Consider the following 144179-nt stretch of genomic DNA (forward strand, 5'->3'; position numbering starts at 1 on the left):
ATATTCATCCATCCATCTATCCGTCTATCCAACCATTCGTACATATGTCTGATGGCTGTTTCATGGATATGTCAAACTCAGCAATTTGTTGTTAAAGCCTTAGTTTTGTTTTTTGTTGTTATCGAATCGTCAGAAGAAAAAACCGATCGCTATCTTCTTTTTGTTTTTCAAAACTAGCAATTAAGCTAAATATTTTTGCGAATTCTAGAAGGCTCTGCTTGGTACCTAATTTGCCAATAATAAAATATTGCAATTATTTTTGAAAATAATTTGTGAAGCATATTTAGTTATCGATGAATATCAAAGAATAGTTTTCATAGAAAATTATCAGAATCATACTGTGAGAAAATGTGATGGTCATATGAATTTAATATATATGACATGCATTCCATGATCGTGAATGTAAAGAGGTACAGAGATCAAATAATTATGAAGTGAAAAGAGCTACAAAGAACAAATACCTAAATTATGGTATGAAGGTGACATGCTGTAGGATTTGATACACAGTATTCAACACAACCTATATAAATGATTTCTGAACCTGAAATTTTTAATATTGCTTAATGTAGCTGATAGGTGAACTCCTAAGGAAGGGACTAATTTTAATCAGTTATCGTAAGCTTAAAATTTTCGTTTAATTATACCCTAAACCACATAGTGGTCAGGGTATAATAAGTCTGATCTACCAAAAAATGTGCCTACCAGAAATATTGATATTAGACCCTATAAAATATATACCGATCGCCTCAGAATCACCTCCTGAGTCGATCTAGCACTTGTTGTCCGTCCGTCCGTCTGTCCATGTATTTGTTGGTCACAGGATTCCGGTCGCAATTATTAACCGATTTTGATGAAATTTGGTACAGGGAGTTTCTTGGGCACAAGGACAAACGCTATTGAATTTGGAAGAAATCGGATCAAATTTAGATATAGCTCCCATATATATGTATCGCCCGATTTCGACAAATGGGGTTACGTTGCGCTTTTTTACAAACGGATCGTCACCAAAATTGGCAAAAAATAATCTTTTTCGTCGCCTTCAAGTCTGCAAAATTTCATCCAAATCGGTTCAGATTTAGATATAGCTATCATATATATGTATCGCCCGATTTTCCCAAATTTGGCTCACTTAGGCTATTCAGTCCATTGTGATACCACATTGGTGAACTTCTCTCTTATCATTGAGTGCTGCCTGATTCCATGTTAAGCTCAATAACAAGGGACCTCCTTTTTATAGCCGAGTCCGAACGGCGTTCCACATTGCAGTGAAACCACTTAGAGAAGCTTTGAAACCCTCAGAAATGTCACCAGCATTACTGAGGTGGGATAATCCACCGCAAAAAAACTTTTTTTGGTGTTCGGTCGAAGCAGGAATCGAACCCACGACCTTGTGTATGCAAGGCGGGCATGCTAACCATTGCACCACGATTGTTCCCACCTCAGTAATGCTGGTGACATTTCTGAGTGTTTTAAAGCTTCTCTAATTGTTTTCACTGCTATGTGAAACGCCGTTCGGACTCGGCTATAAAAAGGAGGTCCTTTGTCATTGAGCTTAACATAGAATCGGGCAGCACTCAGTGATAGAAGAGATGTTCACCACTGTGGTATCACAATGTACTGAATAGTCAAAGTGAGCCTGAAATATCGGGCTGCCACTATACCTAACCTAATCTATCCTAATACGGCACGTGACACATTTTTTGGCACCGCGTTAATGACAATTCATTTAATACATCCCGTTGTCTGCCTGTCGGTTCGGAAATCGGAATAGAATCTTTTGCCTGTGTCTACCTCGTATGCATCCAGTCCCGAGCTTTAATCCACCTTCAATCCATTGGTGTAGGAATTTTAATATGGCTACAACCGCCCCAAGAGGAATAGAACAGGAAAACTATAGGTGGTATATGACTTTCCTATAGGAAAAAATATGGATCAAAGCATCAATTCAATTGGCTTATTTAGGGTATTACCTAGTGCCTCAAGGAGATTTTAACATCATTTTCTCTTTTTGGCGCCATACTCCCAGCAATACCGTATGCTTGGGAATATGACTTACGATCAAAGGTTATCATATATCAGGTCTTCACCATGTAGCATTGTTTGCCCAGATCTAGTCCTACATGCACTTGCAAAAGTAAACAATGTTTCCAATTAAAAGTGATTGCTAATCAATTTCGATTTAAGTTACCTTAAAGTTAATTTTGTAAAAGGAGTTTTTCTCTAATTAAAAAAAAATGACCATATTATTGCATTAAGATAATTTCTTCAATATTCTTACAACACTGTGCATTATGGTTGGACCACACTTCTATATAGAATATAATGCTTTCAGACATATAAATTTTAAGAGCAAAAACCAAATTACTTTCACCTGTTTCTCTTTAAAGAACTTCAAATGATGAGTCTTCAAATTATGGCTCCAAACATATGCAGCGTATTTTGAGGCTAATTTTCTTAATGGTTCATTAAGCATGTAAGCTAAGTCATCGTAATCATCATCACCATTTCCATTACAATTCATGTCATCGTCTTAGGGATTATTTGTTACATTGTAGGCATATGGATACATATGGAAGAACAACACCAGCTACTCCATACTATGCAGAAAACTGACGATCTCATCATCTAAACTGAAAGGAAACTAATTCATCCACCTTTAAGATGATTCTCAAAGGAGACTCAATGAAGATGAAATGAAAGCAAAACAATACCAACACCACAGAAAAACACACCACCGAATAAAACTCCAATAAAAAGAACATGAAAACGTAGCGCCAATGATGTTTCACATCGATGATATTAAAGATGATCTCGAGTACAAAGCGCAGTAAGTATAGCAGCAACCACAAACAAAAAGAGCAGGATGAATTTGAAGGTGCATCTGCATCTTAAGATCCACCAAACCTTACCGTAACACACACAACACCATCGGCATTAACATCAGCGATATCAAAGACAACTGCAACGATCTGCATTCATATCCGAAAGATGCAGTTTGCAACAGTGGCTTTTTATTGCCTCTTGAAATAAAGACTCGAAGAACGATGGAGTATCTTCCTACTTTTTGTGTTACATAGTAGATGTTAGGACAAAGCAATTTTACCCTACTCATCCCATGAGTGGAAGTTTTGTATGATGAAGATATAACTTTTTCCAAGTGATCGGAATCACTACGTGAATACAATGATCAATTAAAATACTATGGAAAATATTATTATCGAAGTTTCGAAGTTGCACTCAAAGCAAGAAAATACTTTCTAGAAGGGCAGGTGCATCGAGACTACTTTACCAGCGTTATTGAAGAGTGTCTACACACAAAAAATGTGTTAATTTTCACAGAATTCACAAAAGTTTTCCAATTTTTTATATTGTAAATGAAATATGCATTATTTTCGGCGCTGAGCATACTATTTACGAAATGCGTCATACATTAACCCTTGTGTATGTGATAACACTGGAAGCGATACCAGCGTGATGAGATCCCGTGGGATCTACAATAAAAAAAGGATGGTAGAGAAGTTATCCCTACGATATTTTTCGATCATTTACTGAAGGTGGACTCTTCTATAATGCACAAATTGCATATATAAACATTTGGTTGTAAATATAGAGTTTTATTTAATTTTTAATAGGATACAGATAATGTTAAAATTTTTGATTAGTATACTAGTGGCCCTGATGTTTGACGCAGGCGTGATACCTATAAGTATCCTTATACGCAACAATATATTGTTTTTGTAGTTGAATGTTCTTAACAAACTGGATTTTTGAAGGAAAAACAATACGATTTTTTAGTGGCGTTCGTTTTGCTCGCAGTATTATGTGCACAGTGGTTGTTTCAAACTTGATCCAAATTGAGGCACATCGTGCCAAATTCCAGGAGCCGATAGGTCTGGAAAATGTATAGAAATATAAAAACTTATTTCGACCACGATTTCCATGAAGTTCAAATAACTTTTTTTGCACTTTTACTCTCACTATATTGGATATATCAACGGAAGACATAAAATCATGTACTACCAAGCAACGAAACCAATGGAAACTTCAAAAATGACAAATTCTTCCAAATAAAGGTATTTTCTGAAAGGATGTTAGTGTTATTAATTGTTCCAAATACGAAAATCGCAATATCGTTACACTGCTTTTTAAACTGTGCTAAAACCACTAATGTAATTAGTAATAGGTCCCATTGGACCTCATCACGCAGAATCGCACTAAACTTTTTCAAATACCTATAATAACCGATTTAATGATTCAATCACATAAAAATTTAAAGTTTTCAACTTAAAACACTTCAGTACAAGAAGTCATAAACCATCAAGCTGAAATTCATATAAAAGATAAAGTTATGTATGAATAAAAATCAAAAAGGTCCAGCGGGACCTCATCACGCACAGAAGGGTTAAATGAATCATTTTTTTATAACCTCGAGTTGTTAGTATATACTAACAACTATGCAAAAAATGATCCATATTGGACCATAATTATAGCTCCCATATAAACCGATCTACCGGTTTAGCTTGCGGAGCAGAGAACTGCAACCGGTGGCTTTTTTTCGTATTGCAATCTTACCCACAAAATGTCGGTGGCAGTAAGTAAGACACCAATTACCATGCGATCTTTTACATTGATACAAATGTGAGAATAAAAACACCACTAGTATATAACAATGTTCGTATGCAGTGTCTTGCAATCTTAAACCAATCGGCATCGTAACAATGCTGGGTAAACAAAAAACGAGTGTGGCACTTAAGTGTTATTGCACTCAACAACAACAATTGGCATTAGTTCAAGACATCGACCTTTTAATACATAGATGAGCCATGGGTGTCAAACTATGTTTGACAGTTCCGAAGATTAAGAACAAACGAGAAAAATAAGAGCACGCTTACAATCTCTTTCGTTTTCCTTTTTGTAGTTTGCCAATTTTACACAAAATTAGAACGTTTATGATGCAACAGAGGATTTATAAATAAATTAATAAATAAATTAATAATTAAAAGTTCATATTTGAACAAAAAATTGTGACCAAAATCGCGAAAATACGAAATTTAATTTTGAGCAGCATTGCTCTTTACGAACAACACAAAAGCAAATGCACGAAAATTAATGTTTGGGACTGACTCTTTACGAAAAAATCAAAACGAAATGTCAGAAAATTAATTTTTGGAACTGACACATTTTTTTAAAGAGAATAGTGGATCATCTATGTATTAAAAGGTCTATGGTTCAAGAGAATTGAGAGAGTACTAAATAAGAGAAATCCAAACTGCTGAGATATGGCTAACCAATTTGTGTGATTGCTTTACTACGGTGTTTTCGAGAGACCAACACTCATATTAACAAACACCAACAGTCGTCGGTTGCATTGGATATTTGTGGTTGATTTTTTTTACCAATTGGTGTTTTAAGATTGCAAATATTGGTGTTTACTAGATACACTAGTCGGTTCCGGTAGATCGTAGCCGTTCTCTGTTGCGGAGTCTCAGGGAGGAGCAAATTTCCGTTCCGGTTGAAGTTTGGAGCGAATTTTGGGAGCCACCGTGGTGCAATGGTTAGCATGCCCGCCTTGCATACACAAGGTCGTGGGTTCGATTCCTGCTACGACCGAACACCAAAAAGTTTTTCAGCGGTGGATTATCCCACCTTAGTAATGCTGGTGACATTTCTGAGGGTTTCAAAGCTTCTCTAAGTGGTTTCACTGGAATGTGGAACGCCGTTCGGACTCGGCTATAAAAAGGAGGCCCCTTGTCATTGAGCTTAACATGGAATCGGGCAGCACTCAGTGATAAGAGAGAGGTTCACCACTGTGGTATCACAATGGACTGAATAGTCTAAGTGAGCCTGATACATCGAGCTGCCACATAACCTAACCTAACCTTGGAGCGAATTTATTATTTTTTCCAAATTCCAAATTCAGACTCGTCTTCAAGTAGAAACCATGCTATGCTTCAAGTTAAAAACGTCTTTAAAAAAAGTTTTGAAAAACATCTCCTTTTGTGAACGCGTTTTTGTAAAAATGCAACAAATTTAAAGACAATTTCATTTATTTTAAAGAATTTTTCCAAATTATTAAAGCCAAGTTGACCTTAGTCGAACGAAATTTTCTTTCATGTTAAGATCAGAGAATGAAGCCGCCGAGTCGCGCCGCCGATTTTAACAGTTTTTGCCAGTCGACGCCGCCGTCGAATATGTCGACTCAAATTTAGCCGCCAATTAATCAAAAATAGTGATTTAAATCAGCAAAAATTATTGTCGTATTTTTAGTCAAACTTTTCAACTTTCCACCCACAATCGATCAGTATTAAATTATTATAATAATTTTGCAACAATTTTTATCTCAGAAAAAATAAAATAAATTTGAATTGAGAATTGATTGTACAATTAATCTCATTGCCTTTCGGATAACATCAAATTAATTTTATAATGCGCCGCCGAATAGACAAATTTATATTGGCTTAGTTGGTAAGCTCGCTCTGCCGAAGGGAAAAATTTAGTGTTAGATGCCGCCGACAAGAATGGATCGGCTTCATTCTATGGTTAAGATACCCATTTTTAAGCCGAATCACTAACAATGGACTGTACGTATAGTCTAAATGAGCCTGACAATAGCCTTTAAACAATAAGGACAAAACGACTTAATTGAAAAGTTTATCGACTCTTGGACACGGAACAATAGTAGTAGTAAATGTATACATATTTAAATTTTCGGCACACATATTTGGTCCTAAAATACCTCTAGATTTTCAATTTCAGGCAAATCGGATGGTAAAGTTTCTAGACGCCCAAAGAGCAAAATCGCGAGATCGGTCTATATGGGGGCTATACCAAAACATGAACCGATATGGACCATTTTCGACATACCTCTTTATGGTCCTAAAATACCTATAGATTTTCAATTTCAGGCAAATCGGATAGAATTCAGTCTCTAGAAGCCCAAGTAGCATAATCGGGAGATCGGTCTATATGGGGGCAATACCAAAACATGGACCGATGTGTTACACACGGAATGATAAACTTATTATACCCCCATCACAATTCTATGTTGGTGGGTATAAAAAGTTAAAATTACCCATTAAAAGTATGAAAAAACAAAGTTATAAAAATTTGAATTAAAAGAACTTCCTGGGTAGTTAAAATAAAGAACATCATTGGGAGTGCATCTTCTGGAAGTGGTTTTATTACAGAAGAGTAAGTGCTTTGAACTAAATACATATAATATGATATGTAGATATGGGGATATAATAACTCAAATCCTCCCCCTTGAGGTCTCATTGCTCCAAGTCACTAGGTGGTCTAGGAAATCCAGAACATTAATTTCTTTAATTTTTAAAAAATGTATTATTTAGTTATTTTTTTTTACTTCTGAACAGTTAAATTTGAACTTGACAAAAGTTAAATTAAATTACTAATCCATAGGAAAATGTTAAACTTACTATGGGTACATGCTTCTTTAGTGACATACGAAGTTCAATATTAACACTGCTTAGTTAAAAATAACTCGCTAATGGGTCCATTCGAATAAACATCGGCGGCCGAATAAAATATCGGCTTAGCCGTCAAGCCGCCGCAGTAGGCAAAACTTTAGTGTCAACCGCCGACGACAAAAATGCGTAGGGTTCATTCTCTGATGCTGATTAGGGAATGTAGGTGCTAATAGGCGAACTCATAACTAAAAGGCTGATTTCAGACGATCTAGTGCAAGTTATCAAATATACGTGAACAGATCAGTTACTCGACAGCTTTGTAATCATGGAAAAGCGCAATGCAACAAAGGGGACATAAATGTTACCAAATTAATTTCAATCTTATAATATCTACTTTTGCATTATAGCACTTAAAGTAAAACGAAACAACGAATACAAACAAAAAACTGCATCCATAGTCCATAAGGGTTCCTTAAGAACTTCGCATTAAAGATTTGCTAAAAAACTTTATGTTTTGGTCGCCGAATGTTGGCAACTGAAAAGGGAATTCTGTCGCATGATAGTTAATTTATAGCTAGTAAATGTTGTTAAAATAAATATGAGATGGTACAGGACTAGTCGTTGGTGTGTATGGACCAGACCCAAAAACGTATCGAAGCGATCGGGACTTTAACATGCGTTTGTCATTGACGGAGTAAATGTACACTTTAGGACAAGACTTAAACACAAATGACAACCTCGTGCATCCGAATCGAAACAGAAAGGAAAAACTTTGTTGAAAAATAGACTATTCTAATAATTTTATTTCAGTAAAAAACAATTGAAGATATGAAATATTGAAATTGGATGTAAATTGCTTGTTTCGTTATCAGGCTAATATGAAATTTATTTCCAATTTTTGGGGAAAATTTATTTAATGTAAAGATACCAATTTTTAGGCCGAGTCTCCTAACGCTATACCCAAAGCTGCTCCATTGAAACGTTTAAGCCAATTCTGAAGTACGCAACCATCTCGTTGGTATATCTATGATTGTCTTCGAAGTAAGGAACGAATGCCAAATTGCCACACTTTTTCTGATCACAGTCAACTGTTTGACCAAATGATACACCCAAAAGGAAATATACCATATTCAACATTACTCTTCACATTTTCGTTATTGTGCAGTGCTACTGTGGCTTCCCTTGTCCTACACTGAAAAAAATGCATACTCGGTTCCAAAGATTTTGTCTTTACTTAAAAAAAAAAATGGTATTGATTCCGAGACAAAGAAGCGGAGAATACAAGTAAGGATACTTTTAAGACACAATTCTCTTTCAAATTTAGGTTTTGTGTACTTGCTTCTAGGAAGCAAATTTTAATTTTTCGCTTTCTCAGCTTTTTTTCTTCATATGCTATCAAAGTCCTTTAAAAACGAGTTATCGGCAACTTTATTTTCCAAATTAGGACTCGACTTCCAGTAGAAATTATGCTATGTTTGAAGTAAAAAACTTCTTTAAAATAAAGTTTTGAAAAACATGTCCTATATTTGAACGATTTTTTGCTTTGTAGTCAAGATGCAAAAAGACAACAAATTTAAAGACAATTTAATTAAATTTAAAGAATTTTTCTGAATTATTAAAGTCAAGTTGACCTTAGCCTATACATTTTTTCTTTCATGTTAAGATACCCATTTTTAAGTCAAATCACTTAATTATAAGGACTTCATTGAACAGTTTATCGACTTTTGGACAAGGAAAATAACTTTATTTTAGAGAAATGCGTCTTTTATGCTAAGCAAAATTTGTATTCGTATTTTAAAGACATGAAATCTTTGACCTCACGACAATATTTTTTTCAGTGTAGCTTCAACATTGGTCTTAAAGACCAGATTCCTATCGAAAATAAATCAGAGGTATTTTGCACAATTACCAAAAGGAATTTCAATATCACTTAACGGCATGGGCCGAATCTTAAGATCGGCCTCACTGAGGGATTCGTACATCTTCACATTTTCGTTATTGTGCAGGGCTACTGTGGCTTTCCTCGTCCTAGCTTCAATATTGGTCTTAAAGACCAGATTCCTATCGAAAATAAATCAGAGGTATTTTGCACAATTTACCAAAAGGAATTTCAATTTCACTTAACGGCATGGGCGGAATCTTAAGATCGGCCTCACTGAGGGATTCGTACATCCTTTGCAGTCCTTAAATAGTTCTGTCTCTGCAGAAGTTTATTGCTAAACATTTCACTCTCGCCCATTTCGCCTATATTTGCAATTTTTGCTAGTGCCACATCATCAGCGTATACCACTTCTGAGAGTCGCCTTCTCAAAGAGCTTATTTATCCTTTCCAATGTACATTTTAGAGACGTGAACTGAAGTAATTCCTTGCTCTCGCTAATGATTAAAAATAGTTGCCAAAGAACGCTTACGCACTACTTTTGCTCTCACTTACAAAGTGATGAGTGAATCTTATGCATACGCGGATAACCCAAAAGTGTTTCAAGAGCATAATGTTACTTTTTTTTGGGGGAACACATAACATGTTTGTGGCAACCATATTTCTCAGTAATGCTGGTGACATTGCTAAATGTTTCAAAGATTCTCTAAGTGGTTTCACTGTAAAGTGAAACGCCGTTCGGACTCGGTGATAAAAAAGACTTTCCTTGTCATTGAGCTAAACATAAAATAATTGATAAGAGAGAAGTTCACCATTTGTGGTATTACAATGGAGTCTAAGTGATCCTAAAATAATGGGCTAACTCTATACTTAACCTTCTACAGACTATCACCTTTATTCCAAGTTGTCCAAAATCGGTAGGCGATACAAGACTAGGATTATTGGCTCTCTATACCTCTGGATCCAGCCAGTGAGAGGCATTATATTTTACCCCTTCATATTTTTTTAGTTTGGTATGCTGAAAGTATTAAGGGAAGTATTTTCTGCGGAGAAAGTGTAGCAGACCCCATACTGATGTAAGAAAATATGTCCCATCTGGTGAAAGCCCTAATGCGGATGAATCTATTTCGCCATCTGCTCCCTTAGTATCCATTGTGAACGTGCTCATTAGGAGACCTACAAGCTCTCGTTGGATATCATTGTGATGAAAAGTTCATCACCCCTAAAGACATAGAGTCTTTACAATGCACAGTCCCCAGTCTCTTCATATGGAACATACAACAACATGTGTTAATACCATCATCATAGGGATCTTCCTCTTCATTGTCGTCATTGTGTGTGTGTTTTTTTTTTTTTTTTTAATTTTTTTACTTGAGTATTTTTCCCTTCGTTCGGCTAATTCATACCGTAACGAATACGGAACATTGGGAATATGCCGGCTTCATCGAAGATCATACCGGCCAACAACGAACTGTGCGTATATCGACATCCTCCAACCAAAAAGTACTATCATCCAAGCCCATACAAGCCTTGGTGGAACGGCTACAATCGACAAACTATACCAAGAAATATCTACTATAAAAAATACCGAAATCCAGAAAAAAATAAGGGGAGAATCCATCCACTCCTCTCACTACATTGCCATCATATACAACAACAACAACAGCCATAGGGAGACGGAGACTTGGAACAAACAACTTCATAGAACTTATGCCGGCAATTATGATGAGAGTGCGCATTCATAATCGTATGGCGGCATACGTATTATCGAACAGGCTGGCAGGCACAAAAGGACGGACAAACGGATGGATGGTTGATGATCCATCGAGGATATGATTTGAACATGGGGGGAGCATGGCAACATGGATGAACAATGTCCGTCTTCGATACTCTGTAATTTTAGCACTTTAGTGGTAGTATTTCGATTCCATTTTTGCGGCAAATGCACTTCGATGCAGAGGAGGATGAGAAACTAATGGGACACATAAAAAACTGGGTGAAGTTTGAAGAAGTTGTTTTTATTTTTTGTATCACAAAGTTATGGATTATAAGTGTGGTCGACCTATTTGGGGCCTATTGTGGCATAGTTTGGAAGTCTTGTCAGTATTGTTAATGGATGAAAGAAATTATGAGATTAATTATCCATTTGTTGCAACCGCGTGAAATGGATACTCGTTTTGTAATTAATAAAAGTCAAATTTCTTGCTCTTGGTGAAGTACTCTTTGTAACTGCAATAAGCTTCCGGAATGAGTGTGGGAATGGTAATACCGGAAGTATGAATAGATACGATGCTAATTTTGTTTTGTGAGTGTGCCTGGGTGGTAATCGAATAGAATTGGTGGCATTTCCATGTGTGCTTGACAATAGGGGAACTTGGTAGAAAATCAACTGTAACTCCAAGAATAATAAATTGTGTAGTTGAAATGGTACTAAATCGGATTCGAAAAAGTACTTTTCTAACCAAAACTGTACTTTTTCATATTTGTGAAAGCAATACCTATATCCGTTCTATCGCTTAAAAGAGCAGGATATTTTCCGTTTTGATTGTAAACGAGAGCCACCATGTAATAACAACAAATTCCAAAGAGTACAAAAATCATTGCATACAAATAGATAGCGATGGGTTAGGCTCAAGCCTTTCAGCAGTCGAAAGATATGAAACAGAGGAAGCCACTGTGGTGCAATGATTAGCAAGCCCATATTGCAAACAAAGGGTCCTGGGTTCAATCCCAGTTTTAACATCAAAAATGTTCTCAGTGGTGGTGTAATGTTGGCGAAATTACTGAGTATTTCAAAGCTTACCTAAGTGATTTCATCGTTCGAACTCGGCTATAAAAGGGAGGTCCCTTGTCATTGTCATGCGATGGGGTAGCACTCAGTGATAAGAGAGAAGTTCACCACTGTGGTATCACAATGGACTGAATAATCTAATAGTGATTTCGATTGGCAAAAATTGTGTTGCATATTTTACACCTCACCTCCATAAATCAAAAATTTTTGTTCGATTGGAAAATCCAGTGCAGCATACCAAAATTTGCACATTCTATTGACGGGGTGTTACCCATCTTAAGACCAAAAATGTAACACATTTTACACCAGCTAATCTACGGTGCAGATGGTTACACTTCAAATGAAACAGCTTTTGAAGACGTTTTTATTCTTCAACCTAAATAATAGCGTTGAAAATACAAAAGAAGGTGTATGACGCGTTTGTTGTGGTTGCTTTTCAATTTCTTCACCATTTCATGTGATTAGTGCTGTCGCAACATATTCGATATTAAATATTTTTAAAATAAAAGCAAAATGTAAACAGCAAATATATTTGTTTTTTTTTTGTTTGGATTTTGTTTTAATGTTGTACATTTTTGTTCGTTTTTAAACGCAAACGTTTAAACACCATAAAATGTTATACCATTTGTATGCAACACTTTTTTCACAAACGAAATCACAATAAGTGAGCGTGAAAAACGACGTAAAGTACAACACTGGCTATAGCATATGGTAAATCAATAAATGCTGTTTATTTTACCCACCATCATAGAATGATGAGAGGGGTATAATAAGTTTGTCATTCCGTTTGTAGCACATCGAGAAATTCTAAGACGATATAACCATGTCCGTCTCTTGCAATCACGCTGCGGCCTTCAATAACGGTGCTATCGTCCATATAGAGCGACCTCCCGATTTTTTTGGTATATTCCTTATATAGACCGCAATTTTTCCCGATTTGCCTAAAATTCGAAATCTAGAGGTACTTTAGGTCTATAAAAAGGTGTGCCAAATAAGGTGTATGGGTCCATTTTTGAAATTGTAGCAAATTTCAACAGGATCGGATGAAATTTGCTCTTCATATAGTCTCGCGAAGTCAAATCTGGGGATCGGTTTATGGACTAATTTTTGCATTGTTCTTAGAGGGCATATACTAACATCATGTATCAAATTTAGACAGACGGACATCGATAGTCCGACTCAGAATTTCACCACGATCCAGAATATATATTCTTTATGAGATCTGAGACTAATATTTCGATGTGTTTCAAATGGAATGAAAAAATTAGTTTACTGCCTATGGTGTAGGATATAAATAAAATTTTGACAAAATTTTCTATAGAAATACAATTTTGACAAAATATTCTATAGAAATAACATTTTGACAAAATTTTCTATAGAAATAAAATTTTAACAAAATTTTCTACAGAAATAAAATTTTGACAAAATTTTCTACAGTAATAAAATTTTGACGAAATTTTCTATAGAAATAAAATTTGGACAAAATTTTCTATAAAACGAAAATTTTCTACAGAAATAAAATTTTGAGAATAGTTTCTATAGAAATGAAATTTTGACAAAAAACACTAACAATAAAATTTTGACAGACTTTCTATAGAAACAGAATTTTGGTAAAAGTCTATCGAAAAAAAATTTTTACTGAATTAAAATCTTGATAGTTTCTATAGGATAGAATTTTGTCAAGATTTTCTATATAAATAAAAAAAATTATTTGGTAGTATTGTGGCAATTTTTTTCTCCAAATTCTGGTAGATTATTTTTGGCTCGAGTGGCAACCGTGATTATATATCCTGATTAAACCCGGTGTGACACCTACTTCCTAGGTCCTACTTCCACAACGTTAATAAAATTATTAATTATCTCATATAATCAGAACTATTCATCAAGAAATGTAGAGTACCAAGCGAAAACAATTGATCATTCATGCCGGTGTTCCCTTGCAAATCCAGCATTATTCACATGCGGTTTGAACAGACTATACAACCAGAGCAAACTACAGGCAACTTGTCGATACAACCTTCTGACAACGAACAAAACACAACCGACTAAAAACCAACTGGTACATCAACGAACCTCAACAGTTTGTCAGTTAAACTCTATGCGTACGGATGCAACGCGCACGTTTTCGAAAAATCAATTAGTTGAATTTACGATAAAACAAATAAATTGAAAATTTTTTTCGAAAAAAAAGAACAATATTTAAAAGATCCATATGGACATATATTAAGTGGTAAACAACTATAGGAAGCCCTATTGGTGGTTGATGGTGGCTGTCGTTTCACTTAATGAATGCGTACGCGGCGGTTTTTGTGAACAAGATTAAAGAAAACTGAACCATCACATAGAGAGCTCTGCCACACAACCATTAAAGTGTAGGACGACCGGCAACTGCTCTTCGCCCTGCTTAGTAAAGCATCAACTACCTGAGCATCGTTGAGACATCTCAAACAGTTTCCAAATGATCTTGTGATGCTGGTTGGTGGCTATGTTGGTGTCCGTCTGTGTGTAATGAAATCAATCTCATGGTGTGCATCAAAGAGAAAAAAATCGGCGCGCCATCGAAAATCGGGGTACTACTAAACAAATGTGGATGGATGATATCAAGACGATCACTTCAAAGCGATCAAAGAAAATTGTTTGTATCCATCTGTGATGAATGGATGACTAGAGACGAGAGGGCTAGGGACATACCACCACCACACATCATCTAAAGATGATGTAAACAAAACTAAAAACAACAATAAAAAAATCTTTGATGTTTACTTATCCAATGGTCCGGTTCGTCCGTCTTTGTGGATACTAGTGTGCAGTGAGTGAGGATTCTCCTCCCCGAAAGATATGAAACGTTAGAAATTATTATTGAATTCAGAGAAGTGAAAAACTCATTCAATATTAGCAAAAGTATTACGGATACACCGGCACTAGAAAAGAATCATAAGTGCACATGCCGAGATGAAATCAAAGTGGAATTGTTTTGTTTATTTTTTCAATTAAATGAGATCTAAAAAGAAAACAACATCGATAAACGTTTGAAGTCCGAAAAGAAAAATAAAAAAAAACATATCCATAGAAATAAAAGAGATCACTCACTCAAATTGATTATACTCAGTGTTTACATAAGAAATTATGAGAATAAAAAGCAAACAACAACAATAATTATAATTAAAATAACTTTAAAAAATATTGAAAACAAGTTATAAAAAACAAAAAGTTTTTTTGGAAGTGAGATGAACCTAATTCAATAAATTCTTCATAAAATTGCGGGGAATAAATTGTACAACAAATTGTATTCAATAAATCTCTACAATAATCCTGATTACAACAAAAAATCACCACAATGTTTGGCAACTTCAAAATATTGAAATTTGTCCAATCAGGGCTTATCTTTTTATTACTGACCACTTCAAGTCTAAGCTCTAAGCTTTCTTCACCCTTATCCTCATCAGCTGGTCATCATCAAATGGGTTTGGCCAGCCAACAAACAATTAATGGATTACAATGTCAACGTATTACAATATCTGCTTGTCATGGAGTTGGTTACAATATGACTGCCTTTCCAAATTTAGCTGGACACACCAATCAATTGGAAGCTGAACTTAGGGTAAGTAATTCTCCATCCTTAGAGGTTTTTGTTTTCGAATGACATACGCACCACCCACTATTTGGAAGATATAATGCCTTGTTTTTCTCAATGAGGGTAACTAAAAGTCATAGTATGACTTTAGTTGTAATAGGAAATGATCTCATTTTACTGTTGAACAAAATAATAAAAAAAAAACAACTATCCCATTCATCTGAAAACTCATAAAACCGAGTCAAGAAGAAAAATGATTAGTTAACACGCTTGCGTGCACGCATATTTTGGCCACAGAAATGAGGGGAGGGTTATGAAATGAATGACTATCCATTGAATTCTCCAGTTCTGCAGCTGTTACAGTAGTGATCAAATAGATAGGGAATTTCAACAATACCGGTCAATATTAAGGGCCGCCTCTTAATTCACGAGTTTTAGCATGCCTGACTTGCCGCCTAACATATAAGGGTTCGATTCCGTTCCCTGAAGAAGTTTCAAAAGGTTTATCTCCAAAGGCTGCTAAAATTCTTAGAGCCACTTTAGGGCAATGGTTTTCTGGACAGGCTTCGATCCCGTAATCTGAATCCAAAATTGTTTCTTTATAAAGACCGTTAAACTTCTCAGAACAAACTCAGTACAATGGTTATCAAATCTGCCTTATCTTGGGTTTAATTCTAGTTTTGGAAGAACCCCAAAATTGTTTCAGAAATTGTTCTCTTCTCTCAGTATTGTTGGTGATATTTCCAAAGGCTCTCTAAGTGGTTTCGTACATACTGTGACCCGACGTGCGTTGGCGATCGATGAGTTTATCGTAGAATCATACTGCACTCATTGATAATAGAGAAGTTCACCTTTCGCGGAATCAGAATGGCATTTGAGTCTCAGTCTGTCTGAAATAACAAACAGCAACTCATGCCACTTTCCAGTTGCCTGGATCGAGGATGGTCCAATAATAAATTAATGAGGATAAATGAAACTGTCAAAAATGGGGTTAACCAGTTTCAATGCAGTCACATGCCATTTCCAGGTACTCTGAAATAGAGAATAATGTGACTAAAATGATCTACCGAGCAAAAAAAAAATTGGAAGTTCTTCTTAAGGCACAACTTTAAAAGCACTTCCAAAAATGTCCTCCCAAAGATGCTCTTTATTTTAACTGCACAGGAAGTTCATTTGAGTCAATTTTCTATAACTCACTTTTTTCATATTTTAAATGGGAAATTTAAAATTTTATTGTTTCAAATGGGTTAAAAACAGATTAAAAATTAATAAAATAGTACAAAATTATTTAAATTTTGCCGAAAAAATGCTAAATCCTTTCTAGAAAAATTGCGAATTTTTGAAAATATTTAATGTCAAACGTTCCAGACAAGCGTTATAGTGCATTAAAAATCATAAAAAATTTTAAAAATTATTTATTCGTCAAAATATTACAAAATTTCTTTATTCACATCCAAATCACTGGATTCGGATCACACCTTAAGAAGTGATGCAAATTTAGTGCAACGTCTGTTGAAATGGAGGACATCCGTCCTGTCGACATGTGTTACAATTTCAGAGCAGTATTTGGATCTGCTTAACGAATTCCAAGAGAGTTTCCGAATCGCGTATTTCGGAAACTTTTAAAAAGTCGCATGGCATCAAAATGAAACTAAAGTTGCACATTACTAATCAATTACTAGGAACTCCTTCACTTCGATATATTCCCAAGTGTACCCAGCTTGGTACTGCAACGTTTATATTGGTTGCCTAGCCATCGATCCCGTGTTGAGGCATTTGATTAATTCTCCTACTTCTCCCAATTCCTCCAGCAGATCTGTACTGTAGCCAGGAATTTGGAACAAAACTCAGTCCAACCGTTGAATCTGGGATTTATACGGGTGCGGATCCTATCCTATTATATTCAGAGGGTTGGGCTTGTTCCCTATCTTGGTCCACTCTCAGATCATTTTCAATCGAACCAGGGAGGCCTGGTTCCATTACTTTTAATATTTTTTCTGTAGGTCTTATGTTCAAAATTAGACTTAGACCTAGATCTCGAGAGCTCATCACTTGTTAGCCTCCAGGGCTGACCCTGTTCTTGATTGGGTGGTACATCGATTTCGGGTTTCTGAGCGATTTCATACTCAAGGGATACAAGTCAACTTTTCATGCTTTTGATAATCGAGTCATGTTAACTAATCGACTTTAGATTGTTACCAAACTCTAGTTTGGTAAAAAATGTCCTCTTTTACCAAAAACCAAAAATTGACTTTAAAAGAAATTTTAAATCAGGTTTTTTTAAGATTATACAAGTTTGTTAATAAATGCAGATCTTTTTATGCTAACAACTGACCAAAACGTGGGAAATTCACCCATCAAAAGTCGTCTTCATTATAATCGCATATGTACCTTTGCAAAATGGAAAATTAGAATTTTTGATTTTAATCACAGTCCATATATCACTCCCAGGATCCAGGTTAGGTATATTTTTTAATATTTGACTTTTTTGATTAATAGACACTCTTCCATTGAATTACACTTTCCTATACCACTGCTATACAATTATCCACAAGTGTAAGATTTTCACACATTTCTTTTGCTTACCAGGCCAACATCCCCATAATGAACTGTCGGTTCAGTTCTCTATATTTTTTTTAGTACTTTTTTGTATTATTTTGCGGCTTTTGTTAGTAGATGATCATTTGTCCGTCCGTCCATCCATCTATTTGTCTGTCGTTTTGTCCGTCCTGCTGTAGTAGGTTTTTGTTTTCAAACTTGGCTCAGAAAAAAATTGTTTGCTGGAATAATACTTTGGCTTTGTTTATTGCGTTTTTGTTGTTGCCCTTGTTACTTTTTGGTATTCATAGTTTTGGTTACTGAAGTTGAAGCTGGTGTAGTAGTATAGTATGCCGCCACCAATTCTGTTATTGTTGCTATTGCCAGTTTTCATATCAAAAGTGCGGCTTTTAATGTGAGTTTCTTCAAGTGGCCTCAAAAGAAACAAAAAAAAACTGAATTTTTTTCTGACATTTAGATCTCTTATTTTGAGATAAGCATTGCCGGTCGATTACTTTAGCCAATGGCATACGATGGAGTATAGTGCGTCCATGGTAATAAAAATAATTCTTAGAAGTTACGTGTTTTGTATGATGTTTATTACAATCATCCTTCTATTGTGTGCGGTATGGTGTGAGTTTTGTATTTACTCGCATTTTTTTAACTGAGTTATAATTTTGCGTATTTCTTCTTTCGTTGGTAGAGTAAAAAACTCTAAACTTTAGATTATATATGCCGTGTAACGTTGTATGTTAATGCAAGAAAGATAAAGATTATGGCATTTGGTGGTCTGCAGGTTGTGTATGTTGGAATTACATGCAATATTGAAATGGGTTAAGTTGTTTCCATTTAATGACAAGATCATGCCAACAATGCAATCTCTAACATGCGAACAATAAATAAAAGAAAAGCCAGGGTTGGATTGACTAGAATATTAATATAATGTAGAACTAGGACCACAGTTTCTGGAAAGCTGGGGTTCCTACGTCTCACCGAGATTAGTAGTATAACTATTACATGACAACTCTAATGAGGTCTCTGAGTTGCTGTTCCAAAATTTTAATAACAAATTAATTTATAATACGCTTGGAGAAATCAAGAAAGAATTCGATTTATGTTGAGGAAAATACACCATAGACCGAGATAATCTACGAACTAGGTGAAGTGAAGTGCAGGTGAATATTTTGAAACTACTCTCCATAGGATGGAATCCGCTATATAGGCTACTTTTATTATTATTATTGACCTACAATATAAGTTGTAGAGCCAATTTATCATTACGATAAATACCATTCCCCGATTTTTGTAGCACAACATCATACTCACCCAATAGTTTATCTTTACATTGAAAATCAATTAAAGTGTTGTCTTTCATTTCAGTATCACTTTACCCATACCCATAGTAGGTCTTTGAGTTCAGAAAATATGCTGGAATATTAGAAGATAAGATTGTTTGCCTCCATATGCCTTCGAAGGCTCTTCTTTTTGGGGGCGGGGTATTTTTCTCCCTTGATGCAATATCTGTTATGGCAGTTAATAAGTTGTCATTGTAACATCATATCAGTCACTGTTGACAGTCATATCAATTTGTTTGCATTTCCATAATTAAAAAATAGTTTTTTGTTCTCACATTCTCCAGAAGCAGTAGAATCAATTTGTGAGTATATTGAAAAAATGATAAGAGCTTTGTTTTTCTCGTTATTGTAATATGTTTAAAATTGCATAAAATTAAAATATATCTACTGATTGTAAAGTATCACTAAATGTTTCTGTAAGTGAGGAATTGCTATTTATTAGATATATTTAATATCCATTCGATAAGATGTTTTTCAATCATATTCACGAAAATATAGAAACGCACCCAAACAGAGAACTTGAACGAAGAAATAAAGAAAATATTTAAATATCACAAAACTTTACATCATTATACTCTGGGTTGAGGGAGCAACGTCAGATTGATCTCCAAAATAAACCAACTTTCGTCATTAGAGATAGGCTAGAAGATTTAGAAGATTCTGGATCTCATAGAAATTTAATATACTTCTTATACGGCTATATTATATTATGGCCATCGAAGAGGCAAGTGGATGTCCACTCTGTAGGACTGTAAACTTTAAGCTAGGTTAAAGTTATTTTAGGCTCACTTAGACTATTCGGCCCATTGTCCAAACTCAAAACAAAAAAATCGCTTCTGAAATACGTTTCAAAAATACTCCCAAACACATTCTGCTTCAAACATATATTTTTTTCAGGATTTGTTTGAATTGTTCAAACATATAATGTTTCACCTTATGCATATACATTTTTAAGGCGCCAATTGGTTACTTCAACTTTTCTTACTTGGAGCAAAATGCAATACACATACTTGTGTTGAATTACAAATAAAAAAATATTTTTTATAATTTATTCAGATGTTATACTCCATATTTATTTATAAAAAAATAAAAAATTCAACAAGCAACATGTTATATCCCAACCACAATATGTTCTAACATATTAACATATATGTCGCAAACATGTTATGTTAGTTTATGAACATTATATGCTTGCACTTAAAAATTTTATGTTACAAAATTTTACTTCCAAACATATGAAAAACAGTCTTTTTCGTCCGTGTGGTACCAAAGATTCTTCTCTCTTGTCGCTGAGTGCTGCCCTATGTTTAGCTCACCGACTGCAAGGACGACTAAAGCCACAGTGGCCACACGCAGAGAAGGAGTATGATCATTCCAAACATGTTTTAAGAGCAAAATATTATATTTTGGAAGGATGGAAGAATTTTGTCGCAAAAATGTTGATATGGATAAATTTTTATATGGATGCTAGATTCAGTTTTCATGTCGTTTGGATGTTAGCGTAATTTCCGCAGATGGACGGACATTGCTAGATCGACTCATAATTTCACCACGACCCAGAATATATGTACTTTATGGGGTCTCAGACCAAAATGTTTGCATGGATGTTAGATTAAATATTCAAGTCAACAGCGTGTTTCGTTTGGATATTAGCGTGATTTCTACAGACGGACGGACGGACATCGCTAGATCGACTCAGGATTTCACCACGACCTAGAATATATATACTTTATGAGGTCTCAGACCAATATTTCGAGGTGTTACCCACGGAATGACAAAGTTAATATACCCCCATCCTATGGTGGAGGGTATAAAAATGGGAATAACTATCCCCATGTCCCGATATTCAGAATCGCAAGAATTGTGTTTCATAACGCAATAAATGTGGATACTCTCGGGCTGCAATCCAATCTCGATTTGAATCACTCATAAAAGAGAACTGTATTGTCAACTGATATGTTTGTATTTGTTAAGGTAGAATTACATACCATGCGTTCAATGGGTACAATGCGTCCGATTATTGAAGAGTTGAAATTTCTCTTTGAAATCAAAAGCTCGAATAGTCTGCCGCAAACAGAAAAAATCAACCCTTCCATCAATGCACGGATGGACGCATGGTGTGTAATTCAACCTTTAGGGTTATGAAAATATCGTCAAACGTAAATATTAAAATATTTTCATTAACAGTAAATAAAAATGATTAGAGACAATCGTTGAATCGTTTGTCGTAAATTCGGATTATTTTGCTCTTTAAGAAAAAAGCTTTTAGGAATTAGGTTTGTCTAAAATTTCTTTCCTCAGGAATGCTTTTTTTCTTTGGGTAAAGTAATTTTATGGAGCCACATTCATGACATGAGAAAAGTGGATTCGTGGGCGATATTTGATAGCATGAGATTGACTTCCAAATGCATTGCCATGTTCCAATTCTTTTTATTATTCCCAGAGTCTACTGCACATTAAAATGTGCATTGTATTCGGGATTCCCTAAGTCGATGTTCAACAATCTCACTTTACAATGAAAAACACTCACTGGAATAATTACCAATATTCAATTTAACCACCTCGTTTTTTATGTTCCCAATATATAAATACACACATAAAAATAAAGACGAAAAACAAAAACATTAAAAACAAATAAAAATTGAACATCTAATCGAAATATTTACACAAAAATTCAACAGACTTCATTAACCGTTGTGTCAATAAAAACAAACCCCAAAAATGGACTAAATAAATTTCGAATCGAATAGAAATTTTATTATCTATAAAATATTTTTACGAGGTATTAATAATATTTTAATAACTTTCCCGAACAATGGGTATCGCGCAATGCTGATGAAAACTCTATTCATTTAAATGAATCTAAAATCTGTATAAATTAGACAACATCTCCGCTAGCCTACCAAAAAAAGCGAAAATAACAAAGTCAATCTTATCATTTGGAGAAAATCAAAACTAACGTTTTTATTTTTAATTTGTTTATTTTTATGAAGATAAAAGAAAATTATGATTATTTCATTACTATGATTATTATTTAATTTTTTCTTATCTCAAGGCGGTCTCTTTTTTTTCATTGTTGACTATAATCGTGTAGTGTGTGTTTTGTGGTGTGACAGTGACAAAGTTGGTGGCTATGACTGTCAGTCTGCCTAGACTGTCCATATCTGTCAATCGTGTTGTGGGTCGCTTGCTTTATACCAAGACTATCGTATGGTGTTGGTTTCACATGGCAGAGGGAAATTTGTTTTTTTTTAATACCCCCGTGTTGGCAAGATTGATGATGATGACGGCTTGCCTTGGAGTTCCCCATTCGGCATTGATGAATCCGTATGCGACAAAAGAGACATTTGGACAGAGAATTCCACGCGATCACACTCACTGGCGCATATATCCTACTCAAAGGCCCTGCAAAGAAAAAAAAAAAGATGGAAGAAATTCTACCGGCAAATTAATCCACCAACCAAGTAAACGATTCTAACGTAGGTGATTTCTTGTGGTCTGTAGTTTTTTTCTATATATCGTAGTTATCAGTTTGTGCCCCTACTCTTCACAAAAATTCTTAAGTTTTCCAATTGTGATACTCATGTGCTCTATGAACGTTGATTGTCATTAATTTTCAAGGGATTATGATTTATCATTTCACGCTTTAATAGTATCTTTTTCGGTGAGCTGGTTTGTTGTCTGTCTGGAATTATGAAAAGTTTTTTTCTTTCCTTCTATAGGAGATTGTTGCCTACATTCGTGCTAGATATTGTTTGGTGAGGTATATTGAAGGTTTTGTTTTTTTTTTGTTGGACTTCAGTATTTGTTATGTTCACAAAAAAAATTTTCATAATTTTTCACACTTAATGGTTAAATGTAATTATGGGTAGTTTACAGGAGACTTTAGTTGGTTGAGAGTGTTAGATTTTTTTTGGTGCTGTTGTTTGACCATATTACGACGCTAAAAGTTTTGGTTTATTGAAGGGGAAATATTAACAGCAAATTTAGTGCATTAGGCCATATAAGCAGGGTTACACTCAAGAAGATATGTATTTTAAATAGTGCAAGCATAAAATCAATTTCTTTTCGAGAAAAGATCTTTAGGCATATGCTTGTCATTACACACAAAAAATAGTTTGCTGATTCAATCATGAAATTAATTGTTCCAATTATGTATTTGTCTCCAATCACGAAAATGATAGTATCAATCAAAGTTTTAATTGGAAAAAAATTGATTAAAAAATTAATTGATTTGAAAATTTCAATTAATTTTTTAATTGTTTCAATTAAAAATTTAATGATCTTGATTCAATCAAAATATTAACTGATGTTCATTGGAAAACTCAATCCGTTTTGTAATAGATTCAATTAATTATTTAGTTAAACTTTTTATTTAAATGAGTTAAACAATTAATTGAGTTTTGTAATCGACATCGATTAATTTTTTCAATTAAATTGTTAATTGGGGCAATCACTCATTTTCTTAACTAACTGCGTGTTCTTAGTTGTAAAAATGATTGTATCAATTATTTTTTAATTAAAGACGTAACTATTTACAATCACTTTCTTAATTGACTTTGTGTTTTTATTTTGATTAAAAAATTGATTGTATCAATTAAATTTTCAAATATTTTGATTAAAAACTTGATTATACCAATTAATTTTTTTTAATTAAAAATTTTCCATCATTGACCTAATGTTTCTAGTTTTATTAAAATATTGTATCAATTATTTTTTAATTGGAAAAGTTTTCAACTTCAATTAACTGTTTAATTGGAAATATTTTGGTGATATTCTTTTCTGTGTACACAGTATTTTTCGTTGAATTCGAACCTTCACTTGTGTTATAACTTCTGAAATTGTTACAATTATTTTTGGACTATCACCATGGAGTTGGGCAACGCTACCATTATCCTTTTAATGAATTATGGTGCAATACACACATTTCTTCATTTTGAGCTATGTGAGGTCGCCAACAGTAGCCTTTTTGCTTGAAGTCGCTTACGAATAGCTTTCCTTTCTAGAAACTTAGACGTAAATGCCTTTGGTCGCATATAAACAGTATAGTAAACTATCAATAGAACGAATATCACGTAGCTATTGTTACCGTTGTGTCACATTAGTCCCGAATTTGTCACTTTTTGCGACCGTTTACACTTTTGTGCCACTAAATGCCATACTTTTTATATTTTTATGCCATCATTTTGGCAATGTTGAGCTACTTACTTTTTAATGTAATATTTTTCGTAAATTTTGATTTCGCTTAAATATAAGGCATGTGATCTAAAAATCTAAAACATAAAATGGAACTAATACTGCAAATTTAAGCTCTTTTTATTTAGCGGATAATTGTTACACCTGAAGGTATGAAAATAAAATTTTCTGTAGTACACGCAGAGAAGGAATATGATCACCTCAAATATGTTTCAATAGCAAAATGTTATTTTTGTATGGTGACCATGTAACATGTTTGTCACTAAAATGTTATTTTCTCGTCAAATATAACCTGCTTGCCGAAATCAGATACATGATTTCCGAGGAAATAACATGGTTGCGAAAACCATGTTACATGGTCACCACCCAAAAATAACATTTTGCTCTTAAAACATGTTTGAGGTGATCATATTTCTTCTCTGGGTGTAGATAAAGCGGGTTCTCCTATGAAAGATTAATTTCAAGAATTGATTTTCGATAAAATCAAATTAAAAGACAAAATGATTGTTGGATTTATATGATCTAATTAAAAAAAATGAGATTTGATATTTTCATAGAAAAAAACTTATGAAATTAATTCGTATTTTTTATGAAAAAGTGTGTCACTTTTTTTTAAATTATTTTTGTCACCTTTTTTTGCGATTAACACTTTTCGTGATAAAATTTTGAAAATCTCAGCGATAACGATGCACGTCGCTGTCATTGACAGATATACCAGTGCGAACTTTGTAAAACTTCGTGTTATCTATCCTGTACACCAAAATAAAGGTTCGAAGCTATCCAACCATCTGTTGGTTAGTGCTCTTAATAATTACTAATCGATTATCTTACTTTTTTCCGTTAGTGTAGTGTTGGTTGTGTGCATACATTTCACTCAGAGCACTGAACACAATGGTTCTGCTTTTTTGTATGTTTTCGGCCTGGTTTCAGAAGAAAAAAATCCATTAACACCTTTTCTCCTGTGGCTGTTCAAAATTCACACTCGTCATCAGAGTCAGCTGCATCAGCAGCTTCATCTTGAAGGCTCTGAATGAAAAGATGGATTTTTAATGCCCACCGAGCTCAGCTGGGTATCCATTCAATGGGCTATGAAAATGTTTGTGTTTCACTTTGAAATAAATTTCATCAACATTCATTGTTGAATCTTACCAAAAACTAAATTCATTCCAAACAAGTTAGCTATACCAAGTTTGGGTTCGTCTCATATATATTTTTTTTTTTGTTTTTGTAAAAAAAAACACGATTTTCCTCTTTTCAGCTAAGGTTGCCCCAGTGTTTCTTAGGCACAGCCATGATTCTCTTTCATTCTTGATGCCGTAAAATCAAAAAGAAAAAAACCTCCAGGCCCAAAACCTAACTCTTTTTAAGATCGAAGATGCTGCGGCTGCAAGCCTTTTATGCATATTTTGCATTTTAGCGACTGCTTTTGTTGTTGCTGTTTCCTGTATACCGCATTTCTGTCGTCTGCCATAGTATTGGTCTGAAATAGGGATGATATAATAGGAAAAATGATTAACAAAATGCAATTGAGGTACTAAAGTAAACGAATTAAATTAAATTAAATTAAATTAAATTAAATTAAATTAAATTAAATTAAATTAAATTAAATTAAATTAAATTAAATTAAATTAAATTAAATTAAATTAAATTAAATTAAATTAAATTAAATTAAATTAAATTAAATTAAATTAAATTAAATTAAATTAAATTAAATTAAATTAAATTAAATTAAATTAAATTAAATTAAATTAAATTAAATTAAATCAAATTAAATTAAATTAAATTAAATTAAATTAAATTAAATTAAATTAAATTAAATTAAATTAAATTAAATTAAATTAAATTAAATTAAATTAAATTAAATTAAATTAAATTAAATTAAATTAAATTAAATTAAATTAAATTAAATTAAATTAAATTAAATTAAATTAAATTAAATTAAATTAAATTAAATTAAATTAAATTAATTTAAATTAAATTAAATTAAATTGAAATTGAAATTGAAATTGAAATTGAAACTGAAATTCGAATTGAAATAGAAATTGAAATTGGAATTGAAACTGAAATTGAAACTTAAATTGAAATTGAAATTTATGTTCAATAAAAAAATTGAAACTTAAATTGAAATTGAAATAAATTGAAACTGAATTGAAACGAAATTAAACTAAATGAAATGAAATCGAATGGATGAAAGCACAGAACAAAAGTAATTTTTTTTATAGCAAGAATGAACTACGTCGTGCGAAAAATGAACTAAATTATACTCCACATTTTGCGAAATTTAATGCCCAGTTGTACTTTCTAACTGCAGTTCACGAAATTACACCCTCTCATAAAAGAAAAAATTAACTAAAAGTAAAGAAGAAAATCATTGGCGCAAAATCATTTTAACCATTCATTCTTATTATTTTTGGGAATCGTACGAGAATTTTCTTTAGCTTTAGTTCATATTGAGCTTATGTGTACGGTCATTGAGCTTATGTGTACGGTCATTGAACTTTATGCCCACATGTAGTTCATAAAATGTTTGAGACATACTTCAAAAAAAAAGAAAACTTCATTGGGCTGTAAACATTTTCGAAAAATATAATAATAATTTTTTTTTTGCAATGAAAATAAGTTTAGTTAGTTTATCTAAGGAATTTTTTTCGGTGAGGAAAGGAAACGCAATAGTGGAATGAAATGAAATTAAATAAAATGAAGTTCCATTACATGTTCTTCAACAAACCCAATTTTTTTCTTTAGAAATGATCAAGAATGTCATCTCTTGCTTTCTGTATATTTGGCTCCTTTGGTTCTTTTCTTGGCTTGACATGACTACCTTATTTCGTTTTTCTTTTTGTATGTCATAATGTGTTGTTGTAGCATATTATGGCTCTGTTCTTGTTGTTGCTGTCGATCCATAAAAATGCATTTTAGGAATACCCCCTGTTTTTACCATTGTTGACTGCTATTTTGCTCTGCCGTTCATATTAGACTACAAAAGCCATTAATTTTAGGCCGAACTCTTGGCATTGGCTAAGAATGGTTGAGTGGCTGGCAAGCTGGCTGACTTTAATGCTCCCTTACCATGTTTCATTTCTTTTGATTTTGTCGTCTGTCCGTCCAGGATTCTTTATTTCGGGGTTCTCAGTGTTAACGCCTTTTATTTCACTTTATCTCTGCTTTTGACCTCGCATCGTCAATGGAAGCGGCGTCTAAGGCACACTGGCACATTAGCCGGTGTTAAAGATCTTTAAGAAAATAAAAGGCGCAAGCGGGAAGCAGTTGTAAACCAGACTGTTGTGAGACTTAATAGTAGAGGTTTGAATTGAATAGTAGCTATGGAATGTGTGTTTCACCATTTGATCTTTGAGGGACTTTAGTTTGAATGATTTGACTTTGCATTTTGTTTTGTGTTTGGCCGAGAATACAAATCTGAATACTGTGGCATGTTTTTCTACAGTTTTTTGTTTTATGATGACCTTTTTTAATTTTTCCGAATTAGTGAATTTTACTCTTCAATTTTTCGACCGTTCTCTGCAGGTTCACTATTATATTATCCAATAAGGTCTTGGCCTTTATTAGTCTGTTATTTTCACCATCGTTCGTTTGCCTGGTTACTCTTTTGACTTCCTTTACGTTTTGTGAAGTTTTAGACAGAAAATGTTTTCTTATGAATTTCGTATTTTTACGTTATTTTAATGATCTTTGATTATGGTGTATGATGGAACTCCATCAGTTGTGGTTATTATTGTGCTGCTCCTATTATTGTTGCTTAAAGTTAATTGAGCTGTTGTTTCTGGTATCTGGCGTGTTTTTTTTTCGGAAGGTTTTACGTGCTATCTGTTGTAGGAATCATTAGGGTTTAGTATTTCTTGGTATTGCAAGAGATGTTGTGGTGATGTTATCAGGAAAAATATGTCTAATCATTGCTGCCTAAGGAAATTGTAAAATTATGGCAACGTGGGAGATAGTCCATGTAAAATGAGTCATATATCACAGTCGATTTATCTCAAAACATTTATTCAGAGAATAACATTGAGTTGGAATAACATAGTCATAAAGCTGGGATCCAACGGAATAACATATTCAAGAACTATTTGTGGTAGAAGAGTATCTGCAACCTTATATCTGTGCATATTTAATTGCAGAATCTTCATGTTGCCTTTGCAGCTCCTAGAGCCTGGAATGTGATCAACAGGCGTTTTAACTGCAGATAAGGAACTTGGGTGCGTTTTGACATTGTTTCATTTGGTGGCCTTTTTCAACATATTGTAGACCAAGACCCATGCCTTTATTGTCAATGCCTCTACAGTCATGTGAACTGTTGGATGTGAACTGTTCCAAAGAATATGTAGGATCGCTTGGTCTTCTGATCTTGAGTCGGCTCTTCTCTAGTGCCTTTTCCGCTCCATTGTCAGTTAGAGAGACAAATGCTCTCTTCTGATCTCGTCCGTTTAATGCCGTTCGGTGGACGTTAATCTCCTGTGGGATTATTGTTAACTGTATTAACTGTAACTGCGATTTCTCCAGATGTCGATAGGGAGTCCAAGTTTTATATCTCTATTGTGGTTTTTTATCACAGGTCCTTTACTACGGCGGCATCTTTAAGAGTGCCTCTGATGGATTCTAAAAATCTATCCTTTCCTCCGCCCTTTCCCCTTAGTAGAAGAATTGCTTGCTGATGGATCGAATTTCTATTTTTGTTTCTTTGGGGTTTACATTTTATCTGAGACTTTTTAGCACGTTGCCGTGTCGCTGTGTCCTTCTCTCCGCTTCTCTCATTACCGCCTCATATCGTTTCATAGCTGTCTTAATCGTTTCTTTCTATTAGAGTTCGATACAACTGTTGGTCTAAATTCTGTATTTCCTGCCACTACAGGTGTTTTGGGCAGTTACTCGAGATTCCATTCATAAAGCATACGTACGATTTATTTATGTTTTAAGCAAATGACATTATATTGAAGATGAAGAACCAATAAATTCATTAATGGAAGTTGTACAAAAAATGAGCGTATTGGAACCGTATATCTTTTTTCTGCGATTTCGTCCTTCAAAGGGTTTAATAACGATATTTAATAGTCATTGTTGATGTCCTTGACTTTTCAATGTTTTTTTTCACGCTTTTGGATGGAATTATTACACATCATCGTCTCTGTAATCAATTTATCGAGGTCTTTGATTAAAAGAGAGTTCTCTCGGCATCATACCTATTCATGGTCCATAAATGCTGTGGGTTGCTCAAAATCTTGTTACAAAGTGTCTGCGATAACTTCCAAGAGAGTGTGTTTGAACACATTATAGACATTTTGTGTTTTTGAAAATTCTTTAGTAATGAAAGCCAATAATTAACATGTCATTTGAAAATACTATTATTAAGGTTTATTTAATTAATTATGTTGTTGGTAATTAATACTTGGTAACCAACAAATACAACAAGAACAACAACAACAATAGTTGTAGCAACTACAATGCAATAACAAATTTAAAAAAAAAGTAGCCCACACCCACTGCATTTGAATGGGTGAGTGAGTGAATTCGTCTTGCCATACGTTTGACATTAAAAGAATACAAAAAATCTTTTGAAATCGAAATTCAAACAATCTTCTGAATAAACCAAGAGACAAACTGACGGACGGACAATATGAAATATGACGAAAACAAAGATATCATACGGCCGAACCATATACAATAGAATAATGGTATAAAAAATGAAGATAAAGCACAAAAAACCAAACAAAACTAAGAAATAATGATTCCACAAGTAACTTGACACTACTTCATATGCTTACGCTGAAACTGATGGGCTACTACAATACATGGCAGAGAATGAAGCCGACCCATTTTTGTCGGCGGCGGCTGACACTAAATTTTTGTCTCCGGCGGCGGCGGCTTGACGGCTAAGCCGATATAGATTTGTCCATTCGGCGGTGGACAATTATCCATTATAAAATCAATTTGAAGTTATTCGAATGGTAATGAGATTAGTTGTACAACCAATCTTACAATCAAATTTACATTGACTTCAAATTTTCTGAGCAAATTTTTTTGCAAAGTTATTATAGCAGTGTGAAATAGATTGATTGTGGGTGGAAGGTTCAAAATTTTGGAATAAAGTACGACAATTAGTAATACATTTTTCTGATTTAAATCGATATTTTTGATTAATTGGCGGCTAAATTTGAGTCGAGATGAGTCGATATATTCGGCGGCGGCGTCGACTGGTCAAAAATCGTCGGCGGCGACTGAAATCGGCGGCGCGACTCGGCGGCTTCATTCTCTGATACATGGACTTAAAGAAGGCGTTGCAGCGATCCGTAACCGCCACAATATGGTATATTGTGTGTATACACCCACAAAAAAAAAATGTTGAATAAAATGCTCAACTTTCCGTTGACTATAGACGATGCACAGAAAAAAAATATTTACTACCACTCGACAAAATATTAAGAACTGAAAGCGAAATGATCCAAAGTACCAATTCAAAATGTTTATCCTCTTTTCAAATTATTTATTAAAGTTACTCTTAAAAAAAAAATTATTCGCCATTAAAACATCTACATATATTAATTCCGCCGTGTTTTTTGTTTTTAACAGCTTTTTCATTACTTCTGCTGTTAGGTTAGGTTAGGTTAGGTTAGGTGGCAGCCCGATGTGTCAGGCTCACTTAGACTATTCAGTCCATTGTGATACCACATTGGTGAACTTATCTCTTATCACTGAGTGCTGCCCGATTCCATGTTAAGCTCAATGACAAGGGACCTTCTTTTTATAGCCGAGTCCGAACGGCGTTCCACATTGCAGTGAAACCACTTAGAGAAGCTTGAAACCCTCAGAAATGTCACCATCATTACTGAGGTGGGATAATCCACCGCTGAAAAACTTTTTGGTGTTCGGTCGAAGCAGGAATCGAACCCACGACTTTGTGTATGCAAGGCGGGCAAGCTAACCATTGCATCACGATGGCTCCCGTGATGCAATGGTGCACTTTAAATGAGCTGATGCTTTTCTATAATAACCTCATTTTGCTAAATTTTTAAAATGTTTGAGTCAGAAAGACACATGTCTTTACAGTTTATATCAGTCCCTTTTTGTATGGTCTACCAACCAATTTTAATTTTGTGATCATCTTCATACCCAGGACCCTTTAATTACTTTAAAGAAATTTATCTAAAACTAGGATACAGATACTTCAAAGTACACCGAAAAAACTCCGTAGTTAAACTAATACAAAATTCAACTTATTTTTATTAAAAAAATATTTGTTTGTAGTTAAATTTTATTTTTCTAAATTTTCCTTTTTTAAATATGTCTCAAACATTTTATTAGCTGAACATGGGTATAAAGTTCAATGACCGTAAGTTCAATATGAACTAAAGCTAAAGAAAGTTTTCGTACTATTCACAAAAATAGTAAGAATGAACTACAGAATGGTTAAAATAGTCAAGATTTGGCGCCTATGATTTTTTTGCTTTACTTTTAGTTCATTTTTCTTCTATAAAAGGGTACAATTTCGTGAATTGTAGATAAAAATACATCAGGGCACCAAATTTTCCTGGTTTTAAAAACGCTTTGTGGAAATCTCAAAAAGTGGAATATAATTTAGTTCAATTTTAGCATGACGTAGTTCATTCTTGCTATAAAAAAGTTTACTGTGTAAAGAATGGTTTCGTCATAAAAAAAATTAAAATAAAGTTCACAACTTCAAAAGAAGTTTTCGCCTATATTTTAAGTTTTTATCTTTAAACGAATTCAATATCTCAGTTAATTTAAAAATAATTTCTTAAAATCAAATATGTTTCTCCTTACTGTAGGGATGATTTTGTATTACTTGCAATACATACAACTTCAATGGAGAGGCGAAAATTTCAAAGATTCGTGTCCTAAATTAAAGCAAATATAATAAAATTTCATTGTATTTAATTTTTTGATTATAAAGAATTGTTTTCTTAATGTTGTGTAAAGTACGTGTCTTAAAATTTAGATTGAATAATTCTTGATATTAGGTCAATAGCTTTTTCAGAGTAGATTATATATTTTAAGTTTTTTAGCGTGTTTAGGTTATTGAGAAGTATTTACCTTGTTTTATATAGGAAAGCTTTAGTTGTTGCCCCTTCTGGGTTTTAATCCCCACACGATTCTTCTGAATCTCAATATTTTGGGCCATAGAACTGTTTTCAATTATACTTCGAGTGTAATTATTACTTGACAAATGCATAAATACTCCATACAAATGTGAAATCATTACTATTTTAGCATTCATTGGTGTATGGCCATGCATTTTTGCGGTCATAAACTTTATTTGTTGCGGCATTTTGTCAATATTAAACTCAAGACTTCGCTTGTCAATTGTGTCTGTGTGGTGTTTGTTTGTTGGGCCGTCGTTCTTTGATATTATGCCTTCATGATATCTGATATAATATCGTACTTATGTTGTCGCATTCTCCTAACGTTTTTTTGTTGTGTCTTTCTCCATACATTTTTATGCTGGGGCGTAAAGAGAGAGGTCCCATGTTTTTTTTTGGCTCATATGAATGGACTTGCCTTTTGTTTTTGTTTGGTTATAGTATTTTTTGCGGCTTTATTTGTCGATTGTCATATCATTTGAGAAGTGCCAAACGCCGCATGCCTATGTAAGCACTGTGGGTTGGCGATGATAAAAGGAATATTGGACAATTGCAGCCAGAGAAATAAGTTCATAAAATCTTAATTTTATTAAATTATTTCTCAGTTACTTTCAGCAACGAAAGTAACTGAATCAATTAATTTTTAATTGAAATTTCTGCAATTTCAATGGTACAGTAATGATAGAACCAATCAACAAGGCCAATTAAAAAATTAATAAAAAATTGATACAATTAATTTTTTGTGATTGATTTTTGTTTTAATTAAAAAATTGGTTGAATCAATAAAAATTTTAATTGAAATATTTTCAAGAATTAAGTAAAATATTAATTAGTTGTGGTGATACTTTTTTAGTGTAGAGCAAAATCTGATCATAAGCTATGAATTTTACATTGACTATTCATTGGAGGGAAGCTGTTATGCATCCTGAGCATAGTTCTTAACTTGTGTTTACATTTCGGCATTTCAAATTTCAAAAATTAAAAAAAAATATTTTTTTTTTTATTATCGATTTATAACAATATGTAAAAATGTTTGAGGCGCCCAGGGCTTCAATATAATATTTCCATACATTTGCATGGTAATATTCGGGAACCACCGTTGTGCAATGGTTAGCATACCCGCCTTGCATACACGAGGTCGTGGGTTCGATTCCTGCTTCGACCGAACACCAAAAAGTTTTTCAGCGTAGATTATCCCAACTCAGTAATGCTGGTGATATTTCTGAGTGTTTCAAAGCTTCTCTAAGTGGTTTCACTGCAATGTGAAACGCCGTTCGGACTCGGCTATAAAAAGGAGGTCCCTTGTCATTGAGCTTAACATGGAATCGGGCAGCACTCAGTGATAAGAGAGAAGTTCACCACTATGGTATCACAATGGACTGAGTAGTCTAAGTGAGCCTGATACATTGGGCTGCCACCTAACCTAACCTAACGTCCATTAAATAATTAATTGATCCAATAAAAAATTTAATTGATACTATTCATTTCTATGATTGATTTTTGTTTTTATAAACATTTTTGAGCCAATTAAATTTTTAATTAATACTATAAAGGGAACTGTCTCTACACTCAAAAAAAAGTTTACTTGGATCCAAAGATTTTGACCTTCCTTTAAGGATTTTGGTATTGATTCCGAGCCAAAGATGCGGCTTCTTTAAAATAAAGACATTTTTTAGGGATCTCCCTGTCGTTAAATCTAGGATCGATCAAATTAAAATTGGATACAGATCTCATTCATCGAATTTTTATTCTCAGTTTGCGATATATTAATAAAGGTATTCATGTACAAACAAATTCCAGTTTCAAAATCCAAATTATGCCAAGTACTTCAAAGTAAAAATTGTTTTCTTAATGCTAAAAAAACTTTAAATCAAAGATGCAAATTCTTAAAATAAGTCTTAGCCTATATTTGAAGCATTTTTGTCTTAAATTTAAAAATTCAATACGTCAGTTGAGTTAAAGACGATTTCTTTAAATTAAATATGTTTTTCCTTATATTATAAGGAACATTTGCCTTACTTCAAAGATCTACAACTTCAGCAGAGGGACACAAAATTTTAAGATTTGTGTCCTAAATTTTATAATTTTTTTTTTTGAAGCAAGTATTATAAACTTTCTTTTAATTGAAATGTCATTATTTTAAAGAATTTTGTCCTCAGAATTGCGTAAATTTAAGTTGCATAATCTTCCATATTAGGTCAATATTTTTTCAGTGTAATTTTTTTTCTCACGAAATAAATCAGGATTTCCAAAAATTTTTAAATTTTACCAATAATGCGTCCATCTGTTGATCTCTCAACCGTGGGGTACTGAATAATATTATCTCAGATTTTATTTATATACAACAGAAGATAATCCTTTGTGATATCCCTTGGATTAATAACAGCCCAAACGATTCAGACTCTGACTTAGCTCCCATATGTTCATATGACCTGATTTCCACATGTACGATGTCCCTTTATTAACAGGTGATGGTGATCATGAATTGTGTAGGATACTTTTCACAAATGCAACATTTTCAACCCAATGTGCATGATATATTTTACAAAAATCCCTCGGGGTTTTTCTTTGTTTGTTCTCTATGCCGACATTACTTGTCATGTCTGTCATATCTTTTTAGGTCTGATAAAAAAATGCTTGCACAAAGCATTCTCATAAGCCGGGGGCCTAAAAACGACCTACCAAATTGAATAGAGATTCTAAGGTGCATACATATCTAGTTGGCATAGAAATAATACAAAAATTACAAAATAGAAATAGTAGAAAAATGTCAAACACACACAAATACACATACACTTACGTATTCTCGCATGATTATTGTAAAATATTACAACAAAATTGTTTGTTTGATGATGATGTCTAAATGAATGCATGAATGATTGTATGAATTCATGCCATTGTCAAAGTTGTTTAGTTGAGCTATTAAATAGAAAAACACAAATAATAAATGTCAATGAGGTTGGCTAGGGGAAAATAGCACGAGTTCATTGTGTATAGAGGGGGAGAGGTGGAGAAAGTTGGCATGTTATCATCTAATTATCTGGACAGAATGACAACAAACATCTGTATCATCCCATTTGATGTTGCCACTTTCTGTTACCTCACTATCACTTTCACTTCTCTCTACTCCTCCCGTTTTATTAATAAAATACATCAAAAATCAAATAAATAATAAATCTAAGTAAAATTAATTAATTAAATAAAAATAGTAATAAATATGCTGAAAAACTGCTATATGTGTCATGTTAGATATTTTTTTAATAGGAATTTCAAAACAGTTTATTTTTTGGTATATGTAAGAAATAAATACAATATTTACTTTTGTTACATATACACTGGCAATTCAATATTATTATTCTGATACAAATTTCAATCCAATGTCTAAGACTGGATTTGTTTTATAATTTTATTTTTATTCCTTCCCTTCTTTTTTCATTCTATCCAGCATCGTTCACATAATATACATGAATTGGATCAAGCACCTGCAACATTGTTATTGTGGTGAGCCTTTTTCGTGTTTATTCGCTCCATTACCTTAACTTCATGCTGAGTGTTCTTGAAAGGCAAATCCTGTTTTTTGTGTACTCCTTACCCTTTAGGATTCAGGTAGTCGTGTTTTTGCATACAAAAAATCTCATACGCATATGGAGTAACTGGGGTTTTTGGTTTGTTATGAAATGGATGCGAATCTCAACCATGCGCATGCGCATCCACTATATAAACAAGTTCATTGTTCTCTTTTGTATTATTTACGAGGTATATCATTGAAACCACGTTTCCAGAGACGTATTAACAAAGCAAAGGACTTTAATAATTGTTTATGTAGAATGGAAGAACATAATATTAAGTTCATATATCATATAACGTTTGTTTTTATAGGAATAAAAAAAGAATATTTGCATTTTATTATCAATCATTGCATTGTAATATATTCTTGGATTGTTTTTTGTTGTGGAAAAGATACTTGATTTTTTATGTATATATTTGTGATATAAGAAGAGCGAGAAGATATGAAGTCATCACATTAATGTCTAAACAGTACTATTAGAATCCCAGCCCAAAAAATGGTGGAAGTTGTTCCAAAGGCACAACTTTAAAATCTCTTCCAAAACTGTCCTCCCAAAGAGCTTCTTTATTTTAACTACACACGAAGTTTTTCTAATTGATTTTATTATAACTCGCTTTTTTCGTATTTTTAATGGGTAATTTTAAATGTTTTGTTTCAATCAACAGTATATTAAAAACAGACTAAGAATTAATATATTGTTCAAAATTATTTATATATTGTCGAAAAACATCCTAAATCCATTATAGAAAAATTGCCAATTTTTGAATACATATCAAATCATAGAAATTTATAAAAATTACTAATTTGGCAAAATATAACATACTTTTTTAATTCACATCCAAAACACTGAATTCGGATCACACCTTAGGTTAAGGTTAGGTTAGTTTAGGTAGCAGCCCGATGTATCAGGCTCACTTAGACTATTCAGTCCATTGTGATACCACAGTGGTGAATTTCTCTCCTATCACTGAGTGCTGCCCATGCTGCCATTCCATGTTAAGCTCAATGACAAGGGAACTCCTTTTTATAGCCGAGTCCGAACGGCGTTACACATTGCAGTGAAAACAATTAGAGAAGCTCAGAAATGTCACCAGCATTACTGAGGTGGGATAATCCACCGCTGAAAACTTTTTAGTGTTCGGTCGAAACAGGAATCGAACCCACGACCTTGGGTATGCTAGGCGGGCATGCTAACCATTGCACCACAGTGGGTCCCAAGAAGTGATGCAAATTCAGTGCAACGGCTGTTGATATGGTGGACATTCGTGTATGACATGCTAATGTTAAATTCATCGCTTCTGCGCCAATTTAGCACCACTTCCGGATCCAAAAAGAACATTTTCAATACTTTTTGGCGACGCTTTTTTTGCTAGGAATATCTAACGGGGTTTTCGGCCCTGTATCAATACTCGAACAAATCAATGAAATGATAATTTTAATCGCCAACGTCATTTAAATGATTAATTGGTCTAATAAAAAAATAATTGATACAAATAATTTTTGTGATTAATTTTTGTTTTAATTAAAACATTTTTTTTAATTAGTTAAATTTTTTAATTGCATATTTTTTTTAATATTCAATTCAATTTTTATTTGGAAAACTTCGCTGTGAATGTCATATTAGGAATATTTTCTGTGTGATGTTTAAATATTTATTTGTTAATATCAATGAAATTTATATTTTCTCCGAGATTAAAATAATATTTTTTTAATTTTAAAATATTTTTTGTTTTTGTTAGAAGCCATGTGGAAAGTGGAATTATTGTGAAAATGTGGCCGTTTATATTATTTTGATCTCCCGCCATCTTTGTCGTTGAGGAATTTTCTCAAAGGTAGGACACCCGAATTATGACACTAATGTCATACAATTTCATTGATCCTATTGATTACACAGTACAACGCAAAAAATCCAAACAAAAAATTACAAAAAATCACCCCAGCCGAAAGCACTCGGTGAGAGAATAAAAGTAATGTCTGGATTGGTTGCCGTTCGCCATTTATGAGCCTGTACAATTTTGTCGCCAAATTTGATTTTGAGCACTTTTTCAATTTTCGTATGACCATAGCTCGGAAAATGCTATGAATTCATTTTTAAAGTATTCAGCAAAGTTGTGGCTCTTGACTTGGCCAACAAAAATGCTAAATATATTAAGTCGGAATTCGCAAAAATTTCGAAAAATTACCATCATCGATTTTTTTCCGTTTTTCGACTACAGCTCCTGAACTATTGAAAATGTTACCAAATAATCGGGGGAAAAAATGTAACCTATAAAATTATGAACAACTTTGTACTACATGGCAACTTCATATGACCACACCTTGATACGGATTCACAGAATTTTTTGAGCTATGACCATACGAAAATTGCAGAAAAGTGCTTAAAATCGAAGATGGTGACAAAACTTTAGAGGCTCATAAAAGACGAACGGCAACCAATCTGGCAAAATCCAGAAATTACTTTTTCTCCTCTCATGGAGTACTTTCGGTTGGGATAAGTAATTTATGTTTGGAGTCAAAAAGTTGATTTTTGCGTCACAGTGTTACACTCAAAAAACAGTGTACCCACCAGGAAGGAAAATTTTGGTTAATTTTAGAAAATTTTAACTAAACTGTGTAACAAACGTCGACAACACGCCGATTTCACAAAAATAAGTAAATAATTTTTCGACGAATTCAATAAATTTTTTTGACATAATTATTTTTTTCACTTGTAAAAGAAAATTTCGTAGTTTGAAGAAAGAAATTGGAGTTGAAAATTGCAAAAATGTCTTTAGTACCACAGCAAGTTCAAGATGAACGCATTTAAGAAATTCTGAACTATTTTGTGGGAGACACAAATTTAGTAAATTTCTTAATTTTTGTATAATTTTGTGCCCTTTTTTTAGTTAATTTAACTAACGGTACCTAACAAATTATTAAAGTAAAGGAAGCTTTCTTTACTTTGTAAATTTAGTATCCTAAAACCTAGGTTGACCAATTCTTTATATTAGGTCAATATTTTTTAGTGTATGAAATACTATCCATCTAAAATTAGCATTTCACTTTTGAAGGCATCCCACATCGAAAATTCTTAATACTTATTTGCTTTTCCATCCATTTATACACCCCTTCTCATTCTTTTACACTACTTTATGTGCACAGTAGTTTGTAGCCATTACTATGCCCACCCATGAATTGATCTAATTACACTTCATTTTGAAGAATTCACGTTTTCCATATCAAACAAAATCCCACGGCATTAAAAAAATCTTTCTATCTTTGTAATACCGATTCAATTTTGAACACGCACTTGTTTTACCTGTCACATAATATCCAAAAGAATACCATAACACCATCATATATGGTATTTTTACTTACTTACAAAACTTTTTAAACAAGGCTTAGAGACAAAGGTCTTTTGAATCGTTTTGGGTAGGGGGAGGCCCATAGTTTTGTTCGTTTTGGTATATCGATGTAAACCAGTTTGTTTTATATTTTAAATGTCTATTGACATTTTTCACGTTTTTTTTGTGTGGTAATTAACCAACATACACTCAATGTCGTATTATAAGATTGAACCCAAATCGAGTCACTTTGAGTCAATGGTAAAGACCACAATTGCGCTATTTGTAATTGATGACGAGGAAAAACGGGATTTTGAAAGACTTTAACATGCGCTTGATTCATTTGATTTCCTTCGCATCGTGGTAAACGCAAAGACGCCACTTGCGGACCTTTTTCAAAACCATCCGGCTTAAGTAATAACCATCCATTATTAGAGATTTAACGCCTTAAGACCATTATGTTATCTTTTTCTGGTATAATCGCAAGTTTTGCATTTCTCCGGTCCGCTATCCATTATCATAATAAACCTTCCAGAAAAAAAGTTTCAAAGCCGAACTCCGGAAGTAGCCCAAACTTCGATCACGTGATCCTTGCATAGCCTTGCTGCAGTTTTTAAATAGATGAAACGTGGAATCTGTACCTGTTTTCTTAAAGGGTGAATTTTTAAGAGCTATAGTAATGTATCCAATTAAAAAGTTGATTGAAGTTGATTATTTTTTTAATTATAAATTAATTGATACAATTAATAAGATAGAAACATTAAGTTAATTTAGGTTAGGTGACAGCCCGATGTATTAGGCTCACTTAGATTATTCAGTCCATTGTGATACCACATTGGAGAACTTCTCTCTTATCACTGAGTGCTGCCCGATTCCATGTTAAGCTCAATGACAAGGGACCTCCTTTTTATAGCCGAGTCCGAACGGCGTTCCACATTGCAGTGAAACCACTTAGAGAAGCTTTGAAACCCTCAGAAATGTCACCAGCATTACTGAGGTGGGCTAATCCACCGCTGAAAAAACTGTTTGGTGTTCGGTCGAAGCAGGAATCGAACCCACGACCTTGTATATGCAATGCGGGCATGCTAACCATTGCCCCACGATGGCTAAGTAATTAAGTCAATGATTGAAAATTTAAAATTTTTAAATTAAAAAATTAATTGATACAATTAACTTTTCAATCAAATTTGGAGGACTAAGTCAACTGACTTAAAAAAAGTGATGAACTGTTTTTTAAGTTTTTAAAATTTGTTTCAAACAATTAATTTTTAATCAAACTAAAAACACCAAGTCTATTCAGAAAGTACACAGAAAAAAATTCACGAAAATTTTTCCAATTAAATTCTTAATTGAATTTTAAAAGATATTCAATTAAAAATTTAATTGATTTAATATATTTTTTAATAGAAACAAAAATCAATCACCAAAATTAATAGTATAAATTAATTTTTTAATTAAATCAATTAATTTTTTAATTGACTTTCAATTAATTGATATTATAATTTCTGTGATTGAAGACATTTCAATTAAAAAATTAATTGGATCAATTAATTTCGTGACTGAATCAGAAAAAAATTTTTTGTGTGTAATTGAAAATTTACTTTTTTAATTTAGAGTAGTACATTGTAATTCGTTAAATTGACCCTGCAAAGACTTTGAATTGCTTAAATAAATGGAAATAAATAAATTAAGTTTTGCAATCAACATCAATTACATTTTTAATTGGTTCAATTCAAAAATTATTTGAAATTTGCTAATAAAATCAATTAATTTTTTCATCAAGTATTTTTTTATGCCCAATTAAAACTGTGAATGATACTATCATTTTCGTGATGGAAGATATTTCAATTAAAAAATTAATTGGATCAATTAATTTCGTGATTGAATCAGAAAAAAGAAAATTTGAATTTTGTGTGAAATGCAGAAACGGGCAGCACACATCGATAAGAGCGAAGTTCCCTATTTGTGGTACTACAAAGGTCGAGGACTCATCTGTAAGGGTATGATCAAGTCAACCCAACCAAAAAATATTATTGTTTACTTTTTGGTTTCTCTTCAACAAAAACATGCCAAATGTTTGCACTTACCAAAACAGAAACATTTAAATACCTTTTGCAAATGGTTTTATCTCTTGCTGCCTTATTTGTCAGAGGTTATCTTTTGCTTTTTTTAGAGGCAATTTCAACATTAAGCTCTGGGGAATAAAATAAGAAACGAGTCATTGCATGCTAAAGATTTAGGATTCAATTGACCAAAATGGTGGCGAGAAACTTTTATCTATATTTGGTGAATAATATTAGGCAATTTGTATTGTTTTTGTTTCAATTGCGGCAAATGGTTAAAGGAGTAAAACTGTATTCGACAACTTATTGGATTTTGGGATAAATTGTTTAAATATAAATGGAGATGTTGGGAATTTCCCAAAGAGACTATTTCTTCGTTTGGGTTTATATCTACATGGTGGATTGATTTAAAATTTGTATACATTTTAAAGAGAATATTGGCAAAAATATTTTACTGAAAAATAATAAAATTTGTTGGGTTGATCTACTCTAAAGATCAGTGCCTACATATATACAGTTTCTGCATTTCGAACATATCATTTAATCTCTTTAATCGAAAACAAATTTGAAAATTTCAAAATTATGTTAAATCCCTAATTTCCTACATCAAATGCTGAAAATGTTTTTTTGTTTCACTAGACTTGGGATCTATGTTAGCATTAACAAGTGATAAATGTTACTTGAGCTAATACCGGGTATTACAATGATCAATTGACGTTTGTAAAAACGAAACGACGACGGTCTTTTTCTTCTTGACTAAAAAAATTGGTAGTAACAAACAAACCAAAAAACAAAAAAAAAAAAAAAAAACACACATAAAAGACAAAAGATTAAAGAGGACTAGTGGCGCATTCAGTTCAAGATATTAAAAAAAGAAAAATACAGACCCATAGACCTATCCAGAGACCAGGCATTTTATAAATGGTCTTTAACAACAGTGACAACACAAACAAACGACCGACCGGCGATGGATCCGGCCAACAGAAGAACTGGTTTGAATTTTTAGGTGGTGTGGTTTATATTGGCCAAAAAACCCTTTACAAAACCAATCATGGATGGAAAAGTTAAGAGGATTTGAGACTTTCAAAGCTAAGCTCTTGGAGAGAATGCATGCATGCATTTTAAAAGCTAAACAAAGATGGAAAGACGAACGTTGCAGTAGGAAAATAAAAAAACCCATATATATGCCAATCGAAAAACGAAACGAGATCCCTGGAGGATGTTAACGATGGGCCAAAATAAAAATTAAACAAGCTTTGAAATGTTGACATTTTGTCAGATGATAGAAAAGCAAAAGGATCGTTCTACTCTAAGTTGAAAGTGGTTTTGCAATTGATTATATCTCTCTCGTATATTAGCCATTGAAATAATAGTTTCCATATTAGATTAAAGCAATTGAATGATTAAAGAAATTGTTCCATGTTCAAAAAAAAAAAGAAGAAGAACTTCAATAATAAATAAAACATAACAAATAATTATTTTTCTTTATTCCCTCATCACTTGTATCACTGAATAGGTTTGTGATTGATTAGAGAATTCCTTATAAGGTTAAACACAATGAGGGTGAAATAGAAAAGCCAAGTCAAGCCGTGCTACCTCGAGGCATGCATTGCTTGTTCCTCCTGGGTGATTCCTGCTTCTAAATTCAATGTAGAAACAGTATCAGTAATGTAATTAGTAAACAATATCTTATGATTAATTGGGGAAGGAGGCCTTAAATCTCCCGGATTAGTGAGGTTTCCATAATTCTGACTCAATTTCTCAAATGCCTAGCACAAGTCCAGTTGGATAGGAATACAAGACTCCAGCGGTCTCTTTCTGTTGAATTCACACAAAAAATTTTTTTCTGATTCAATCACGAAATTATTTTTTTAATTGAAATCTCTTCAATCACAGAAATGATAGTATCAATTAAAAAATTAATTAAAGGTCAATTTAAAAATTAATTGATCGAATTAAAAAAATTAATTGATACTATTAATTTTTGTGATAGATTTTTGTTTCAATTAAAAAAATTGTTGAATCAATTAAATTTTTGATTGAATATATTTTAAAACTCAATTAAAATTTAATTGGAAAAATTTTCGTGAAAATTTTTTTTCAGTGTTTAGATGGCAGTGTTTCTGTCCTAGTAGACATCGCGATTATGTTGGTTGGCTAAGGTGAAATGTGCTAAGAATATGGAATCCAACACAAATTTTAAGTCAGTCGGATGGTCGTGGTTATGTAATAGGTACTTTTAGTTAATGTGGTAACACATTGGACTGAATACTCTAAGTGAGCCTGAACATAAATCGGGCTGTCACTTTAGCCCAGTGTTGCCAGTTTTTTTTGGCTCTTGTCCACAAATTATGATGTTTTCGTCTCCAAAAATCGCCAATTTAAATTTAAATTTCCCACAAAAATCCCCAATACATTTTTAACAAGTTTTTTTTTGAAAAAAGCAAAAGGCTCTTCTGTAGAAAATTAGTAAAAATTTAAAAATTAAAATTTTGTCAAATCCAACACCAAGAGACGAGTGTTCGTCTTCCAAATGCTGGAGATATGAAAATGGGAGTTCGGACGCCTTGTATTTATGAAAGATAATTTACTTCTAAATATTCAAGTAGTAAAAATGGGATGTTTGGTAGATTGGTAGAATTTTTGATGTTTTGGAAGATTCAGTCTTCTGACAAAATTTTCCATATAGAAACAAAATTTTTGAGAAAATTTTCTATATAGAAAAAAATTGAGAAAATTTTTCTATAGAAATAAATTTTTGAAAAAAATTTCTATAGAAATAAACTTTTGAAAAAAAATTTCTTTAGAAATAAACTTTTGAAAAAATTTTCTATAGAAATAAACTTTTGAAAAACTTTTCTATAGAAATAAAATTTTGACAAAATTTTCTATAGAAAGAAACTTTTGAAAAATTTTTTTTATAGAAATAAAATTTTGACAAAATTTTCTATAGAAATAAAATTTTGACAAAATTTTCTATAGAAATAAAATTTTGACAAAATTTTCTATGGAAATAAAATTTTGACTAAATTTTCTATAGAAATAAAATTTTGACAAAATTTTCTAAAGAAATAAAATTTTGATAAAATTATCTATAGAAATAGAATTTTGACAAAATTTCCTAAAGAAATAAAATTTTGTTAAAAAAGACTAAAGCTATTTCTCGAAAAAAATCCCCATAAAAATCCCCAAATTTATGGAAATTCCCCACCAAATCCCCAACTCAGAAATTTCGTCCCCATTCACGAAAAAATATCCCCAATATGGGGACAAATCCCCAAGACTGGCAACACTGGTCACTTTAGTCCAGAGTTGACAGTGTTTTTTGGCTCTTGTCCCCAAATTATGATATTTTCGTCCCCAAAAATCCCCAATTTAAATTTCCCAAAAAAATCCCCAATACATTTTTAACAAGTTAAAAAAAAAAAAAAAAAAACAAACAAACATAAAAAAAGAAAAAAAAAAAATCAATAATAATTTAAAATTTAAAATTTTGTCAAATCCAGCAGCTTGCAATTAGATCAAAATTTCGAATCACAACGCCAAGAAACTGGTGATTGTCTTCCAAATACTGGAGATATGAAAATGGAGGTGATATTTATGAACGAAAATGTACTTCTAAATATTTTAGTAGTAAAATTGGGTGGTTGACACGTTGTCAAAGTTGGTAGAATTCTACCAGAAATTGTAGATTTTTTATTTTTTGGTCGATTGATAGAATTTTTGATGTTTTGGTAGATTTTGCAAAGAGGTACTTCATATATGTTCTATAGAAATAAACTTCTGACAAAATTTTATATATAGAAATACAATTTGGCGAAATTGTCTATACAGAAATAAAATTTTGGCAAAATTGTCTATAGAAATAAAATTTTGGCAAAATTGTGTATAGAAATAGAATTTTGACAAAATTTCCTTTAGAAATAACATTTTGCCAAAAAAAAAAAAAAGATTAAACCGATTTCTCGAAAAAAATTCCCACAAATATACCCAAAGTTATGGAAATTTCCCACCAAAGTCCCAAACTCAAAAATTTCGTCCCCATTTACGAAAAAAGTATCCACAATTTGGGAAAAAATCCCCAATACTGGCAACATTGCTTTAACCTAACATAATCTAGCCTAGACTCGATAACGATCAAGAATAAATATTTCTACGCGTTCCATTCCGAATTCGAAAATTTATATTCCACTCATCCTATGATGGAGGATATATATCTTTAATGGTATTTTTTTTTTGTAATCTGGTAAAACTTATCTGAAAATGCTTCAGATGTCCATTCACAGAAAAAACAAAAAATCACAACTAATTTTTAAATGATTATTGATTTTAATTGAATTATTGTATTGAATTGATCAATTAATATTTAATTGGTTTGGGTTAGCTTGAAGTTGAGTCGTTTTCTCAAAATAAAATGTTCAGTAATTTTTTTTGCAAATATAAAATAATAAATATGCCAATCAATTTAAATCATTAGAAAATTATTTTAGTATTTTTGAAGCAAACTAGGCAAAGCACCAGAAAATGCTATCGCATGATATAGAAAATCTTTGGAAGAAAATAATCTATTATGGCAAAACAAATGAAGGCTTTTGAATGATGATGTCATTGTGGATTAATAGATCTTCCAATAGTGAAAAAAAAAACTCACACACAAATAAAAATGTCCCACCAATCATGGACCAGCATTAATAGCACACGTCTTTCCCAGGCTTTTAGATATCTAATATATCTACTGTATTTTAAGAAAAAAAAAAACAACAATATATATGGCTTTCAATCCACATTCTGCTTTTGCATTTTAATGAAGCCACCAAAGTCAGCGGCTAAAATGCTCATTTGTTATTACTACTGCCTTTGATTTAAATCATATTAATTATGCAAAATATTTGTAACGTTTTGTCTATGGTGGCTATTCTGGTCAACGTTTGAATTGATTTCGATTTAAATAATTAACAACAAAATCAATAAAATCTCGAGAAACCATATACAAAGAGACCCCACAAAAGATCTCCAAGCTGGCTACCTACGCAAAAGCCTGAGAAAAAAAATATTGGCCATGTGAAATTTGTTAATAAAAATTCAAACCAAATGATAAGCTTTGAAAATGAGTCAGTGAGATGAAGAGTTTTTGTTTGGTATTGGAATTGGTATACGAATACAATATTGTTAATGAACATGTATGAATATTTGGCTCAGCTGGTTAGTGCCGTGTAATTAGATGATTAAATTGTGAGTTTAGATTTGTTACTATTAACAAAAAATATTCAGAGGCTGGTTTAATGCTAACAAAACAAAAATACTTAGAGGCTTATGAGTAAATGATTGGATTCCAGTTTAGATTTTTTGCTATCTAAAAATTATCTACTTACTACAAACATTTTATATTTATATTTAATTTATTTTTAACAAAATATTTTTGTTTCTTTTTCATTTTAGGTAAGTTTCGATTGGATTAAAATTTTTAAATCATATGGTATGTATATGCATTATATATTAATTTCTCTTGAAAATATGCAATCTTTCTTATACAGTAAAACACTCTGAAAACCTAACGCCTCCCAAATGTGGACAAAATTTAGGGCGATCGTTGGTGACCACCTTTCAGAGGTTTCACTGTACATAATTCACTATACGCGTAATGCAAAATGTTCACCAACTCATTTTATTTAAAGATAATATCTCAATTAAGTTTTCTTAAAAAAACAAAAAACGTTGATATCTACACATATTTTCAGATAAGAAAATAACCTAATTTATATGATTTTTTTTTTATCGAACTAAATGATTGGCTGTTTCGTTGACTGACTAACTTCCCACACAATATATGCTAACTAGGGGAGGAGTTTAATGCTCATTTGCAAAGGGTTAACTACTAATTAAGTTATGCTCAATCGATATTCAAAGCCAATGATCTACATTTGAAATATATCAAATAATATTACTTTTGAATAAATTATAAAATTTATTTTAAGATATTTACCTCATAGTTGAACGTATGTAAATTGACTATCGCAGATGTTATTTGAGGAAATTGAGTCATTGTGGGGGTATGATGGGTACTATGATGAAATCAAGGTTTATAGCTTATGAAAGATATAGTTGGGACAATTTGGGCTCTCATGGGGCTAAGTATTTATATTCTAACAGAATGTAACAAGTATATCGTATATCAATCGTAAGAAAGTTAAATGAGACTGAACCGAATGAATTAACACATATTGGGGAATAGTTGTACTAAACTTTTAATTTTAGTTCATAAGATTGGTACTATCGGAAAAAGGAGTTATTTTGCTGCCTTTCGACCATCGAAGAACGTAAAGAAAAATATTCTTCATCATCATGTCAATTAAAAATTGATCTAGTGTTGTCCGTACTTCTGGTCATTTTTCACAGATACTTTTTTTTTTTAGACGAAGCAGACGTAGGCTCCATAAGTCACAACTAATTTATTTTATTAGGAATAAAGTTTTAGACTACTGCGATTTTCTTCTTTGATGATATAACCATATAACCCGATTTGACATATTGAAGGTGCTTTATGTATTAATGCGACCCGAAATTCATTCATTCCCGAGTCTTTTTTCTTTTACTCTTTACCTTATTCTCTCATGTGGTGCAAGTCGAAAGTCTATCAGAATGCAATATTGCGAATTGGAGAGCCTTTGTCTTGTCTTATAACATTCATAGTCTATGACTGATTGGAAGCTACCGTGGTGCAATGGTTAGCATGCCCACCTTGCATACATAGGGCCGTGGGTTCAAACCCAGTTTCGACCAAACACCAAAAAGTTTTTCAGCGGTGGTTATCCCACCTCAGTAATGCTGGTGACATTTCTGAGTGTTTCAAAGCTTCTCTAAGTGGTTTCACTGCGATCTGGAACGCCGTTCAGACTCGTCCCAAATGCAAAAATAAATTTTTGCTCTAATTGAGTAGAACTATTTTTAAAAAATATTTTAATTTTAAGTCGAAAACGGGGTTAAATTGCATGGATGGTGTAAAAGAACTACTAGTCCGATTTTAGCCAAGTTAAACATTTTGTGTTGGTGGTGGTTTTTGAAGTAAAAAAAATGAACCAATTAAAATTTTGTCAATTTGTAAAATTTTTTGAGATTTTTCTACCCAAAAAGTATAATTTACAATAATGTTCCATTATTGAATAAAAAAAAAAAAATCTGCTATTTTTGATTAGAAATATGTTTACTTTTGGAGTATATTTTCAGTAAAAACCCCACTTTTGCTAAAATAACGCTACTTTTTCAAAATTAGCAAAATTTTATTTTTTGAATTCAAAGCTAACAACAAATACAAACCAAAATCAAAAAAAGAAATGAAATTCAAAGATATGTTTTTTGTTACAAGTCCTCAAAGTACCAACTCAAAGTACCAAAAAGGAAAAAATGAAATGTTCACCTATTTTACAAACTTTTGCAAAAATGACACTAATTTTTCAAAATTAGCAAAATTTTATTTTTTGAATGGAAAACTCACAATAATTATAAAAAAAAAACAAAAAAACAAAACAAATGAAAATCTGAGAAATCTTTTTTTTTTGCTGCAAGTCCTAAAAGTACCACCAAGATGACAAAAAGGGGAAAAAGTTAAATTTTCGCCTGTTTTACAAATTTTTGCAAAAATTACGCTAGTTTTTCACAATTAGCATTTTTTTTTTGCGTTGAAAGCTACATATAAAACACATATAAAACAAACGAGTCAAAATTGTAAAAAATTGGAAAGTTAAAAAAGCTTTTCCCACAGCCGAGGGGACCAATTGTAGAGGCCTGTCAGTAGGGTTCCGGTCCACGTAGGGCCTCAAAATTTCCCTCACTATTTAGCCAATATCTCGGCTCTAGCCATACTATATTTCAAATAGCAATCTTTGACCGTTCCCAAAGGACGGACATTTTGCTATTTGAGATATCTGACTCCTCTATGCAGATCGGTACCGAATTTCACAGTTTTCTTAGTTTTGACTATGAACAAGTCATTTCAAAGTTTCCCTACGATGCCTTTTTCTATTTTTGTGCATTCGTTGTATGGGATTGAAGCACTGTGTGACGGCGTCAGCGTCGTATTCATGTTGTATCCACTTATATTTCATATTTCCAGATCGGTAGCCATTAGACCCATTTAAGATGTTATTGATGGTTTTGGTTACCACCATCCAGTTTTGTGCGAACTCCCAAACCAAAACAAAAAGAAAAAAAAAATGTCTTCTCGAAGTAATGCTAGGGCAATTTCTGAGGTTTCAAAGCTTCTCTAATTCTAAGAAAAGAGAAGTTCCTTGTCGTTGGAATCGTGCAGCACTCATTGATAAAAGAGAATTTCACTATATATGTTATCACAATGGACTGAATAGTCCATATGACGCGGCCAAATTTAGGGTAAAATTTACTTATCTCTGTATTAACGGATGGACAAGATTTCATAACCCAATAAATTTCCTTCTCCCTATGACATTCATCCTGCAACTGCAGATGTTGTTGTCGCCATGCCGTAAACAGGAAATGCTTGATCATTCATTGGTTATTTTACAATTTCTGTTATGGACATCACTAAAAATGTTCATAATCACCACTTAAGTAATGGATTAATTTTTCATTTTCTTTAAGTCTGTTCGGAATTCGTTCCACATTTGTGAAGAATATGCAAAACCAAGAACCAAACAAAAAAAACGTGGAAGAAAACAATGCGGACTATCTTTTTTTCTTATAAACGGGAAAAGAATCACCAGACAGGGTATACCTCCAGTCTGTGGTATTGCGCAGGCTCAAACGAACAACATCAACATAATCGCCTTAAAGAATGAACATAAATGTTGTCTCGTTTTCAAGCGTGCCTCCACAAAAGGCATTGAACCAATGACAAAGAAAAATAATAAAAAAACAACCTATAACCGACTAAAGATGCAGCAACGTGGCTGCCAAACTATCTTTAAGAGGCTAATGTAAAGTGGTCTCGCATTGTAACATGTCAACAGATTTTATGGTTTTACTGTCTGTTTTTGTTTTTCTCTTTTGATTTTGCCAGAGCTTATAGGATTTGGTATCATGTGGATATTGCATAGTTATATGGCCTTGCCTTCTGAAAGCAAAAACAACAAAAAAAAAAAACAAATAAATATATATAATGCCAAAATCCATAAATGTTGCCAAAGCTCTAGAGTAATTTGTATTGCGATTATTTTTCTGATTTTAAATGAGACAGTTTTTAAAATGAAGACAAAAACCATGGAGAAAAATAACACAAACCATCAGACAGGTATTTGGCTAAGTGGTTTTAAAAAGTGAAATTTTTTGTTAATGTTTACATGGAAAATTGCTATCCATATTTGTTTGGCTTTGCGGATATTGTTCTGTTTTGAATAAACTTGTTTGCTTAAGAAAAATTTCGTCGTTATGTTTTTTATAAAAAAAAGTAAAACAGTTATCTCATTTTGATGAGTGAATTTCAAGACATTCAGTTTTTCTATATTACAAAAAACAAAAAAAAAATATCTCGTAATCATTTTCTTAAATCTTAACACAAAATATGACTATCCTTAACATATAATCATTATAAGGAATATAATGGGCAACCTACACCGATGTAGAGTCGTAATAATGTGAAACACACTTAGCAACCATGAAAAGAATCATACAAGAAAGGAAAAAGACGAACAAATTGGATAAAAGGAATAAGGACAATGTGTGCGGCACATTCATATATCAGACGTCGTCACGTTAATCGTCATCGTCAAAATGCGAAACATTGTTTCCAAAGGGTGTTCAATTGGAATGATGATAAGTTATGATTAAATTTCTTAATAAGAAAAGTTCATAATAAAATAAAGTTATAATAGATTTTATATTCTAAATTGCATCATTTACTCTTATTTGTCTGTAATGTTGTTCAACCAAGTTTGTTACTTAAGTCTTTTGAAATTTTACACCAAGTTCGTTGCTTAAGTAATTTGACTGAAGTAATGAACATACTTTTGCGAGATCAATAACAACCAAAATTTTATATGATTAGATACTGAATTAAAATTTGGGAATGCAAAAGTCGAAAATCGACTATTTGACTAATCTAAATTTTGTAAAAATAAGGTAAGTCTTTCGAAATTTTACACCAAGTTCTTTGCTTAAGTCATTTGACTGAAGTAATGAACATACTTTTGCGAGTTCCATAATAACCAAAAATTTATATGATTAGATACTGAATTTAAATTTGGGGATGCAAAAGTCGAAAATCGACTATTTGACTAATCTAAATTTTGTAAAAATAAGGTAAAACCCGGAATTCGATATTTTGTTAAGTAAAAATTCGACTGGTCGACATTTGATAATTTGAAAATAGAATCAATGCGAGTTATCGACTTTTAATGTTGTTCAATATCATCTAATCAACATTTAGCGGAAAAGTTGAATAAGTTGACATTGGATTAAGAGGTGAATTTGATGCAAATATTTCTATGGTAACTCTGTGGACAATATCATTTATTTTAAAAATGATTTTTAAGGAGACACGTATGTACAGACATACAGTGAATATGAATATGTATAAATATTAATTTTTAGCACAGCTAAAAAAGTCTAAAAATCGGAAATTGAAAAGCTGAGAAGCCGATTGTTCCAAATTTCGAAAAAGTCGAAAACTCAAAAATTCATCTTTTCAAAATTTTATAAAAATATGATATTCGATTATTTGTAAATTTGTAACTCAAATAAGACGACTTTTTGGAGTTTTTGACTTTTAAGATAACGTAAAGAAGATGTCCATAGCCATAACCGGTTTATTATAAACCATTTTCCAAAATTAAAATTTCGATTTTGAATACCTAAGAGAATATAGGTACCGCGTTCTAACAAATTTTATTAAAGCAGAAAGCAATGGAACATTAAAATAAAGTCTTCTTTTGCCCCACATTGACTTTACGTTTGTCCTTTAAATTTTATCATTCCATAATATTCAATGGTATAATAGTCTACAACAAAATAATAATCATTGGTAGTAGAAACAAAGAAAAATAAAAAAACTACATTCAGTCAACAAAGAACAGTAAACACATTAAAAACGATTTATCTGCCAAAGATTCCAAATAAACTAAGCAGAAAAAATCCGTCTCAATGGACCATGATGATGATGATGAGGACAACGATGACTTTAAGACGAATGGGACAATAGCAACAGTAACTCAGTCAATTTCAAACAACATAAAAACATCAGCAACAACAATTCAACCAAAACAAAAAAAAAAATCAGTCTCAAATGACGAACTGACAAAGATGAAAATGACACACAATACAAAGACAAGTTAACAACATCACAGGAACAACAATAACCGACCAGAAGATGGCTAAGGTCTAACTGCAATAGCATCAAAGGTAAAACAGCCACAAATCCAAAGTGCCCCGTAATAATAGCGGTGGCAAAACAATGCCATGGAAAAATACACAAACATAGTTAAAGTATCTCACTGTTGGCTTGAATACCAGGCATACAATCAAAGATCCCTAAATAAGAAAGAGCATCTTAAGTGGCATATGGGACATTCTATGTATTATTTATCCACAGTTGGTTCAACAAAAGGTTACAATTTGTTCGATTAAGTATCGGCGATTAATTTGAGGAACATTTTTTTTCCTAGCTAGGTCACATCTGGCGAGCGGGTATTTGGGTTAAAATAGATGTGGTGGGAGTCCGTTATGCCAGGCCACTGAAACTATTTCTAAGAAGATTTAATACACACAAAACTGTCACTAAATTTAGCAAGAGTGGTGCCCTGTCTTCTTGGAGCAACATTTGTTTCTGGTTTATGAATTAGTCGATGGTTGGATAATCAGTCCATAGCGGGGTTGAAAACAGTAATGCTCTCTAAATTAACCATGTACTTTGATCCAATGATCATGGATTCTAATCTGCACTTGTCCCAACACCAATTTTTTTTTTTAACGGTGATCTACCCTGACAAACTAAACTGTATTCCTTATCTAAATTATAATCGCATTTCCTGAGTAACTTTGGCTTATTTGTTGTCTTTTTTTTCTTCCACTATATTTTTCATATGGAATAACCCATATTACTCGTAAATATATTGCATCCAGTTTTAGCAACCACTAGCTAACCATTCTTCTATAGCTGCCAGCGAACAATACGCGGAACGTCATTATGTTTGGAATTTGGAATTTAAGGTATCTTCAAACCTTTGGTATTTTTGTTTAAGCCAAACATGCCCCATACTAGCAGGGCCAGAAAAAAAGACGGCGGCTTCACGTTCCAAAGGCCAGATGAGGCGGACATACAAACGAAAAAGGCACAACAAAAGCCAAAGAGGAAATGACAACAAAAACCACCAGGAAAATAATAAAAAGACCTCTGTTTTTGTTTTGTTTAAGGCCTCAAAAAGGAAAGCAACAAAAACAAGCTGCTACATTAGCAGCATTATAACACTTTGTTTTAGCTACTGCTTAGTATCTTTCTACTACCTACGTACTCCATTTTTGCCCACTCCAATACGAAATAAATGCGTTGCGCATATACAACAGGAAAAATGTAGAGAATTTTGAGTTTTTTTTTTTCTGATACACTCTCTGATCCTTCAGCATGGCTTTCATATACGATCTTATATGTATATATAAAAATATTGCAACTTAATTGTGTGTCAACAACTTTGCTTTTCCGTCTTTGTATTTCATTTCAGATGGAGTGAGATCTTTCGTCAAATATCTTTGGTAAAACTTTAATGAAAAAAAGCAAAAAACGAAGCCAAATTGTAGCAAAGAAATTATTCGTTGATTCTGTGAAAAATATTTTTTAATGACAAAGTGGAAAAAATGAAAGGAGGGTTTTAATGAGACTTATATGACTACAAATTAAGTTAGACCTTGATAAAGGGCTTATGGATTTTAATGGATTTGCAAAACAAATTGTTAATGATATAAACGAGAAATGAGAAAAAATGTTTTATACAAATGAATTTCGTAATTGTAGTAAATTCGAAATTCCCACAAAGTAGCAAATATTTTTCTGAAATGTGTGCAGTTTACTTAAATTCTGTCTGTTTTAAACTTCGTATCGATTTCTACTGTTGTCCAATATCGACTAACCGACTTTTAATGAAGAAATTCAAATAGTCGACATTGGATTAAGGGATGAACTTGATTCAAATATTTCTATGGTAACGCCAAGAATAAGACGATAACATTTATTTTAAAAATGATTTTAAAAGGGACACGTATTTGGAGACATATTGTTAATATGCATATGTATAATTATCCAGTATTACCACAGCTTAAAAAATCGAAAAGTTGCAAATTCGATTTTTTTTGATTTAAAAAAAAAATCGAAAATTCGATTTGAAATCGCAAATTATGCAATTTATGTTTATAAAATTAACTTTGTTTTATACGTCTTGTATACGTTTTAATAGTATTGAATAATTGAATAATTTAATTTTGCTAAACCAAGTGCGTTACTTAAGTCTTTCGATATGTTGATGCAAGTTCGTTGCTTAAGTCTTTTGATTTTAAATGTCGGAAAAAAATCTAAAGAAGTTGGCTGATTGATTTTTATGTTTCCTGGTTCTATACTCATCTGAGAGTCCATCCGCCTCTTAATGGAAGGAGGGCATTATCGAACAGTGCGTTGCTATTTTTACAATGTCTACACTCATAGAAAATATCATGAACGGCGTGCACGTTTCAAAACGATCCGTTCATGAAAGCGTTCAACACACATATGGATTCAAACATAGAACAGACGGTGTCAATCTGACAACGATATAATGACACCATGCGTTGTCAAATCAACAACCAGCTTTTATGATCTGAAAACGCAATGGTTACGAATTTAAAAAAAAAAAAAAAACAGCTACAGTGCTTCGAACTTGGATTGTCTGCTCCATACGCATTAACAGTCGCTTTGGCACATTACACCATCGACGGAGTTACCATAGGAAGGTCTAACTAATAGTTTAAGACTTTTTATGGCCAAACAAAAACGAAAGCCGTTCATGAAATCGTGAAAGCCCGTGGACGAAACCGTGGACATTCCGTTTTGATCTTGACGGAGGAAACTATTTTTTCCTATTAGTATAGTTTAATTTCATCCTCAAGAAAAGCCTAAGAATCGATATGAGTTTGATAGTCGACTCAAATCGTCTAATCGATATTATATTGTTTTTAAATTCGATTTTTTTGTAGGCTAAAATCAATTTATCATCTTTCAATACCGTAGTGGAAATTTGGTTTGTCTAAACGAAAATGTTTACGTAATTTTCATACCCTCCACCATAGGATGGGAGTATATTAACTTTGTCATTCCGTTTGTAACACATCGAAATATTGCTTTAAGACCCCATAAAGTATATATATTCTGGGTCGTGGTGAAATTCAGAGTCGATCTGAGCATGTCCGTCCGTCCGTCTGTTGAAATTACGCTAACTTCCGAACGAAACAAGCTATCGACTTGAAACTTGACACAAGTAGTTGTTATTGATGTAGGTCGGATGGTATTTCAAATGGGCCATATCGGTCCACTTTTACGTATAGCCCCCATATAAACGGACCCCCAAATTTGGCTCGCGATTGCTCTAAGAGAAGCAAATTTCATCCGATCCGGCTGAAATTTGGTACATGCTGTAAGTATACGGTCTCTAATGACCATACAAAAATTGGTCCACATCGGTCCATAATTATATATAGCCCCCATATAAACCCATCAGACCTACGGAGCCTCTTGGAAGACCAAAATTTATCTGATTCAGTTGAAATTTTGTACGTGGTACGTTAATATATGGCCTCAAACACCCATGCAAAAATTGGTCGAAATCGGTCAATAATTATATATAGGCCCCATATAAACCCATCCCCAGATTTGACCTCCGGAGCCCCTTGGAAGAGCAAAATTCATCCGATTCGGTTGAAAATTGGTACGTGATATTAGTATGTTATATGGTATCAAACAACCATGCAGGAATTGGATCATATCAGTCCATAATTATATATAGCCCCCATATAAACCGATCCCCAGATTTGACTTCCGGTGCCTTTTGGAGAAGCAAAATTCATCCGTTCTGGTTGAAATTTGGTACGTGGTGGTAGTATATGATATTTAACAACCATGCCAAAAGTATTCCATATCAGTCCATAATCATATATAACCCCCATATAAACCGATCCCGAGATTTGGTTTTGGAGCCTCTTGGAGGAGCAAATTTCATCCGAATCAGTTGAAATTCGGTACATTGTGCTATTATATGGCCGTTAACAACCAATCGTAACTAGGTCCATATCGGTCTATAGTTATATATAGCCCTCAGATAAATCGATCCCCAAACACACAAAAATTGGTCCATATCAAGTTCATTATTCTATATAGCCCCCATATAAGCGACCCCCATATTTAATTTCTGGCTCTCTACGTACCGTGCAAAAGTCCATGTCAATTCGTAATTATTTGTAGACTTTCCTATACATAACTTTTTGTCTAATATATACCACGTATGGACTAACTCACAATTTAGAAAACGATGTTAAGAAGTTTTAAGATACCACAACCCAAGTAATTCAATTGTGGATGACAGACTTTCGTAGAAGTTTCTACTCAATCCATGGTGGAGGGTACATAAAATTCGGCCTGGCCGAACTTACGGCCGTATATACTTGTTTCTATTAGTGTATATCTTTGAAAAGCTTAATTTGAATGATATATTTTCGATAAATGAACTTGACGATGGAGCCGACAGCTTCCAGTAGAATTAGGCGTACTACATATCCGTCCGCCCATTTCTCTGGAAGGCTAAATGTTCAGCTTCTGAGGAACTAAATATTAGATATGGACTGCTTACCTAAGCTGACATACATTGTAGACGCTATTAAACTCCCTTCAAAGGCAAATCTGGAACATAAAACTGAAGACTGTAAAAATGTTTTTTTTTTTTGGTTTGTCTAAAATTCCAAATCGTGTATTGACGAAGTCCAACACTGTGCGTGTATGGTGGAGATTATACAACTTAGCTGATATTTGTCTTGAGTATGAATTTATTGTTGTATTCTCACAACTACAGCAACCCTACACCATATGCAATTTTTTCCTTCGAAAATTTGGATAATTTTACAAAGAGATCGACCAAAAGAGAAAGCGAAATTCTTGCAAAATTGTAAATAAATTAGCACATAATTAACCAATTCCATATAAGTACTTATCTGTATCACAAGTATACCTTGGTATTAACCTCAATTTGATTTGCTACCACTTATAATCGTATTATATTCGTATATCTCATTTAAGTAAGACCAAAGGGTAAAATTACAACTATTGGCATTGATAAATTGCAATAATGTGTGAGTGACCCAATAAAGACAGCTGGTCAATAAATCATAATTTTGGTTCAATTATCCCATAAATATCGACACGTAAGTTACCATCAAACAGCGTCAAACGCATGGGGCCCCCAAACACGCAGTCATACATGATGCATGTGTGGCTGTAAAACGGTATGTGTATGAAAAAAAGTGTGTTTGTGTCTTAAGTCTTTTGTTTTGTTCTCTTTCTTTTAATAATGTCTCAACGATATCAAAGGAACTCAAAGGATTTCACAACTTAAATTTCTTAACACAAGAGACCATGAAAGAAAACCCAAGAATAAATGAAATAAAATGGGGAGACGTTTCTTCAGAATTTGTGCGGTTTTTCTGAGCCATTGTAATTACCCAAGCAATTAAGTTAATTGATCCCAGAAACTCCTCCCCTCTTGATAAAACATTTTGCTGGTTTTGGAGGACTTCTCTTCATCTCTTTTTCTTTTGTTGGTAAGTAAGTGCAGGTGGTAACTTTTTTGTACCAGCAGATGCAGTTTTTTGTTTCATTCTAGATGAGATTGATAGGAATGATAATCATTTTTTTTTTTAAGCATAAACAAATATTTGCTGGCGGAAAAACTTCAAAACTTCTTGATAATGTATGGAGATAAAGAAACTGAAAGAGGAGATTAATAACCATCCCAAATTATTTTCAAAGAATTTACAGATGCTATGCTAAAATGCCACATGTGACTTTAGTGACCGTTTGCTATTATCCGCAATCTTGAGCTATCTGCCAAAGAATGTCAATGTCATTCAAAGTTTTAAATTTTTCTTTAAATATTGTGAACATTTTGTGTAAAAAAAAAACGACAAAAATCTTTATTTCATAAATATATTGATCCAATTATATAGATTACATAAATTCAGCTAAAATAATACTCCGTTTTTTCTTTTGTTTGTTTTGTAAAATTGTTTGGATCTTATTTAGAGATTTACAACTTCTATTTCCCAGATAGATACGAAAACAATAGCTAACTAATTTTGATATGTATGTTAAATCATGAACCGGATATGATTTTATGAGTCACATAAAAAGAGATCATTTTATAGTTTCACTCAGCTAAACTTAATAACTCAAAAAAACGTCTTAAAATAATTTATGATCCGGGAATAGAATTCAACCAAAATAAATTCACATTTAACGTGTTTTGTTGTGGTCGGTATATTGCTTTGATGAGTAATGAATGCATTGGCCTTTATTCGCTATTGCTATAAAATTTCACAGTTAAGTGTTAATTTCTAAAATAGTTTTCAGTCATGGAAACTGATTTCAGTTTACAAGCTTATCTGAAAGTTAAGATTGTACGCATGAGATTTTTTATGTTAGATGTGGGAAATTTGAAAGCGCGTTTTAAGTTGGGAAGAAAAATCTTTTACTGTGTACATTATATATTTTTATTAAAGATTTCCTGAGAAATATTTGGAAAGATCACTAAAACGTAAGTTCTGTTTTCAAATTAAGATACCTTTAAATGATTGGAATAACTAATAATCTTAACTACTGATTAAAAATGTCAAATGTCTATATTAAATGACTCGTTTTTTTTTATTAATAAATGTCGACAAATTCATTTCGATTGACTGTTGATATTTTTCACATTGACCCTAATCGTCTAATTGACTTCTGACGATGGCCAAAAATTGACTTTGGCAATCCTACACTGACGAAAAAGACTGTTTTTCATATGTTTGGGGGTAAAAATTATATGTTTGGAACTCAAATTTTTTAACACAATATTTTTAAGTGCAAGCATATAATGTTCATAAACTAGGATAACATGTTTGGGACATATATTTTAATATGTTAGAACATATTATGTTTGGGACATAAAATGTTTGTAAATATAATATGCATGGATGCAAACATATATTAAATTTAGCCTATAAACATATATGTGTTTAGAAAGAGAGACCTAGAGAGTATGCTGCAAGTAAAATTTTTTACTGCCAGTGTATGCCCTAAGGTGAAACATAATATGTTTGAACAATACAAACAATATTTTGTTTGGACCAATCCTGAAAATATATATGCTTGAAGCAAAATGTGTTTGGGGTGTAGCTTTTCATCCTTTGATATCCTGGCCAATGATTAAATTTCTCGTAGCTGGTTGGGTAATACCACCTACGACATTCTATTGTTTTATGGTTACCACAAAATTTGACAATTTTATTAGGTCAACTTATGCATTTACTAAAATTTGCATAAAATTTGCTATAAAATGATCGCAATCCTACACTAAAAAAATATTTACCTAAAATTAAGACAAATTTCTTTAAAAAATGAAATTTTAATTAAAGTATAGTTTATAATGATTGTTTCAAAAATCTTGTCATTAAATTGAGGATACAAATTTTGTAACTTTGCATCTCTCCGGTAAAGGAGTATGTCTTTGATCTAAGGCCAAATTTCCTTAAAGTAAAGAAACACAAAAACTGGCATTTGTTTCTATGTGAATAAAGGATGATACGGTCAAAATTTGGTCAAGGGAAAACGAGTGTAAATCGGTGAAATCGTTTATTTAAAAAATCAAATTAAATTTCTTTTTCAAGTTCAATTAGTATAAAATTCAGGAAAAATATTCAGTTAGGCTTTCGCTTTTCCAAATCTGAATTACCGGGCCTCACGCTTGACACCTGCCATCAGATTTTGTACAGCCACCTTGTCCACCTTCTTCGCCGCAGAAAGCCAGTTTGCCTTGAACTGCTGCTCGTCCTTAGCAGTTTTTTTGGTCTTCTTTAGGTTCCGCTTAACAATAGCCCAGTATTTCTCAATTGGGCGGAGCTCTGGCGTGTTGGGAGGGTTCTTGTCCTTGGGAACCACCTGCACGTTGTTGGCGGCGTACCACTCCATGGCCTTTTTACCGTAATGGCAAGATGCCAAATCCGGCCAAAACAGTACTGAACAACCATGTTTCTTCAGGAAAGGCAGCAGACGTTTATTCAAACACTCTTTCACGTAAATTTCTTGGTTGACAGTCCCGGAAGCTATGAAAATGCTGCTTTTCAAGCCACAGGTACAGATGGCTTGCCAAACCAGATATTTCTTTGCGAACTTTGACAGTTTTATGTGCTTGAAAATATCTGCTACCTTTCCCCTTCCTTTTGCCGTATAAAACTCCTGTCCAGGAAGCTGCTTGTAATCGGCTTTGACGTAGGTTTCGTCATCCAGTCAAACTTCGTCAGCATCGTCGTGTACAGCCTCCGGGATCGCGCTTTGGCCGTCGTATTTTGTTTATCATCGCGATTTGGAGTCACTACCTTCTTGTAAGTCGATAGTCCGGCTCGTTTTTTGGCTCGATGCACGGTTGTAGACGATACAACCAGCTTATTTGCGGCATCTCGGAGAGAGAGGTTAGGGTTTCGCTTGAAACTACCGGCAACTCTCTTTGTCGTCTCATCGGCTTCCGGTTTTCGATTTCTCCCCGATCCAGACTTCCTGGCTGTCGACAAACGTTCCCCAAACACTTTAATTACATTTGTAACGGTTGATTTGGCAACTTTTAGCGATTTTGCCAGCTTTGCGTGCGAGTAGCTCGGATTTTCGCGATGCGCGAGCAAAATTTTGATACGCTGCTCTTCTTGCTTGGACGGCATTTTGACAACTGAAGAGTGAATTCCAAAATCAAAATAGGAGCAACATTCTACACACACACCTTCAAAATGAGGGGTGTTCAGGTTTTTTAAATGCAAAATTGACAGAAATACGTCAAGATTATATTGACCAAATTTTGACCGTATCACCCTTTAGCTTTATTTATATACCGCGTAAAGGGAATGTAAAATCGATAAATGAGATCTGTATCATAATTTTAATTTTATTTATACTAAATTTAAAGCCAGATAGGTCGCTAAAAATGTCTTTGTTTTAATCAAATCCGGAATAAAAATCCTTAAGAGAAGGTCAATATCTTTGGATCCAATTAAACTTTTTTGTTTAATTGGACATGTTTCAAAATTTCAAATTTGTTTGCCTTTGTTTTAAAGAAGCTGCATCCTTGGCTCGGAATCAATACCAAAATCCTTAAGAGAAGGTCAACATTTTTGGATCCAATTAAAGTTTTTTGAGGGTATGATTAAAATAGACATGTTTCAATTTTTCAAATTTTAGGAATTTATCTACACCTATTTGAAAGTCGACTTTTGATATCTTAAAAAATAAAAAGTCGACTTTTCCTATTATTGAAAAGTCAAACGGTAGAAAAGTTGACGTCTTCAAATTTCGAAATTGTAAGATTTTAGCAAAATTTAAAAACTTGAAATTTAAAAACAAACTTCACGTTTTTATTTTATGTACAATCCATATTTTCAATGTTGCTTTGCATTTGCAACGAAATTTGTTGATTAAGGCAATGAAAATGTTGGTATGAACTGTTTCGTCATTATATAAAATATTCATTACGAATAAATTCATTGTATTTACGTACTGTTTCAAAGACTCATTATCAATGACAAATTTCGTAATATTATTACAAAGTGTTTCTACCAATGCATAAGTTAGGAATATATAATTTGCGATCCTGTTGAACTACTGTCATTTTTATGTTTTTCCACGAAATCACATAAGACAATTGACAACATTTAAAATCATTTCAAGATGATCCCCGCAACAAAAAATATATATCTTATCATTATATTTTCGCTTAATTGAAAATAATATTATAAAATTTTTTTTTTTGACATTTCCGCTGAATATCAAAAAAGCCACTGACATTTTAGCCCAAAAATTTTTAAGCCAAAAAGGAAAAACGTGAAATATTTTTTATCTCCCAAGTTAAATGTTGCTTTAGTTTTAGGATTTAATGATTTCCTGGCATAAGAGAAAAAATATGAAGGCTAAAGTAAATTGCCATAGCCACCTAAAAAAGCAAATAAAAAAACTGAAAAATATTTGCCAAAAATTTAACAAAAAACAGACAACAAAAGAATATTGACTTATGGCAACTGAAGTGAAACTGATTTTGAAAACCCTTTCCTAAGAAATGTTGCACAAAAAGATGTGAATTTTTCAGAAATCCCATTTTTATTCCAGGATACAATTGATGGGATAAGCCAAACATAATAAAAAAAAAAAAACAATTCTGTGGATGCTTTAGTAGTTGATGTGTGTCCATCAACAAAAGCTCATCAAAGAAAAAGAGGCAAAAATGGAAGATTGATATTTTGAGTGATGCAGACTGACATGTGATGTTTTGTCCATTCACCGATTGGGCTTCTTTTCAATTTACTAACATTAACTTTCAAGATTTGATGAAAGATCTTAAATATTCGAGGAGAAAAAAAACTGAAACAATAAAAAACTCTTCGAAGCCTATTATTCTTTGTTGTGAGTCAGGTTTTTTTTGGTCTGTCTACAGAAGAACTATAAAAAAACCCGGGCTTTTCTTTTAATACCTGGGGAAGCCACATGGAAAAAAAGTAATTCTCAATACCCCATGAATTCTTTTTTCACATTTTATTCGACGATTCTCATTGCCTTTGATGTGTCGTAAAATGGAAAACCAGTAGTAAATTATAACTTTGGATAAAAGTATAAAAGTAGCGGCAGGGTTTTAAGCTCACATAGTAGTGATATTTAATGAATGTAAATGCTTTATAATTTCTCTGTTCATGTATTCCTGTTTTGCTTCTATATGAGAGTTTAGTGGAGCTTTTCCACTGCAGTACCTCTAAAGATAAGCGAACCACATACTCGCCGATTTTCAGTTTAAAAAAAATGCAAATAATTAGCTAAGATAATACCATACTAGGTAATAATGGTTATTAAATTTTCAGAAGAATAGTTAAAATTACATTAAATACAATCAGCTTAAAGTCTGTTTTCCCTACCTTTTGCTACCATCAAAGTATCTCGTCCAAGATTTCTAATTTTACTTTGTATATAATTATCATTTATATGAGTGCCGACGACACGCATGTGCAAAAAACTACATGCTTAATAATAGATATTATGAACAATAATTTAATTAAATGTAGTTTTCGTTTTTAATTGTGACATGGGTATATGAAAATCAGAACATGTAATTTAGTCAAGTTTTAATTGCTATAAAATAATCGAAGAGAGTTGCCGACAATAGAAAGTGAAAAAATAATCAGGAAAATTTAAAATAAATTAATTTGAGTATAAACCATGTCCTCATGGTCATATAAACCATGACCATGAACAAAATTGAAGCTTCAAAATGATATTTAAAAGTAAATAATACATATTAACTAGAGACAACGCTTGTTATAGATTCGGTTTTATTTGCTCTTAAAGGAAATGCCTTAAAGCAAAGGTGAATTTTGTTAGTCTAAATTTCGTTTTGAAGGAAAGTGATTTTCTTTGGTTGTAGGAAATAGTCTATATAGGGCAAAGCCAACTTCATAATTCCCGAAACCAAACATAATGTGTTAGGAAAATATTAATACTAAGAATGTTGCACTAAAAAAAAGTTTGATTCAATTAAAAAATGTTGACCTTTCTGGAAGGTTATTGGTATCGATTCCGATCCGAAGATGCTGATTCTCTAAAATAAAGCCATTTTTAGGATCTATAAATATAAAATTACGATACAGATCTTATTTATCGAATTCTTGCCATAAGCGTAGTAAGGCCTGTGGGGAGGGGGCCCCCAGAAATATTTTAGCCCCCCCCCCAGAATTTGAGTACCTATTTACGACTTTGCATTGTGGTAGTAGTTGCCTATGGTAATATATAATTTTATTTCCTAACATTGTCTTCTAAATTGTAAGTTAGTTTCTTTATTATAGGGTGATTTAAACAATTTTGTCATATTTTCCCGAATAACTTTTTATATCCACCACCATAGAATGGTGACAGGGGTATAATAAGTTTGTCATTCCGTTTGTAACACATCGAAATATCGATTTCCGACTAAATAAAGTATATATATTCTTGATCAGGGAGAAATTCTAAGACGATATAACGATGTCCGTCTGTCCGTATGTCTGTCTGTCTGTCTGTTGTAATCACGCTACAGTCTTCAATAATGAAGCAATCGTGCTGAAATTTTGCACAAACTCTTCTTTTGTCTGCAGGCAGGTCATGTTCGAAGATGGGCTATATCAGTCCAGGTTTTGATATAGTCCCCATATAAACCGACCTCCAGATTTGGGGTCTTGGGCATATAGAAATCGTAGTTTTTATCCAATTTGCCTGAAATTTGAAATCTAGAGGTATTTTATGACCATAAAGAGGTGTGCCAAAAATGGTGAGTATCTGTCCATATTTTGGTATAGCCCCATATAGACCCATTTCCCGATTTTACTTCTTGGGCTTCTAGAATCCGAAGCTTTTTTTCCTATTTGCCTGAAATTGGAAATCTAGAGGTATTTTCGGGTCATAAAGAGGTGTGCCGAAAACGGTGAGTATCGGTCCATATTTTGGTATAGCCCCCATATAGACCGATTTCCCGATTTTACTTCTTGGGCTTCTAGAATCCGAAGTTTTTATCCTATTTGCCTGAAATTGGAAAACTAGAGGTATTGTAGGACCACAAATACGTGTGCCAAAAATTGTGAGTATTGGTCCATATTTTGGTATAGCCCCCATATAGACCGATCTCCCGATTTTACTTCTTGGGCTTATAGAAACCGCAGTTTTTATTCAATTTACCTGAAATTGGAAATCTAGAGGTATTGTAGGACCAAAAAGACGTGTGCCAAAAATTGTGAGTATCGGTCCATGTTTTGGTATGGTCCCCATATAAAACGACCTCCCGATTTGGGGTCTTGGGCTTATAGAAACCGTAGTTTTTATCCAATTTGTCTGAAATTGGAAATCTAGAGGTATTTTAGGACCATAAAGAGGTGTGCCGAAAATGGTGAGTATCGGTCCATATTTTGGTATAGCCCCATATAGACCGATTTCCCGATTTTACTTCTTGGGCTTCTAGAATCCGAAGTTTTTATCCTATTTACCTGAAATTGGAAATCTAGAGGTATTGTAGGACCACAAATACGTGTGCCAAAAATTGTGAGTATCGGTCTATATTTTGGTATAGCCCCCATACAGACCGATTTTACTTCTTGGGCTTCTAGAATCCGAAGTTTTTATCGTATTTGCCTGAAGTTGGAAATCTAGAGGTATTTTCGGGTCATAAAGAGGTGTGCCGAAAACGGTGAGTATCGGTCCATATTTTAGTATAGCCCCCATAAGAACGATCTCCCGATTTAACTCCTTGGGTTTCTAGAAACCGTATTTTTTATCTGATTTGCCTGAAATTGTAAATATTTTGGTATTTTAGGCTCACAAAAACGTGTATCGGATTAAGTTTTTATCGGTCCATTTGGTAATGCCTCCATATAGACCGAATTCACTTTTGAGGGTGTAGAAGGCGCACTGATCATGAAAATTGCTTGAAACTCAATGTAAAATTTCCAGATTTTACTTCTACAGATTTAAGATTTCAAATCAAGACGTTATTTTATAATTTTCTTGCACAATTACAAGAGATGTTAATTATTCCTCTAAAACTCAAACAAAAATGGTTCTTATAAATCCAGAATCTGATATAGTCCTCATAGGTGAAATCTTTAAATTTATCTTCGGGAAGTGTCCTCAAGTCCTCCTGAAATTTCAAAGGAAACCCTAATATTTGGTTCATGGTGGTGGGTATCTAAGATTCGGCCCGGCCGAACTTAGTGCTGTATATTTTTTTTTAAATAAGTTTTTATGATTTTTAATGCATTATTACGCTTACATTTGACCTTGAATAATTTTATTAAAATATTAAAATTTTCTAGAATGGATTTTGCACTTTTGCGGCAAAATTTGTAAAATTGTTACAATTTTATAAACTTTTACTCTTTTTTAACCTATTAGGAAAAAATTACCCAATAAAAATACGAAAAAAACGAGTTATAAAAAATTGAATTAAAACAACTTCCTGCGTAATTAAAATAATTAACTTCTTTGCGAGGACATTTTTGGAAGTGCTTTTAAAGTAGTGACTTTAGAACAACACCAAATATTTTTTGCTTGGAAAAAGTGTGGAACTACTGTTAGTTGTTTTTTTATAAATTAATTGTCTAGTTATGTTGAAATCTGATTTTTGATTCATTTTTATAAAAAAAAAAAAAAACATTAATTGAACCTATAACTTCGGTCTATTAATTTTTTGCTAGGGGGTAAAGGCCCCCCATCCCTCCTAGGAAAATGTTCTAGCTACGCTAATGATTCTCTCTCTCTCTTCTTGCGTTATATCAACGAAGGTATCCATGTACAGATAAATAAATGTCAGTCCAAAAATCCAAATTAAAACAGATATTTCAAAGAAAAAATGTTTTCTTAATTAAAAAATAACTTTAAACCAAAGAAGCAAAATGTTCAAAATAACTATTAGCCTATTTTTGGCAGCTTTTTGTCTTTAATTCAAAGATTCAATATCTCAGTTAATTTAAAGAATAGTTATTTAAATCAAAAATGTTTTTCTTTACCTTAAGGGAAATTGCTATACTACAAAACCATACGACTTTCATGGAGGAACGTAAATTTCAAAGATTCGTGCCCTAAATTTAATCAAAACAATTCTTAAACCAAAGACATAAATTTTGTTTCAATTAAAATTTCTTTAGTTTTAGGCAATTTGTCCTTAATATTTTTGATATTAGGACAATGTTATTTCCAGTAACAAATAGGAGTAAGGGTATGGTCACACTGGGCATATATTTGCCCAAAATAAGTGTCAAACTTTTTTCCATGAGCACTTTACAAATATTCCGATACCGTTTTCCAAAACATTCCCAGCAAAAAAGCGTCGCCAAAAAGTGTGTGTAACCGCCTTCCTATGACAAGCCCATGTTAAATTCAAAGCTTCTACGCCAATTTTGCACCGCTTCCGGATCCAAAAAGAACATTTTCACTACTTTTTTGGCGACGCTTTTTTAGCTGGGAAGATAGCTATATGAAATGAAACATTTTTTAAACTCAAATGAAGTTTTTTCTAAACAAATGAAATCGTGCCGAATACCTTTATCGCTGAATTCTTACTTTGTTTAATTTTTATTTCGATCAACCAGGTAAAAATAAAAAGATAACGAGGAGTCATAGGTAACTATTTGAATTTTAAAATGTTTCATGTGAAAGATAAAAAAGTTTCATTTCAATAATAAATGCTATAAAATGTGTTTGCCCGAAATTTCATAAAACTTACATTTTGTGAAAATTTGCCAAATGTGAAAATAATGTTTTAATTAGTTTTTAAATTCCATATTAGTCTAACATATATGATAAAAAAGGTTTCTTAAAAAAAAGTATTTTTTAATTGAATATATCTTCAAATATAATTAAGATCTGATTGAAAAAATATTAGTGAAATTTTTTTCATATGACTTTGTTTAAGTTTCATCTAGTGGTGTTTTCTTTTCTGAAAAAAGAGCTTTGCCTTCATTTTGTCTGTACAGAATGTTGCTAGCAACCTAAAAAAATGCTATCATTTCAGCGGGCAGAAAAGAATTCAAAGAAGCAAACAGGGCAATCGCAGCACTCTTGTTTGTCGGCAATGCTGAAAATGCCCCCAATTTGCATCTATGCGTGGCACTATTTTCACACCAGAATTCGAAGCCTTTTCGTACTTTTGTCCGTTTTTTAGAAAAGAACCAAAATTTGCCGGGAAAATGCAAGAAATTGCGCATTTTTTACAAGAAAACAATAGAACTTTGCATTACATATAATTTAATATCACATTTTAAGCCAGTTGGCATAGCGTTTGGGATTTAGATAATCATAACCGAATTATCATTATTTCTAGTGTTGTCAGATAATCCAGACATCGGGTTACCCGATTCCTTTGAATCCTAAAGTCATACTACAAATTTCTTTCAAACTTAATTGAAGTCTTCATATGAGCACATATTCCATGCCATTGCGAAAATCTATAGAAATCATATTAAGCCAAATTAATACATGTAAATTTTCTTTGCTACATCATTAAATAAATGATTCAACAATTTCTTTGATAATCAAATTTATGCTCAATAGAGAGACCTTCCGTATACGATGATCTACAATAATTAAGACTAATATTTTACTTGGTATGGAATCACAACAAATCCATGTATGTAATTTAATATTACAGCATTTGTTGCTTAAGTCTTTCGTTTGATCGTTACATGCCTAAGGCAGTTATAATACTACTAAGCTATGCCATCTATGCTATATTCTAAACAACACAGAAAGCCACATAAAGCAAAAAAGGGCATAGCTATGAAAACCTCATCTCATGTAAAACAAGAAAAAAAAAAATCGACTTCCATGGCTCGCGCAACAAATCGGAAACAGGTACTTTTTCATTTGCCATTGTTTGATTCAAAAATGAATACTCACACAAAGTCATGTATCTAACCCAAAAGAATGAAAAAAAACCATTGACCATGTTTTGTGTAGAGAAGAAAACATTGTAGAGGTGTAAAACAAAAGGCTTTTCAGAGGTTTCTTTTGTATGTACGAGTATGTCGGCTGGTTGGTCGATCGATACAAGTACAAATCCCCAAAGCTCGAAAATGATATATTACCCAAAACCATAGCAATTCAAGTCTAGATGGTCATATTACACTTTCGTTATTCCTATAATCAAATGAAAACCCCCAAAGGGGCATTTTGAACACCCGAAAAGAAGTAGACAAAAAAAAAAAAAAAAACAGGGCAATGGAATAGCATTTTCAAAAGCAGAACTGATTACATGGGCTTTGAATGTTGTCGTCGTCATCATCATCATCATCGACAACATCACCATCGTCATCTCCATTGTAGATGTCTGATGTTTGACCGACCTACAGACCAGGTTCATTTTATATTGATTAAAAAAAGTGTTTGGTACTTTTACAACATTAACACTAAGAATAACCTTAAAAATGTATTATTAATGATGTTTTTTCGAGAGCCAGTCAAAATTGTATACTATCTACCACATGTCAGACACTTCGACATCGACATCTTCGTCTTCATCGTCGTCATAAACATCATCGGCAATGTCAAACTCTACCTCTTGGATGGAACGAAAAAAATAACAAATTCATTGTACATTTAGAAAAATGTATTAATATAGAAAATTTTATCACCATTTTAGTTGTATAGATTAAACAAAAAATTTATTTCTATAGTAGATTTTGTTTAGAAAGTTTGTCGAATTTTTATTTTTTTAAAGAATTTTGTCGAAATTTTATTTCTGTGTAAAAATTTTTTAATTTCGTTTTAACAGATTGTTTCCCTCAGTGTGTACAAAAATGTTCAATAGCATAGCAGTTGTTTTTGTTGGTGGCCCATCTTTGAGCCCGTTTTAAGAATCTTTAAGCAATTATTTTTAAAAGCACTACTTTGATTATACACCTCAACAAAATGAGAGGTATTGTTCGAAGCTGTAGGGGTGTCTGTCCATAGATGTAGCGTGGCAAACTCCTTGCTTCATATCTAAGAGAGTCGCACCTTATTGCTTTGGTAGTTTGCCCATTCGTCGGTCTGTCCGTCCTTCCCTCTATCCTATTGCTCTAAGGTTTCTTTGGTTCGTAATTGTGTGCCTGCTGTTTTTTTGGTTTCAGTATGATGTATTGTTAAGTTTGTTTCGTTTTCAAAGAAATTTAGCTCTTCGAAATGTAACGAATTGCAATATTTAACGCTTCAAGGTTTAATTTTTCAAATTTATATTTTTTTAGAAAAAAAACTTCAAATGTACCATGGAATATAAAGAACCTGTGGAATGACTCATTGATTTTTGATTTTAATATCTATAAGTAACTATAAATAAGTGTTGCATTAGGTTTTATGCAGTTTTTTTCTAAAATATTTTAGTTATTTTTCTAAAATTAATAACATTAGTAATGGCAGAACTTTAACAAAATAAAATAAAATTAATAAAGGTTTTTAAATCATTAAAAATGCGAGGGACTCAGGTTATTAATCGATCATTAAAAAATATTTTTTTTTAAATTATTTTGATTAAAGACTGTATGACTATATTGAAATAACATAAAAAAGCCGGTTTATTTTAAATAAAATAATTTCAAACAAAAGACTTAAGACCCAAACGTCAAACGAATAAGATTCAAAGACTTAAGACACAAACTTCCTTTGGTATACTTATGGGTAAATGGCATAGACATTTAATCATAAAATTAGTTAAAATTTTAGTTTTTATACTAAGCATTTTAAATTATTTATTTTATATAAAAAAATTATCGATTTTATAGACAGCTGATATTTTTCATTTCGGAATTGGTTTAGGAAATTCAATAAAATTTATATGCCAGTTTTTCTAAAATCTTGTAGTTGTTTTTCTAAAGTTAATAACATTAGTAATGGCAGATCTTTAAAAAAAAAATAAAATAAAATTAATAAAATAAAGGTTTTTAATGAAATTAAAATGCGGAGGACTCAGGTTATTAAATGATTGAGTCCGCCTCGATCGTTAATTTTTTTTTATTAATTTGATTAAATACTGTATGACTATATTGTAATAATATCAAAAAAACCGGGTTTTCTTCAATAAAATAATGTCAAACGAAAGACTTAAGACCCAAACGTCAAACGAATAAGACTCAAAGACTTAAGACACAAGCTTCATTTGGTATACTTATGGGTAAATGGCATAGACATTTAATCACAAAATTAGTTAAAATTTTAGTTTCATACTAAACATTTTGAATAATTTATTTTATATAAAACAATTATCGATTCGATTTTTTGTAAGCAAGTGAGTTTTTTCATTTCGGAAATGCCAATCATTTGGTTTAGGAAATTCAATAAAATTTATGTGTCAAAATTTCCTAAAATTTTGTATTATGAATTTTTCCCTCAAAAAATCACTTTTCTGCTACTTAGTTTTTTTGTTCAAAATTCTATTAAATAGTTTGTTCAACAAATCTACATGAATTAATAAACACATATAATAGAAAATAAATATTTACCCATTCAAACTAAATTAATTGTAAGGAACTTTGTGTTTCCATTGACAAAAAAAAAAAAAAAAACATAAAATTTCACTAATAATCTTTCCCTGTCTTTTTCTCATTACAGATCACAAAACTATTGCCGCTCATCGAATCGCATTGTTCAAATACCATACGTTTCCTGCTTTGCTCATCACTCTTCCCGCTTTGTACACCGGATGTACCACGACCAGTAACAGCCTGCAAGTCATTGTGTGAATTTGTAAAAGGTGAATGCTCATCGCATACTGAATTAATGCAATTATGGCCTGAATTTCTTAAATGTGAACAATTGCCCAGCCCAGAACATCAAGAGTTGTGCATGCAAATACCAACCATACCTACGGCAAAAACACTGCATCCCAACAAAACCTTAGAGGATAATGCGATGCCCAATGGAATGGGACAGGATTTACACAATACTCGACAATTGCAAATACCACAGCAGGTGCAACATAATAGCCACCACAATGGCCAACAGTCACAAGTTCCACTGCCGCCACCACCACCGCCCAATCATCATTTCTACTGGCCCTGGATGTCGCAACACATCAGCAAAGCCATTAAGCCCACAGCCATATGTCCTACAAATTTCACCGTGAATCCTTTGAATGCAGATGAATGTGTACCGCAATGCAGCAGAGATGGTTTCCATACGACACAGCAAAAGAAAATAGCAGAAAGTTTGATACTTGGTCTCTCGGCTATATGCTTTGTGTTGACCCTCTTCTCTTTGGTTACCTTTTGGGCTGAGCCCACCCGTTTTGGCTATCCAGAAAGACCGGTGCTGTTCTTGTGTTTATGTTATAATCTCTTCTCAGTTTGCTATTTAGAGCGTATTGTTTTCCACAACTCTTCAAGGGCTTTTGCCCTTATGGAAGATCCTTTGGGTAAGACACAACATCCGGCCTGCTCATTGACACCACCATGTTTGGCTTCCTATATTACCACGAGTTATTTAAGTCTGAGTGCTGCTACTTGGTGGTTGATTTTTGCCTTGTGCTTCTATTTGTCATCCCACAAGAAATGGTCTTCGGAAGCTTTGGAAAAGAAATCGGGATTATTTCATGTTTTGGCTTGGGTACCACCATTGGCCCCACCTATTGCTGCTTTACTCATGGAGAAGGTAAAACCCAATGAATTAACTGGAATGTGTTCGGCTCCTGGTTTTGTGGAAATTCCGGCAATTGTTCTATTGCTCTTGGGCATATTTTTCACATTGAGAGCTTCCCGTTCTTTACTAGCCCTGCAACAACAAATGCTACCCACCTTTGGTCACCAGAGATTTTCACAGATACGCAAAAGATTCCTGATTTTCTCACTTCTGTTCTTTTTACCCACAATGGCCGGAGTGGTGGCGAAATTCTTTGAACCTCATATGGATTCCGTGCCCACATGCTCGACGCGTGAAGATTGTGCCTCACCCACACCCCTCTTGGCATGGCCCACCCTATTGCGCCTCTTTTTCCAATTGACAGGTGGTACTCTGACAGGCATGTGGGTTTGGTCTCGCAAGACATGCGAATCATATCGTAGTCGTCTGGTGCCCACACCCACCTCATCAATGACCAATACCACCACAAAATCAGCTGCTTCATTGCCCAAGAAACATTTACATGCCTCGGGCAAGTCTACGATTGGAGCTCCTCTTTACAGTGGCATTAACTTTCACAATGTTCCCGTCTATACAACTACAACAATAGTGCCGCGAGTGTAGCCTCTTCATAAGAGGGTGGAGCTAAGGGCGGGTGTATATAATCAGGGGAAAATTGTAATTATGTAGTAAGATGTACATATTAATATGGAAAATTTATTGTAACTCGAATGTTGTTATTTCTTTTTGTATAAAATGAATTGATTATAAATGTAAGTAAAAACAAAAACTAAATAAAATCCATTACCAATGTAAATTGTTAATATGGTTAAGAACGAGACGAACCCACTTCCCAGTTATTACGGTCAATTTCTTCCACGCAGTTGCTTATTTCTCAGGTGCATTATTGAAAAAAAATTGAGTTAAAGAAATTTACATAAAAATGACGTCAGAAATGAGAACTTCGTATTTTGTATTTCTATCCATATACATTTTTTGTTCAAATTAATTTTTTTCAATATTGTACGCTTTCATGTATAGTGAATTTTTGTTGTTATAATAACATTTCATCTTTTGTTTATTAATCAAGTAAATTAGTTTTTTTACGTCGTTTGATCGTCTTTTAAAATTCAGATATTCTTGAGAGAGTATAGCACAGTTGTAATAAAAATAAATTAAATAAATAAAAATATTTGCCAAGATTTTTTATATATAATTTTTTAACTTACATTTCTTCATGTGTACGTAAGCAATTGTCTGCCGGATAGTGTTGGCCTTATATTAGTTTAATAATTAGTTCAGTTAGCGACTGGAATAGAAAATATGAAAAGAAAAATAATGTAAAAAATTCTGGTTAATTTTTTTATGTATTTACATTATTTGTTTATTTTATTAGTTTGTTTTTATCAACACACACACAATTCCAAATGTCATTATCATCATAACCACCAATTTGTTTAGTAATTATTATTATCATTATTAATAGATTCTAAATGTGTTATTAGTTTGTAATTTATTTAATTTATTTGTCCAAACAAACATACTTATGTACTAAGGGGTTATGTATGTTTTCAAATACAGTTGATTTGTATCTCTTTCTCCCATCTTGTTGTAAGAAAATTATATATGTAGACAACCAAATGTACATGAACAGTTTTTTTTTTTAAATTTAATTTTAAGTGTGCATAATTTACACAAAAGTATTTAGCGCTTAATTGAACAAAAGCTGAAAAGATGTTCTTATAAGAATATTTTGAAATTTTCTATGAAAACAAAAATAAATGAGAACAATTTCAATGTTAAAATAAATTACAATGTGTATTTATTTAATTATTAATTATGGAAAAAGGTAAAATTTGGGAACAGAAATTAAGGGCGGTAAAACAATTGCGGATCAGGTGACCACTGTGAGATGATACCTTTGGCCCTTAACCTGGGGGGATTGATGATGAAACTAACTCTTGTCTCTAAAAGCAGGCTGCACTAAAAATAATGTTGTAATATCGATGATTTTGTTACCCAGCAAACAAATTGGAAGTTGTTCCACAAACATTTTTTTTTAAAGCCCATCCCAGAATCCCCCATCAAGTTTTTCAACTTCCGATGCGGTCCTTTTGGACAAGTTCACAAACATTTCTTCTAAAGCGCATCTTGGGATCCCCCAATGATTTTGTTCTACTTCCGATGCAGTCCTTGTGGACAAGTATTAGAAAGAACGCAATCAGGCTATTTTAAGTGCAAATTTTGGACAATTAAATTTTACAAAATAATAGAAAACTAATATAAAAAAATAGAAAATTTATAAAAAAGTAAAAAAATAATAATAAAAAAACAAAATTTATCCCCGCTGGGATTTGAACCTGTGCCGTTTGACCTTTTCGCCTCCATGGAAGTTCTTTTGAGAAGGTTTTGCAAATTACGAGATTTTTAAATTTTTTTGTTGATTTTTAATGGAAAAAATATATTTATACGAAAATATTTGCCGAAAATAAAAAATAAAAACGATGCATAACATAAAAAAAAAATTTGTAGAAAAATATTTGATAAAAACTTGCCGCTGGTGAGATTTCAACCTGTGTTTCTTATTTTTTCGTTCATACTAATAAAGAACATCTCGAGAAGCAATTAGAATGTTACTCCTTGGTGTCGTATTACGATCATATCACAAACATTTGAAATGACCTTTCGACGTTCTGTTATGGTGCCGTCAAACCCAGGTTCAACCCCTGGTCGGAGCGAAAAAGTTTTTCAAATTGTAAAAAATTAGATAACAGGTTGGCTGATAAGTCCCCGGTCTGACACATAGATGGCGTCGCTAGTATTAAATGCATATTATTATACCCACCACCATAAAATGGTGACGGGGGTATAATAAGTTTGTCATTCCGTTTGTAACACATCGAAATATCGATTTCCGACTATATAAAGTATATATATTCTTGATCAGGGAGAAATTCTAAGACGATATAAGCACGTCCGTCTGTCCGTCTGTCTGTCTGTCTGTCTGTCTGTCTGTCTGTCTGTCTGTCTGTCTGTTGTAATCACGCTACAGCCTTCAATAATGGCGCTATCGTCCCGAAATTTGGCACAGATTAGTTTTTTGTTTGCAGGCAGGTCAAGTTCGAAGATGGGCTATATCGGTCCAAGTTTTGATATAGTCCCCATATAAACCGACCTCCCGATTTGGGGTCTTGGGCCTATAAAAACCGTAGTTTTTATCAGATTTGCCTGAAATTGGAAATCTAGAGGTATTTTGGGACCATAAAGAGGTGTGTCGAAAATGGTCCGTATCGGTCCATGTTTTAGTATAGCCCCCATATAGACCGATCTCCCGATTTTGCTTCTTAGGCGTCTAGAAACAGTATTTTCAATCCGATTTGTCTGAAATTGAAAATCTAGAGGTATTTTAGGACCACAAGGAGGTGTGTCGCAAATCGTTCGTATCGGTCCATGTTTTGATATAGCCCCCATATAGACCGATCTCCCGATTTTGCTTCTTGGGCGTCTAGAAACTATATTTAGCATCCGATTTGCCTGAAATTGGAAATCTAGAGGTATTGTGGGACTATAAAGAGGTGTGTCGAAAATGGTCCATATCGGTCCATGTTTTGGTATAGCCCCCATATAGACCGATCTCCCGATTTTGCTTCTTACGCGTCTAGAAACAGTATTTTCTATCCGATTTGTATAAAATTGAAAATCTAAAGGTATTTTGGGACCATAAAGAGGTGTGTCGGAAATGGTCCGCATCGGTCCATGTTTTGATATAGCCCCCCATATAAACCAACCTCCCGATTTGGAGTCTTGGGCCTATAAAAACCGTAGTTTTTATCCAATTTGCCTGAAATTGGAAATATAAAGGTATTTGGGGACCATAAAAAGGTGTGCCGAAAATGGTGCTCATCGGTCCATGTTTTGGTATAGCCCCCATATAGACCGATATCCCGATTTTGCTATTAGGGCTTCTAGAAACTATATTTACCAATAGATTTGCCTGAAATTGGAAATCTAGAGGTATTTGAGGACCATAAAAAGGTGTGCCGAAAATGGTGCTCATCGGTCCATGTTTTGATATAGCCCCCATAGAGACTTATTTCCCGATTTTGCTTCTTGGGCTTCTAGAAACTATATTTACCATCCGCTTTGCCTGAAATTCTTGAACTATAATAAACTGTATTTATTACATGATTTGCCTGAAATTCGAAATCTAGAGGTATTTTTAGATTACAAATAAGAGTGCCGAAATTGAGGTATATCGGTCCATATTTTGGTATAACCCCCATATAGACTGATCTCTCGATTTTTACTTCTTGGGCGTCTAGAGACTATATTTTCTGGCTGATTTGTTTGAAATTGAAAATCTAGAGATATTTTAAGATCACAAATATGTGAGTAGCAAATGGTGCCTATCGGTCCATGTTTTGGTATAGCCCCCATATACACCGATCTCCCGGCTTTATTTCTTGGGCTTCTAGAATCCGTAGGTTTTATCCGATTTGCTGGAAATTAGTAATCTATAATAAAATTTTAGACAAACGAAATTTCTTTTTCTTATTAAGTGTTTTCGTTTATTCAACGATTGTCTCTAAAATTTGTGTCAAAAGAAAACTTTGCTTGTCTAAAATTACGTTTCTCAAAAAAGAATACACTTCTTTCAGGGTATAGCAGACGCACTGATCATGAAAATTGCTTCAAACTGAAAGTAAAAGTTCCAGATTTTACTCATCGTATTTAAATAAATGCGGAAAAATCTACAGATTTAAGATTTTAAATCCAGGCGTAATTTCAACATATACACGATATGTTTATATTTTCTCTAAAACTCTAACAAAATTGGTTCTCATAAATCCAAAATCTTATCTGGTCTTCATAGGTAGAATCTTTAAAGTTTGTCTTCGGGAGCTGGCTCGTTTGGGAGAAGATTTGTCATCGAACCCCCTACAATTCTTTATATTATCAAGTAACCCACTACGACGAAGAGTTTTCATAGTAAACTATTATACTTGATTCATGGTGGTGGGTATTTAAAATTCGGCCCGGCCGAATTTACTGCTGTATATACTTGTTTTTATATAGTACCAACCTTCAAATGATTCGTGTCACAATTTGACGTCTGTAAGTCAATTAATTTGTGAGATAGAGCGTCTTTTGTGAAGCAACTGTTGTTATGGTGAAAAAAATGGAAAAAAAGGAATTTTGTGTTTTGATAAAATACTGTTTTCTGGAAGGAAAAAATACAGTGGAAGCAAGAACTTGGATTGATAATGAGTTTCCGGACTCTGCCCCAGGGAAATCAACAATATTTGATTAGTATGCAAAATTCAAGCGTGGTGAAATGAGCACGGAGGAACGTGAACGCAGTGGACGCCCGAAAGAGGTGGTTACCGACGAAAACATCAAAAAAATCCACAAAATGATTTTGAATGACCGTAAAATTAAGTTGATCGAGATAGCAGAGGCCTTAAAGATATCAAAGGATCGTGTTGGTCATATCATTCATCAATATTTGGATATGCGGAAGCTCTGTTAGCTGATGGCCTCAGTTGTCAATGCTTTTTTATATCTTTATACTAATATTATATTTACTATAAATTTAGTATCAACTATAAATAAATAAATAAATAAATAAATCTAGCGGTTTTTGGTGAAACAATTCTGGCAACGCTGGATTGCACCGAAGTACTTTCCTCCAATGTCATGCCCATGTAAAAAAAAGTATTACTGCTGATATACGTACGACAAAGTTGTTACCTATTTTGCGCAGGCATACTTGTACTCATACCTGGTAATAGGTGTTTTTGCTGGGTAGCTTTTATATACTAATTTATTATTTATGAGTTTAATGACCACAGAGACAAAATTTTAACCTCGATTTTCCTGAAATTTTGCACAGGGAGTAGAGCTAATATTGTAACTATACATGTTAATTTTGGATGAAATCGGTTCAGATTTAGATATAGCTCCCATATATATCGTTCGCCCGAATTTCACTCATATGACCACAGAGGTCAATGTACACAAAAAAGATTTTCTGATTCAATCACGAAATTAATTGATCCAATTAATTTTTTAATTGAAATGACTTCAATCACGATAATGATAGTATATATCACAGTTTTAATTGGAGATTAAAAAATACTTGATTAAAAAATTTATTGATATCATTAGCGAATTGATTGATTGAATTGATTGATTAAAAAAATAATTGATATTGATTGCAAAACTCAATTAATTATACCCTTCACCACTACTGTGGTACAGGGTATAATAAGTTTGTGCATTTGTATGTAACGCCAAGAAATAGTGGTCATATACCCATCTTTTAGTATACCGATCGGCTTAGAATTAAGTACTGAGTCGATTTAGCGATGTCCGTCTGTCTGTCCGTCCGTCTGTTGTGCACAAAGTACAGCTCGCAATTTAAGTCCGATCATCCTCAAATTTGGCATAGGGCCGTTTCTTGGGACGGAGACAATCGCTATTGGTTTTGGAAAAAATCGGTTCAGATTTAGATATAGCTGCCATATATATTTATCCCCGATGTGGTCATAGTTAGCGTGTTTATCAACCGATTTTCTTGAAATACCGTACATCCAAATATTTTATGAATCTCGAAAATCTTGCAAAATATCAGCCAAATCGGTTCAGATTTAGATATAGCTCCCATATAAAGGGTGATACGGTCAAAATTTGGTCAATATAAACTTGACGTATTTCTTTCAATTTTGCATTTAAAAAACTTGAACACCCCTCATTTTGAAGGTGTGTGTGTGTGTAGAATGTTGCTCCTATTTTGATTTTAGAATTCACTCTTCAGTTGTCAAAATGCCGTCCAAGCAAGAAGAGCAGCGTATCAAAATTTTGCTCGCGCATCGTGAAAATCCGAACTACTCGCACGCAAAGCTGGCAAAATCGCTAAAAGTTGCCAAATCAACCATTACAAATGTAATTAAAGTGTTTGGGGAACGTTTGTCGAAAGCCAGGAAGTCTGGATCGGGGGGAAATCGAAAACCGGAAGCCGCTGAGACGACAAAGAGAGTTGCCGGGAGTTTCAAGCGAAACTCTAACCTCTCTCTCCGAGATGCCGTAAATAAGCTGGGTGTATCGTCTACAACCGTGCATCAAGCCAAAAAACGAGTCGGACTATCGACTTACAAGAAGGTAGTGACTCCAACTCGAGATGATAAACAAAATACGACGGCCAAAGCGCGATCCCGGAGGCTGTACATGACGATGCTGACAAAGTTTGACTGCGTGGTAATGGACGACGAAACCTACGTCAAAGCCTACTACAAGCAGCTTCCGGGACAGGAGTTTTATACTGCAAAAGGAAGGGGAAATGTAGCAGATATTTTCAAGCACATACAACTGTCAAAGTTCGCAAAGAAATATCTGGTTTGGCAAGCCATCTGTACCTGTGGCTTTAAAAGCAGCATTTGCATAGCTTCCGGGACTGTCAACCAAGAAATTTACGTGAAAGAGTGTTTGAATAAACGTCTGCTGTCTTTCCTGAAGAAACATGGTTGTTCCGTACTGTTTTGGCCGGATTTGGCATCTTGCATTACGGTAAAAAGGCCATGGAGTGGTACGCCGCCAACAACGTGCAGGTGGTTCCCAAGGACAAGAACCCTCCCAACACGCCAGAGCTCCGCCCAATTGAGAAATACTGGGCTATTGTCAAGCGGAACCTAAAGAAGACCAAAAAAACTGCTAAGGACGAGCAGCAGTTCAAGGCAAACTGGCTTTCTGCGGCGAAGAAGGTGGACAAGGTGGCTGTACAAAATCTGATGGCAGGTGTCAAGCGTGAGGCCCGGCAATTCGGATTTGGAAAAGCGAAAGCCTAACTGAATATATTTCCTGAATTTTATACTAATTGAACTTGAAAAAGAAATTTAATTTGATTTTTTAAATAAACGATTTCACCGATTTTCACGCGTTTTCCCTTGACCAAATTTTGACCGTATCACCCTTTATATCTTTCGTCCGATTTAGATTCATATGACCACAGAGGCCAAAGTTTACTACCGATCTTCGTGAAATTTTGCACAGAGGGTAGAATTGACATTCTACCAATGCTTGGTAAATTTGATTGAAATCGGTTCAAATTTAGATATAGCTCCCATATATATCTTTCGTCCGATTTGAACTTATATGGCCACAAAAGCCAGAGTTTTGCCGTGATTTGCTTCAAATTTTGCACAAGGGGTACGTTTAATAGTATCGTTAAGTGTGTCAAATTTTGTTAAAATCGGTTCAGATTTAGATATAGCTCACATATATATCTTTCGCCCGATTTGGACTTATATGGTCTCAAAAGCCAGAGTTTTGCCCTGACATACTTCAAATTTTGCACAAGCAGTACTTTTAACGATACTATTGTATGTGCTAAATATGGTCAAAATCGATTCAGATTTAGATATAGCTCCCATATATATATTTCGTCCGATTTGAACTTATATGGCCTCAAAACCCAGGGTTTTGCCGTGATTTGCTTCAAATTTCGCACAAGGAGTACGTTTAGTAGTATCGGCAATTGTGCCAAATTTGGTTGAAATCGGTTCAGATTTAGATATGGCTCCCATATATATCTCCCGTCCGATTTGCACTCATATGACCAGGTGGGCCAAAGTTATACTCCCATTTACGTGATATTTCGCATAGATAGCAGAATTATTATTCTAACTATGCATGTCAAATTTAGTCAAAATTGGTTCAGATTGTATATACGTACACCATATATACGTACACCAGAGTTGGAGAAATATGGTAGACTGTTTCATATTTTAGACCCATTTTCAATGGGATTTTCCTCCAATTGACTGGATAGTTTCCTTAGAGAATACAAATATGGCCAAATTTCTCACACTTTACACAAAATTCTGTGATGATTTCCCCATATCTTAGCCATATCCTTCACACTGCAATGCCAAAATGTCCACAGAACGGATGAGTTTTAAATAAGGCTCCAAGTCGCCCGAATAGACCAAATAATATATCACAACCCACACTTGACCACATATCTTGGCGAGATCTAACCAATATCCTTGTAAAATCACCACAGCTGAGTAGCAAAAATTGTAAATATTACTCTAATTGTCCTATATCTCGAATACATATATGTATCGCCTGAAAAATCATAAATATCTTTTGTACAATTGCATTAAAATTTCTCTCGCTTCATATTTCCCATATTTTTTACTAACATTGTGTTTCATCCCAGGGCGTTAGCCGATTTAAATTTTAATTCTAGAGTTTTTGTAGAAGTGCAAAAAATTGTTTCCATTAAAAGTATTTGTATCTGGAAGTGCAAACTTTTATATAGCTCCCAGCAAATTTTAAGTAGTTGAGATGGTAACACAAATGTTTGTCTACATAGTGGTGAAGGGTATAATATAGTCGGCCCCGCCCGACTTTAGGCTTTACTTACTTGCTTTTTAATTAAAAACGGTAACTATTTTGAATTACTTTCTAAAGTGACTTAGTGTTTTTAGCTTGATTAACAATTGATTGTTTGAAATAATTTTTTTATATAAAACTTATATGGAGATTTCCGTCACTTGTTTTATCTGACTTAGTCTTTCGAGTTTGATTAAAAAGTTATCAATTAATTTTTTAATTAAAAATTTTAATATTTTCTATCATTGACTTATGTTAATCAATATTGTAAAATCTGGTTTGGTTCAGATTTAGATATAGCTTCCATATATATCATTCGGCTGATTTACACTTATATGACCTTACAAATTTTGTTGTAAAATTTTGCACCGATATCTTTTCAAAAAGCCTCATGTGTCCACTAACCAACTGTAAAATACAAATTAAAAAAAAAAATTAACATATACCCCACTTTAGGCATTTTTGATATGAACTTTGGGAGTCGCAAAACTAAATAAAAATAATATCAAATTCTATCCAGCATAGAAAAAATCGAAATCGGTTCATAATTGCGGATCGACAGATCAGCCCGTGGCCTACTACGACCCACAACTTGTAAACTTAGAGGAAAACATCTCAGTTTGATAACTTTATCCATTCAAAAGTTGGAGAATTATTTCCAAAAAAGCAATTTGGAAGCACTGCGTACCATACAAACTTTGTTATTCCATTTGCAATACATCTAAATAGTGGTCTCAGACCACATAAAGTATATATGTATATATATTCTGGAAACAAGCTATCGACTTGAAACTTGACATAAGTAGATGTTTTTGATTTTAGGTCGGATGGAATTGCAAATGGGGCAAATTGGACCACTTATATGTATAGGCCCCACCTAAATCGATCCTCAAATTTGACTTCTGTAGTCTCATGGATGAACGAATTTCATCGGATCCGTTTGAAATGTGGCTTTCAGTTACCGTTCGAAATGGCTTCATATAGGTTCATAATTATTCATAATTATTCATAATATAGACTCCTCTATATTGGTATTTAATCTGTCTGTTTTGTTTAACATAGACTTAACTTACAACTTAGAAGACTTAGATTACCTTACAATTTAGAAGATGTTTAGATGTTTTAGGATACCTTGAAATCGGCTAGTTTTAACACAATCCAAGTAATTCGATTAAGGAAGACATTTGTTAGTAGAACTTTCTACGCAATCCATGGTGGAGGGTACATAAAATTCGGCCTGGCCGAACTTATATCTGTATATATTTCTTTTAAATGGAATCCGTTAAGGACAAAACGACTTCATTCAAATATTTATCGACTTTTGAACAAGGAAAAAACTCTATATCAGAGAAATGCGTCTTTTACGCTAAACAAAATTCACATTCGTATTTTATGGACAATAAATCTTTGGATTCACGACAATAGTTATTTTTTTAATTGAGATTTTTATGTATTTGCTTAATGATATAAAAGCTTCAAAATATACCAAAGAATTTTATTAAAAGTTTTACATTCCTGATTGATAGTTTTTTTGATGTGAAGTGTTTGAAGTGTCATATATAACTTGAGATAACATGAATGGTTGCGTCAATATAGATATCGCATACACAGAAAAAATATCACCAAAATTTTCCAATTGAAAAGATGATTGAAGTTAAAAAGTTTTTCAAACAATAAATTAATTGATACAATTAACTTTTTCATCAAGATAGAAACCTTAAGTTAATAAAGTCAATGATTGCAAATTTTAAAATTTTTCATTAAACAATTAATTAACTTTTTAATCAAACTAGGAAGACTAAGTCAGTTAAAACAACTAAGTAAAATAAAAAGTCCGACAGGGCCGACTATATCATACCCTAAACCACCCTTACTGAATTAGTAATCATAAGCATTTGTGGTATAACATAGATATAAGTCTGGGAGATAAACCGCAGTTGAATATTTAAGAAAATGAAGGGGTACATTAGATAGGGTCACGAAAAAAAGTTGATGCGGTCACCCCCCAGTTTTGTAGCATATTCGAAGACAATTTCAGAACACCAAAACTTTTTTTCCGTGCACCCTACGACCCCCCGAAATACAATTTATTGTGCTGTGTCGTCATTTGAAGTCCGATCGAAAAGAAACGCATATCGTTGTTCGTGGTTGATCAGGTTAGTGGTTGTTAGAATTTAAACAGTAGGCTCTCAAGTTATACAATTTATTGTGCTGTGTCGTCATTTGAAGTCCGATCGAAAAGAAACGCATATCGTTGTTCGTGGTTGATCAGGGGCTATGTTTCGTGCATTGGTCATTTTTGACTCCGACGTCAAATTTGATTTTTAATTTTTTTATTTCGCTTCGTATACCCCTACGATGCCCATTTCTGATAACCATTATAAAGATCTTAACAAAATATGAAACTTTTGCTTTTGAAGTATTTACTTATATTCATAAACAAAAAAGTTACAGAGATTTTAAAAAGTCAATAGGTCACCCTACACACCACCAAATAGTTTTTGCTGTGTTGTCATGATGTCCGATCGAAACCACATGCACATCGTTATTCACATCTACGAAATTAATTTATAAGGCATTTAGAACACAAAACCTGTTTATCTGTAAATTTCTAACGGTACCTTTGTATACATACTCGTTGTTTGCACTACGGCATTTTCTGCGTTATGCAAAGTGCATGTGTTTTTGCTAGAACAACTTGAGAGCCTACTGTTTAAATTCTAACAACCACTAACCTGATCAACCACGAACAACGATATGCGTTTCTTTTCGATCGGACTTCAAATGACGACACAGCACAATAAAGTGTATTTCGGAGGGTCGTAGGGTGCACGAAAAAAAAAGTTTTGGTGTTCTGAAATTGTCTTCGAATATGCTACAAAACTGGGGGGTGACCGAATCAACTTTTTTTTCCCTTAGGCCGTGACCCTATCTAGGGTACATGTTCACCAATGTGGTATCACAATGGACTGAATATTCTAAGTGAGCCTGATACATCGGGCTCCCACCTAACCTAACCTAAGGGGTACTTGTTTATGGGTGCTTTGACTCAATTTGACTATAGCTGATAGTCAGTGTTGCCAGGGAAAATGTTCGGTTTACCCTACAAGGACAAAAAAGTTCCCTACTTTCCCATACATTCCCAAACAATTTTCCCTACAATATTTTTCGTTATATTTAAACAAATTTTACAAAATAAAAATGGTTGTAAGTACTTTATTATCTTAAAACTTGAAAATGCAACATATATAACCCAGAAAATAAATTTGTATTACCACCACGGTTGCCACAGTTGGTAGAATTCTACCTAAAATAGTAGTTTTTTTTTGTTAAATCTGTATAGAAATAAAATTTTGGAAAAAGTTTCTATAAACAATTTTTTTGAAACATTTTTCTATAGAAATAAAATTTTGTGAAAAAAATCCATAGAAATAAGATTTTGAGAAAAAATTTTATAGAAAAAATATTTAAAAAAAAATTCTATACAAATACAATTTTGACAAAAATTCCTATAGAAATAAAATGTTGGCAAAATTTTCAACAGAAATAAAGTTTTGACAAAAAATTCTATAGAAATATTTGTTTGGTAGATTTGTGGTAATCTTCAAATTTTGTTAGATTTTTGTGGCACGAGTGGTAACTGTTGTTACCACACATTGTTAAAGATCAAGCCTTGCCGGCTTCTAATTTCCTCCTCTAGAGCCACCAAAATGTAAAAATTATTACAAATTGTGTTGAGTGAAAATGTCCCTACATTGTGGCCCTACGTCAAGACGCTAAATATTAGAAAAAACCTACATATAGGGAATTTCCCCTACTTCTAGCAACACTGGCTGTAGTTGATATTGTACCTACGGGGTTAGTATGCCACTAATATTGAGCCCATTATTAAAAAAGAGAAAATAGCTCAATTAGTGTGGGTAATAAATCCAAATTTGTAAAAATCGAGCAATATTCTTATGTAAGAGCTACAAGTACGTATAAATACGGTCGGCTAAATTTGAAATTTGAGTAACATTGGTTAATAAATAAGAGTATTATGGCCAAATTTGGGAAAATCGAGCGATGATATATGTAAATCTGAAGCTACATGTAAATCTGAACCACATAATACCACAAAAGGTTACCTTGTGCAAAATTTGAGTAAGATCAGTTAAGAAATGAGGCCTCTATGGTCAAACATAAGGTTATTGGGACAAATTTTTCAAAATCGGGCGATACATATATGGGAGCTATATCTACATCTAAACCGATTTCGATGAAATTTTGCACGTACCGTTAGTACTATAGAGGATTAGATCTAGCCAACTTGGAGTAAGATCGGTTAATAAATAAGGGTTTTATAGCAAAATTTAGAAAAATCGAGCGGTACATATATATGGGAGCTATAGCTAAATTTGAACCGATTTCGATGATTTTTTGCACATATAGTTAGTGCTATAGAAGATTACATTTAGCCAACTTTGAGTAAGATCAGTTGATAAATAAGGGTTTTATGGCCAAATTTAGAAAAATCGGGCGGTACATATAACAGGTTGGCTGATAAGTCCCCGGTCTGACACATAGATGGCGTCGCTAGTATTAAATGCATATTATTTTTATATAGTACCAACCTTCAAATGATTCGTGTCAAAATTTGACGTCTGTAAGTCAATTAGTTTGTGAGATAGAGCGTCTTTTGTGAAGCAACTTTTGTTATTGTGAAAAAGATGGAAAAAAAGGAATTTTCTTTTTTGATAAAATACTGTTTTCTGAAGGGGAAAAATACGGTGGAAGCAAACACTTGGCTTGATAATGAGTTTCCGGACTCTGCCCCAGGGAAATCATCAATAATTGATTGGTAATGCAAAATTCAAGCAAGGTGAAATGAGCACGGAGGACGGTGAATGCAGTGGACGCCCGAAAGAGGTGGATACCGACGAAAACATCAAAAAAATCCACAAAATGATTTTGAATGACCGAAAAATGAAGTTGATCGAGATAGCAGAGGCCTTAAATATATCTAAGGAACGTGTTGGTCATATCATTCATCAATATTTGGATATGCGGATGCTCAGTGCAACAACGTGTTGATGATTCTGAGCGGTGTTTGCAGCTGTTAACTCGTAATACACCCGAGTTTTTCCGTCGATATGTGAAAATGGATGAAACATGGCTCCATCACTACACTCCTGAGTCCAATCGACAGTCGGCTGAGTGGACAGCGACCGGTGAACCGTCTCCGAAGCGTGGAAAGACTCAAAAGTCCGCTGGCAAAGTAATGGCCTCTGTTTTTTGGGGTGCGCATGGAATAATTTTTATCGATTATCTTGAGAAGGGAAAAACCATCAACAGTGACTATTATATGGCGTTATTGGAGCGTTTGAAGGTCGAAATCGCGGCAAAACGGCCCCATATGAAGAAGAAAAAAGTGTTGTTCCACCAAGACAACGCACCGTGCCACAAGTCATTGAGAACGATGGCAAAAATTCATGAATTGGGCTTCGAATTGCTTCCCCACCCACCGTATTCTCCAGTTCTGGCCCCAGCGACTTTTTCTTGTTCTCAGACCTCAAAAGGATGCTCGCAGGGAAAAAATTTGGCTGCAATTTCGCCGAAACTGAGGCCTATTTTGAGGCAAAACTGAAGGAGTACTACCAAAATGGTATCAAAAAATTGGAAGGTCGTTATAATCGTTGTATCGCTCTTGAAGGGAACTATGTTGAATAATAAAAACGGTACATATATATGGGAGCTATATCTAAATTTGATCCGATTTCTTCCAAGTTCAATAGAGTTCGTCCTTGTGCCAAAAAAACTCCCTGTACCAAATTTCATCAAAATCGGTTACCGGAATCCTGTGAACAACAAATACATGGACAGACGGACGGACGGACACCAAGCGCTAGTTCGACTCAGGAGGTGATTCTGAGTCGATCTGTATATAAAGGGTGATTTGTTAAGAGCTTGATAACTTTTTTTTAAAACAAAACGCATAAAATTTGCAAAATCTCATCGGTTCTTTATTTGAAACGTTAGATTGGTCCATGACATTTACTTTTTGAAGATAATTTCATTTAAATGTTGACCGCGGCTGCGTCTTAAGTGGTCCATTCGGAAAGTCCAATTTTGGGCAACTTTTTCGAGCATTTCGGCCGGAATAGCCCGAATTTCTTCGGAAATGTTGTCTTCCAAAGCTGGAATAGTTGCTGGCTTATTTCTGTAGACTTTAGACTCGACGTAGCCCCACAAAAAATAGTCTAAAGGCGTCAAATCGCATGATCTTGGTGGCCAACTTACCGGTCCATTTCTTGAGATGAATTGTTCTCCGAAGTTTTCCCTCAAAATGGCCATAGAATCGCGAGCTGTGTGGCATGTAGCGCCATCTTGTTGAAACCACATGTCAACCAAGTTCAGTTCTTCCATTTTTGGCAACAAAAAGTTTGTTAGCATCGAACGATAGCGATCGCCATTCACCGTAACGTTGCGTCCAACAGCATCTTTGAAAAAATACGGTCCAATGATTCCACCAGCGTACAAACCACACCAAACAGTGCATTTTTCGGGATGCATGGGCAGTTCTTGAACGGCTTCTGGTTGCTCTTCACTCCAAATGCGGCAATTTTGCTTATTTACGTAGCCATTCAACCAGAAATGAGCCTCATCGCTGAACAAAATTTGTCGATAAAAAAGCGGATTTTCTGCCACTGATTTTGGTAATAAAATTCAATGATTTGCAAGCGTTGCTCGTTAGTAAGTCTATTCATGATGAAATGTCAAAGCATACTGAGCATCTTTCTCTTTGACACCATGTCTGAAATCCCACGTGATCTGTCAAATACTAATGCATAAAAATCCTAACCTCAAAAGAATCACCCTTTATTTTATGGGGTCTAAAATCAATATTTCTGGTAGGTACATTTTTTGACAGATCAAACTTATTATAGCCTGACCACTATGTGGTTTAGGACAGGGATCCGGAGCGGTCCATTTTTTTCGCTCCGCTCCGCTCCCGCTCCGGAGAAAAAAAAACCGCTCCGCTCCTCGCTCCGCTCCGAGAAAAAAAAAATCGCTCCGCTCCGCTCCACGCTCCGCTCCACGCTCCGCTCCGCTCCTCTTCGAGAAAATTATAGTACAAACATTGTATTATTTGTTCAATTGAGTTTTATTTTATTTAGAAAAATCGGGCGGTACATATATGGGAGCTATAGCTAAATCTGAACCGATTTCGATGATTTTTTGCGCATATAGTTAGTGCTATTGAAGATTACATTTCGCCAACTTTGAGTAAGATCGGTTGATAAATAAGGGTTTATGACCTAATTTGACAAAATCGGGCGATACATATATATGGGACCTATATCTAAATCTGAACCTTTAAGTTTGAAATTTTCAGACTTAAAGGGTGATACAGAAGATTATTTTGTGCTAAATTTGACGACGATCGGTTAGTAAAAAAAGTGCAACGTGACCCCATTTGTCGAAATCGGGCAATACATATATCTAAATTTGATCCGATTTCTTCCAAATTCAATAACGTTCGTCCTTGTGCCCAAAAAAATTCCCTGTACCAAATTTCATCAAAATCGGTTAATAATTGCGACCGAAATCCTGTGAACAACAAATACATGGACAGACGGACGGATGGACGGACGGACGCCAAGCGCTAGATCGACTCAGGAGGTGATTCTGAGTCGATCGGTATATATTTTATGGGGTCTAAAATCAATATTTCTTGTAGGCACATTTTTTGGCAGATCAAACTTATTATACCCTAACCACTATGTGGTTTAGGGTATAATGACTTTAAAACAATGTGTTGAAATATTTTATTAATTTTGAAGATTTTTTCAGAAATATTAAATCCATTTTGACTTCATTAAAACGAAATTTGCATTCATGTTAGGATACACATTTTTATGTCGAATCACTTAGCTATAAGGACAAACAGACTTCATTGAAAAGTTTAAAGACTTTTAGACAAGGAAAAACTTTTTTTTTTTAGAGAAATACGTCTTCTATTCTAAGCAAAATTCGTATTCGTATTTTAAGCATGTGAAATATTTGGCCTCCCGACAATATTCTTTGCGGTGCACCATCTACTATTTAATATGTGATAGAAACCAAATTTATGAAAATGGACCAAAATGGACCAAATTCTGTTTGGTCTGACCATCGGACTAAATTTAAAAATTAGAAATCTTTTGGGCCAATTTTGGTCCGATCGGACCAAAACGGCAACGCTGATTGGAATTGAAAGTCTATACACAGAGTATAAGTAACTACTCTCCGAAAGTTTTTTTTTGTTTTGCAACAGACGTAGAGAAGAGGTTTTGTTATATTTGTAATGTGTGTGTGTATGTTTATGTTTGCAACAATCTCCATCGACATCAGTCCGTGGTATACCTACGAATATTCTTACTCAGATCTAGTGTTACCTAATTTCGCTTTTTTCCCCTTTATTGTATAATAAATGTATATGCGCACATTTTTCAACCAAAATTGAAACTATCCATAATTTTAATTAAATTTTCGAGAACTAATATCAGAAATAAGAGAATGCTAGGATATAGTACAATAGTAAAGCAAATGTGAATGAAAAAAAGCATGCCCGGTTCCAAAGATTTTGTTTTTACTTTAACAGTTTGGGTATTAATTCCGAGCCAAAGAAGCGGAGAATACAAGTAAGGATACTTTAAAGACGTAATTCTCTTTTAAATTTGGGGGTTATGTACTTGCTTCTAGGAAGCAAATGTTAATTTTTAATTTTTTTAGATTTTTTTTCGTCAGTTGTTATCAAAATCCTTTAAAAACGAGTTAACGAGTTATTTTTTTCCATATTAAGACTCGACTTCCAGTAGAAATTATGCTATGTTTCAAGTAAAAAGCATCTTTAAAATAAAGTGTTGAAAAACATGTCTTATTTTTTAACGATTTTTTGCTTTGTAGGCAAGATGCAAAAAGGAAACAAATTTAAAGACAATTTCATTAATTTTAAAGAATTTTTCTTAATTATTAAAGTCACGTTGACCTTACCTCAAAAATTTTATCTTTCATGTTATGATACACATTTTTAAGTAAAATCACTTAATTATAAGGACATTACAACTTCATTCAAAAGTTTATTGCCTTTTGGACAAGAAAAAAAACTTTATTTTAGAGAAATGCGTCTTCCATGTTAAGCAAAATTTGCATTCTTATTCTAAGGACATGGAATCTTTGACTTCACGACAATATTTTTTTCAGTGTAGAAAACTAAAAAATTAAATATAAATAAGATCGTTTAATTGCATTTATTTGACGTTCATTACAAACATCTTTGTAGTAATACGGGATGAAATTGATCGAAAGTACTGTTGTTACTTTTACAACACATACTAGATATATATTTTGACATTTGCCGTTTTTGAAAACAATTACTAAAAAACACGTTGTGTTTTCCCCAATGTACGTACGTACAAAAATACATATCGTACATTTTAAACGTTTACTCACACTACGCTAAGTACTAGCTAAATTTGAAATTACCTACACAGTGTAATTTCAAAGTTACACATTTCATTCAAGTAATATTTTATTCGGAGCGGAGCGGTTTTTCATTTGGAAACCGCTCCGCTCCCGCTCCGCTCCGGATTTTAGAAATGCCGCTCCCGCTCCGCTCCCGCTCCGGCAAAAAAAGGGCTTGCTCCGCTCCGCTCCACGCTCCGCTCCGCTCCGCTCCGGATCCCTGGTTTAGGATATAAAAAGTGATAGATTTTTTTTTAATTTTTTAAATAAAAATTTATTTCAAATAATAATTTTTTAAATCAAACTAAAAACACAAAGTTAGAGAAGAAAGTAATTGAAAATAGTTACGTGTTTATTGTTGGAATTTTTTCTATGACCATGAGTTTTTTGATAGGCTTTTTGGTCAGTTATTTTTAATTTTCAGTAAATAAAATGATCTGTTTCCATTTTATTTTTTTTTCGACGTTTCGCTGGTGTGGGTTTTCAGCTTCATCAGGAGAGTGTTTTTATTTACGTTTTTAATTCAAGAAATTAATTGAGTTTATTTAATTAGTTGAAATTTTGAAATCAGGAAATCTTTGGTCCAGGATCAGTTTGAACTTTATTTTATATTTTAAAAGCAGTGCCTTCTGTGACTTCGAGTCACTACACAAACCCAGAGAAGGAATATGATCACCCCAAACATGTTTTAAGAGCAAAATGTTATTTTCTCGGAAATCATGTATCTGATTTCGGCAAGCAGGTTATATTTGACGAGAAAATAACATTTCAGTGACAAACATCTTATATGGTCACCATACAAAAATAACATTTTGCTCTTGAAACATGTTTGAGGTGATCATATTCCTTCTTTGCGTGCATATACTTAACTAAATGAAGATGAATATATTTTGTATATTTTTTGGAGCGTAGCTTTCCAGTTGCCCCCATTCGTTTTAGATTGTGGCAGAATTATTCAAGAATAAATTAAATAGAAATAAAATCATAAAAATCTATTATGTTGATACCACAAATGTTAGTCATTCTGAATGATCACCAAATTATATCACTTTTATCGTGACACCGACTAATGATCAACAAAAATAATGTGGGCTTTTCTATTGCATTAGAAACTCATGTAACTTGTGCGGCGCTCATAGGATACTTGCAGGTATTTTATTTACAATTGACATTTGCTAGACCATTTATCAAATGTCAAATCCCTCAAGCTAACATTAGAAGGATGTGAGAAAAAATCCCGGTATCCATAACACATCCTACAGCATAGATGGTATAAGCAACAAATTGCCCATTAATAGCGGAAACAAAGACTTTGAAATGGCAGTCATCAGTTGGACTTTAATTCAATTTCAAGCCAAAGAGCGATGACAGTCATCAGCATAATTGTCATTTGTAGGCCATCCATTTCGGATTGATTCCCACAAAATAATTTGCCGTTTAGTTACGAAAAATCCCATTAGTCACATCTTACAATAAATAAAAAAAATAAAAGTCGCCACACACACACTATCTTCTGGGAAGACGAAGGCATATGGTCGGTCGGTCAATCACTCTCCCATTTGTTGATGCACATTGAGAATGGCTCACCTGTGAGAACGTAAAGAAAGCCGATTTTGAAAGGATTTCGAATTAAAGCCGCCGCACAATTTCAACCATTGTTGAGTTACATATGCAAGACTCCGGCTGTCTCATTCATCTATCCCTGTGCAACCATAAAGAATCAATTGCAACACTCCACTCTGTGTGTCCATCAGTCGTCGCTATTGGTTGGTTGGAGCATGCACACGAAGAGACCATAAATAAACAAAATGTATAAAATAATAAAAATTAATATGCATCTTAGCACTCAAAATGAAAGGCCACAAAACATTGGATTTATAGACGAAGACTTGCAAAAAAAAAAAAAAAAAAAAAACACTTAGGCTGTTAAAATGATCAAAGGATCTTGGAATGTTTCGTATGCGGGTGATTCTAGTATACCCTACAGTAGCAGAATGCTATGTAATTGAGGATTGGAATCAAAAAGTTGGCTATTACACTTTTGCTTTTAATTTTGGTACAGACAACTTTGTACTTTTCGCATATTTCAATTTCGGAGAATTCGGTTTGCACAAAGTCCGATTTCTCAACATTGGGAAAATTCAAACATTTTGCCCGATCTATAGCTCAGCTTAAGGCCCATGACAATACCCACACTGAAAAAAATATTAAAGATTATGCAACCTAAATTTTAGGATACGAAATTAAATATTAAAGACAAATTTCTTTAAAATAATGAAATTCTAATTAAAATAAAGTTTAGAATCTTTACTTCAACATTTTTTCATTAAATTTCCGTTAAAGTCGCATGTTTTTGAACTAAGGCTAAATTTCTTTAGAGTAAAGAAACACATTTTTGATTTAAAGAAATTATCCTTAAATTAACTGAAATATTGAATCTTTAGATTTCAACGCTTCACATATAGGCTAAGACTTATTTTGAGGATTAAGCGTCTTTGGTTTAAAGTTTTTTTTTTGGAATTAAGAAAACATTTTTCACTTTGAAAACTATCCGTTATAATTTTGATTTTTTAACTGACATTTGTTTGTACGTGAGTACCTTAGGTTAGGTGGCAGCCCGATGTATCAGGCTCACTTAGACTATTCAGTCCATTGTGATACCACATTGGTGAACTTCTCTCTTATCACTGAGTACTGCCAGATTCCATGTTAAGCTCAATGACAAGGGTCCTCCTTTTTTAGCCGAGTCCGAACGGCGTTCCACATTGCAGTGAAACCACTTAGAGAAGCTTTGAAACCCTCAGAAATGTCACCAGCATTACTGAGGTGGGATACTTCACCGCTGAAAAACTTTTAGATGTGTGGTCGAAGCAGGAATCGAACCTACGACCTTGTGTATGCAAGGCGGGCATGCTAACCATTGCACCACGGTGGCTGAGTACCTTTATTAATAAACCGCGAAAAGAAAATGACAATTTTATAAATGAGATCTGTATCCTAATTTTGATTTTATTGTTCCTAGATTTAAAGCCAGATAGGTCGCTAAAAAATTTCTTTATTTTAAAGAAGCCGCATCTTTGACTCGGAATCAATACCAAAATCCTTAAAGGAAGATCAAAAACTTTGGATCCAAGTAAACTTTTTTTTGAGTGTATATACATTGGAATCTGTGGGGTGTACATGTTAAATGGAATGGGAGCCCACAGGATGATTATATCAGAATACGATGCTAACGAAAATATCAGCATTTGGTGTGACCATCTTAAGTCGAAATGCACAGAGTACACTGAAAAAAAAGCATACCCGGTTCCAAAGATTTTGTCTTTACTTTAAAAATGTTGGTATTGATTCCGAGCCAAAGAAGCGGAGAATACAAGTAAGGATACTTTTAAGACACAATTCTCTTTTAAATTCGGGTTTTGTGTACTTGCTTCTAGGAAGCAAATTTTAATTTTTCGCTTTTTCAGCTTTTTTTCTTCATATGCTATCAAAGTCCTTTAAAAACGAAATAACGACAACTTTATTTTCCAAATTAAGACTCGACTTCCAGTAGAAATTATGCTGTGTTTCAAGTAAAAAACGTCTTTAAAATAAAGTGTTGAAAAACATGTCCTATATTTGAACGATTTTTTGCTTTGTAGTCAAGATGCAAAAAGACAACAAATTTAAAGACAATTTCATTAAATTTAAAGATTTTTTCTGAATTATTAAAGTCAAGTTGACCTTAGCCCAAACATTTTTTCTTTCATGTTATGATATCCATTTTTAAATCAAATCACTTAATTATAAGGACAATACGACTTCATTGAAAAGTTTATCGACTTGTGGAGAAGGAAAAAAACTTTATATTAGAGAAATGCGTCTTCTATGCTAAGCAAAATTTGCATTCGTATTTTAAAGATATGAAATCTTTGACCTCACGACAATATTTTTTTCAGTGTAGCGAATGATTTATACACTAAAAACGGAGCGACGTTTTTCAGCCACATTACACACATACTTTTTTATACCCTTCACCACTACTCTGGTACAGGGTATAATAAGTTTGTGCATTTGTATGTAACGCCAAGAAATAGTGGTCATATACCCATCTTTTAGTATACCGATCGGCTTAGAATTAAATTCTGAGTCGATTTAGCGATGTCCGTCTGTCTGTTTGTCTGTCCGTCTGTCTGTATATGTAATTTTGTGCACAAAGTACAGCTCGCAATTTAAGTCCGATCGTCCTCAAATTTGGCATAGGGCCGTTTCTTGGGACAGAGAAATCGCTATTGGTTTTGGAAAAAATCGGTTCAGATTTAGATATAGCTGCCATATATATTTATCCCCGATTTGGTCATAGTTAGCGTGTTTATCAACCGATTTTCTTGAAATACCGTACATCCAAATATTTTATGAATCTCGAAAATCTTGCAAAATATCAGCCAAATCGGTTCAGATTTAGATATAGCTCCCATATATATCTTTCGTCCGATTTAGACTCATATGACCACAGAGGCCAAAGTTTACTACCAATCTTCGTGAAATTTTGCACAGAGGGTAGAATTGACATTCTTGGTAAATTTGATTGAAATCGGTTCAAATTTAGATATAGCTCCCATATATATCTTTCGTCCGATTTGAACTTATATGGCCACAAAAGCCAGAGTTTTGCCGTGATTTGCTTAATATTTTGCACAAGAGGTACGTTTAATAGTATCGTTAAGTGTGTCAAATTTTGTTAAAATCGGTTCAGATTTAGATATAGCTCACATATATATCTTTCGCCCGATCTGGACTTATATGGTCTCAAAAGCCAAAGTTTTGCCCTGGCTTACTTTAAATTTTGCACAAGCGGTACTTTTAACGATACTATTGTACGTGCCAAATATGGTAAAAATCGATTTAGATTTAGATATAGCTCACATATATATCTTCCGTCCGTTTTGCACTCATATGACAAGGGGGGCCAAAGTTATACTCCCATTTACGTGAAATTTCGCATAGATAACAGAATTATTATTCTAACTATACACCGAAAAAAAGCATGCCCTGTTCCAAAGATTTTGTCTTTGCTTTAAAAATGTTGGTATTGATTCCGAGCCAAAGAAGCGGATAATACAAGTAAGGATACTTTTAAGACACAATTCTCTTTTAAATTTCGGTTTTGTGTACTTGCTTCTAGGAAGCAAATTTTAATTTTTCGCATTTTCAGCTTTTTTTCTTCATATGCTATTAAAGTCCTTTAAGAAGGAGTTAACGACAACTTTATTTTCCAAATTAAGACTAGACTTCCAGTAGAAATTACGCTAAGTTTCAAGTAAAAAACGTCTTTAAAATAAAGTGTTGAAAAACATGTCCTATATTTGAACGATTTTTTGCTTTGTAGTCAAGACGCAAAAAGACAACAAATTTAAAGATAATTTCATTAAATTTGAAGAATTTTTCTGAATTAATAAAGTTGACCTTAGCTCAAGTTGACCTTAGCCCAAAAATTTTTTCTTTCATGTTATGATACCCATTTTTAAGTGAAATCACTTAATTATAAAGACAATACGTCTTCATTGAAAAGTTTATCGACTTGTGGACAAGGAAAAAAACTTTATATTAGAGAAATGCGTCTTCTATGCTAAGCAAAATTTGCATTCGTATTTTAAAGACATGAAATCTTTGACCTCACGACATTATTTTTTTCAGTGTACATGTCAAATTTAGTCAAAATCGGTTCAGATTATATATAGCTCCCAAATATACGTACACCAGAGTTGGGGAAATATGGTAGACTGTTACACATTTTAGACCCATTTTCAATGGAAGTTTCCTCCAATTAACTGGATAGCGTTAGCCGATTTAAATTTTAATTCTAGAGGTTTTGTAGAAGTAAAAAAATTGTCTCCTTTATATAGCTTCCAGCAAATGTGAAGTAGTTGAGATGGTAACACAAATTTTGGCCTACATAGGGGTGAAGGGTGTAATATAGTCGGCCCCGCCCGACTTTAGACTTTACTTACTTGTTTTCTTCTGATTCAATCACAAAATTAATCGAAACAATTAATTTTTTAATTGACATCTCTTCAATCACGAAAATAAAGTATCAATCACAGTTTTAATTGGGCATAAAAAGAAACTTGTTTAAAAAACTAATTTTTTAATTGATGTTGATTGCAAAATTCAATTATTTTTTTAGTAAAAAGCGTAACTATTTTTAATCACTATATTATATTTAAATCACATTCTATTACTATTTTTAATCACTTTTTACTTGGATTAAAAAATTGATTTTTTCAAATAAATTTTAATTAAAAATAATAAAAATCATAATTTTTCAATTGACTTAGTCTTCCGAGTTTGATTAAAAAGTGAAATGTATCAATTAATTTTTTATTTGAAAATTTAACTGACTTACCGTTACCGTTAACTAACGAACTTTTATAGACATAGCTGTCATTTTGCCTATATATTCCATATTCCATATGCCACTTAGGAAGTTAAGTTAACTGGGGAGAAGATATTTGCAATTTACTTTCTGTTAACTGGCAGTTAAAGCCTTAAGGAGCTACATAAAAATCGCCGTTAATGTTTCTAGGCTGATTAAAAGATTAATAATATCAATTAATTTTTTAATTGGAAAAGTTTTCAACTTCAATCAATTTTTTAATTGGGTGATACTTTTTTCTGTGTGGGATAAGAAAACAGTCAGATGTGAAAAGAGACACTCCACAAGGAGGTGTTCTATGGCCTCTTCTTGCAATAAGCAACCTTCTGGTTTCTTTAGAAATAGAGAGGATAACAGAAATCAATTAAACACTTGTGTATGAGCGTCCTGCAGTTTGTGTAAGGCTTAAGCGAATTTTAAGGGCATATATCTGCTAATATTTTTAGAACAATCAAGTTGGTTCAACAGAAGGAAATAATCGGGTGGGTTCAACGGTAAAAAATTATAAGAGCCTATATGCAATAGGTACTTTTAGTTAATAAGGTATCACAATGGACTGAATACTCGAAGTGAGCCTGAAATAAATCGGACTGACACTTTAACCTAGTCTACACTAAAAATATGCATGCCTGTTCTGAGTTTCACCGCACTGTACACCACACAGCACACATTTTTCACACCTCTCAACAAGTTAGTTGTTCTGACACACACGTGAGAAAACTTTTTGGGATTTTTAATCGAAAAATTTAAACGGCTGATTTTTTTCTGCAATACACTTTATTTGCAGACAGGAACCATAAAATATACCTATTTTGCCGGTAAAATTACAGTAGAATGTGGAAAAATGTAAAAGCAACCCCTAAAAATATACACCAGTTAGAAGAAATTTTTATTCAAATTTTAGATACATTGAAAAAAAAAAAACATGAACCGGACATGCTTTTTTGTCTTTACTTAAAAAATTTTGGTATTGATTCCGAGCCAAAGAAGCGGAGAATACAAGTAAGGATATTATTAAGACACCCTTATCTTTTAAATTTGGGGTTTGTGTACTTGCTTCTAGGAAGGAAATTTTAATTTTTCGCTTTTTCAGATTTTTTTCCTCATATGCTATAAAAGTCCTTTAAAAACGGGTTAAAGACAACTTTATTTTCCAAATTAAGACTCGACTTTCAGTAGAAATTATGATATGTTTCAAGTAAAAAACGTCTTTAAAATAAAGAGTTGAAAAACATGTCCTATATTTGAACGATTTTTTGCTTTGAAGTCAAGATGCAAAAAGACAACAAATTTAAAGACAATTTCATTAAATTTAAATAATATTCATTCGTTTTGTTTGTTATTGTTGGTTTCTCTTCAATCGTTATTGTTGTTTTTGATCTCAGCTTAAACCCATGCATTGACTAAACTACAAGTGTAGCTTAACCAACAGAGGAAAAGTATGCTTGTCAAATTTATTTGGGCAAAGCCCTATAGACTGCATGATGGTTGGATGTACAGCTGTTTCGGAATTACCAAATTCCTCATCAGCATTCTCTACTTGCAGCAAAACTATCAACCAATTATCATAATAAATTCGGGTAATTCACTCAACCAAAAGTGAACTACACTTGAACCTTCCGAAAAAACGGTTTGATATTGGGCTACTACCTAACTCCTCTGTTGGTTAAGCTACACTTGTAGTTTAGTCAATGCATCGTTTTAAGCTGAGATCAAAAACAACAATAACGATTTAAAGAATATTTCTGAATTATTAAAGTCAAGTTGACCTTAGCACAAACATTTTTTCTTTCATGTTATGATACCCATTTTTAAGTCAAATCACAAATCAATGAAGTGGTATTGTCCTTATACAATACCACTTCATTGAAAAGTTTATCGACTTTTGGACAAGGAAAAAAACTTTATATTAGAGAAATGCGTCTTCTAAGCTAAGCAAAATTTGCATTCGTATTTTAAAGACATGAAATCTTTGACCTCACGACAATATTTTTTTTCAGTGTAGTTTTATAAAATCTTATTTCGTGGCATATTCAATTGATTTTGCTCAACAAAATGTGCAAAATATATAAAACAAGGATATACGGCCGTAAGTTCGGCCATGCCGAGTCTTATGTACCCTCCACCATGGACTGCGTAGAAACTTCTATTAAAGACTGTCATCCACAATCGATTTACTTCGGTTTCGGTAACACTTGCCGAGATATCTTAAACCTTCTTAACATCGTCTTCTAAATTGTGTGTTAGTCCATACGGGATATATATTAGACAAAAAATACGTATATAGTTCAGGTCTTGACCGGTAGATATAGGAAAAGTTTACAAATAATTACGAACCGATATGAACATTTGCGCTGTAATTAGAGAGTCAGAATTGATATATGGGGGCTATATACTTATGAACCGATATAAACAAATTTTTGTGTGATTGGGAATGGGGGCTATATGTCTAACATATAGACCGATATGGACCAATTTTGGCATGGTCTATACTAGCACAATGTACCAAATTTCAACCGAATCGGATGAATTTTGCTCCTCCAAGAGTTTTTGGAGGCACGGTTACCACACTTCTACCAAAAATGGTAGATTTTTTACCGTTTGGTAGATTGGTAGAATTCTTTTTTCTATAGAAATAAAAGTTTAGCAAAATTTTCTATACAAATAAAATGCTGTCAAATTTTTCTATAGAAATAAAATTTTGACAAAATTTTCTTTAGAAAAAAAATTTTGACAAAATTATCTATAGAAATAAAATTTTGACAAAATTTTCTGTAGGAAATTATTTTGTTCGGTAGAATTTACTCCAAATTTTGGTGGATTATTTTTGGTTAGAGTGGCAACCGTGTTCGGAGGTCAAATCGGTTTATATGGGACTATATGTATATAATTATGGACCGATATGGACAAATTTTTGCATGGTTGTTAGAGACAATATACTTACACCATGTACCAAGTTTCAACCGGATCGGATGAATTTTGCTCCTCCAAGGGGTTCCGGTCAAATCTGGGGATCGATTTATATCGGGACTATATATAATAATGGACCGATATGGATAAATTTTGCATAGTTGTCAAAGACCATATACTAACTCAATGTACCAAGATTCAACCGGATCAAATGAATTTTGCTCTTCCAAGGGACTCGGAGGTCAAATCTGGGGATCGGTTTATATAGGGGATATATATAATTATGGACCGATTTCGACCAATTTTTTGCATAGGTGTTTGAGACCCTATACTAACACCACGTACCAAATTTCAACCGGATCGGATGAAATTTGCTTCTCTTAGTGGCTCCGCAAGCCAAATCTAGAGATCGGTTTATATTGGGGCTATATATAATTATGGACCGAGTTGGGCCAATTTTTGCATGGTTGTTAGAGACCATATACCAACACCATGTACCAAATTTAAGCCGGATCGGATGAAATTTGCTTCTCTTAGAGGATCCCCAAGCCAAATCTGGAGGTCCGTTCATATGGGGCCTGTACGAGTCCGAACGGCGTTCCACATTGCAGTGAAACCACTTAGAGAAGTTTTGAAACCCTCAGAAATGTCACCAGCATTACTGAGGTGGGATAATCCACCGCTGAAAAACTCTTTGGTGTTCGGTCGAAGCAGGAATCGAACCCACGACCTTGTGTATGCAAGGCGGGCATGCTAACCATTGCACCACGGTGTAGCCCAGAACACTCCTTAAGTGTGACACCTCAAGAAAGCGATACATGTGTGTACCAGAACAGGCACGATTGTCGTAAGCCCAAAGATTTCATGTCCTTAAAATATGAATGGCTTTTTTTAACTTGGCCATAAAGATAAAAATTATTTAAAAATAGGAGACTACTTTTTACTAAAAAATTACATTGCAGTTAACATATTTATGACGGAGTTTGATTTTACCTGATGACAAAATTTAACAAAAATCCATAAAGTAAAACTTTTCCCCATGATGTGGTATGCAAAATTTAAATTTAAAAGAAAATATATTCCTAGAGTAATTCCTCGCTGGGAATCAATACCAAAATGATTAAAATAAAGACAATACCTTGGGAACCTAATGGACCTGATTTATTTACTTCTAAACGTTTCAACTGAGATGATATCATGGGCTACATCACTCGAAGTTTAAATTAGCTACTATTTAGTGTTTTATTCACATTTAATATATCGAGAAAACGTGTCTATCTTGAAGCTTTTAAATAATGTCAAAGTAATGACATTGAAGAGTTCTAAAAGTTTCAATCAATGCACTAAAAAGATGGAAATTTTCCAGAAAGTAACAAATAGTTGAATAAACCTAGTATTCTTCCCTTACTGATGTACAATGCACAAAGTTTTCGAGAAAAACTTACCACACACACACACACACACATTGCTATTTGTGACTATCCCACCAAAGCTTTCACAGAACTCCTGAATTTATTGCATTGATGGACTTTAGCACTTGAAGAGAATCGATTCGATATATGGATACGGTGGAGGGATTGCCATAGGAGTTTTCTTTCTCATTCTTCATCCTCCCCTCCTGCAATACTGATGTTGGCTAGCGCGAAATGCTGGACGATTCAAAAAGCAATTAGTGAGCATTATTTTGTTGTCGTTGCAACAACAATCAATATAGCAATGTTTACACTTGCTCACTAAATGCTGGGTACGAAAAGAACACCATCATCACATAGATGACAACAATCGAAGAAGCCCAATAGCCAGCAAATCGACACTAGTTCCTGAGAATGAAGATGGAGTAGCTTCGAGCATTTTATTGTTCTTTGGTACTTACACTTCTAGAACTTACCATTGTCTCTTCTTAGTTGATGTTTCTTTCAGGCTACTTTGTAGCAGCTAATGCTGTGAACAGTGGAATCTATTTGTACTTCTCCATATTTCGTTTAAGAATAGCCTGGGTATTGTATACTTGATACTTGGAGACAAATTTGAATTTATTCGTTTTTCTGCTGTTTTCTTCATGTGCTATCAAAATCTCTTAAAAACGTGTTAATGACAACAGAAATTTCTAAATTCAGACTCGACTTCAAATAGAAATAAAAACAAGTAAGGAAAGTCTAAAGTCAGGCGACTAAACGGTTGGCTGATAAGTCCCCGGTCTAACAAAGAAAAACACATTTTATTGTCAAAATTCGTTTTTATTATTCAACATAGTTCCCTTCAAGAGCGATACAACGATTATAACGACCTTCCAATTTTTTGATACCATTTTGGTAGTACTCCTTCCGTTTTGCCTCAAAATAGGCCTCAGTTTCGGCGATCACATCTTCATTGCATAAAATTTTTTTCCCTGCGAGCATCCTTTTGAGGTCTGAGATCAAGAAAAAGTCGCTGGGGCCAGATCTGGAGAATACGGTGGGTGGGGAAGGAATTCGAAGTCCAATTCATGAATTTTTGCCATCGTTCTCAATGACTTGTGGCACGGTGCGTTGTCTTGGTGGAACAACACTTTTTTCTTCTTAATATGAGGCCATTTTGCCGCGATTTCGACCTTCAAACCCTCCAATAACGCCATATAATAGTCACTGTTGATGGCTTTTCCCTTCTCAAGATAATCGATAAAAACTATTCCATGCGCATCCCAAAAAACAGAGGCCATTACTTTGCCAGCGGACTTTTGAGTCTTTCCACGCATCGGAGACGGTTCACCGGTCGCTGTCCACTCAGCCGACTGTCGATTGGACTCAGGAGTGTAGTGATGGAGCCATGTTTTATCCATTGTCACATATCGACGGAATAACTCGGGTGTATTACGAGTTAATAGCTGCAAACACCGCTCAGAATCATCAACACGTTGTGGTTTTTGGTCAAATATGAGCTCGCGCGGCACCCATTTTGTACAGAGCATCCACATATTCAAATATTGATGAATGATATGACCAACACGTTCCTTTGATATCTTTAAGGCCTCTGCTATCTCGATCAACTTCATTTTACGGTCATTCAATATCATTTTGTGGATTTTTATGATGTTTTCGTCGGTAACCACCACTTTCGGGCGTCCACTGCGTTCACCGTCCTCCGTGCTCATTTCACCACGCTTGAATTTTGCATACCAATCAATTATTGTTGATTTCCCTGGGGCAGAGTCCGGAAACTCATTATCAAGCCAAGTATTTGCTTCCACCGTATTTTTTCCCTTCAGAAAACAGTATTTTATCAAAACACGAAATTCCCTTTTTTCCATTTTTTTTTCACAATAACAAAAGTTGCTTCACAAAAGATGCTTTATCTCACAAACTTATAGACTTAAAAACGTCAAATTTTGACACGAATCATTTGAAGGTTGGTACTATATAAAAGTAGTATGCATTTAATACTAGCGACGCCATCTATGTGTCAGACCGGGGACGTATCAGCCAACCTGTTACAAGGAAAATGTGAGTATTTTGGCTATATTAGCACAATTTGGAAGAACATAAGTATAAGAGCTATATCAAAATCTGAACCGATTTCAAGCAAATTTCGTACATATGACTATATTACTAATTTTACTGCTTGTACAAAATTTAGAGCAAATAACGCTAAAACTCTGGCTTCTGGGCCATATAAGTGAATATAGGGCGAAAGATATATAAGGGAGCTCTATCGAAACCTTAACCAAATCAATTCAACCAAATCAAGGTAAAACTCTGGCTTCTGGGTGCATACAAGTGCATATCGGACAAAAGATACGTCAATAGGGTTCTATTCTGACCCAAAATAGAAGCTTATGCCAAATTTGAAGTCGATTGGACTAAAACGGCGACCTAGACTTTGATCACAAAAATATGTTCACAGACAGAAGGACGGACAGACGGGCATGGCTAGATCGACTCAGGGACCCACCCTGAGCATTATTTCCAAAGACACCATGTGTATATATCGTCTCTTTCTGGGTATTGCAAACATATGCACTAACTTATAATACACCCAAAGAAAAAATACTTTCCTCCGCAATTTTAGACAAACGAAATTTCCCATTGTTATAAAGTACTTTCGTTTAGAACAAATATACCCAAATTTATAATAAGTGATGCAACGTTTGTATCCAATCTTTTTTCCCTGCTTTTAAAGTAAATATTTTTAGCGTCAACAGAAAACTTCGCTTGTCTAAAATTTCTTTCTTTAGAAAAGAAAACTCTTCTTTCAGTGTACCCTGTTCCACAGTGTGGCGTCTAAAAATATCTAAAAACGTCTTTAGAATCAAGTGTTGAAAGATATATATATGTCCCATATTTGAACGCTTTTTATTTTAGAAGTCAAGATACAAAAAGTCAACAAATTTAAAAACAATTTCATTAATTTTGAAGCAATAAAGTCAAGTTGACATTAAACAAACATAGCTATCTTTATTACTGAATGCAGTAGATCAAAATGCCTTTGAACGTTTGTAAACAATAAATTGAACTGTCGCTAGAATAATTCCATCATTTATCAAGTTCTAAATAAATGATACGAACAGCCTTTCTTCAAGTTTCAAAATGTCGAAGAAAAAAGTATCGGATCTTTGTCTAGAGTTTTGTTATTGTTCAATCAATATTATTGTTTTAAATGAAAAAAAACAAGTATATACGGCCGTAAGTTCGGCCAGGCCGAAGCTTATGTACTCTCCACGATGGATTGCGTAGAAACTTCTACTGAAGACTGTCATCCACAATCGAATTACTTGGGTTGCGGTAACACTTGCCGATGGCAAGGTATCTTAAAACTTCCTAACACCGTAATATATACCACATAGTCTATATGTGGTATATATTAAACTAAAAAGGCCGATTAAATACGTATATAATTAAGTTTAAAGTTTCTATAGAAATAAAATTTTGACAGAATAAAATTTTGACAACATTTTCTATAGAAGTAAAATTTGGAAAAAATTTTCTATAGAAATAAAATTTTGACAAAATTTTCTATAGAAATAACATTTGACAAAATTTTCTAAAGAAATAAAATTTTGACAAAATTTTCTAAAGAAATAAAATTTTGACCAAATTTTCTAAAGAAATAAAATTTTGATAAAATTTTCTATAGAATTTACATTTTGACAATGTTTTCTATAAAAATAAAATTTTGGTAGATTATTTTTGGCTCGAGTGGCAACCATGATTATGAACCGATATGGACCAATTTTTGTGTGATTGGGGATCGGCTATATATAACTATAGACCGATATGGACCAATTTTGGCATGGATATTAGCGGCCTTATACTAACACCACATTGCAAATTTCAACCGGATCGGATGAATTTTGCTCCTCCAAGAGGCTCCGGAGATCAAATCTCGGGAACGGTTTATATGGGGGCTATATATAATTATGGACCGATGTGAACCAATTTTTGCATGATTGTTAGAGGCCATATACTAACACCATGTACCAAATTTCAGCCGGATCGGATGAAATTTGGTTCTCTTAGAGGCTCCGCAAGCCAAATCGGGGGATCGGTTTATATGGGGATATATGTAATTATGGACCGATATGGACCAATTTCTGCACGATTGTTAGAGACCATATAAAGGGTGATTTGTTAAGAGCTTGATAACTTTTTTTTTTTAAAAAACGCATAAAATTTGCAAAATCTCATCGGTTCTTTATTTGAAACGTTAGATTGGTCCATGACATTTACTTTTTGAAGATAATTTCATTTAAATGTTGACCGCGGCTGCGTCTTAGGTGGTCCATTCGGAAAGTCCAATTTTGGGCAACTTTTTCGAGCATTTCGGCCGGAATAGCCCGAATTTCTTCGGAAATGTTGTCTTCCAAAGCTGGAATAGTTGCTGGCTTATTTCTGTAGACTTTAGACTTGACGTAGCCCCACAAAAAATAGTCTAAAGGCGTCAAATCGCATGATCTTGGTGGCCAACTTACCGGTCCATTTCTTGAGATGAATTGTTCTCCGAAGTTTTCCCTCAAAATGGCCATAGAATCGCAAGCTGTGTGGCATGTAGCGCCATCTTGTTGAAACCACATGTCAACCAAGTTCAGTTCTTCCATTTTTGGCAACAAAAAGTTTGTTAGCATCGAACGATAGCGATCGCCATTCACCGTAACGTTGTGTCCAACAGCATCTTTGAAAAAATACGGTCCAATGATTCCACCAGCGTACAAACCACACCAAACAGTGCATTTTTCGGGATGCATGGGCAGTTCTTGAACGGCTTCTGGTTGCTCTTCACTCCAAATGCGGCAATTTTGCTTATTTACGTAGCCATTCAACCAGAAATGAGCCTCATCGCTGAACAAAATTTGTCGATAAAAAAGCGGATTTTCTGCCAACTTTTCTAGGGCCCATTCACTGAAAATTCGACGTTGTGGCAGATCGTAAGTCTATTCATGATGAAATGTCAAAGCATACTGAGCATCTTTCTCTTTGACACCATGTCTGAAATCCCACGTGATCTGTCAAATACTAATGCATGAAAATCCTAACCTCAAAAGAATCACCCTTTACTAACACCATGTACCAAATTTCAGCCGGATCGGATGAAATTTGTTTCTCTTAGAGCAATCGCAAGTCAAATTTGGGGGTTCGTTTATATGGGGGCTATACGTAAAAGTGGACCGATATGGATCAATTTTTGCATGGTTGTTAGAGACCACATACTAACACCATGTACCAAATTTCAGCCGGGTCGGATGAAATTTGCTTCTCTTTGAGCAATCGTAAGCCAAATTTGGGGGTCCGTTTATATGGGGGCTATACGTAAAAGTGGACCGATATGGCCCATTTGCAATACCATCCGACCTACATCAATAACAACTACTTGTGCCAAGTTTCAAGTCGATTGCTTGTTTCGTTCGGAAGTTAGCGTGTTTTCAACAGACGGACGGACGGACATGCTCAGATCGACTCAAAATTTCACTTTATGGGGTCTTAGAGCAATATGTCGATGTGTTACAAACGGAATGACAAAGTTAATATACCCCCATCCTATGATGGAGGGTATAAAAATTAAATTATTTTCACTCTACATAAAAACAAGCCGGGCAAAGGGGAGGTTACTCTCCCCGAGCAAATATCGAAAACTAAAATAGCTGATCTTTTTCTAGAGGCCAACCTCAACCTTCCTTGAAAATTTGAAGCAAATCGGAGAACATAGTTTAAATTTCCAAATATTAATAGATCAGGTATCCGATATTAACTTCAAATCTTGCCCCTACACACAAAAAAATAAAATATGAATTTGTACATAAATTTGTACATTTTTATAAATTTATGGAATTTTTCATAAAAAATGTGTGCATTTACATAATATATTGTTTTCGTAAATACTTGTTATGAAATTATGAATTTTTTAATAATATGTACAGACGGTTTCATAAAATTAATGAAATTTTACTTAGTATATCAAAAATACTGGTTTTCTTTTAGCGTGAGAGAGCCACAACATAGAGTTACTCTCATATGTATACAATACAATCATATAATACGAAACAAAAACCGAAACGTAACGTTTTGAAGGCAACACGTGATTTTGTTGTGTTTGAGTTTTTCAGTACAGTTTTAGTCGCCGTCGCGATTCGAAGATTTTTTATTGCTTTAGAAAAATTTGACGAAAAAACAATATTAACTGGAGGCGTTGGTGCTCATTAGATAGGGTCGCGAAAAAAAGTTCATGCAGTCACCCCCCAGTTTTGTAGCATATTTGAAGACAATTTCAGAACACTAAAACTTTTTTTTTTCCGTGCACCCTACGACCCCCCGAAATGCAATTTACTGTGCTGTGTCGTCATTTGAAGTCGGATCGAAAAGAAACGCATATCGTTGTTCATGGTTGATCAGGGGCTATATTTCGTGCATTGGTCAGTTTTGACTCCGACGTCAAATTTGATTTTTAATTTTTTTATTTCGCTTCGTATACCCCTATGATGCCCATTTCTTATAACCATTATAAAGATCTTATCAAAATATGAAACTTTTGCTTTGGAAGTATTTAATTATATTCATAAACAAAAAAGTTACAGAGATTTTAAAAAGTCAATAGGTCACCCTACACCATCAAATAGCTTTTGCTGTGTTGTCATGATATCCGATCGAAACCACATGCACATCGTTATTCACATCTACGAAATTAATTTGAAAGGTATTTAATACACACAAACTGTTTATCTGTAAATTTCTAACCGTATCATTGTATACATACTCGTTGTGTGCACTACGGCATTTTCTGCGTTATGCAAAGTTCTTGTGTTTTTGCTTGAACAACTTGAGAGCCTACTGTTTTAAAATCTAACAATCAATCTAACAATAAAAGTAAGTGGTAACGGAATTGTGGAAAATTACGAAGATCGTTATGCTGCTTACACATTGGTTAAATTTCTGCCTTTCAACATCTGACTACGCCGTATTTTTTTTTGCGTTTTCTTGTCATCTTCACAATGGTGAGCAATGTTGTCACATGAGTAAATACTTTAAACAAGAAAATATTAGATTAGATTTGTATTTGATTTGAGTACATTTCATGTTTTTCCACAATTCCGTTACCACTTACTTTTATTGTTAGATTTTAAAACAGTAGGCTCTCAAGTTGTTCAAGCAAAAACACAAGAACTTTGCATAACGCAGAAAATGCCGTAGTGCACACAACGAGTATGTATACAATGATACGGTTAGAAATTTACAGATAAACAGTTTGTGTGTATTAAATACCTTTCAAATTAATTTCGTAGATGTGAATAACGATGTGCATGTGGTTTCGATCGGACATCATGACAACACAACAAAAACTATTTGGTGGTGTGTAGGGTGACCTATTGACTTTTTAAAATCTCTGTAACTTTTTTGTTTATGAATATAATTAAATACTTCCAAAGCAAAAGTTTCATATTTTGATAAGATCTTTATAATGGTTATAAGAAATGGGCATCATAGGGTTATACGAAGCGAAATAAAAAAATTAAAAATCAAATTTGACGTCGGAGTCAAAAATGACCAATGCACGAAATATAGCCCCTGATCAACCATGAACAACGATATGCGTTTCTTTTCGATCGGACTTCAAATGACGACACAGCACAGTAAATTGTATTTCGGGGGGTCGTAGGGTGCACGGAAAAAAAAAGTTTTTGTGTTCTGAAATTGTCTTCAAATATGCTACAAAACTGGGGGGTGACTGCATCAACTTTTTTTTTTTGCCTTAGGCCGTGACCCTACCTAGTGCTCATGTTTATTAATAATATAAAATATTATAAAACTATGTTCTTTGCTGGCTGGATTTTAATGCGGGTTTTAATAAATTGGTTCATACATTTTGACGAATTATGCAGGCATTAACAATCAGGGGAAAAAATTTAAGAGAAAAGTTACATATAATGCATGACGTTTTTAGTATATAATATGTAAAAGTACATATTTTTCAATGACAAAAATATGTATACTTCGTTTATAATTTTAAAAATTACATTCATATTATGTACACATTCATAGTCAATGAAAACCTGTATTTTTTATTTAATGAATTGTTTTCATATAATTTATGAATCCCGTGTTTGGAAAATTTTTGTGAACACTATTCATAAAATAAATGTATTATTTTTTTGTGTGTATATCTTCTGTAAATTTCAAGTAAATCCGAGAAGTTAATTTTTTTCACAGTACTGTAAAAACAAGTTGGGTTAATGGGAGGTCCCTCTCCACAACGTATCGTAAAAATAAAGTAGCGCATCTTTGTCTAGAGGCCTACACCAACCTTCACTGAAAATTTTAAGCAAATCGGACAACTTTGGTCCAATTTACAAAAAGTAAGGCCCCCTCCCCACAATAAATGGTGTACTCCATTTTCACCACATAATCGCCCTCTATGATCTAGTAAATCGGCCGTTTCCGAGCTTACACGTAATATACAAATAAAGAAACATAATTTATTATTTTATTTTACATAAAGAAGATGATGGATAGGTTGATGCCTTCCTTTAAATCCTTTAAAAATTGTTTACTTGAAGCTAAATTTCAAACTCCAATTCCACTGTGAATCTATCTTTTCGTGCTTTGTTTTTTCTTGTCAAAACTCAAAGTTTCTTTTTTTTTCGTTAGAGTTTCTTGGTTACGTTTGGTGTCTTAGTCAAGAGGATATACGATATACCGATGAGATGGATGGATAGATATTTTAGCGTATGTTCCAAGTACAAATATTCCAATCGCCAACGTTGGATTATTCCTGTACATGTGTGTCTGAGTAGTAGGTTTCGTCCAAACAATATACGCTGGTGATGGGCAAGCTCATTCGCTTTTAATCGCTTTGATCTTTTTGCGCAGCCTTAGAGTTAATTGCACGATTGCTGCTTTATCGTACGCTGGTATGTAATTGTTGTTGCTGCTATTGGTGGCTTTATTTTATTTTCCTCTAAGCCATGGATGAAGTATGAACGACGATTTTAATGTAAACTGTGCTGGTGTGCTTTTTTTTGTTTTGTTTTGTTGAGTGCCACCTGAGTGTCGAAAATGACTCAGGATGAGGGACTTCTTTAGTTGCAGCCATTTGATGTCATGATGGTTTAGGGGTTGCGTAGGGTTTAGTTCAAAGTTTTATTATGAAAAGTGTACCTTCGAGAAATAGGGTCGTCGACAGCCTTTTGGGTCCTACGAATGACGTTTCATATTTGAAACACTCACAAATGTCCCTTGCATTACTGAGGGGGGATAATCCACCGCTGCAAAGCATATAGTGTTTGTTCAAAACGGGGATTAAACCCATGAGCCTTTGTATGCAAGGCGGGTATGTTAACCATTGCATCAAGGTGGCTGCCTTGCCTTTACCTTTCCCCTTTGCATCAATTTCCCAGCAAACAAAATTGGAAGTTGTTCCACAAACATTCCTTTTTAAGAGCATACCGGGATTCTCTATCAAATTTTTCCACTTCCGATAAAGTTCTTTTGGAACAATTTTAGAAAATACGCTTTTTGGCGGTTTAAAGACAAAATTTATATTTTCGATAATTATATTTCGCAAAAAAGAATAGAAAATAAAATTTAAAAATATAATGATAATAAAACTAAAAATTTCACTTCCGCGGGGATTTGAACTAGAGTTATTTTGCTCACGCACACTCACGACGGAGAAATCTCATTTACGCACACTCACGCACGATATTTTTTGGTAGGACTCACGCACGCTCATCAAAAGTAACTTTGTACTCACGCACGAAAATCTTTTAAATGTCGTGACTCACGAAAAATGTTGTGACTCACGAATAATTTTATGAGTAATTTACCTATAGAATCTGATTGAAAACATGAGTATGATTAAAATCGAGAGCGTTATAAAACTCTGAACACCTAGCATGTCACTAAAACTATAAATGAATTCAAACCATAAGCAGTTTATTTTCGTACGCGGGATTATTTTCGTGACTCACGCACAACATTTGGTTGGTTAATCACGCTCACGCACACTCACGCCGTTCGTGTCACGTGCACACCTCTAATTTGAACCTGTGTCTGTCTGTGTCTGTTTATTTTTTCACTTCTACTTCATTTGATAAATTTTTCCAAATTGCCCAAAAATTGCAATTTTTATTGAGTTTGAATGGAAAAAATATATTTCTACAAAAATATACGCCGCTGGTGAGATTTGAACCTTTGTTCATTTTTTCATTCATACTAATAAAGAACATCTCGTGAAGTAGTTAGAATGTTATCTCTACGTATCATATTACCATCAAATCACAAACATTTGAAGTGACGTTTCGATGCTTTATGTCCATTTGTGGCTGAGAGTGCGAAGACGTTCTGTTATGATGCCAGCAACTCAGGTTCAACTCCGCGTCGCAGCGAAAAAAATTGTTCAAATTGTAAAAATTATATAATTAGAATATAAAAAATGTAATAAAAAATATTGTGGAAAATAAAAATGAAATTGGTGAAAAAAATTGTTTTTTAATTTTTTTTAATTTCATCATGAACTTCCAAAGCACAACTTCTAAAGCAATTTAATGGATCCGAAGGAAATGAAGTACCTCCGTCCTATGACAACCCAGCAAAAAAAAAGTAGTGAAAATGTTCTTTTTGAATCCGGTAGTGGTGCAAAATTGGCGCAAAAGCGATGAATTTAACATGGACTGTCCTAGGACGGATGTCCACCATTTTAACAGCTATTGCTGTTAATTATACCCTGCGCCACACTGTGGAACAGGGTATTACAAGTTAGTGCATATGTTTGTAACACCCAGAAGGAAACGAGATAGACACATGGTGTCTTTGGCAATAATGCTCAGGGTGGGTTCCTGAGTCGATATAACCATGTCCGTCTGTCTGTGAACACATTTTTGTGATCAAAGTTTAGGTCGCAATTTAAGTCCAATCGCCTTCAAATTTGGCACATGTTCCTAATTTGGGTCAGAATAGAACCCTATTGATTTTGGAAGAAATCGGTTCAGATTTAGATATAGCTCCCATATATATCTTTCGCCCGATATGCACTAATATGGACCCAGCAGCCAGAGTTTTATACCGATTTGCTTGAAATTGTGTACAAACATAACACTTAGTCGTATAGTCAAGTGTGCAAAATTTGATTGAAATCGGTTCAGATTTAGATATAGCTCCCATATATATCTTTCGTCCGATATGCACTTATATGGACCCAGAAGCCAGAGTTTTATCCCGATTAGCTAAAAATTTTGCACAAGGAGTACAATTGGTAGTATAGTTATGTGTGCCAAATTTGATTGAAATCGTTTCAGATTTAGATATAGCTTCCATATATATTTTTCGCCCGATATGGACTTATATGGCCCCAGAAGCCAGAGTTTTGGCCCAATTTGGTTGAAATTTTGCACTAGAAGTACAATTAGTAATATAGTCATGTGTGCCAAATTTGATTGAAATCGGTTCAGATTTAGACAAAAATGGTCAAAATACCAACATTTTCCTTCTTAAATCCCCACTGCTTAGTCGAAAAGTTGTAAAAACGACTCTAATTTTCCTAAACTTCTAATACATATATATCGAGCGTTAAATCATAAATAAACTTTTGCGAAGTTTCCTTAAAATTGCTTCAGATTTAAATATTTCCCATATTTTTTTACTAAAATTGTGTTCCACCCTAGTGCATTAGCCAACTTAAATTTTGAGTCTATAGATTTTGTAAAAGTCTATCAAATTCTGTCCAAATCGAGTGATATTTAAATGTATGTATTTGGGACAAACCTTTATATATAGCACCCAACACATTTAACGGATGTGATATGGTATCGAAAATTTAGATTTACAAATTGGTGCAGGGTATAATATAGTCGGCCCCGCCCGATTTTAGACTTTCTTTACTTGTTTTTTTTTTTATGATTTTTAATGGAGCCTAACGCTTATCTGAAATGTTTGACCTCAAATATTAAAAAAAATCGCAATTTTTCTAAAATGGATTCAGCATTTTTTTGCGAAAAAAATTTGAATAATTTGCATCAGTTTATTATGTTAATTCTCATTCCGAAACAAATAAAAACAAACAAAAAAATTAAATTACCCATTAAAAATGTGAAAAAGGCGAGTTATAAAATTTTTATATAAAAGAAGTTCCTGTATTTTCAATGAGGAAGATCGTTGGGAGGACATTTTTGGAAGACGTGCTAGAAGAACTTCCCAATTTTTTGGTGGGAATCCCATGTAAAATTCATTGGAGATGATCCAAGTTTACACTATTTCCGGATCACCAGTTGGAGATCCAAACTACTTTTTAGCAAGCTCTTGGTTTTGATGGGTCATTAAGATTCAAAAAGTTCGGAGAGGTTGGAGGTTAAAGATAGATAATCAAACGTATTTGTGCTCTGGGCCAAAATAGCGGTGAAGCGCATAAAAAGGCATTAAATTCATCCATGGGATCATTGTGCCTCAAAACTCTTGTAATATCCTATCGTATACACGTTCAATTTTCGTGTGCTGGTGGCAATTTTTTATGCCCGATACTCTTGCAGACTGAGTTTTCTGGGGTTTTTTCTTCCCGTTCCACTGACGTTGGTTTATGTGTGTTTTTTTTGCGGACTTTGAAGTGTTGGCTTTTTCCCTCCTGCCATGTTTGTTTGGATTCACGAAAAGCTAATTGCTCGTCTCGGTGGCAAGTTCAATCAAATTAATTGCTTTTACAAAAAGGGGTCGCCTAAACTCACATCGAGCAGAACAAAAAGCGATGCCGACACAACAATTTTGCCTGGCGAAGAGCATGCGAATCATTGGTAGCATGTTTTTTTTTGTTTGTATAGTTTAGTTTTGTTTGTTTTAAACAAAACCAACAAACGAATTTTAGCCATATGAGAAAATTGACGCAAAATTACACGACCAACCAACAACTACACATCATTCAAATGCTCGTGTACTCGAACAAAGTGATACAGACGGACAGATTGACAAAATACCAGAGACACATGTACCAGCATTGTAACGTCATGGTTCAAATGTAATTTAGCCCATAATAAAAAAGCAAACAAAGGCATACTGTTGTTTTCGCGCTACAGATTTAGGTTATCACACTTGAGAAGAGATACCCATGGAGGTATAACTCTTTGAAAATTGCAAATGTAGAGCGTTAATAAAATCACTTATGTGTTGCCTTTTATTGTGGAGCAGCATTTGATCGATGTTCATGGGAAAAGTGCGGAGAGTTTTTTTTTTTTTTTAAACAAATAGACAGTATAATTCACCTATTGTAGCGATATTCCGGATGTAAATAAGAGAAAAGATTTTTTTAGGGAGATTACCAACTTTGTGATACCGTCGAAATATTGATTCAATTGGTCTTAATCGTCATTCTGTGCTGATGCAGCAATTTAGACTTTAATAACGCCTAGGCTGACAAACTGTTTTGTTTTAATAAAATTTTTAATAAGTTTTTTTTTTTTAATTTTATTCATTCTATGCACTCTAAGTATAGAGAACAAATCACGCAAATATCCACTATTCAAGAGAAGGTTTTCTGAGATTCAAGAGAAAGAAATCTGACAAGATTTACTTGAAATGGCCAATCTATTGAAATGCTTAAAGTCAGCTTATACCACATATTATTACAATATTTATTCGAGCTTATTGGACAAGAAGATTAAGGGATTGATACTATAATGTTATTTAAAAGAAAATGTTAGATACCAATCTACACCAGCCTGTCTATACACATGCTTCATCGCTGGTTAATTGGAATTTCCGTAGCCTTTAGTGTAGATCTGAATCTTATTATTAAACTACGTTCAAAAATTGTGTTCAGTGACGAAGTTAATTTCCGGCTCAATGGGGACGTAAATAAGCGGAGTTGTCCATTTTGGAGTGAAGATCAGTCAAAATTAGAAAATGTCACAGTTTGTGTAGTTTATGGGCTGGCGGCATAATGGGACCGTACTTATTCAAAGCTGAAGCGAATCATAATGTAACTGTTAATGGTGAGATGATAACAATCTTTTTTACTCAAAATGCAAGAGCTTGACTTGCATGACCGATTCTCCAAATATTTGTTTGGAACAATATACACCCCTGTCTAATTCCTTTGGATATAGGTCATATTTCCGTTTATCTTGATTTGAAGGTCTATATGGAAAAAACGACTTCTGTGGTTCCCATGCCTTCTTTGAAACCGAACTGAAATGTTCCCATTACATTTTCGCATTTAGAATATTTTCTTGAATGAATAATTCTAAGACATATGTTTAGAACATGACTCCTGACACTAATTAGTCTGAACTCGTATTAGAAATTCTGTCACGTGATTTTTTTGGGTATGGTAATAAATGTCGATTTAAGCCACTCATTTGGGTATCGGCCTGTATCATGTTGTTAAATAATTTTTCAGGAAGATTTCAGAAGGAATCTCGTCTTCACCTGTTGTCGTCCGTAACAAGTAAGGAAAGTCTAAAGTCGGGCGGGGCCGACTATATTATACCCTGCATCACTTTGTAGATCTAAATTTTCGATACCATATCACATCCGTCAAATGTGTTGGGGGCTATATATAAAGGTTTGTCCCAAATACATACATTTAAATATCACTCGATCTGGACAGAATTTGATAGACTTCTACAAAATCTATAGACTCAAAATTTATGTCGGCTAATGCACTAGGGTGGAACACAATGTTAATACAAAACAAGTAAGGAAAGTCTAAAGTAGGGCAGGACCGACTATATTATACCCTGCACCACTTTGTAGATTTAAATTTTCGATACCATATCACATCCGTCAAATGTGTTGGGTGCTATATATAAAGGTTTGTCCCAAATACATACATTTAAATATCACTCGATTTGGACAGAATTTGATAGACTTTTACAAAATCTATAGACTCAAAATTTAAGTGGGCTAATGCACTAGGGTGGAACTCAATTTTAGTAAAGAAAATATGGGAAACATTTAAATCTGAAGCAATTTTAAGGAAACTTCGCAAAAGTTTATTTATGATCTATCGCTCGATATATATGTATTAGAAGTTCAGGAAAATTAGAGTCATTTTTACAACTTTTCGACTAAGCAGTGGCGATTTAAAAAGGGAAATGTTTGTATTTTGACCATTTTTGTCGAAATCAGAAAAACATATATATGGGAGCTATATCTAAATCTGAACCGATTTCAATCAAATTTAGCACACATGACTATATTACTAATTGTACTCATAGTGCAAAATTTCAACCAAATTGGGCAAAAACTCTGGTTTCTGGGTCCATATAAGTCCATATCGGGCGAAAAATATATATGGAAGCTATATCTAAATCTGAACCGATTTGAATCAAATTTGGCACACATGACTATACTACCAATTGTACTCCTTGTGCAAAATTTCAAGCTAATCGGGATAAAACTCTGGCTTCTGGGTCCATATAAGTGCATATCGGGCGAAAGATATATATGGGAGCTATATCTAAATCTGAATCGATTTCAACCAAATTTGGCACGCATAGCTACAATGCTAAATCTACTCCCTGTGCAAAATTTCAATATATGGGAGCTATATCTAAATCTGAACCGATTTCAATCAAATTTTGCACACTTGACTATACTACTAATTGTACTCCTAGTGCAAAATTTCAACCGAATTCGGCCAAAACTCTGACTTCTGGGGCCATATAAGTCCATATCGGGCGAAAAATATATATGGAAGCTATATCTAAATCTGAACCGATTTCAATCAAATTTTGCACACTTGACTATACTACTAATTGTACTCCTAGTGCAAAATTTCAACCGAATTCGGCCAAAACTCTGACTTCTGGGGCCATATAAGTCCATATCGGGTGAAAGATATATATGGAAGCTTTATCTAAATCTGAACCGATTTCAATCACCGATTTTGCACACTTGACTATACGACTAAGTGTTATGTTTGTACAAAATTTCAAGCAAATCGGTATAAAACTCTGGCTGCTGGGTCCATATTAGTGCATATCGGGCGAAAAATATATATGGGAGCTATATCTAAATCTGAACCGATTTCTTCCAAAATAAATAGGGTTCTATTCTGACCCAAATTAGGAACATGTGCCAAATTTGAAGGCGATTGGACTTAAATTGCGACCTAGACTTTGATCACAAAAATGTGTTCACAGACAGACGGACGGACAGACGGACATGGTTATATCGACTCAGGGACCCACCCTGAGCATTATTGCCAAAGACACCATGTGTCTATCTCGTCTCCTTCTGGGTGTTACAAACATATGCACTATCTTATAATACCCTGTTCCACAGTGTGGCGCAGGCAGTGTTGCCAGGTATTTTTTGATTCTTCCCCCCAAATCTGAAGAAAAAAACCCCTAAATTGGTCTAAACTTTTTTCAAAAACCCCCAAATATTTTAAGTATGTAAATAGTACAAAAAGAGACCCAAAATTTCGTTAAAAATTCCTGTAGTGATACACTTTAAAAATTAAATTTAACACAAATATATAAACTGAAAGAAGATTTTTTTCTGAGGAACAAAATTTTAGACAAAATAAGTTTTTTATAGCTAACATTTTCTTTCGAAGTAAATAAAAATCATTAGATAAAATCATTATACCACTTGTCACAAATTCGGGTTCGATTCCTGCTTCGACCGAACACCAAAAAGTTTTTCAGCGGTGGATTATCCCACCTCAGTAATGCTGGTGACATTTCTGAGGGTTTCATAGCTTCTCTAAGTGGTTGCACTGCAATGTGAAACGCCGTTCGGACTCGGCTATAAAAAGGAGGTCCCTAAGTGAGTCTATGTGATCCTGATACATCGGGCTGCCACCTAACCTAACCTAACCTTGTTTTTAATAGTATCAAATATTAAAAATGCCCCTGCAACAGATGCGTTTAAACAAGAATGTCATTGCATACTTCCTTGTATTTAGAAATATGGGTTGACTTCCTTTATTTTTTTCTGAAAATTCATGCCAGAATTGTTCCACATTTGATTGAGAATTGCTCCACTTTATAAGGTCTAGGATATTTTTTTTACCCCCAAAAATCCCCCCAAATAAATGTTACCCCTAAAAATCCCCCTAAACGTGTAAAAAACCCCTAAATTTGGGGGGAAAACCCCCAACCTGGCAACACTGGGCGCAGGGTATAAATATGGGAAACATTTATTTCTGAAGCAATTTCAAGGAAACTTCGCAAAAGTTTATTTATGATTTATCGCTCGATATATATGTATTAGAAGTTTAGGAAAATTAGAGTCACTTTTACAACTTTTCGACTAAGCAATGGAAAGGAAATTTTTGGTATTTTGACCATTTTTGTCGAAATCAGAAAAACATATATATGGGCGTTATATCTAAATCTGAACCGATTTCAACCAAATTTGGCACGCATAGCTACAATGCTAATTCCACTCCCTGTGCAAAATTTCAACTAAATCGGAGCAAAAAATTGGCCTCTGTGGTCATATGAGTGTAAATCGGGCGAAAGCTATATATGGGAGCTATATCTAAATCTGAACCGATTTCAACCAAATTTGGCAAACTTGACTATAGTACTAATTGTTCTTCTTGTGCAAAATTTTAAGCAAATTAGGGTAAAACTCTGGCTTCTGGGGCCATATAAGTCCATATCGGCCGAAATATATATATGGGAGCTATATATAAATCTGAACCGATTTCAAAATCAATAGGGTTCGATTCTGAGCTAAAACACATACTTGTGCCAAATTTGAAGTCGATTGGACTAAAACTGCGACCTAGACTTTGATTACAAAAATATGTTCACGGACAGACGGACATGGCTATATCGACTTAGGAGCCCACCATGAGCATTTTTGCCAAAGTCACCATGTGTCTATCTCGTATTGCAATCATATACACTTACTTATAATACCCTGTTTCACAGTGTGGCGCAGGGTATAAAAACCTCTATTATGTAGTCTCTCCATAGAATTTTCGTTGCATCAATGTCGAATACGGGTTTATTGATGTTATTGTAAAATACATTTGATGACGTTTTTCGGATGCACTGGCAGTTTACTTCAATTTTAGATAGAGGATGAAATCCTCGTGTAGTTTTTGTTAATTTTTTGCAATACCTATGGATGCATGAATTTTCCAATTTAGCTTGCAATATAATTCGTAATTAATTAATATTTTTATATTTTTGTCTCTGGTTCATCAAATTAAGTATATCTTTCGTCATCCATTCTGTGTTCCTCGATCCTCGATATTCATTTTGAGTTCTTGACAGAACTGTACCAGTCTGTCGCCTCTTTCGTTTCTTTCATCTAGTCCGTATATTCCTGTTAATCCATTAACCTATTGACTATCGATGACCACTTAGGAGGACATTCGAAAACGATACCAAACTCAATTTCCCCACTTAGTTTCGATTAATTTTTTGATGTTATTTTTAAGTAGAGGCATTAATCTAAATAAGATATAAATATTTTCAATGTTGGTGAGTATTGAAAGCATTTTTATAAACTTATTTAACAATAAACGAAAAATACGGAATTTTGAAACTATTTTTCTACTGTATGTCTCCGTGGTGCAATGGTTAGCATGCCCGCCTTGCATACACAAGGTCGTGGGTTCGATTCCTGCTACGACCGAACACCAAAAAGTTTTTCAGCGGTGGATTATCCCACCTCGGTAATGCTGGTGACATTTCTGAGGGTTACAAAGCTTCTCTAAGTGGTTTCACTGCAATGTGGAACGCCGTTCGGACTCGGCTATAAAAAGGAGGTCCCTTGTCATTGAGCTTAACATGGAATCGGGCAGCACTCAGTGATAAGAGAGAAGTTCACCACTGTGGTATCACAATGGACTGAATAGTCTAAGTGAGCCTGATACATCGGGCTGCCACATAACCTAACCTAACCTAACCTACTGTATGTCTCTAGTAAATGGACATTCATACAAAAACTGTAGCTTTTATTTTTCCCGGTTCGTTTTTGAATTTTTTTCTCACACTTCGAAAGATATTATAGCCGAGCAAACAAATTTGGAAGTTCTTCCAAAGGCTTTAAAAGCACTTCCAGAAGATGCACTCCCAATGATGTTCTTTATTTGAACTACTCAGGAAGTTCTTTTAATTCAATTTTTTATAACTCCCTCTTTTCATACTTTTAAAGGGCAATTTTAAAATTTTTTGTTTCAAATATGTTAAAAACAGGGTAAGGATTAAGAAAATGGTATAAATTATTTAAATTTTGTCGAAAATATTTCTAAAGTCATTCTAGAAAAATTACGACATTTTGAAAATATTTGAGGTCAAGGGTTTCAGACAAGCGTTAGATTGCATTAAAAATCATAAAAAATTATAAAAATTAATTATTTGTCAAAATACCACAAAATTCTTTAATTCACATCCAAAACACTGAATTCGGATCACACCTAAAGAAATGATGCATATACAGTGCAACGGCTGTTGAAATGGTGGACATCCGACCTGTGACAAGCCCATGTTAAATTCATAGCTTCTGCGCCAATTTTTCACCACTTCCGGGTCCAGAAATAACATTTTCACTACTTTTTTGGCGATGCTTTTTTGCTAGTCTCTCCATAGAATTTTCTTTGCATCAATGTCGAATACGGGTTTATTGGTGTTATTGTAAAATACATTTGATGAAATCTTTCGGTATGCACCGGCAGTTTCCATCAATTTTAGATAGATGTTGAAATCATCGTGCGGTTTTTGTAGTCTTTCAATCTCCAGACATTGCGTTTTAAGTGTTCATTTGTTGCCATACGTATGGATGCTTGAATTTTCCTATTCAGTTCGCAATATAATTCGTAATTAATATTTTTATATTTTTGTCTCTGTTCAAACAAATTAAGTATATCTTTCCGTGTTCATTGATCCTTTATAGTATCCAAGAGCATCTTCTGCTATGGGGTTAAGTTTGTTCGATACATTGTTCCATATGTCTTCAACAGTTTCTCTATTGATTGCGCTTAGTTCTTGGTTAATCCGTTCCTTTATGTTAAGCTTGAAAGCTGTATCGTTGAGTTTCGCTACGTCGAACTTTTTCTTCTCTTTATTACAGCATTTTCTTTTCTGTATTACAGCAATCTCTGTGTCCACAGTTTCATCATCAGGAAATTGTGGTCTGATGAAACGTCAACTCCCGGGTTGGTTGATATTTTTAGAACCGATAATCCATATCTGGAGTTTATTAAAATAAAATCGATTTGATTGTCTTTTCTATCTTGGGGTGACTTCCACGTGTACAGTCGCCTGGGTGAGGAGACAGAACATTGTGTTAATTATATTCGTTTTGAGTTTTTGACAGAACTGTACCAGTCTGTCGCCTCTTACGTTTCTTTCACCTAGTACGTATATTCCTGTTATTCCATTAAAGTCGCCTTGAATTATAATTATTTCGTGTGGCTTTGCCATTTTTAATAGATCCTCAACTTCTTCGTAGAAAAATTCAATTTCTGTATTGCTTTTATCAGCAGTGGGTGCATGTATTTGAATAATGTTTATATCAATCAGCTTATTTTAATAAGTAAAGATCGGTCAGATTTCGGGATGAAACCCGTGACACACTGCGCCACTGAATTGTTTAAGATTATTCCTACTCCATTTCTATGATTCTGAAGGATATTACTTGAGTGGTAAATTTTCATGTTTTGAGAAATAAAATCTCTATTATTAGGCCACCATTTCTCAGTTATTTCGAGAATATCGATATTCAGTCTTTCGATTTCGGATACTATATATTTGCAAGTTTACCAGCCTCATAGAGACTCCGTACATTTCATGTTCCAATATTTAGATTTGGGCTTGTTTTCCCTCCGGATATTCTTAGAACCCTTGTGGTACCGGAGATTGAGGGTCATGTGTTGTTCGCTAACTCCATAACCGCTTTCTAGGCAATGTATTTCAGTGGTTTCCCGTTCCCTTCTGATGGGTTTAAAGTTTTCCTTCTATATTAAAAACAGCTCCTCTGGAGTACAGACGCATCTTTGCTGCCGATTACTATAAGACAGACGCAGCGCAGTTCGGTTTTGTTGCGGAGTAATCTCTCCGGGTTGTTTGGTCCGCGGAAAGTATTTCATTTCCTTCCTACCATCCATATCTGGGAGGCATTCGCTATCCGCCACCTGCGACGCGTTCTCTGGAGGTTACAACATCCCCCGAGAATAAGAATTAATAATATTGGACAAATTATTAAAATTTTGTTGAAGAAAATGATAAACCCTTCCCAAAAAAATTGCGAATTGTTGAAAGTATTTGAGGTCAAACGTTCCAGATAAGCGTTACAATGTATTAAAAATCATTAAAAAAAACTTAAAAATTGTGGACATCCGTCCTGTGACAAGCCCAAGTTTTTGGGGCAATATTACACGACATCCGGATCCAAGAAGAAAATTTTCACTACACTTTTTTGTTGAACTTTTTGAAAGAAACTAAGGTTTAATTTATGCTGTAAATGCCTTGAACCTTTGCACAAATATTTCTGATTGGTGCGGTTTGGTTGGAATTGAAAAGATCCATCTCCTGATTTAACGTCTTGAGACTCCGACTCCCAAAATTTCACTTCTCGTACGTCTGTGTACGATTACTAAACTACTTCAAACTTGGCACAAGTAGCTGTTTTGATATAGGTGTGATAGTCTAGCATATCGGTCCATAATTATATATAGCCCCATTTAGAACACAAAGAAGAACAGCGGTGATTATTCTCCTTTCAGAAATGCCGTTAATAATTCTGAGTATTTCAAAGCCTCTCTAAGTGGTTTCATTGTATGTTCGGACAGGTTTCGTCAACTGAATTACTTCAGCTTTATTCATCTTTGTTTGCATTTGACCGTGAGTTTTAGCCCACTTTGGGCCGAACACCAAAAATAAGAAAAAGCCAACCAGATCGGTTAAACTATTTTAGTTGCCAGTTGTGGGGTTAAAGGGGGGCCTTGCAACCACAAATTAGGATACATACTTTACAACACCTTCATGGATGCTCTCTGAAAATATTCTTTATAAAGAAATAATCCCACATTGGCACATCTCTTTTGGATGCTATATAGAAATGTTCGTTTCTTAAGTCTTTTGTTTTATATGCAGACTTTTTGATGTACTCACAGTATTTTGCAAAGTCATAAAAACATCAAAATATATATTCATCCAAATCCATTAAGGTTTATTATCCAGCATATGAAAGCAAGTTGCATATCATTTTCGAATGTTTCATCCCAATTGTGCAACTACAGAAGCCCTGTAATTTTCATTATCATGGGATGAGGTGGCTTCGCGAAGATGACAATGATGGACACCTGGGGAGTTGGGAAATTTACAGCATCAGCAAAATCAACATGAAAGTTATCACCAATGACAGAAACAAAAATGTGGCAAATAAACGACCACCAGTTGGAAAACATTGTAGGATATAAAAAGCCATGGCTTCAGAGTGGTAATAATTGTTTCGTTCAACATGGCAGTACTACCAACCATAAAAAGTCCTGAGTGACAATGTATTTTCATGAACAAAAACAACATGAAACAACGATGTTATTCATGTATCGTGGAGGTATATTGTATGTGGATGCTTGTGTTCACTTCTTGTATTGCTTACTTTGTGCGAAACACTTGGCTCCTTCGTTAATTTTTATTGTATCTGAGGTATCATTAAGAAAAAAGTGGTGATGGCATCCGTAGCGTTTTGATAATTGCGATTCGAAATCTAGTGATGCTGTGTGGTTGTGCTTCATGACAACTTTGATGATAAATGAACTTTACGAAAATACTTTGTGTTATGAACAACAAGTGATGAAAATTTTATTAATTGTTATTTTGATTTAATGAAACCATTAGGCTTGTCTTGAAGTTTAAACGAATTTGGAACAAATGGCTAAATGAAAAAAGCCATAGTAAGTTTGGACAAACAGGTAAATTTCGACTTTTCGATATTTTCGAATCACGTACTGAAAACCCGATTGTCTGTTACCTCATGACTAGTATTTATAATAAACTTTAATTATGATACCACTTGTAGAACTTTCCTTGTTGCAATATATGTTTGCGGTTTTAAATAATAAAATCATATAAACGCCTTCTTAACGGAAAAAAACCGATCCGGTTAATATTTGTACTAAATTTGACATTCCGTTTGTAAAGCATTGAAATATTGGTCTCAGACGCCATAAGCAACCACAATATTGTTGTTATAATTTCTAAACCGCTCGTCTAATAGTTGATTTATTCTAGTTACCGTTCATTTTATTGTTTACAAGCTTACAAAAACATGTTGATCTATTGCATTCAGAGGTAAAGTTGATATTCGTGATGGCATTGAAGCGTGATAGTGTGATTGCTTTATATTTGACTAGAAAACCTCAAGTAGTTATCGTTAGAGCCCTCAAGCATTTAAATATAAATAAATCTTTTGCTTCTCGTACCATTGCTCGTTTACGTGATAATGGCAGTGTTGCACCGTGTCCTAAAAAGTAACAATATCAGAAATTATACGAAAAGTGAAGTCCCGATTATAACGAAATCCTCACCGCATTGGTAGAAAACTACATATTGAAGTTCTAACAAGTATATACACGGGCCGATTCTTAAATACCCACCACCATGAATCAAATCTTATAGTTTCCTTTGAAATTTCAGGGTGGTTTGATGGCAGATATTCTTCCCAGCAGAGCAGTTCAACCAGTACACTTCCCGAAGATAAATTTAAAGATTTTACCTGTGAAGACTATATCAGATTCTGGATTTATAGGAACCTGTTTGTTTGAGTTTTAGAGGAATCATTAACATTGTTATAAGTGTGCAAGAAAGTGATGAAATAACGCCTTGATGGACCGATATAGCCCATCTTCGAACTTTACCTGCCTGCAGACAAAATACGAGTTTGCGCAAAATTTCAGCACGATTGCTTCATTATTGAAGACTGTAGCGTAATTACAACAGACAGACAGAGAGACAGACAACCAGACAGGCGGACCCACCGTATTCTCCAGATCTGGAGAATACGGTGGGTGGGGAAGCAATTCGAAGGCCAATTCATGAATTTTTACCATCGTTCTCAATGACTTGTGGCACGGTGCGTTGTCTTGGTGGAACAACACTTTTTTCTTCTTCATATGGAGCCGTTTGCCGCGATTTCGACCTTCAAACTCTCCAATAATGCCATATAATAGTCGCTGTTGATGGTTTTTCCCTTCTCAAGATAATCGATAAAAATTATTCCATGCGCATCCCAAAAAACAGAGGCCATTACTTTGCCAGCGGACTTTTGAGTCTTTCCACTCGGAGACGGTTCACCGGTCGCTGTCCACTCAGCCGACTGTCGATTGGACTCAAGAGTGTAGTGATGGAGCCATGTTTCATCCATTGTCACATATCGACGGAAAAACTCGGGTGTATTACGTGTTAACAGCTGCAAACACCGCTCAGAATCATCAACACATTGTTGTTTTTGGTCAAATGTGAGCTCGCGCGGCACCCATTTTGCACAGAGCTTCCGCATATCCAAATATTGATGAATGATATGACCAACACGTTTCTTTGATATCTTTAAGGCCTCTGCTATCTCGATCAACTTCATTTTACGGTCATTCAAAATCATTTTATGGATTTTTTTGATGTTTTCGTCGGTAACCACCTCTTTCGGGCGTCCACTGCGTTCACCGTCCTCCGTGCTCATTTCACCATGCTTGAATTTGGCATACCAATCAATTATTGTTGATTTCCCTGGGGCAGAGTCCGGAAACTCATTATCAAGCCAAGTTTTTGCTTCCACGGTATTTTCCCCTCAGAAAACAGTATTTTATCAAAACACGAAATTCCTTTTTTCCATTTTTTTCACAATAACAAAAGTTTCTTCACAAAAGACGCTCTATCTCACAAACTAATTGACTTACAGACGTCAAATTTTGACACGAATCATTTGAAGGTTGGTACTATATAAAAATAATATACATTTAATACTAGCAACGCCATCTATGTGTCAGACCGGGGACTTATCAGCCAACATGTAAGTCGGAAATCGATATTTCGATGTGTTACTAATGGAATGACAAACTTATTATACCCCCCCCCCCCCCCTCACCATTCTATGGTGGTGGGTATAAAAATTGCAAGATCTCACGTGGCCAGTTACCGAATTTGGTTTCGTCTGAGGGGAAGGCATTCCAAATTCGGCTGATTGTGAAGAAACAAAATGATGGGGTTTGGTTGGCCAAGAGGTCAGCAGAAAATTTACACCTCCGAGTGACCACCAGAACTCAAGCCACCAGAACCAACGATGGTAATGATGTGGGTTGGCGTAACGGCCGATGTTTGCTCACCGCTTGTACTCCTCGACCGTGGCGTTAAAAAATTTGGTTTCGTCCGATGGGAAGCCATTCCAAATTTGGCTGATTGTGAAGAAACAAAATGATGGGGTTTGGTTGGCCAAGAGGTCAGCAGAAAATTTACACCTCCGAGTGACCACCAGAACCAACGATGGTAATGATGTGGGTTGGCGTAACGGCCGATGTTTGCTCACCGCTTGTACTCCTCGACCGTGGCGTTAAAATAAATTCCAAATATTATCGAGAAAATGTCCTGAAGATAGTTATTGAAGCCCTGGGCATACAAGAATGGCTGCCCTCGCTTCATTTTTACCGCACAACGGATCTCAATCCGTTGGACTTTTGCGACTGGGTGTGTTGATTTTGTCGGCTGTTTGAAGGCCATAATTCGTGTCAAAGGTGGCCAATTCGAAGAAATCTAAACTGATCTTAAATTTTATGTTATTTGCGATATTTTTCGCTTTTGAAAAAATTAAAATGTTAAAAAATGCAGCGCTCTACTTTGTTGCATTACATATCAGCCACTCTTGGCCGTGGTGAGTCGTCCTATCAAGCTCCTTGCGTCTGTTGAAATCACGCTAACTTCCGAACGAAGCAAGCTATCGCCTGAAAACGTTGGACAAGTACTTATTACTGATGTAGGTCGCTTGTTATTGCAAATGGGCTATATCGGCAAGTACTTATTACGGATGTAGGTCGCTTGTTATTGCAAATGGGCTATATCGGCCCACTTACAGTTACATCCTCCAAATATACCGGTCCCCAGATTTGACTTCTGATGCCTCCTGGGGGAGTAAATTTCATGCGATCCGTTTGAAATTTGGAACGTGATGTTGGTATATGTCTTCAAAAAAGCAATAATCAGTCCATAATTATATATATAGCTCTTGGAGAAACTCATTTCTTGCGATCGGTTTTAAATATGGTACCTCATGTTAGTATAGCTCCCCTAAAATCGTCCTGAAATTGGTCCATATCTATCCATAATTATATACAGCCCCCAAATAAATCGATGCTTGCAGCAGATTTTGATTGGAAGCATATCTTACAGAAGCGATTTTTGAGTGTAGTTTAGCTCAGTTTTTAGTCTAGTTTTAGTCCCAAAAAATACATAATCGAACCGAAAAAATTTATTAATTTTGTGATTTCAGGCCAAACATCACATCGGAATTAATGGAATAATGTTATATTCAATTTTCTTTTACACTGTCTCATCTATGTATAGTGAAGATAGCTGATGACAGCAATGACCACCCATCTATGACATTTTTAGTAAACTACTGTCATTTCTCTTGAGAATCCTTTAAGCCATTTAATGAAACTTAATCTTAACATAGAATGGAAATGCAATTTTCACTTTGTACCACCTATAATCCGCCTTTGAACATTAGCAGTAGTTGTCATACTCATGGAGAACATGAGTGATTCTTTATCCCTGGAATACACTTCATATCGATGTAGACGAATTTACTTACGGCTCAATGGTATCGGATGCAGAATGGAGGAATGGAAAAAAGCTTAAATAATCGCAAATAGACTTTTTTGTTATCATTGGCAATGTTACAAATGCCAATGCAGAAAAGAGCCCCTGCTGCCGTCTGTCTTCACCGCAACAAATGCAACTTGAGACGGATGAAGTAGATGGCAAACCATCCTAAGTTGCAGAAAACCTGGATTCGAACTAAAAGATGTTCTTCTGTCCATTCATCTGTTTGTCTGCCGCCCATATCAACAGATAGGAACTGACTAAGCGTTTAATTTAAAATGAAAAAAAAAAAATAACATACGTTGTTGCAGTTGTTATTCTGCCGTTTGATATGGACGTGATAGTTGTTTTATATAAATCCTCTTTAAACACACAGAACCCTAATCTAACAAATGCAACAACAACAACTACAACAAAAGGAAAATTATATAAAAAATGAAGATAAAAGCTTAAAGTAAGTCAAGCAGAAGAGCATACAACTGCCAATAGGCTTCATGGATTACTACACAAGATTACAATATTTGAATGAGGAGGTTTAAAATGTAGAGACTACACTTAACAAAAGTGTGCTTAGATCCAAAGATTTCGACCTTCTCCTAAGGATTTTGGTATTGATTCTGTGTCAAAGATTCGCGTTCCTTAAAAAAAAACAATATTTTTGGAAGATATCTGGTTATATCTAAGCCGTATAAAATTCCCAGCAAAAAAATTGCAAGTTGTTTCACAAACATTTCTTTTAAAGTGCATCCTGGAATCCCCCATAGATTTTTCCACTTCCGATGCAGGGCTTTTGGACAAGTCTTAGAAATTAGCCCGTTTTAAGTGAAACTTTAATTTTTGAACAATTAAATTTCGCAAAAAAGAATATAAAAATCGATAAAAAAAAGTAAGTAAGTACTTTTGGACAAGTCCACAAACATTTCATTGAAAGCGCATCCTGGAATCCTCCATCATTTTTTTCCACTTTCAATGCAGTCCTTTTGGACAAGTCTTAGAAATTAGGCCGTTTTAAGTGAAACTTTAATTTTTGAACAATCAAATTTCGCAAAAAAGAATAGAAAATCAATAAAAAAGTAAAAACAATAATAAAAAATGCACCCCGCTGAGATTTGAACCTGTGCCGTTCTTTTGAGAAGATTTTGCAAATTACAATAATTTTTATTTTTTTTATTTTTAATGAAAATAAATATATGCAAAAAAAAAAATAAAATAAAAACGGTGTTTATGTTTTAGCAAAATATTTAATAAAAAAATTTCCGCTGGTGAGATTTGAACCAGCGTTCTTTATTTTTTAGTTCATCACTGTTGTCACTCGAGCTACAAGTAATCTACCAACATTTGGAGAAAATTCTACCAAAAAACTACCAAACAAAAAACTCGTCTGTAGAAAATTTAGTCAAATTCTATTTCTATAGAAAATTTTGTCAAAATTTTATTTCCACAGATAATTTTGCCAAATTTTATTTCTATAGAGAATTTTTTTTCAAAATTTTATTTCTATAGAAAATTTTGCCAAAATTTTATTTCTCTAGAAAATTTTGTCAAAATTTTAGTTCTTTAGAAAATTTTGTCAAAATTTTAGTCCTATAGAAAATTTTGTCAACATTTTAGTTCTCTAGAAAATTTTGTCAAAATTTTATTTCTCTAGAAAATGTTGTCAAAATTTTATTTCTATAGAAAATTTTATCAAAATTTTATTTCTTCATCCAAGCGAACTTCCAAGGCACAACTTCTAAAGTAATGCAAAGGATCCAAAAATGGACTATTTCCGTCCTACGACAAGCCCATGTAAAATTCATTTTACCAAGTTCGCACTAATTCCGGATCACAAATTGGAGATCCGAACTACTTTTTTGGAAGCTCGTTTGTGCTGGGGATTTTAACACTGTCAATAATACACCGTTGTCATTATCGAGCCAAATATGAGACACACAAATCCACATCAACTCCATCATAACTCTCCAATATAAACACAAATACAAATACTTTACGTGGCTTGTAGACAATATAACGAGCCATTAATAAAGCAAACACCATATGGCTGTTAGATTTGTCAAAATTTTATTTCAATAGTAAATTTTGTCAAAATTTTATTTCTATAGAAAATTTTGTCAAAATTTTATTTCTATAGAAAATTTTGTCAAAATTTTATTTCTATCGAACATTTTGTCAACATTTTATTTCCATAGAAAATTTTGTCAACATTTTATTTCTATAGAAAATTTTGTCAAAATTTTATTTCTATAGAAAATTTTGTGAAAATTTTATTTCTATAGAAAATTTTTCAAAATTTTATTTCTATAGAAAATTTTCCAAAATTTTATTTCTATAGAAAATTTTTCAAAATTTTATATCTCTAGAAAATTTTGTCAACATTTTAATTTAGTTTTTTTCAAAATTTTATTGCTATAGAAAATTTTGTCAAAAATTTATTTCAATAGAAAATTTTGTCAAAATTTTATTTCTATAGAAAATTTTGTCAAAATTTTATTTCTATAGAAAATTTTGTAAAAATTTTATTTCTCTAGAAAATTTTGTCAACATTTTATTTCTCTAGAAAATTTTGTCAACATTTTATTTCTCTAGAAAATCTTGTCAAAATTTTAGTTCTCTAGAAAATTTTGTCAAAATTTAATTTCTCTAGAAAATTTTGTCAAAAGTTTATTTCTATAGAAAATTTTGTAAAACTTGCATTTCTATAGAAAATGTTGTCAACATTTTATTTCTCTACAAAATGTTGTCAACATTTTATTTCTATAGAAAATGTTGTCAAAATTTTATTTCAATAGTAAATTATGTCAAAATTTTATTTCTATGGAAAATTTTATTTCTTTAGAAAATGTTGTCAACATTTTATTTCTCTAGAAAATTTTGTCAAAATTTTATTTCTATAGAAAATTTTTAAAAAAATTTATTTCTATAGCAAATTTTGACAAAATTTTATTTCTATAGGAAATTTTGACAAAATTTTAGTTCTCTAGAAAATTTTGTCAAAATTTTTGTTCTCTAGAAAATTTTGTCAAAATTTTATTTTTCTAGAAAATTTTGTCAAAATTTTATTTTTCTAGAAAATTTTGTCAAAATTTTATTTCTATAGAAAATTTTGTCAAAATTTTATTTCTATAGAAAATTTTGTCAAAATTTTATTTCTATAGAAAATGTTGTCAAAATTTTATTACTATAGAAAATTTTGTCAAAATTTTATTTCTATAGAAAATTTTGTCAAAATTTTATTTCTATAGAACATTTTGTCAAAATTTTATTTCTATAGAAAATTTTGTCAAAATTTCACTTTTATAGAAAATTTTGTCAAAATTTTATTTCAATAGAATTTTTTTTCATAGTTTTATATCTATAGAAAACAAAATTATATTCTATAGAAAATTTTGCCAAAATTTTATTCTATGGAAAATTTTGCCTAAATTTTATTTTTATAGAAAAATTTGTCTAAATTTTATTTCTATAGAAATTTTTGACAAAATTTTATTTCTATAGAAAATTTTGTCAAAAATTTTATTTCTATACAATATTTTGTCAAAAATTTTATTTCTATACAAAATTTTGTCAATAGAAGATTTTATATCCATAGAAAATTTTGTCAAAATTTTATTTCTATAGAAAATTTTGTCAAAATTTTATTTCTATAGAAAATTTTTCAAAATTTTATATTTTTATATTCTATATTTTGTCAACATTTTATTTCTATAGAAAATTTTGTCAACATTTTATTTCTCTAGAAAATTTTGTCAAAATTTTATTTCTATAGAAAATTTTGTCAAATTTTCACTTTTATAGAAAATTTTGTCAAAATTTTATTTCAATAGATTTTTTTTTTCAAAGTTGTATATCTATAGAAAATTTTGAAAAAATTTTGTTCTATGGTAAATTTTGTCAACATTTTAATTCTATAGAACATATTGTCAAAATTTTATTTCTATAGAAAATTTTGTCAAAATTTTATATCTCTAGAAAATGTTGTCAACATTTTATTTCTATAGAAAATTTTGTCAAAATTTTATATCTCTAGAAAATGTTGTCAACATTTTATTTCTATAGAAAATTTTGTCAAAATTTTATATCTCTAGAAAATGTTGTCAACATTTTATTTCTATAGAAAATTTTGTCAAAATTTTTTTCGGGAGGTTCAAGTGTAGTTCACGTTGGGTTGAGTGAATTACCCGAATTTATTCTGATAATTGGTTGATAGTTTTGCTGCAAGTAGAGGATGCTGATGAGGAATGTGGTAATTCCGAAACAGCTGTACATCCAACCATCTTGCAGTCTATAGGGCTTTGCCCAAATAAATTTGACAAGCATACTTTTCCTCTGTTGGTTAAGCTACACTTGTAGTTTAGTCAATGCATGGCTTTAAGCTGAGATCAAAAAACAAAAAAACAACAATAACGATTGAAGAGAAGCCAACAATAACAAACAAAACAAAATTTTATATCTCTAGAAAATGTTGTCAACATTTTATTTCTATAGAAAATTTATCATAATTTTAAGTCCATAGAAAATTTTGTCAAAATTTTATTTCTATCGAAAATTTTGTCAAATTTTCACTTTTATAGAAAATTTTGTCAAAATTTTATATCTCTAGAAAATGTTGTCAACATTTTATTTCTATAGAAAATTTATCATAATTTTAAGTCCATAGAAAATTTTGTCAAAATTTTATTTCTATAGAAAATTTTGTCAAATTTTCACTTTTATAGAAAATTTTGTCAAAATTTTATTTCAATAGATTTTTTTTTTCAAAGTTGTATATCTATAGAAAATTTTGACAAAATTTTATTCTATGGTAAATTTTGTGAACATTTTAATTCTATAGAACATTTTGTCAAAATGTTATTTCTATAGAAAATTTTGTCAAAATTTTAATTCTATAGAACATTTTGTCAAAATTTTATTTCTATAGAAAATTTTGTCAAAATTTGATATCTCTAGAAAATGTTGTCAACATTTTATTTCTATAGAAAATTTATCATAATTTTAAGTCCATAGAAAATTTTGTCAAAATTTTATTTCTATCGAAAATTTTTGGAGAAGAATACATTGCAAAATCTACCAATCTACCAAACAGTAAAAAATTTTGCATTTGTGTTAGAATTCTACCAACTGTGACAACCATGATTACAGTATGAACTTGATAACACTTCATGTGTTATTATAAAATAATATTTTCCAAACTTCTTCCAGTTTCTGTTTACTAGTGTAGGATGAAATCCATAAGAGGCTATAATGCTTTCGCAAGGAATGAAAAGTAAAAACGTATGTTCAAACCACAATATAGAGCAGCACAAGAATGTAGGACTTTTTTACTCTGCAATGGGAAGGATGCGACAGAGCAACTGGCGGCAGACGATCGTTCAAAACTGGCAGTTACAACGTAAACTTTTAGGTCTTTACCGAGAGACTTAAAATACGATGGGCTAAGTTGGATTTTTGTTTAGTTGGTTTGTTGTTGCCTCCTTTTATTTCAGATTCCCTCAAAAAAAAAAAATGCCAAAGTGCATCAGACTCTAAAATGCAGAAAATTAAAACTGGCTTTTAATAATCTTTGGAGTTGTTGGTTTTTTTTTATTCATTTTTCTTTGTATTCTAGCCAAGCGCATCGTACGTCACGCTGTCCCTTTTTGTGGTCAACCTACAGATGTGCTGGCCGACTAAGAGCCATAAGATGAACTGTAGAATCTCCAGACAAGTAAACAGACAGAGGGAAATGTTTTAAGCGATAACATTTCTGAAGGATGGTCAATGTCTTTTTGAAAGCTGACTGCCGTCCAGCCTACCAATATTATGTCGGCCTATCATTTCCTTTGATGGCATAGTGTGGGGATATCTACAGATTAAGGATCGAAAATAGACGCATATGAAATATGCTGCATTTAATAACCATTACCAATGATAAAACATCAATCGAGAGATGCGATGGGTTCTTTAGCTAATGGTACCACTTCCATGGTATTAATTTCAATCAAATTCAAGTTTTGATAAGCGTTTGCATATACCATATAAGGACAAGATGTCAGAGCCACGAAAATCTTTCTTCAATGCATAGTAAAGTAATCAAGGTCTTACAAGACACTCTCTACACCATTACAAAGAATTCATGTCTTCAATAATGTAAGAACCAACGTCGTCTCCTCTCTATACACATGAAGTAAAAGTTGATGTTTTTTGACTTTCTCAAAATTCGGAAAAGCCAATTTTTCGTTTTTATATGGCAACACAAAAATATCTGGAGTACATTGTCGTTTTAGAAAAAATTCTAATTTTGGATTTTTTAAAAGCCAATAAGTCCATTTTTGGCCAACATAAAAGCTCAATTAGTTGGTTTGTTTTACTTTTCCGAAAAATCAAAACCACTTACCAGGTCTTTCGACTTGTTTCGAAACACCGCGATCGTATTTTTGTAGCATTCCTTTCCTCCAATGGATCGCGATTGACAAATTGTGTGGGATCCAACTCGAAGAAATTTTTTTTGGCGGTCAAATGCTTATACAATGTCAAATAAATGCTGGTGCCACTAATGCCTCTCAATCTCACGATAGGTCACATGACGATCTTGCAATATCAATTGGCGTACAGCATCAATGGTTTCTGAAACAACAATTGATTTTGGACGACATTCGCGAAAATTCGCCTTGAAGTGAACTACGACTTCGGTCGAATTCATAATAGCATCGCTAAACACTGGATCGTGACGTTCACCTAAAAGAAAAGTGACCCCATGTAGATTTATATTAGAAAATGTTAACTAAAATATTTTAGTAATTGCAACATGATACAAATAAGCTAAATTTGTTTTGTCAAATCGAAGAAAATTTATTAAAAATAATAAATTTTTTCTGTTGTTTAATAAAATTTCATGTTTTGGAAGAATAAATTGGAATTAAAAATGGTTTATGTTAAATGGCTTTAGAGCTATATATGAAGTTCTAGACTAACACAATTTAAGGAAAATTTACTCATTTGAGAAACTTATGAACTAAATTTCAGCAAAATATGAACTATTTTCATATTTAGTAAAGTACAATGTGGAACACCGTTCGGACTCGGCTATAAAAAGGAGGTCCCTTGTCATTGAGCTTAACATGGAATCGGGCAGCACTCAGTGATAAGAGAGAAGTTCACCAATGTGGTATCACAATGGACTGAATAGTCTAAGTGAGCCTGATACATCGGGCTGCCACCTAACCTAGTAAAATTGTGTATATCATACATTTTTTCTCATTTTTAGTTCACGTCATTAAAGTAAGCAAAAAAAATAAATTTGGCAAAATTGAATTAAAATCCGCAAATTTTCATGAACTTAAATATAGTGAAATCATTTGTAAAAAACTTCGTTGTCTTTTTTTCTGGGTGTTTAATACCATATTTTGGGCGATATGACTTTTTTATCGTTTATATATCCTAAACCACATAGTGGTCAGGCTATAATAAGTTTGATCTGTCAAAAAATGTGTCCGTCTGTCCATGTATTTGTTGTTCACAGGATTCCGGTAACCGATTTTGATGAAATTTGGTACAGGGAGTTTTTTTGGCACAAGGACGAACTCTATTGAACTTGGAAGAAATCGGATCAAATTTAGATATAGCTCCCATATATATGTACCGTTTTTATTATTCAACATAGTTCCCTTCAAGAGCGATACAACGATTATAACGACCTGCCAATTTTTTGATACCATTTTGGTAGTACTCCTTCAGTTTTGCCTCAAAATAGGCCTCAGTTTCGGCGAAATTGCAGGCAAATTTTTTCCCTGCGAGCATCCTTTTGAGGTCTGAGAACAAGAAAATGTCGCTGGGGGCCAGATCTGGAGAATACGGTGGGTGGGGAAGCAATTCGAAGCCCAATTCATGAATTTTTGCCATCGTTCTCGATGACTTGTGGCACGGTGCGTTGTCTTGGTGGAACAACACTTTTTTCTTCTTCATATGGCGCCGTTTTGCCGCGATTTCGACCTTCAAACGCTCTAATAACGCCATATAATAGTCACTGTTGATGGTTTTTCCCTTCTCAAGAAAATCGATAAAAATTATTCCATGCGCATCCAAAAAAACAGAGGCCATTACTTTGCCAGCGGACTTTTGAGTCTCGGAGACGGTTCACCGGTGGCTGTCCACTCAGCCGACTATCGATTGGACTCAGGAGTGTAGTGATGGAGCCATGTTTCATCCATTGCCACATATCGACGGAAAAACTCGGGTGTATTACGAGTTAACAGCTGCAAACACCGCTCAGAATCATTAACACGTTGTTGTTTTTGGTCAAATATGAGCTCGCGCGGCACCCATTTTGCACAGAGCTTCAGCATATCCAAATATAGATGAATGATATGACCAACACGTTCCTTAGATATCTTTAAGGCCTCTGCTATCTCGATCAACTTCATTTTTCGGTCATTCAAAATCATTTTGTGGATTTTTTTGATGTTTTCGTCGGTAACCACCTCTTTCGGGCGTCCACTGCATTCACCGTCCTCCGTGCTCATTTCACCTTGCTTGAATTCTGCATACCAATCAATTATTGTTGATTTCCCTGGAGCAGAGTCCGGAAACTCATTATCAAGCCAGGTGTTTGCTTCCACCGTAGTTTTCCCCTTCAGAAAACAGTATTTTATCAAAAAAGAAAATTCCTTTTTTTCAATTTTTTTCACAATAACAAAAGTTGCTTCACAAAAGACGCTCTATCTCACAAACTAATTGACTTACAGACGTCAAATTTTGACACGAATCATTTGAAGGTTGGTACTATATAAAAATAATATGCATTTAATACTAGCGACGCCATCTATGTGTCAGACCGGGGACTTATCAGCCAACTTGTTATATGTACCGCCCGATTTTTCTAAATTTGGCCATAAAACCCTTATTTATTAACTGATCTTACTCAAAGTTGGCTAAATGTAATCTTCTATAGCACTAACTATATGTGCAAAAAATCATCGAAATCGGTTCAAATTTAGCTATAGCTCCCATATATATGTACCGCTCGATTTTTCTAAATTTTGCTATAAAACCCTTATTTATTAACCCATCTTACTCCAAGTTGGCTAGATCTAATCCTCTATAGTACTAACGGTACGTGCAAAATTTCATCGAAATCGGTTTAGATGTAGATATAGCTCCCATATATGTATCGCCCGATTTTGAAAAATTTGCCCCAATAACCTTATGTTTGACCATAAAGGCCTCATTTCTTAACTGATCTTACTCAAATTTTGCACAAGGTAACCTTTTGTGGTATTATGTGGTTCAGATTTACATATAGCATCGCTCGATTTTCCCAATTTTGGCCATAATACTTATTAACCAATGTTACTCAAACTTCAAATTTAGCCGACCGTATTTATACGTACTTGTAGCTCTTACATAAGAATATTGCTCGATTTTTGCAAATTTGGATTTATTACCCACACTAATTGAGCGATTTTCTCTTTTTTAATAATGGGTTCAATATTAGTGCCATACTAACCCCGTAGGTACAATATCAACTACAGCCAGTGTTGCTAGAAGTAGGGGAAATTCCCTATATGTAGGTTTTTTCTAATATTTAGCGTCTTGATGTAGGGCCACAATGTAGGGACATTTTCACTCAACACAATTTGTAATAATTTTTACATTTTGGTGGCTCTAGATTAGGAAATTAAATGCCGGCAAGGCTTGATCTTTAACAATGTGCGGTAACAACAGTTACCACTCGTGCCAAAATAAATTGAACATAATTTGAAGATTACCACAAATCTACCAAACAAATATTTCTATAGAAATTATTTTCAAAACTTTATTCCTGTAGAAAATTTTGTCAACATTTTATTGCTATAGAAAATTTTGTCAAAATTGTATTTGTATAGAATTTTTTTTTTTTAAATATTATTTCTATAAAATTTTTTCTCAAAATCTTATTTCTATGGATTTTTTTTCACAAAATTTTATTTCTATAGAAAAATGTCTCAAAAAAAAATTGTTTATAGAAACTTTTTCCAAAATTTTATTTCTATACAGATTTAACAAAAAACTACTATTTTAGGTAGAATTCTACCAACTGTGGCAACCGTGGTGGTAATACAAATTTATTTTCTGGGTTATATATGTTGCATTTTCAAGTTTTAAGATAATAAAGTACTTACAACCATTTTTATTTTGTAAAATGTGTTTAAATATAACGAAAAATATTGTAGGGAAAATTGTTTGGGAATGTATAGGAAAGTAGGGAACTTTTTTGTCCTTGTAGGGTAAACCGAACATTTTCCCTGGCAACACTGACTATCAGCTATAGTCAGATTGAGTCAAAGCACCCATAAACAAGTACCCCGTAGGTTAGGTTAGGTGGGAGCCCGATGTATCAGGCTCACTTAGACTATTCAGTCCATTGTGATACCACATTGGTGAACATGTACCGCTTCATTTTCTTAAATATTCAACTGCGGTTTATCTCCCAGACTTATATCTATGTTACACCACAAATGCTTATCATTACTAATTCAGTAAGCGTGGTTTAGGGTATGATATAGTCGGCCCTGCCAGACTTTCTATTTTACGTACTTGTTTTTTTTTTACTTTTTCATTTATTTTCTATTTTATTGTCCAAAATTTAAATTTTGAATTTAAACTGCTAAATAGCCTATTTTCTGGTCCAAAAAAACTACATTGGAAGTGGAGAACAAATTGATGGAGGATCCCGAAATGCTCTTAAAAAGAAATGTTTGTGGAACAACTTCCAATTTTTTTTTCTGGGAGATGTCTGTTGGCAGATTGAAACACTAAGGTTGCCCAATCGCGCCATATACAAAACAAACCTTGTAATGTTTAGAAGCGAACACATGTAGCGCTTAAAAGTATACAATAAAATCTGTGAACAATTTTTAGGGTAGGGTACGTGGGTGATGTCCCCCGAAGTATTGATTTGAAGGAGTTATGCAAAGTTTTTTTCCTTGTCCAAAAGCCGATAAACTTTTCAATGAAGTCGTATTGTTATTATAATTAAGTGATTTCACTTAAAAATGAGTATCATGAAAGAAAAAATATTTGGGCTAAGGTCAACTTGACTTTAATAATTAAGAACAAGTATATACCGCCGTAAGTTCGGCCAGGCCGAAGTTTATGTACCCTCCACCATGGATTGCGTAGAATCTTCTACTGAAGACTGTCATCTACAATCGCATTACTTGCGTTGCGGTAACACTTGCCGATGGCAAGGTATCTTAAAACTTCCTCACACCGTCTTCTAAATTGCAAGGTAGTCCATATGTGGTATATATTAAACTAAAAAAGGCCGATTAAATACGTATATAACTAAGTATGACAAAATTATTTATCGGAATAAAATTTGAACAACATTTTCTATAGAAGTAAAATTTGGACAAAATTTTCTATAGAAGTAAAATTTGGACAAAATTTACTATAGAAATAAAATTTTGTCAAAATTTTCTATGGAAATAAAATGTTGACAAAATTTTCTATAGAAATAAGATTTTGACAAAATTTTCTATACAAATAATATTTTGACAAAATTTTCAACAGAAATAAAATTTTGACAAAATTTTCAATGGAATTAAAATTTTGACAACATTCTATATAGAATTAAATTTTTGACATTTGCTATAGAAATAAAATTTTGACAAAATTTGCCATAAAAATAAACTTTTGACAAAATTTTCTAAAGAAATAAAATTTTGGTAGATTATTTTGGCTCGAGTGGCAACCATGATTATGAACCGATATGGACCAATTTTTGTGTGATTGGGGATCGGCTATATATAACTATAGACCTATATGGACCAATTTTGGCATGGTTATTAGCGGCCATATACTAACACCACGCTGCAAATTTCAGCCGGATCGGATGAATTTTGCTTCTCCAAGGGGCTCCGGAAATCAAATCTGGGCAACGGTTTATATGGGGGCTATATATAATTATGGACCGATATGGACCAATTCTTGCGTGGTTGTTAGAGATCATATACTAACACCACGTACCAAATTTCAACCGGATCCGATAAATTTTGCTCCTGCAAGAGGCTCCGGAGTTTAAATCTGGGGATCGGTTTATATGGGGGCTATATATAATTATGGACCGATATGGACCAAGTTTTGCATGGTTCTTAGAGACCATATGCTAATACCATGTACCAAATTTCAGCCGGATCGGATGAAATTTGCTGCTCTTAGAGGATCCGCAAACCAAATCTGGGGATCGGTATATATGGGGGCTATATATAATTATGGACCGATATGGACCAATTTTTGCATGGTTGTTAGATATCATATACTAACACCACATACCAAATTTCAACCGGATCGGATGAATTTTGCTCCTCTAAGAGACTCCGGAGTTCAAATCTGGGGATCGGTTTATATGTGGGCTATATATAATTATGGACCAATTTTTGTATGGTTGTTGGAGACCATATACTTACACCATGTACCAAATTTCAGCCAGATCGGATGAAATATGCTACTCTTATAGGTTCTGCAAGCCAAATCTGGGGGTCCGTTTATATGGGACGTAAAAGTGGACCGATATGGCCTATTTGCAATACCATCCGACCTACATTAATAACCACTTGTGCAATACTGAACAAAATATTGTCGTGAGGTCAAAGATTTCATATCCTTAAAATATGAATGCAAATTTTGCTTAGTATAGAAGACGCATTTCTCTAATATAAACTTTTTTTCTATGTTCAAAAGTCGATAAACTTTTCAATGAAGTCGTGTTGTCCTTATAATTAAGTGATCTGACTTGAAAATGAGTATCATAACATGAAAGAAAAAATTTTTGGACTAAGGTCAACTTGACTTTAATAATTCAGAAAAATTCTTTACTCTTAATGAAATTGTCTTTAAATTTGTCGTCTTTTTGCATCTTGGCTACAAAGCAAAAAATCGTTAAAAAATAGGACATGGTTTTCAACACTTTTTTTTAAAGACGTTGTTTACTTGAAACATAGCATAATTTCTGCTGGAAGTCGAGTCTGAATTTGAAAAATAAAGTTGTCGTTAACTCGTTTTTAAAGGACTTTGATAGCATATGAAGAAAAAAAGCTGAAAAAACGAAAAATTAAAATTTGCTTCCTAGAAGTAAGTACACAAAACCCAAATTTAAAAGAGAATTGTGTCTTAAAAGTGTCCTTACTTGTATTCTCCGCTTCTTTGGCTCGGAATCAATACCAAATTTTTTAGAGTAAAGACAAAATCTTTGGAATCGGGTATGCATTTTTTCAGTGCAATTTTCAAGTCGATGCTTGTTGCGTTCGGAAGTTAGCGTGATTTAAACAGACGTACGGACGGACATGCTTAGATCGACTCAGAATTTCACCACGACCCAGAATATATATACTTTATGGGGTCTTAGAGCAATATTTCGGTGTGTTACAAACGGAATGACAAAGTTCTCTTTTTGCATCTTGACTACAAAGCAAAAAATCGTTCAAATATAGGACATATTTTTCAACACTTTATTTTAAAGGCGTTTTTTACTTGAAACATAGCATAATTTCTACTGGAAGTCGAGTCTTAATTTGGAAAATAAAGTTTTCATTAACTCTTTTTTAATGCTATCAAAATAAGAAGAAAAAAATCTGACAACAATCTGACCCTTCTTTTTAGGAAAATTTTCTTTCGTCTTTGCTTAGGTTAGGTTAGGTTAGGTGGCAGCCCGATGTATCAGGCTCACTTAGACTATTCAGTCCATTGTGATACCACATTGGTGAACTTCTCTCTTATCACTGAGTGCTGCCCGATTCCATGTTAAGCTCAATGACAAGGGACCTCCTTTTTATAGCCGAGTCCGAACGGCGTTCCACATTGCAGTGAAACCACTTAGAGAAGCTTTGAAACCCTCAGAAATGTCACCAGCATTACTGAGGTGGGATAATCCACCGCTGAAAAACTTTTTGGTGTTCGGTCGAAGCAGGAATCGAACCCACGACCTTGTGTATGCAAGGCGGGCATGCTAACCATTGCACCACGGTGGCTCTTTGTTTTTTTGAAATAATCGAAAATGTATCGATCCAACGTGAACTACATAGCAGGAGTCGACCAACAGCTACTAATATCCCTACACTAATAAGACTTTTTCCCTTATTTATCTTAAAAACTATAAAAATTTATTCTTTAAAAATACAAAAATCACAGAAAAATTCAAGAGCAATCAAACAAATTCAATACTGCTGATAATAATAAAAAAGTGATTTGGAAATTCCACTGTAAAAGCTTCTTACGAATTGTATGTATTTTTATATCCCTACCAAAGGGCATAATTGATGCGACTGCTACACTTACAAATGCTCTTATTCCTTAAACCAAAATTTTCTCATCTTTTGAGGAATATACCAATGCCTACAATCAGTCTCCATGAACAAAAAAAAAAAACGGGAAAACACCAAAAGTCAATTAATTAGTTGAGATCCTGTAGAGATTACAACTGTATTAATACGATGAATGCATTCATTTGGCTCAACAGTGGATGGTGGTAGAACCACCATCAAACTTGTTGGTGGTTGCTTGGAGAATTGTAGCCACTTTTTAGTCACATTCACAGAGACCGCC

The 144179-nt window shown here is 33.6% G+C and overlaps 1 protein-coding gene across 1 annotated transcript; it reads left to right on the top strand.

The window, feature by feature from the left end:
* The first annotated feature begins 14180 nt into the window (after positions 1 to 14180).
* Positions 14181 to 74994, top strand: fz3 (frizzled 3). The gene is made up of 2 exons (XM_075302862.1): positions 14181 to 15698; positions 72181 to 74994. Exons 1-2 carry the CDS (start codon positions 15435 to 15437, stop codon positions 73807 to 73809), a joined length of 1893 nt encoding a protein of 630 aa, XP_075158977.1. The 5' UTR covers positions 14181 to 15434; the 3' UTR covers positions 73810 to 74994.
* The last annotated feature ends 69185 nt before the right edge of the window (positions 74995 to 144179 follow it).

This window comes from Haematobia irritans, chromosome 3, assembly GCF_050003625.1.
Source record: "Haematobia irritans isolate KBUSLIRL chromosome 3, ASM5000362v1, whole genome shotgun sequence".
Classification (NCBI taxonomy): Eukaryota; Metazoa; Arthropoda; class Insecta; order Diptera; family Muscidae; genus Haematobia; species Haematobia irritans.

Bases quoted from the DNA above. Each gene is read 5' to 3' on its own strand.
- fz3 (XM_075302862.1), top strand. From the start codon at position 15,435: ATGTTTGGCAACTTCAAAATATTGAAATTTGTCCAATCAGGGCTTATC. The intron at 15,699-72,180 runs GTAAGTAATTCT...TTCTCATTACAG, and splicing joins AATTGGAAGCTGAACTTAGG to ATCACAAAACTATTGCCGCT.